At 28.9% G+C, this 144179-nt stretch overlaps 1 protein-coding gene and 1 long non-coding RNA gene across 6 annotated transcripts; one reads left to right on the forward strand and one right to left on the reverse strand.

Moving 5' to 3' along the window:
* Nucleotides 1-14259: 14259 nt before the first annotated feature.
* Nucleotides 14260-23053, forward strand: LOC139426006 (uncharacterized). Its single transcript, XR_011637245.1, has 2 exons — nt 14260-19167; nt 19202-23053. It is a non-coding gene; the product is annotated as an uncharacterized lncRNA (long non-coding RNA).
* On the reverse strand, nt 16041-120243 carry LOC107451394 (frizzled-5). 5 transcript variants are annotated; one of them, XM_016067462.3, is made up of 3 exons: nt 120109-120243; nt 60935-61006; nt 16041-30479 (listed from the first exon to the last, which is right to left on the reverse strand). In XM_016067462.3, exon 3 carries the CDS (start codon nt 29938-29940, stop codon nt 28138-28140), a length of 1803 nt encoding a protein of 600 aa, XP_015922948.1. In that variant the 5' UTR covers nt 29941-30479; nt 60935-61006; nt 120109-120243; the 3' UTR covers nt 16041-28137. The 5 variants fall into 5 exon arrangements, with proteins under 5 accessions (XP_015922948.1, XP_015922949.1, XP_042904005.1 ...); XM_016067463.3 differs by lacking the exons at nt 60935-61006; nt 120109-120243 and adding an exon at nt 58570-58739; XM_043048071.2 differs by lacking the exons at nt 60935-61006; nt 120109-120243 and adding an exon at nt 52502-52659.
* Nucleotides 120244-144179: the final 23936 nt, after the last annotated feature.

Consider the following 144179-nt stretch of genomic DNA (forward strand, 5'->3'; position numbering starts at 1 on the left):
ATTTACTCCTGAATATCATCTTAAGAATAAAAAAAAAAAGCTTAATGAAGAATAAACTTTTCATTATCAAAATGTATAGATTTTATTACACCAAATTTAATTAGTTTATTCAAGAATGTATTAAATACTAAATTGTCGATAAACTTTAAATTCCAATCATTTCTGCTAAGTAAAAAACAACAATGCCTATTTTCAGTTATTAAAATGCGTGAATTGAAACATTTTATCATTTCTAAATGATCTTAACTGAAGTCATTAAAAAATAGTGTTCATTATTTGCAGCTTAAAAAAGATCCGGCAATGAACATTTTACGAAAAAAATGTCCTTTTTGCAAGATTAAAACTGAAGGATAGAAAAAATATCACACCCGCAATCTCAGAAACTACTTAGAAAATCAGCTATGCTAACAACTTAACGTTCCATCGACGATTAAACGTTTACGGCTAACGATCTATTTCTCACTTTATAGCTCTGAAAACAAATGTTCGTTTTCCCCCCTTCTCTTTTGGAAAAGAAGAAAATAAAAATTTTCCATTACTGTATTCTTTTGTCACAAAGAACAAAATAGTATTTTTTTTTATACCTTTTGTTTTTAGGTCAACAAAATAATCTCGTTTCATCTCAAGTGGCCAATTTTATGGCAGACGATAAATAAATCCTAGAAAATGGGAAAGTGCGTGAATTAATTCCACTCGCATTAATGGCAACTTTATAAAAGCAGACGATTTTCTAGCAAGGTGAGATTTTATTTGAAAGAGACGTGAATAAATGCTCGTAAAAAAGTTAGTTTTGCGAAGTGATGTAAAGGAAAAGGGGTATTGTTTTTCGTACAAGAATTTATGGCGATCGGTGATTTGGGCAACATTTTTCTTGGAAGTAATCCTCGCTCCATTCGGGATAAAGTCTCGTGGCAGAAAAATCGTTTGTCTTTCTGCCACACGTTTCACACTTCTTTACACTTTGCGTCGATTGTGTTGACCTTTTTTGTATAAACTAAGAAGGCGTTCCGAAAAAGTATCTTTTTTTTTTTCAAGCCAAGAAACAAGTAAATTTTTTCTCCCATTTAAGTTATTGATATAAAGTAGTTCTTTGACTTTACGCAATCATCGAAAAAAGCAGTATATTCTAATAGGTGACTCGAATTTAAAAATTGTGTTCGTTTGGCTTTGTTTTTATAATTTTTTCTGCAATTTTTGAACGAATGAACTATTTATTGTGACGCATTTTTAACTAATTGCTATCATACTACTGCTTTAATCTTTTTTATTTGTATTTTAATGTGGGTTTGTTGAACAGAAACAACTATTTGAAAATATGTATTTCATTGAATTAGTTAATTTTGAACATTTAGTTTCTTTTTAAGAAATAACTTATTCTTTTTATATTAGTTTTCACATCTGTTTTAAACAGGAAAATATTAAATGTGAAATTTTGAAAAGTAACTTCTGCGGAATACACTTTGAATGTATATTCTTTTATTTATCTTTGAAATCAATTTTTCATTTGTGAAATCATTTTATTTCCCCAAATTCAAATTTAGGGAAGTAAAAAATTTTTCTAAATGTTTTCAAGGTAAATTTTAAAGAGTTGAATAAAATCATACTTTTTAATGAAAAATTCATGGAGATTTGTGAATAAAGTTATAAGAGTGAATATTTTTCCTACATTCTGTAAAGTCTTTGAAATATGTAGCATTCTGTCGGATTTTTGAAATTTTATAAAATACAAAAGCATTAGTTTTAAATAAAAAGTTGTATGTTTTAACAACAAAAAATCCTGATAAGAAATAGAATAACGTTTATAAGAGTTTAAGCAAGATACTTAAGGAGACATTCAACAATATTAGATTTTGAAACACGTAGAGGTAAAGAGTTGATCAGTCAAAACACTGATACTTTTCTTCGTTGTACTTTTTTTAATGTCTTGAGTTGATACTTCAAGATACTGAAACAATTTGTCACGATAAGCCGGAAAGCATAACAGCAGATTCTACTCGATATAAGACACAATATGGCGACATTTGCAATTGGAATTGAATGAGCAATTTCGCCAATCAGCTGAGCGCGAATCTTTTTGCTTCATTGTTTTTGAAATAGTATTATTCACAAAGCTATGGATGCTATCCACATTAGTTTTAAAGTAGCTGATCATCCACCAAATTTCTCGAATATCACTACTAGAAATGAAGAAAATATTGAGAAATTTCGAACTTCGGTGAGTTCTTTCAATGATATGCAAGCTTGGATCGATACACATGTTATAAATCAGTTTTTTCCAACTGGCTGTCCGGGGGCCGCATCCGGCCCGCGAAGTGTTTTTTTGTGGCCCGCGAACTAAAATATATTAGTTGTCAATTTTTTGCGGACAATTTTCGTAAAAAATCTATATAGGTTTAAAATACTTTTCTCGTTAATAAAAACCTAATTTCTCCGTTTCTGTGAAATTTCTCATACCAACAGTGCAAAAAAAATTATTTCTCAGGTTTTGCATCCAAGAAAATATTTATTCAAATACAAAAATAATCGTGTATGTTGCTCTTTTTTATTTCATTTTTTTTGTATTTTGTGAATATAGTTTAGCATGTGTGTATCAAAAATTTTCTCAAACAAATTCTCCGATTTAGCGTTTTGAAACCACTCATTTTGGACGAAAATATTTACACTCACATTTGTAAATTTTAAATTTAAAATATAAATATCTATTCTCTGGTGGTTGCAGCAGACAAACCTCAATTTTGTCTTTGAACATTTTGTGTGCTACTATGTAAGTTTTAATACCAACCTTTTTAAAGTTTTATATCTTAACAATTAGATATCTGTTGCACATTAATTGTTTAATACATGGGTGCACATTTTGTGCCCGAATTTTTCAATATGCAATTAAATATTTTTAAAAATCTACTTCTTATTTTAATTTGTAATTCAATACTTTTGTTTTGTACAACTAGGTAAAAATCTGACAGTAATATTTAATGTTCCTTCAAATGTTCCTACATAAAATTTTGATAAAGTTGTGGCCCGCCATTTGATTTGTGATTTTAATTGTGGCCCTCGGCCTCATGTAAGTTGGAAACCCCTGTTATAAACATCTGCAAGTCATGATTTTTGGTAGTCCTCGACCAAATGAGACTTGAAAACTTTTTTGCGGATGCATGTTCTCTAACTGAATTATATTGACACGATTCATTATTGAATAATTTGTTACTAAATTGAGCTTTTCTTATCATCCTAGAAAAGACCATGAGTGACAGCACAGCAGGCCCTGAATCTGCAGGCCCTGAAGTATTAGTTCTCTGCATACATCCACATGATTATTCAGCTTTATACTGAATCCACGAGAAGAAAGAAAAAAAAGATAAACTTGTATACATAAATTATTATTTTATTTCTTATTTGTTATAGTCAAATTCTGCATTAAATTTTTTTAAAGCGCACAAAATAAAATAATTGACTTGTATAAAACGATTAGTAAATGATAAATTAGATACAGTATTTTATACTATAACCGCCGTTGAACAGCCGGCCCAATTCTGAGCTTAAAACTATAAATATTCAGCTCCGTAGCCTGGTAATTTTATACCTAACCCAGAAGACAAGGGGAATTCCAGATAAAGCCTAGGTAGAGGATTTTTTGATGAAACCAACCCATATTTGCTTCGCACGGAGAGAAAAACCATGAAAACCTTCAACGGTTAGCCTTATGGCAAGGGGACTCTAACCCATGATCCGTCTACCACTAAAAGTATTTTACGTCAGCATTGTGGTCCATGAGAGCCTGGGTGCGGAATTCTTATCTACCAGCCATCGCTGAGATTTGAACCCTTACCCTCTAAGACACCGAGACTCTTTTGAATGTATATTTTATTTTGTAACCGTCGTTGAACAGCCGACCCAATTTTTGAGTTTACGACTATCAATCTTCACATCCATAGGCTTGTTATTTTGAGCACGATCCAGCAGACAAGGGAACTCCTGGATCAATCATTGGGACAAACTAGCTTTCGTGGAGGATTTGTTACCTGCATTTGTGTTACATGAAGAGAGAAACCACCGACGGCTAGGAGATTCCACCATAATCTGTCTACTACTGATGAACACTTGTGATAATTAACCAGTGATAATTATTTCACATCAATTGTGATAAGTGTGATCTGTCTACACTTATGCGATAAAGCTATTGGTCACTTCCTGAAAATTGAAAAACGCAAAAGAAAATAGATAGGTCATGTTCTAATCAAATCTGAGAAATTTAAAGCAAATCGAGCTTTTGATTGGAACCCTCAGGGCAATAGAAAAAGAGGAAGACCTAAAAATACTTGGAGAAGGGTGATAATAAAGGAATTGAAAACAGTAAAAAAGACACGGTAAGAGGCGATATATCTGACCACAAACAGAGTAAGATTGAGATCTGTGATAGAAGCCCTATGCTGTTGTTCGGAGTGAAGAGGTATATGTATGCATGTATTGATCGCTTTATATGACTAACAGAGTTAAATCGGTTGTATTGCTAATGTTGAATCGCTATTATGGGTATTATAATTACTGGTTCTTAGTAACTAGGTACTTATTAGATTTAAAATAAACAAATTAACATTTATAGTTTTAAGGTCGATGGAATCCTTATTAAGCGCTCCTTACATTTTAAAAGCTTTTCTAATTATTATATGAAGCAATATTTTGCATAATTTGAAGTATTTCAACTTTTTAATGGCAGTCTCTTATGAAGTTTTCGTTTCTCAGTTTTTAATAAACTAAAAGGGGCTGTTTTCGATGCTTAAGGTATTTTATAAGGTAATTACGAAAGCTTTTTCGTCATTTGAAACAATACTTTTTAGCAAATGATGTGCTATTTTTATAATTGTAATTATTAAAGTTGAGTTAGTATGAATTGGTAACTGTTATTCATGGTAGTTGCGTTATGTTTTTCCCATCTTTTGCGAGTGCTTTTTAAACATGCAAACTGTGAATTGTCAATATAAAAAGCAACAGTTTTGTAAAAAGGAAAAGTGCTTGTTTTGAGATAAGTTCTTAATATTTCAACAATGCTACTTTGTATGCAATAATAACGATCTAGTTGGAATAATCCTCATCTCGATGAAAACATTTCGCTAAATGGCGATTGTTTTGTTAAATGTTTAATATATTTTTTAATATTTAAGCTATTTGCCCATTCTAAACTTCAGACAATTCTTTTCAGAAAAGTAGTATGTATAGTTTAAAATTGTAAATTTCGTCGAACTCAATCAAGCAGAGACTTTTTATTTATTTCAACAATAAAAAGCTTCGAAGAAAAACAAAAATCAGTTTTTCCCATGATATTCAATGTCAAGAGTGCCTAAAAGAAAAATCTGCGCAATTTTACTCAGAGTAGCGTTACCACATATGGTTTGTTCTTTTTGCATGATTTTAAGTATTAATAATTTGAAAAATGAACGATAACGACTTCATTTGTATAAATAATGTAAGAGTTGAATATAAATGGACGATATCTACAGACTGCGTGCGAATTAATTCACAAAACTTGTAGTTCCCACAATCAATCACTGCATAAGAATCACTGTTTGCGTCCCTAATGGCTCACTTTTACGGAAAACCAATCATTTCAGCACAAGACCGTCCATAACTACACATTTATATATTCATCAAAGGGCTGTCAAACCTATTCTGGAACTGTCATCATCTGCCTGAAATAATGGTCTTTCCCCAAGTTCAACTAAAATTATCGGCTATAGCTGAATTGATCCCTCGTCTGATGAAAGCACCCGTGAATATTTAACAGTGAAAAGACTTCCAAAATAACTGGTATGGAGTTTAATCAAGGCGCGACGTGGATTCGTTTCAGTTTCTCTAAAACCAAGTATCTGCATAATGTCCTCATCGATCAGATGAAGGTTTGCGCGAAAGGGTTCATCTACAAACACACTCTTAATGATTTATGACCCTGTCTTTAGGTTCATTAACTGGGTTTTCCTTCAAGAGACTCTCTTCTGTGAGATCTAGTGTAGATCCTTCATCCTGGAAGAAAACTTGATGGAAAAGAGTGTTTGGGAGGGCAGGTCATTACCGCCATATATTCATAAGTGTTTATGAAATTTTTCAGATACTCTGCAGGATTGTTCTTAGTTCACTCTATTGGTTGCGGATAAATGGCATCTTTTTAATTTAAGATACACGATTTGTTAGACATTTTTATTTGAAGGAAAAAAAAAAGAAAGTTGAATGCACTGCAAATTGATGCAAGAACTTTACAGAAGTATGGGAAAATTTGCTTAGTTGCACTATGAAGAGATTCTGGCCTCACGAGATGTGGAAAATTATAGCAATCACAAAGTGGTACTGATGCTTTTCATTTAAATCATTTTAATTTTTTTTAATATCACATGAGCACAGAAAATCATATTGACGGAGAGTTGCGACCTATTACAAATTTATAAGCAAAATTTTTTAACAGAAATCCTCCTCAAGTAACATCATATATATAGATATTATATCCCCTATTAACAATTAGAAGTTCATCGGTCCATCTAAGTTGTAACCTGTTTCATAATCATATATCTATTCTAAAGAAAAATCACTATTCTATTTATCGACATATTTCAGAAATTTCTAGAAAGAAAATACTGGAAATTTTTTAAAATAGATATTTCTGTTTGTTGGCATCTCGAAAAATCTGGATGTATTAACAGTATAAAACCAGAAGATATCAAGATGAAAGGATTAGCTTATAGCTTACATAGAGATCTATACTTAAGTAATAAAAATGGAAGTTAACAAAGTAAAATTGCTTAAAAGGGGGTTCGGTACCTCCTATGTTGACAATGTTAAAATGGCATATTTCGATGTACCTTTTTAAAAAAAGTATCGTAGTTAGAGCTTTGAAATTTTTTTTGTGTATGTAATAGATATTCTAGATTATACTGAAGTCCACTTTTTTAAATTTAGTGAATTAAAAGATATTAAAAAAAAAAGATGTCAGAAAATTTTAAAAGCTTCACATTTTCATCCGAAAATTTTGAATTAAAAAAAAGTATTAAGTTTCTCTTAAAAAACTGCTCACTTCAGCACAAACTACAGTACTAAAGGAACTTTTTAAATCAAATATCAAAGTGTTGTGATCAATAGTTTTCAAAAAAAGGTACATCGAAGCAAAAAAAACATAGTTTTGAGTTATTTGCATTTAGAGCGTAAATATTAGACTACCAACAATATTTAAAATTTAAATTCAAAAATCAAATTGTTTCTAAGTTATAAATCTCGTACTGCTTACATTTCAAACAAATTACTCTTAAATGTTTCTTTTATTTGATTGAAAAATAGGTTTTTATACTATACTCTCCTCACTTTTCGAGCGAATAAAAAGCCCTTAAAATGATCAAACTGAATGCGATAATTATAAAATTGTGTAATTCATAAATCACCCATAAATTTTATTCATGAAAATTGAATATTCAAGTCTTTACCAAGATGTTTTGTTTAAATTTAAATGAGTTAAAAGTATTTTTGTTAAAAAAAATAACTATATTACAAAAAAAATCTAAGAAAATGCATATTTCAAGATAAACATTCTAAACACAGAAATAATTAACAAAGAACTGTAAATAAGAATTTACTTCAAAATTAGAAATATTATGTAAAGAACATTTAAACAAAAAATCAAAATGATGTAACTAGAAATTAGGGAGAGAAAAAAATCCGGTCCAAGGTAAATTCGAATAATGTAAACGAAATTCCTAATCTATGCCGGTAATGACAGCTTCAAAACAATCCTGGTCCATAAGCAATGATTTTTTTGCATTTCAGTACTTTATTTTCTTCTCTTTTAAGTAATTAAACAAAAACGTAATGAAGAAAAAAAAAACGTAAAAATAATGACCTAATAACAGTATAATAAAAGAACAAAACAAAAATAGACTTAACAAATCAAACTAATGTAAATCTCAGTTTTATATTCAAAATTCTCGAAAATCGCATGGAAATAAAGAACAAACAAATAATCCAGTTAAAGTTACAATCAACTAAAGATATTGTAAAGTTGAAATTATAAGAAAATTTTTTATGACTTGGTAATAGCACATGCAAAAAAATAATGGACATTATAATGTTTACGAAATCGTCTGTCAAAAGTGGGCGTGGCATGGATGTTTTCGGTTTGTTTACATTTTTTAATTTAAGTTTAAGAGCACTTCTACGTGGATTTCAAACAAAAGCAATATATCGTTAGAAAGCTAATAGTTTCTAGTTTAATTATTGATCAAAATCTCAAATTCGATTTTTTGAAGGTTTTTAGGTACTGAATACTTAGGAAGTGAATAATGGGTAAAGCAAAAGATGTAAAAGGGAGAGAATATCTGATGATGATCAACATCACACACTGTTCGATATATAACCGAAATATATAGTAATTGAAATATATAGTTCGAAATATATAGTAATAGAGTCGTTCAAGTTCAGCCATAATAAGGTTGAACTTGAACGACTTTATAACTACTTTACCATATTATTACGACTTTATTACTTTGTTTGAACCGTATTGGATTCATTAACTGTAATTTCCTTCAAGGGACTGTTTTGTAGTTTCTGTGAGATTCACACTTAAGTGTGGATTCATCCTGGAATAAAATTTGATAAAGAAGTGTATTTTGGAAGGCAGGTAATTACGGCTATGTATTGGATCAGTTCCGGAACATGAAACTTATGGAGCCTGCTCTAAATTTCTTCTACTTTTAAAAAAGTTAAATGGTTAATCCTAGTGAATCGTTTAACACTTGGTTTTTTGATTAATTCAATCCCAATTTTTCCGTGACATCATTGTTCTTTATATAATAATTATTCTTTTATAAATATTTGAAATATTTCGATCAGAAAATTTAACTACAATAAATAGGTGAAATCTTAATGAATAATAAAATGCAATTCACGATTTTTGTGAACTTAGGGAACATTCCTACTGAACGTGGCTTAATCGTTGAACTTAAAATGCACTAATCAAATTCTAATTTTTTAAATGTATGTTTTACTTAAATTCTTATTTCGATAGAAAAATATTGTCGGTGGAGTGTTGAAAAATATTTTGCATGGAAAAGAAGTTTGTTTTCAACAAATTTAATTTGCACAAAATCGTTTATTCATTACGAAAAGAGAAAAAATAAATATCTCTACTCTTCGCCTAAGATTAAAACCGATTAAGTTTTTCGTCTGTTTTCAAACTTCATCGCCAGAACAGCTTGAAGCAGGCTCCGCGACATGAAACTGACCCATTTTTAGGTGTTACTTAAATTTTGGAGATTGTTCTTAGTAATCGGTTGCAGATAAATGAAATCTTTTAAACTAAAGATACAAGGTTTGTTACCTATTTTTATTTGAGAAAAAAAAATGCAAGTCTTCCATGCACTGCTTATAGTGCTTACGATTTAACTATAAATTGTTTTACCGTGCTTTACAAATAATGGAAAATTTGCATTTTATTTCTTAAGAACTGTAGAAAATTTATATCTTTTTTAAAAAAAATATCTATTAGATATCTTATTAAGCTGTTAATCTATAGAAAAATAAAGAAAATTTTTAAATTTAATATTTTAAGGGCACGCGGTGGAATCAAAAAATAGTGAAGTTTAGTTATTAGGCTGCAGGCAATATTGGGCTAACTCCAAATTAGCGTCCTATCTTCCGTGTACAGTGGTTATGGTTATCTTCATAATTACAACTCTAGGCTTTAGGGACACCGGAAATCCACAAAGGTCTAGAACAACGGTTCCCAAATGGTGTTCCGCGCGAATCCCTAGGGTTTCGTGGAAGAGTTAAACAAGTTCCGAGAGTTAGGACTTTTTAAAAAAATTTTTAACAGTTTTGAAACTTGTAATTACATTTAGATCCAATCAACAATCTTTTATTTATTTAATATTTTAGTTGCCCTTAACAATATTATTTAAAGTAAAATGCCAAGGAAAAGAAATAGCACATTGTTTTTTTAAAAAATAAAATACGTACTTTTTCAAAAAACAATGTATTGAATAAACTATGAAACGGACATACATTTATTTATAAAATATTATGTTAGTACTTCCCATCATGCTTAATAAACCAAAATGAAATAACTAGCTTGTTTATAAAGAAATATATGTTTCCCTACTAGGCGTTTTGAACGTTCGTGCTAGCATTTTTTAGTTTTTCAACGAAAATCATGATCGACTTCTTTCATTCATTTTCAAATTATGTTTATACACCAAAAAAAAATCGCAATAAAACGACTTGATTCGACTCCAGGACCGGGGCTGCAACTGTCGGATATAAGCTTAATTTTAAGATATAAAATGATGAAAGTCATGAATGAAGTGGTGATGTCAGATATAAAATTATGAAAAAATGCCATTCTTATTATTAAATATTTTCAAAATAAGTTAATACGCTTACAATTGTCTTTATATACTTTAGTTATAAAGTCGGGGTTCCGTCGAAATAATGCTGTTAATTTAGGGTTACGAAGCCGAAAAAAAAATTGGGAACCGCTAGTCTGAGACATCTGAGAGGGCGCTGGTGTGGGTGAAGTCTGATGGGTACTCCTGCAAAAAAAAATTGTGTTGACCGCATGACAGAATAAATTTGTTTCAGTTTTATTGAGATTCATTTTAATATGCTACTGTGTATAATTTTTGATAAGTATTCTAATAATATAAATGAACCCTGACGCAGAAAACCCTGTATATTCAAAAACTGCTTTTGTAAATACAATGGGACAATATCTGTAGCAATAACAAACAATAAATGTAGAACATAAACAAACTAATTATGCATCGAAGTTGCAGGTTCACAAAAAATATATATAGATATGCATCACGGTTACGCTAAAATACATAAACAAATAATAATCTAAGTTTAGTAAAAGTAGTCGCAGAGAAATGATTAAATTTAACAAATTTGAAGTGCTGTACGGCGTTGTATTTAGTTAACTTCGCGTTAATTAACATTCTAACTTAAATTAAGCCACTCAGCTCGACTTTAACACTCCACCTTGTTTATAAACGATCAGTTGGTGCTGAGCTCTTATGTCTGGGTATCCATGATCTTCTTGGAGTGTAAGTATCCAATTGCAAGAATTCTCTCTTTTTTTTTTTTTTTTTTTTTTTTTTTTTAAAAAAAAAAAAAAAAANTTTTTTTTTTTTTTACGAAAAAAAAAAAAAAGAAGCAAAATTATTTCCGGAAATTTTTCTAAATTTTGCAGTCCTTTTAAAAGTTTTTAACCTATACAAAATTTTTTTAACCTATACAGAATTTTTTAAAGCAGGATTTTCCAATCGATTTTAAAACATCGGATAGTAATTTACAAAATACCATTCAAACGTTGCAATTCGAATGTTAGGTAGTCAAGCTGAATCTTATAAAAGTAAAAATTATATGTTGTACAGTATTTTAAAAAAAAAAAAAATTTTTTTTTTTTTGCAAATTATCATTATTTTGCATAATATTAATAATTATTTTTCATTCGAAAACAAAGTCATTTACTTTTTTCGCAAGTAGATTTTGTAAGCATAAGATGGATGATTTCTAGTCCACATCTTTCTAAAATTATTAAAAGCTATTCTTCGTAAGCTCAGTTGTCATATAAACTTTTAGTGAGTAATATGCTATTATTTAACTATTGTCAGTTTTCAACAGTTAATCATAACTGTTATGTTAAGTTTTGTCTATCTTTAGTATATGACTTCCCTGCTAAATAGGAATTGTCCTTCTGAAGTTAAGTCAGTATTGTGAAAATAGTGTTCTTCTTCTAACTTTTTACAGAAAATTTACTCTAACTTTGCATTATTTGGTCTCATGAAAACATGCAAAAATTGAAATTTATTCAGTTGTTAACAGTTTTAAATTAAGTTCTAGCAAAATTGGCAAAATCCTAAAAGCTTTTATAATTTTTATTCGTGTTTTTTGAATTTTTTTTCCTTGGAAAATAAATAAAAAGCCACTATTTAAGCAAAGATTTAATTTTAAATTATACCTTCATTCTTAAACAATTATGAGTACTTTATAATAGAAAAATAACTTAAACATTTTACAAGTTATTAAACTTTTTTTAAAAATTGCCAATTTGGGGAGATTTTTCCACCTAGATGAAAATAATTAAAATCAATGAGTAATACTCGATTGTTGCAACTTTTTAGAAATCGAAACATAGCAGCGTGGGAGTAACATTTTAAATTTAAAAAAAATTAGACGACAAATGACTTTCATTTTCACAAAGCAGTGACTTTTCCTCATATTGATGTTTTGCGCCATTATCAGAGCTGAATAAAATAATCTAAACTTGAAATAGCAGTAACAAATAACTCTTTCAAACTCTCAGAAGTTACAAAATGAAAATATTTCCCGCAATAAAGTATTATTTCAAATTTAGGCATTGCCTAAGAGTTTGTGGCATTCAATTTTTGGCTTTGTTTTATTTTCCTTAGCGAAAAACCTTCCAAGAACACTTTTAAATGTAATACAAACCCCAAAAACATCCAGCTACTTCAAGAATATTCTTTATTTCTTGTGGTATTTACTTTTAAAGAATAAATATCCACCTATTGTAGCAAATCTCTCTTAATAGCTCACTTCAAGACTGAAGCTTGCATTAATTTTATTGCCATCACTTCCATAACGATGCTTCCATTATCTTCCATACCATGGCCGCGGCGATATTTCGCCATATACATCGCCATTTTCTCCTGGTTTTGACATATCGTATTCCGTGTAATGGTTATTTCTATTTTGTTTAGTTTGATGGCAGTTTTATTTCATGCATATTATTAGTGCGATGCGAAGAAGAATCTTGATGGAAAAGTGAGAAAGAAAAATAGACGAAGATTGATGTCAAATGCTTTTTTATTTTGTCAAAGAAGAAATGTGAAACAGGCGGTGTTTTGTGCTGTTTAAGATGATTCGTAAATAAATAAAAACCTGAATAAAATATTCGACTGTGTTTATGTGGTCTATGTAAGCTTTGTTTAAAAACATCGTGAGGTGCTTATTTCCAGTTGTAATTTTATATTGTTTTTTTTTTTTTTTTTTTTTTTTTTTTTTTTTTTTTTATGTTTTAAGGAATATCAATAATCAATATATAGATTCTAGATTATCCCGGAGTAAGAGCGCTCGTTTCTCAAAGAGGCAGGGTTCATATCCCGACAGTAAATGAGAAACTAGTATCAGGGGTCTGTTTAGAAGAAATTTGGGTCCGCTAACGGACCTTTCACAAAATATCTTTTCATAAAAACGGACCCTTCACAAAATATTTTAACTTAAACAAATTTATGAATGGTCCGTTTTTATCTTCATTATTGTTTGGTTAATCGAATAAACCCTTCCTAGGGGAAAAAAAAAGAATGACAGATGTAAACGAACTAAGTTTTGACTTCGGCAGACGCTTCTTCCTTTATTTGTCCGAAATGAATATTCTGCGTTCAGTAGTATAGGCTAAATACCAAATATTTGCATGTTGCATCTCTAATTTAGTAGCAGCAATTGCTGTTTATTTTTGAAAATTTAATTTTTTTTAATTATAATTTTACAGTGTTGAGCATAATCTTGTATGTCTTTACAATTTAAAAATTCCTTGAAAAAGTTTTTTGCAATAACAAGACCCTATTTGTACAAATTCACAAAAGCAGGACCCTGGCTGAAAGAATGTGACTTAACGTTTATTTTACATTCACAAATAACGAGTAATTTTTTCCTAATATTACAAAAACAGGACCTTTCACAAAATGTCTGGACAGACCCCTGAGTACACTGTTCCCCTCTAGCATCAAACACAGTGCTGACACCAAATGTGAATCATGGGTTAGAGCTCCTTTAACGTCGAGCTAACCAGGGACGGTTTTCGAGATTCTTTTTTCTTCGTGTAACGCAAATGTTTATTTGTATCTATGAAGAAAAGTCTGTCCTAATGCTAGATGAAGGACTTCTTTTATCGTTTGGATTATGTTCAAAATTCTAAGACTAGAAAGTTGAACATTCTGCCACAAATTCGATATGAATCGGGTGTTCCCCGCCTATGATAGAATAAAATAATTAGTATTGGTTAAACAGGGTATTTTTGAATTCTTAATTAGTTCCATTAAGTTAGAAAATGAATATTAAACTGAGGAAATATGTTTTTGGGTGAGATTTTTCAAACTAGCGCCTGCACTGTTTAACTAGTCGATTTAATTTGTTCCTCTTAAACCATTAAATTTGTAACTTAGAACGAGTAAAGTCTATCAGTAATTACAATAATAATTAAGGCCCGGATTTTGATGACATTTGCATTTTTTTTTCATTTTTTGCATTTTTGAACATTTTTTGTCCTTTAGAGCATTTTTTTAGATTTATAGGACATTTTTCTTAAAATTTGTTGGCTTATTTTGCATTTTAAAGCATTTTTTAAATTTTTTGTTAATTTTTTCCAATTTTTATTATTTTTTTATCATTTTTTATTATTACACTGGCTTCCAAACAATGAAGAAACTCTAGGTTATTAACAGGTGAAGCAACATCTTTTCAAATTGAAGAAGAATTGTCAGTAAGTGAGACCGTCTTTTTCAAGAACACGCCAATAACATCAGTAGACGTTGAAAGAAGCTTCTCCAGGTATAAAAATTTACTTTCAGACAAGAGACGCTCGTTTACATTTCGAAATATCAAAAAAAATGTAATAATCCAATGTAATTCTGATATTCAGTAATATTATGAGATGGAAGTTGTTATATTCATTAAAGTTTCTATACAAAATGAAAACGTTTTGGAGTCAATATATTTTCCTCTTTTTTGTTATTTTAGGATGTAAAACATATTTTTCAAACTTTAATGAACGTAGAACAAGTATTGAATTGCTTTATATTTTTTGAAATGACTCATAATAATTTTAAAGAGTAAAACATTGTTTTAGTTTAATATTTTTACTTTATTTAAGTCATGTCATAAGGCATTTTTAGCGCAATTTTCGCATTTTTAATGGCATTTTTCGCATTTAAGGGCATTTTTTGCACTTTTTAAGGGCATTAATTGAGATTTTTTAGGTCATCAAAATCCGGGCTCTAATAATAACATAATAAATCCTTTCATTAGATCAAAAGTTATTAAAAGCGACTTGTTTACATTAGACCTACTGGAGGATATTTGAATTTTGCAGTGGTGAACAAAACACAGCGAAAAACCGTAATCATGATTTCAAAATAGACGACAAACCAAGAATTTTGCCTTTTTTTTCCCCTTTTGATAGGCTCTCAATTAATAGAAAAATATTATAAACTTAAAAGGGAAGTTCAATGTTAAAATTTAAAAAAATCAATTGACCACTGAGGTTAGTTTACGTCAGCATTGCTGCCAGTATGAGCCGGGAGCAAAATACAAACCATCCCTGATGTTCCAACCTTTTTTTTTCTTCCAATGCCCGCTTGGGGAATGACCTATGTCATACAGGCATCTGAGAAGCAGATTTGTAGGCCACTTTTTCAGGGGCACCGTATTAGGTAGGCCAACGTTGCTCACACAGTAAGGACAGATAGTACAGAAAATGAAAGAACGTCCATGCCTTGCCCGGGATTCGAATCCAGAACCTTTCTGGTGCAAGGCCAGTTCTCTGACCCTTACACAGGCCGGTCGGCACCACCCTAGATCAACTCAGATGCTTGATTTTTTTAAAAAAGAAAAAATTTGCAATTGTGATAGATTTAAAAACAAAAATAAACTTTCGGATTTTTTTTCCTGGGTTTTCTTGGTATATGTGTTTATGACACCTTTCATTATACAGGGTTATTCATAATTCCCTCCGGGGTTTCGAATCGTTATAGTAAAAAAAAGAAGACGAATATGCAAAAAAAAAAAACATATGAAATTATTCCGAAAGTATTCAAGTTTTAATTTAAGCAGTTGCCGGTAGATGGCAGCAGCATGTACCACTGAAGCCAGTTGTAGTAAAGAAAAATGGCGCTTACAGGCGGAGGGAATTATGAATAATCCTGTATTATGGTTCCAGAACCGACGAAACGAGCACTGTAAATAAAAGGAAAAGAAATGCAAGAAGACGAAGATAGATGTCAAAATGGTTTTTATTTCACAAAAAAGGGACACGCGTGTAACAGATGGAGTCTCGTCAAAACTGAAAAACGTCGACAAACAGACTTCTGGAGATGATGAAGCCCAAATACCCTGTGTAAGGCCGTTATCCGGAAGATTCACAAAAAGATTCTTCGGGAAACAGTTTTTTGGCGAGATGACCAGTGGAAATTAAGAAACTTCTTCGACACAAAACAACTCTTCATATTTGATTTTTATGCCAATGCATCTGTCAATTTGGAGTAGAGAAGAAAAAAAAAGCTTTGGAATGTAATATATATAGCGCAGGCTAAAATTTTTTACTTTTTGCAATGATTTAATGAAAACATATATTGGTAAGATAAAATTAACTCTATGACTGTTGGAATATTTTAATAAAATGTTATTGATTTTATTGTATGTCTATATAAAAAAATATTAGTTTAAAGTTTTTTTTAATATCTATTTTTGATTTAAGCATTCTCGGTAGAAAAAATAAGTCAGATAGAAAATCGGAAAATAAGTAAATAATGAATGTAAATAGGGAGCCCATTTTCAAATTGGAGCAATACAAATAAGCTCCTTAAATTTGAATTTATTCCATGATTTTTTACGAATGTTGGACAAGCATATTTAAAAAAAAACTGATAACCGTACAGAAACTACTCTTGAAAAACTTTTTTGCTGTAACTTATCAATGTGACAAAACAACCACTTTAAAAAAAAAAATTTTTTTTTTTTCATTAAGCGTAATTCATCACACCAATCATTTAATTTTGTCTCTTAATAATACTTTTTTAAATGCTTATTATTTATTTAAAAAAATACTTTTCATCATGAATTAAAAATAATTAACTTTTTATTATATATCTGACTTGATTAACTGCTTTTTATTAATTACAGTTGTAGCAATTAGGTTGATTTAATCCTTATACATTTTTTTAAATGTTTAATAATTTACTTAGTTTAATAATTTACTAAAATAAAATTTTCCTACATTACTTATTATAAAAGTATGCGTCAAAAACTTTACTGATTCTTTTCAATTACAATATCTAAAAATGTTTTAAAACAGATTTAATTTTGACATAATTTTCCTCAAGTTTTATTTCATTTTTTTTTCCAATTAACAATTGTAAAGTTTCAATCTTCCAATGGTCACTCGCAGTATGTAACAATAATATTTATTCAAGTAAGTACTGAAAAGATTATACCCTGTAATGTAAAATATTGGGAAAGGAACAATAGACTAGTTTACATACAATATTTTACATAATGTAAAGCATTGTGCTTTGATTTTTTTTTGTTTGAAGTGCATCATTATACTGTGAGAAGGTAAATTTCAATACTTCAGTTTTGTAATACGATCATAACTTTTAACAAACAGATATTAAAACTTCATAAAGAAAGTGTTGGAAAGTTTCCATAACATACACCCAGTTTGTGTTATTGATGTTAAATGATGTAGAAATAAACTTGTAATAAAGTTTATAGCTTATATAAACAATAATAACTGCTTTGGACCGATCTTGACAATTTTGTATCATGATGCTTGAAATAAAGCATACATATAAGGTTCAATAACTGATTTGTATAAATTTTCTTAATTTTTTTTCCAAATTTTATTTTTTATTTTATTCATTTACTATGAATGGAAGTAACTAAACATACCCCAATATTTGTAATTGTGTCTATATATATTTCTACATAGTTCTATATATAATTTCGAATGTATAATTACATATTCAAATACATATTATGTTCATATTTATAGTTTCAAACAATTATGGAATTATTCCAGAATTTTCTTATTCATTTTTTTCAGTTTTAAGTAAAAGTATGTATAGATTTAAATTATTTTAAGGAAATAGAGCATGTAGAAATTAATGTTTTGCAGGAAAATAGCCAGATTAAATTTTAATGATAATGAAAAGAAGGTCTCACAGTAAAAATTATTATTTATAATTAAATAAAGTAACTTTCATATCATTCCTTGATAAAAAATTTAATATCTTTAAGTGCTTAAATATTAATACATCTTATTGATGATTATCTATCAGATAATTAAATATTATCTGATAGATAATATTTAATTAGATAATATTTTTAATTGATGGGTACTTTGAGCCTTTTTAGTTGATGGATGTAAATATTTCTAATATTCTTAATTTAAGATGATAATTAATTTTAATGTTATTAAACTATGAATCCTTAAAAAAAATTGCAGAAAGATTTTTCAAACATGCTCCATTTTGCCTACTAGGTAATTATGAGAATAAAACAAACTACTGCGAAAATGATCATGAATCATTGATAGTTTTTTTTATAAATTAATATGTATTTACTTATTTTATTACCTTAAATCAAGAGTTGAAAATTTTTTGTGTTTGAATTGTGTAATACTTTATTTTATTTTTGGAAAATATTGTAAACATGTTGAAACTCTTGATCGCATGATAACATCCTGAAATTGAAAAAGTTAAATAACTCATTACCTGAGATGGATTAAACGAAATTTAATAAAGTGAAAAAAAATTAATCTGTTAACACAAGAGAAATATTTACTTTTGCTAACGAATTAAATTTTTTCAGTTTATCCTCATGTTATTTAAAAAAAAGTTTATAATATACCAATATATATTTAAAAAAAATTGTCATGTGACTATGACTATCACTTTTCAATTATTCCAAGTTAAAGCAAAGTTACATCTATTAAGCTAGGACTATTATTATAAAAGTTTCGTAGTGGTATAAAATTTTAGTTTTGTTGCACCGTAACTTAACTTTTCGATGACTAAAAGATATGAAAAGTATTTATTCATTAAAAAAGTTACATTTAAATAAACAGTTTTTGTTTTTACTTAAAAAAAAACAACAGCTTTTCATATTATCAACTGTTATTTAAAATACAGCTTTCCATATTATATCTTACTTAAAAAAAGTTTTTTAAATTATCCGTTATTTAAAAAGTAGGTTCCCTTATTATTAACTGTTATTCAAAATCAGGTTCTTTTTTCTCAATATCAGATTTCTTTAAAAACAAAAACACAAAAAAGGTTTCATATTCTCAGCAATTATTTAGAATTCAGGTTTCCATATTATTGTCTCTTATTCAAAATAAAGGTTTCCATATTATTATCTCTTATTTGAAATACAGGTTCCCATGATAATCACTTATTTAAAAACCAGGTTTTCATATTATCATTTTATTCAAAAAGCAGGTTATCATGTTGTTAAATGTTATTCAAAAGGCAGGTTATCATATTATTAGATGTTATTTAAAAAGCAGGATTTCACGTAATAAACTGTTATTTAAAATGCAGGTTTGGATATTGTTTGGTTTTAATGATTCTTCTTCTTCTTAGGTATCCTCTTCCACTAACGAGCCTAATTGCTTGGCTTAAACGTCCCTCTATAGCGGATGAATGGGGAGAGAGGTTGATTTAATACGCGTAAAAATCAAGAAGCCACTGCATCCTCTGAAAGCTAATAAAATTTTTATGGCCTCTTAAAATACGCTTTATGGGAAATCTGTCAAACAGTCAACAGATGGCGCGCAAATCGCCAACAATGAATCCAGAGATCATACAGATGGTTAATTTCATCTGTTGTTACATGGAATAAGATATTCTTTCTTATTTCCTATTTTTAATATCTATCATCTGTTCATATCTGTGTCTTTCACAATTTTTTTTTTACAGTCACATATTTTATAGTTCGCTTCACGTGTTTTCGAAAATTATATTTCTGAAAATATGCTTCAGCATTTAGCTGTTTCCGATAGCATGCATTTTATAATACATGTTTTTTATTTTTTAATGAATTTTAACGGAATGTTTCTGTACATTCTTTTTCTGTTTTTTGACATAATTTTTATTTATTTATTATTATTATTTTATTTTATTTGCTGAAAAAAGAAATTTCAGTCACACTGTGCAACGTCACTGATATTGTTTTGAAGAAAGTTGAAAAGATAAAAAGTCTAAAGTTGGTATCTTAGATTAAATATTAGTAACTTGAGAAGCGTATTTAGTTTTTTTAAAACTAAACTTGTTACGTTAAACAATTATAGTATTTCATTTAGTGTTACCTGTATATATTTTAAAGAAAATAGTCAGATTATATCATTCCGCAGAATTTTTAAAATCATAATTTTGCAACCACTAATGCTCGTGTAGTTGGACATTTTCAATAACAAGAACAGCAATATATTTTGACTAATACATAACTTAATTTTTTTTCATGGTTTTGCATTAGTGATCAAATTAAGGTTTCTATTAATTTAAAATCATATCTTAAATCTGATTTAACTCTACATCCATGAAATTTAAAGTTTGTTCTACTACTTTCAAAATCATAAATCAAAATAAGGTTCCCCTGCTTGTTCTAAAGTCACAACTTAAATCTGATTTAACTGCTCCTCTATAAAGTTTGTTGAAATGCTTTCAATCAATAAGCAAAATAAATTTCTTCTTGTTCTAAAATCATGTCATAAATCTGATTTTACTGATTCTAAGTTCTATTGAAAGGCTTTCAATCAGTGACAAAAATAAGGTTTTGATATAAAAACATATTTTACATCAGATCTTGCTGTTCCTCTGTTAAGTATGTTGGAATTCTTTCAATTAGTGAGCAGAATAAATTATCACTTGATCTAAAATCACACCTTAAATCTGACTTTACTGTTCATCCATCAAATCAGTTGAAATACTTTCAAATCATTGATTAAAATAAGGTTCTAAAACCACATCTTAAATCAGATTTCACTGTTTCTCCATTAAAGTTTAAAGGTTTACGAAATGCTTCAAATGTATCATATCTTAAAATATACATTCCAAGCAATATCTATTGTTTATACCTTACAGCGCAACGTCATAAACAGACTATCTTTCCAGAAGCTATTTCTCAAATTTTTAGAGAGATAGCACCTCACATAAAGAAAGAAGATGAGCTGAATACATCAGGCGGAAGTATCAGCTATTAACTTAGTAAAATGGAAACTTAAGCAGTTAGAAACAGTCGTTAAAATCTTTGAAAGCTATTTAGAAAACAAATCAAAACAATTACTCAACTGTGGATGTCGTCCATATTTTTAAATGGCGTCATCACGTTATTTTTGCAAGTGATAGTTGGACTGATGCCATTTTTCCAGAGGTAATTCCTTCAAGACCTCGTTAGCTATTTAAGGCTTTTAGAAAGGACACTCTATCAAGCAAATTATTTGTCCGTAACTGCCTCACTTAATTTCATGCTATCTATTATTGTCTTCCTTCTTTCTTTTTCTTTTATTCTTTTTTTCTTTCTCCTTTTCGTTTATTTCCGAGGCAGTGAGTAAACTTACACTTAATAAATTTATTTGCAAAAATATTGCGGTAGGGTACTTTCAGATTGGATACGAGGAATAAAAAAAAGAAAAAAAAGTCGTTTGCTCTTTTTTCAAACTTCTATGTGATGGATTTTACTATCGCTTCAAAAGTGACTTAAATTGCTCTTGGTGAAGATTTTGACTCTTTTTTATATTTTTATTTTGGAGGGAAATAAATTAAGAATTTTTTTTTTTGAAAAGGGTTATTTCCTTTTTTATGTTTTTGGAAAAATATTTCCTTTATTATGGATCTTAAAAAAAGTAGTATTTAAAAAGCTTCCAAAAAGCTTCTTAGATATACATAATATTAAAGAATAAAGCACATGATTAAGGAGAGAATGATATGTGTTAATAAAAGAATAAAGCACATGTTTATCGAAGAAAAAATGCAAACAAGATCATAGAATATAATTATATTTACTTAACTTTCTTCGTTTTTCTATCATTCATTTCGCTTATGTATTAATTCATAGGTAATTTGTTTAAATTTCTGTTTTTAAAAATATGTTTATCGTGGTCAAAATCTAAGTTATATCATAACTTTATGTTTTTGAAAAAATATTTACTTTGTAGATTAATTTAAAATGAAGCTGTGATAAATTTTATTATGATCTACACTTTTCTTGTATAATATGATTGTATTGATTCTTAGCATAAATTTTGATTGAAATTTTTTTTTTATATCATACTTTTAAAAAAAAATATTTTTGCTGTATTTGCGCAGTTGTTTATTTTTCAAACCAGTTTAATCCAGTTTCAAAAGTTTAAAACAAAAAAAAATGAGAAAATCATGCGGAAAGAAAGATAATGTTTCTGTAAGAAACTGTATTAGATAATTTTTTGGAAAGAAAGTTTTTATTTAAGGGTGGGAAGATAAAAAATTTGAACTAACTTTAAATATTTTGGTACTTCTACTATAATCTATATTGTACCATTAAATAATTTTAGTAGAATTCAATGATGAATTCCTTAAAATCCTTAAATAATAGGTAATTTTAATACCTTAAAATGATGAATAATTTTAATATTTTTAAATAATGCATATATAGATCAAAAAGTTTTGATTTATGAACGTAAAATAACAATAACCCAAACGTGTTATATTAAAGAAACTTTCAGCAGTGTGCATACAAACAATTAAATGCTCATTATCAAACAATTTTTTACATTTATAAATGTGTATTTTGTTGTGTACGTATTTAAATGCCCACACAAAATACGCATTTAATTATCTGTTTAGTTAAGCCAGAACACAACTCCTTTTGCAAACATAAAAACAAAACAAAGATGCATTAAATATATATATTTGAATATATCTTTTCATGACTAAAAAGTACAGGAACAAGCATAAATAATCATCTGACTGTACAACACATAGAATGAATTATAAAACAGCTAACAAGACACGTTGAGACAAAAAGCTCGTACTACAATGAAGTCAACAAAACATAGGTCTCGATACGAAAGCATCGGCAACACATCTGTTCATCCTTTCTTTACAAAATATGGCATCGAAGTTTCATTTTAATTCGGTTGGTTTCTTTGATACATGGTTAAAATAACCTTCTGGACACCCATAGAAACAATCGAAATTAAGTCAATCATTTTGTCAAATTTCAAATTAAATTCACGTAAAAAAAAAGAAATGTTTGCTGTAATTAGAACGAAACCAGTTATTCCTTAACTAAACAGACCACTCCAAATTTTAACTTGAAGTCGTTAAATTAGCGATAATTTTTTCACTTTGAAAAAATTCATTCGAATCAATTTAAAAAAAATTTTTGTCTATTTTTATGATTACGAACAATGTAATTTTGAAATAACTTTGCAAATTTTAAAAATTTTTTATCAACAGCTTTTTATTTTTAATAAAAAAAAATTTTATTCTTCATATTGTACCATTTTCCTAGAAGGCGCTAGCAAGAGAGGGTCAAATTCAGTTATTAACTGAAAAAAAACTTTTAAGTTTTAAAATGAACATTTCATTTTGAATATGTCAAATATATTCCATTGAGTTCTTCTAAAAACCTAGTGTGGTCCAATAAATATCTTTTTTTTTAGAAATCTCAATAGTCAAAACGCAAGGAAATATTTTTAGACAAATATTATTACATACTAATAAGTCTTTTAAATAAGTTTTTTATATACATTTTTTTTTCTTCTAAAAAAAACGAACCTTAGGCACGAAAATATTTATTTCATATCAAAAAAATTTAAATTCTGGACCTTTTGCTCATTCAAACTTTTGACAAAATTAATACTATACTAGATTTTAAACGAATCTCTTTTAAACATAACTTTTTCATAACATTAAGCAAAGCTCTTTTTCTTAATCTTAAATATGGAAAAAAGAAAAAAAAATTACTTTAAGTTTAGTGTTAATCGGAGATTTTCTTATTAAGTAATCAATTTAGTAATGAATTTCAATTTAGTAATGAACAACTAATTTCATTCCTTCAGTTTGCTAGTGTTATTGTATGTATCCAGTGTTATTGTATGCTACTTACATTATGAATGCAAATTAACACCTTTATAAAAATATAATTTATTATAGATCTTAATGATTCGAGTTAACAGATTTAAAAATAATAAAAATTATTAATAAATAAAAAAAAATATCGGGTGCAATTATTTTCATTATTAGAATTCAAATATTAGCATAACTTTCATCAAGAACTTACTTAAAAAATTAGAAATAATACTTTGCGGACATTTTACTAAATTTTATACTTTGTCCCCCCCCCCCCAAAAAAAAAAAAACTAAGGGAATAGTGTATTTTCTTAAAAGAATGAAAAGGATAAGAAAACGAAGCGTGTATTTAGAAAAATAACGATGTAAAAAAGAGCAAAAGTATTTAAAAATGGTTCAAAATTTAAAAATATTTAATATGAGAAGAATAAAATTTCACTTAGTTTCTTGCTACTTAAAAGTCATCAAGACAATATCTTAACGTATTTATTTAATCGTAATACTCTGCGATATATAACTTATAAACGTGGTTACATGCCAATATTTGCGAATATCAGCAATATTGCTGAAAACACCGTGCAAAAAATATGTAATTTTTTTTTAAAACTTATTTTTTTATTTAGTTAATTTAAAAAATCTCAAATTTTACAATAGTTTAAAAAAATTTTAGACTATGGAAAAAATAAATGTGTATTTAAATTGCTAACGCAAAATTCTATAAAACAGTAATTGATATTACTGCTTAAAAACAAGAGGTCTAATGGAGTTAACATAATTTCCCATGTATGGATGTCCAGAAAGTTTGGATCGCAATTGGAGCACCGTTGGAACAGCAAAAAACAAAATGGTGAGCAAACATCTAGTGAATGGACAACATATAGGACGTGATATGTAAAAACACAGCCAACATCACAACACTTTGCTGACTCCAATTTAGCTACTAATTAAGAATACTTGTAGCAAAAAAGACTTTATGTACAACGGTTAACAAAATTCTTTCACGTCTTGAAGCACAAAACGATTAATATACGTATACTATGGTGATTTATCATCTTGCAATGGAACAATTCATGTCCACATGAAAGGTGTATAGAACAGTTATTATTTACAGAAACACGCTTAGAAATGTCTCCTTTGTACAGGTTTGATGAGTGCATTAGAATGAGAATAGTTCTATGGAATTGAGTGTCTTAATGAATTGACAATATTTTTACATTGAGAAAAATTCTATTACATACTAGAATTGATATTAGTATGACAGAATTGAGAAAAGTGAATTCTATTGTCTATGGAATTGCTTGTATTTTTTTAAAAAAAAAATTAACACATAAGGTGATTGAACTTTAAGAAAGATTTTCGAATTTTAAGTAGGGCTTGTACACGGAGATAAAAATTCTGGTAAAATTACCGTATTGTATGGTAATGACACTTAAAAACCTATAATTTTGGTAGTTGATAAAATCAAAATATACGACATTTAAACTATTCATTTGGTGATTGTTCCGTTCATATGTTAACGGTTTATCGGAACTTCTGATTTTCAAAATTTTTACCACATAGTTAGTTAAAAATGTATAACTAAAAAACTAATTTAACCTAAAAAATGGTTTTTATACCATGTTCTAAAGTGGACATGATAAAATTACTAAATTTTACTACTTTTGCCAAATTTCGTCCCAATTGCTTCGGTAAAAAATACCGAGCTTTTTGGCGTTTCCATAAAGCAAGAAACACGGTAAATTTTTCCATATTCTGGTAGTTTTGACCATACTTTTTTCTCTGTGTAAGACTTTCTTACATTTTTTTAAGAATTTATGTTAAATTTTGAATAGTTTAAATCTACTTTTTTAAATAAAAATTTAAAAAAAACTTATTTTATTCGTGTAACTTTTTTTACATTAAGTTTAAAAAAATTATAATAATCATAAAATAAATAACCTACGTAGTGGTTGATTAAGGTGAATTATTTTGTTCAATTATTAAATGTTACTCTAATTTAAAAGCTATCAAATAAATTTCAAAATATAGATAATTTTTTTTTTTTTTTGTTTTANTTTTTTTTTTTTTTTTTTTTTTTTTGCATAAGAAAAAAAAAATTCTGGTAATGAGCAATTAAGATAAACTAATCGGTACAATTATTAAATGTTATCGTGATTCGAAAATTATCAACTGAATTTTAAAGCATGGAAACATTTTTGAAACAAAAGGAAGAATTAAATTAGAAGCTGATGAACAATGTAATAAAGTTTAACTCTTTTTATTTCATGATTTATTATGCTTTATTTCATGTTGAGCCTAAAATTGTAGTTGCAAACTTTAGTTAAGGGAATCTTATTTTGTATAAATGAAGTATATTGTTGAAATCAGCATAACTTATTGATAATCCAAATTACATATTTGAACATTTTATGACATAACCATTATCATAAAATAAGATTACTTCGTAAATTATACAGTAAATAATTCATTTTGTATTATCTTAAAAATATTATTTTATTTCAAATATTTAACTTTTAAAAAAAAATTCTGTACTATTTCAATTGCATTAGAAATCACTCAATCCAGGTAATAAATAATTAATTTTAATACAAACTACAGCCAATCCTAACCGCAAGATATTTAAAAAACACAACAAATTTGATTATTAATAAAAAATGGATATTATAACTTTTAATTTCACTCTTGAAGATTGATTGGCGATAGTGTACCAACTTTGTTTTCTATCTATGTACAATTTTACAATTATTTACATAATTTTTAAAAAAAAAATGAAAGAGGTCTTTTTAAATAGATCCAAAAAATATCTATTAAATATTTTCGTTCTACATGAGACTTTGAAATATACGTATATTGAGTTAGTTAATAGTTAGTTTAGTTCTAAACGTAAACAGCAAATTGGAAAAAAAAGCTGGAAGATATGTTTAATTTAGAGCAAAAAAAGAATTCCATGAATTTATGGCAACAAATTGAAAAGTTAAAATTTAAACTGTGCAAATATATCGTGACAGATCGATATTTTAAAGCAACAAAATACGTATTTCTTTTAAAAATTTCCTCAAACGTTATACCATTTATAACATGTCAAACAAAAAATACCTAATATATATAATAATGAAATGATAATATCGCGAATATACAACGGTAAATGTCGAATACAATTATAAGACAAATGTTTATAAATTTCAATTGGTAAACGAAAACATTGACCAATGTAAAAACATCTCGACACACAGTGGAATATTGATACTTTTAAAACATTATAGTAGTGATATTTTAAAAAGCAATTTCACGATATGTCACAAATACCGTACTTTACGATTAGTACAGAATGCGATTATATTTATAATGCTAACAAGTTCCTTATGGGCAACGAAAGCATTAACGAATGTAAAAAAAAAAAAAAAAAGGAAAATAACTCGATATATTGCGAAATATTATTCATTTTTAAGGAAATGTAATACGATATTTTAAATATCTCCAAATAGATAATGACTACTGTCTATATAAAATATTTACCGATATAAAAATATCGTAAATAAAGAAAAATAGCGTTATACGAGTATCACGATAGATCAGCACACTAAACAAAAAAAGTTGCAATGGATTTAATTTTGAAACTTTTTGTCTTGTTATGCAAATGTTTCTATTTAAAATAATGACGTGCAAAAAAAATATGACAAACAATGAATTAACATTAAATTTTCCACAACGATATAAAGTGAGATTTGATACAAAATTTAAATAGATAAAATGATTATTTTCAAATTGGTCCAAATGATTTATTTCGGAATAGTTTAAAACAGTTTTATTGCAATATTTACTAAGAGTTTTACTGAATTTTTCGTGATTCATTTCAAATAAATGTTAGCAAAACTATTATTTCATATTTTTGTGCAGTCATTTTGATATTCCAGTGAAGATTAAATTTTTATTAAAAAAAAAATTCTTTTAACTACTAATACATGGAACCAATTTTATCAATAATTTCACTTCTATAAAAAACCAGTTGTAAAAAAAAATAAATAAAATTGAAATATCATGAACCAACAAGTCTTTTTTAAAAAAAAATAAATAAAATTAAGAACCAGCATATTTAGGATGTTTAAATAAAAATTAATTAACAACTTAATGTAATACAAACTTTTATAGCTTTAGATGCTTAAACCTATTTTTATATAGAGTATTTATATTAAAATCTGTTACCTTTTTGAGTCCTATACATAATTTTAGACGCCCAGCGTCTGAATTTGATTTATTTCTAAACATGTGATAGTGGCACCTGTTTACAACTGGATGGTACATGCCCCACGTGGCTTGCGGGGCTCAAGGGCTTGAACGTTCGTGGTCCATAGAGAGCATCAGTACCACCAGGAGTGCCAGTCCTTTGTGACACAGACCCTGGGCCACTTCTGTGTCCACGTCGACTACACAGACGATTTCTCCAAGATTCGATAGTTTTAGTTGAAGTTATCCAACAACCTGATGTTATTCCCACTACGAGACACATGAAATATTTGAGCATAAAAACAGAATAGTCAGGACGGGTAGTGTCCGTCTCGCAAGGACAATTGTGTCGTCTGTCCCAACGCTCTCTATAGTACTGCTCATAGATATGACACCCGATCACAATAGTTGCAGGCACCGTGTAAAGGACGGAGAATACCCCGATTCGAATCATAAGTTTCTCCAGTTTGTCTGCTTTAGCCCGTGCTTGTTGTCGAATCACTTTTCGGATACGGAATAGGGAGACAAATCCAGCAAGCAGAAAAGATGTGCCTAACACTAAGTATGCACACAGGGGGAAAATGACGAACCATCGTAGATGGTCAACATTCTGATTCCCAACTGAGCATACTCCTGCAACGGGATCACCATCAACAGCACCCATGGCTAAGACAGCGATAGATTTTCCTGTTGGCACCAACCACGCAGCGAGATGAAAGTATTGAGAATATCCTGCAATCGCTTCATTTCCCCATTTTAGACCAGCTGCCAGCAGCCAAGTTAAAGTTAGAATGACCCACCATAAAGAACTGGCCATTCCAAAGAAGTACACCAGGAAGAAAACGATAGTGCAAGCAGGTGGGCGACCTGTGGTGTGATAGCGTATGATTTGCCCGTCACAGGCCACTGCCTCGTGGCCGAGACCAAGCCTCACCAGATAGCCCACGGACACCATGAGGTAGCAGCCTGACAGGAAGATGATCGGACGTTCCGGATAACGGAATCGGGATGGATCGATGATGAAAGTCAGTACTGTCAAACTGGCTGAAACACAGCAAATGATGGCCATGAGCCCAATCCAGAAGGAAGCAAAGGTTTGCTCATCTTTGCTGAAAAATGTGCCGCGGCATGGTCTTGCGCAGTACGGTACTCCACCGGTGGAAACGTCGTTGTACACTCGGCGTTCAGCTGGGTCTACAAGAGGTACCATTGGAAATCGGCATTCACAGGTACACTCAGTATCTGGTCCAGGAGTTACTAATCCTGGTTGTCTACCAGTACTGCCTCCAGGAACAATAGAATCGTGACGATCCCGAGCTTTAGAGTTTCGTCCTCTGTAGGATGGTGGTTTTCGAACAGGTTTTGTCTCTTGTTTGGTATTTATTTCACCATTTTCTGGTCCAGCACCTTCTTTAGCATCCATGCACAGGTGTTCTTGATCACCATATCGTGGAAAATCGTCACAATTCATACGTTCAGGCCAAACGAAGCCGTATTTGTGCATAATTGGAGCACAGCCGGCTTTTGCTCGTTCACACACCGAATAACAAGCTGGGAGTTGACCGTGATAATCTTCGATGCAAATTGGTGCATACAATGAGCATAAGAAGAACAATAAATCGTCGGAGCAATGTATTTCAACTAATGGCCAAAACTGATGAACTTCGAGTCCAGCTTCTTCCTGTGTATCATGATGAAATTTGTTTGGCATAGAAGTGTAATTATAACCAATTCCTTTGCACATAGGAATTGTTATTTCTTCACATCGTTCTTGCTGTCCTGTGACAAAAGCCACAAATATGCACAAACTAAGTGTGTGCAGAATAAACGATAACATTGTTGATGTTTTTTCAACAGCAGAAGAAAGGAATCATGGTACCACACCTAATCAACATTGTGCGATGCAGAAAATAAAGTACACATTGGCATAAGTACTTTAACGTGAATTGAAGGCTATTATAAATCCATATTGTTTAGAATTCTGCGTTTTCTAATTTAATAATTAATTTTTTTCTCGCAATTTATTTCTGAAGTTAATTAATTTTGTTAAATATTCACAAGCGTGTGGAAGAAGTGATTATTTTCTGAAATGGTGCACACTTAAAAAGCCATTATGATCGATAGAATATTCCATTCCTGCAGAGAGAATGTTTCCTACTCCTCGTGTATCCAATAAAGATGAGAAACGAGTACGGTAGAGAAATCACTTCAATCACAATAAGAACACAGTCCCCCTACTTGGCACTACGAATTGTGTGGCTAGTAAGACCTCCTCTTTCTGCTTTCTCCGGCTTCATCTACGTCGGCGATGACGTCAGGAAAGATTTGTCGAATGGGGAAGAAGAACTCCCTGCAAGCATCGGAAAGGTGGGACACCTGGTGAGAAAAAGGAGAAACGTGACAAAATGCGTGAACAATATAAGAAAAGGGAGGGAATATAAAAAAGGGGAGAGAAAAAACAGAGTAAAAAAAATGAAGTAGTTTTTAGAGAACCTGGCAAAAGCTTTTCTCTATTTGGTGACGCACAATTATTGCGGTTCGTAGGTGCTAAAGTCGGTTGTAACAAAAGAGATTGCTTTAGGATTCGGCTTTCAGGGATCGGCTACTATTTTAAGGAAGGTTTAATGGGTGTTAATACTGTATTTTTAAGAAATTTGTCTTTGAGGATTAAATAGATTAAAACAATTATTTTGTAAAATTATAAAAACAAATAACATTTTTATTTAATATAAATTTAAAAAACAATTTTTTTTCAAAAAGATGAAAAAACGGAATAAAATTAACATAATTAAAACTATTGCTTTCTCTTAATTATCAACATTACCGATATAAATAATGTGCATAATAGTTGAAATTTTTTGTTAATTTAATGAATCAAATTGGAGAATAATTATTATCTGTAACAAATTTGTCTTATAAAGTATCTAAATTTAGGTGAGTGTAAGAATAATTAAACTTAAAACAATTATTGGCAGAATAATAAAAATTATCATTTGCACTAACATTTTGCACAAAATGTTAGTTAATCCTATTGCATTCTTTAAGAATTTCTAACTTTGGGAATATTTATATAGTTAATTTCGTTAAATGTAACTACAACATCCCAAATGTGTAAAGCTAGAACTGAGTTAAATTTTGTTTTCATTAAAAGTAATCTGGCAAAGCTGTGCCTGCACGAATTGTGCTGCACATAAGTAATTATATGCTGAAAAAGACCTCTCCCTAATGGATTGTATAAATAATAACTCATTAACTTAAATCTAGACATAATAGTCTTTTATTATAATTATAAAAAAACACTGATCATACTTTTTAGAAAATATTATTTATTGCAGACGAAAACTATGCTATTGATAAATGAAAAAATAAAATAATTTAATTACGAGATAATTATTTAAACTGAACTGAAGTTGCTGACGTTTGCTAAAGTAGTATAGTATAATTTCCGTGAGAAATATTGAAAATGAGTCCTCAAATTTTGCACAATTTATAAACTATTAATTTAGGATGCTTTTTAATATCAAAAAGTGTAAAGATATACTCTTTGTTTGATTAAAAATTTATATTTAAAGTTTATAAAAATAACTATTTTTGTGCAAAAGATTTTATAAAAGACGGCAATTAGAATCGTCTTCTAATACTTGGTTTTTAATATTTAGTTTTGAATGTAATAAAATAAAGTAATAGTTTTTCAAGTGACATACTTTGCACTAACTCTTAATATTTAAAGTTGAATTAATTCAAGTTAAATTAATCAATATTCCAAGTTTATAAAAATAAGATTCTTTGTGCGAACGATTTTATAAAGGACTGGAATTTGAATCGTTTACTAATAATCAGTTTTAAACGTCTGCTTTGGAATATAATAAGGTAAATATACTGCGCACTAACTCTTTGTCAAATAAACAAAATTAATTTATAATTAATTCACTTAATAATAAACATGGTAAAGTAATTATACAAATTTTACTTCGCTAAAGCTTAAGAATTTTTTTCTTCTTTTTTGTCAAAAATATCTAAATATATACTATACCTTAGTTGACTTAAAAGTTGACTAAATATTAACGTTTAAAGTGAGGGGGTGAATGCAAATTTTTGTGCAAACAATACCTGCATAAATGATGAGAATTAAAATAATATTCTAATGTTCAATTCTGAACTTATATTTTTAATAGATTAAGATGTATCGACGCACTTGTTAATAAAAATTAAAAGAGCACAGTTTTTCTGTACCTAAATTACAGCAGACTGCTAAGATTAGAACTGTTGAGTTGCCTTAGCAAATGAAGAACAAAAAATTGCATTCAAAATTCAAGGTTTATAGTACATTAGGTTAAAGACACCAATACATTTAAAAGAAAGAATGCCATAAATAATAAAAGAATAGAGCAAAACATCTGTTTCAATAAAGTATCAATTCTTTATACCACATCTTTTGCGTAGAGTACGTTGTATTCGTGATTTAAGATTAATAAGATGTTCTGGTTTAATGCATTAATGGTCTATTGTTGTATTTCATTATCTTTTTTTAGATTAATTCCATTTATATAAGTAATAGATTAATTTTAGTCAACTATCACATAAAATACATTCAATTTACATTTTGTGTACCAAGTTTATATTTTTAAATTGCACATTATAGGATTTCATTAATAACTATTAACTATGAATTAAATTTATAATAACTGAGAATTCCATTCAAACTATTTGTATCAAGCTTGATGATATTTGAAGAGATATTAACATTCGTTTCATTTAATTTAGTACTCCTACGAGTAAAAAGCACAATCTAAATTCGAGCACAATTGTTTCAGATTTAAAAAATTACTTTACGGGTAATATGATGAGTATAAACAAGAATAGTTGTTGGACTTATCGATAATAAAATTAGATATATCTATAACTGGGCATTGGTTTCCAACTATATATTCATTGGTAAAAAGAAGATTATTCTTGTTTAAGGAATTAAGATAAGAAATGTAATTTCAGCGCAATGTATCATATTTAAAAATTACTTTATAGATATGGCAATAAGAATCGGGGTCGCAGATAGAAACGTCAATAATGGCTTAACATTTCTTTTAACCATTATTTTCATCAAGGCTGGATTGCATTGACAATATTAAGTTTAGTTTTGTCAGAATGCATTTAGTTAAAAAGATGCAATTTCAGTCGAAATCGAAGTATCGAATTTAAATCAGAAATTATTTTCATTGAAAAAAATACGATGAATAAGCATTGGAGTTCTAAGCAGAAGCGTTTCCAACAGCTGAACATTTCGCGATTATATTAATTGACGATGTTATCATTTAGAATACGTGTAGTTAAAAATCGTCAAGTTCAAAAATTACTTTTAATTCTCAGACGATATGATGAATGTGATATGAATGGAAAGAGAAATCGAGCGTTCTGTGATGAACAAGGGGACTTTCCGAATCTACAAGCGAATCGCTCGTTTTTATTCCATCTCGATTATCATAGTAGTGTGTTCGCGTCAAAAAGAAGAGATAATCGTCCTTCATCTTCAGCACGCGACTTCAGCTCGGTATTCCTAATTGCTTCATTAAGCAACGCTCAATTGCTCTCTAGTGGGGGATCATCTACATATTTCAACATTGCACTATTCTTTATGGTTCTTTCTAAATAAAAAGATAAATCAGAACTTAACATATTATCCCTATCTCCCTCAAATGATACACCGTATGTGAAATTTTTTTTTACAGATCTTTATTATTTGGGAACTTAAAAACAATGATTGAAATATTATATTAAACATTTATAGAAATATTATATTAAACATTTATGGAAATATTATATTAAACATTTATGGAAATATTATATTAAACATTTATGTAAATATTATATTAAAATAAAATAATTGTATTTCGAATTGTTTGCAATCATTGCAATTAAATCGAATGATGGCGAAAAGATACGATTAATGGGTAACTAGTATCTCTAGACAAACTAAGGTAGACAACGTTAAAGAGCACAAAAAAGTATCGTAAGCAGTATTAGTATCTCTAGAGCTGTTTCTAATGTGTTTTATAACAATATTTGTTTTATATAACTGTATATGTGGTATGTAGCTATGCATATGCTGTATTGTGCAACTATGTTTCATATTCATGTTTGAGATAGTACAAATAATGCGTTAGCTCATAATACGAGGTGGGGGTTTGTGATTTGCATATTTTTGCCAATAAGCGGAGAGGTGGGGTATGAGAAAAGCTTACGTAAGACATTCAAATCCGTCAAAACAAGAAGCATCAAAATCCTCAAAAACAAGAAACGTCCCCCCTTCCTTAAAAATTCTCTTAATCCTCAAGCAGGCTTGCTTATATTGACAAGTGGCATAAGTAGCATCCACCACAGTGCTTACGTAAAATATCCTCAGTGGTAAACGAATCATAACTTAGAATCCCCTTGGCATTAGGTTAACAACGAGAAATTTTCGTGGTTTCCTTCTTGATGTAACGCAAATGCGGGTTAGCTCCATCAAAGAGTCCTCCACAAAGGCAAATTTCTCCCAATACTTGATCCAGGAGTTTCCCTGTCTTCTGGATTGGGTTCAAAATTACAAGGCTACAACGTTGATCATTAGTAGTCTTAAACCCTAAAATTGGGTCGGCTGTTCAACGATGGTTATAAAATATAAAAGTGGCATAAGTAACAGCAGCAGATTACTACAGTGGGAGTCAAAATTAAAGAAAAATCAAGAAGGGTGTTGTGATTTTCTTACGTAAGCAGTGAAAGGAAGTCTGTGATTAGCTTACTTTTGTTGACAAGGGGGGAAGAGAAAATTCAAAATTGCCAAAAATATATTTGCGTACTATTTGCACGGTCATTTTTATAAAGGTTTAAGGAACGTGTGACAGGCAAATTCTTCTTTTAAAACGACTTATTTTAACAATCAGGATAGTGTTTGTGGCATGTGTTTGATTATAATGTTTCTGTAGTCTTCTTTTGTTGAAATGCCATCGATAATTCAATAAAGTACTTTTTAATAAATATAGATATCAAATAATATACTAAAAATATATTAGAAACATAATTATGATACTTATTAAAAGCATAATGATACAAGACAAAATAATCAACCAAAACGGATTAAAAAAAAATTAAGTTACTTTCATTATAAGTTAATACTGATTGTGATAGTTAAAAGTTTGCTAACAAAGTGCGCATTTAAATGAAATTATTAATTTGCTTGAAAAAAAAAATATGAACTGTAAAAAAAAAGCTTTCACATAGACTTCATGTGTGAAGGGATTGTATTTTGCAACCTACTATACGATCAAAAAATCTTATAATATTTTTCTTAACCATAGTAAAAAAGACGAGGCCAATAAAATATTAATTAAAAACCTTTTAAGATACCGACTGACTCATGCATTTATGTAAATTCTTTGTTAATTTCCCCATCCCTTCCGGGCCCCATATATTGAATGGCACGCAAATAACCAATTTCACGTTATAATGAAAACAGAAAAAATCATCAATCATTTTGACCGGTGTCACATCAGCTTTACTTTTTGTTTTTCACCAAATATGAGCTGTCATTACAACTTACTATTCTTAATAACAAGTCGCGTGAGTGCTTTTTATTACACACAACTAAATTTTCTTTTCTTTTCAATATTCTGATAATTTTTATACTATTTCTATCAAATTTTTTTTTAGCTAAATACATTTTTTTATTGTTATTAAATTGAATAAGATTGATTGAAAATCAACAGATGATTCTGAATTGTTCTTACATTTTCAATGCTTTGTAAACCTGCAATTAACCATTATTTTTTTTTTGTACTTTTTTCTTACAATGCGAAGATCTATAATGAACATAAGTTTCATTTTTTATAAAAATTTAATTTTTTTTAAAAAATATATTTATGTATAAAATAAAATCCTTTAATGTATACATAATAAAGAAATCCTTTTTTTAAATTTTCGCTAATTTATGTTAAACTTTTTAAATTACGTTGCTTTCAAAAAATTATACATAATTATATTTTATTTTTTGTTTCATTAAAAACATTTTTTCCCTTCAGTTTTTAATTCCCTTTACATAGGCCTTTTATTTATTTTTCAGAAATATACTTTATGAGCGAAAAGCTCACATATATATATATATATATATATAAGTAAAAGTTTGCGCATGAGCATGAAAACCAGAAGAGAAAACGGAAAAAGATAGTTAGCTGACAAACAGATTTATCATGCTAGTAAAAAAATGAGAGGCATACTTTTTGTTTAAGTTACTGCGTTCGCTGTACCACATAAGGTCAAGCAGATGTATCATTCTAGTGAAGAAAAGAAAAAAAACTAAATAATACATAATTGTTTCGTTTAGAGATCACGAGAATTGTGAAAGTCCTGAAATAAGTATTTATTTTGAATCTTCAATTACATAAATCCTTTTATTATCATTGCTAACTTTTAATAAATAAATATGTAAAAGAAAGTAAGTGTTAGAATTCAAGTTAGTTTAGGCATGTGAACTTATAATAAACTAATATTTCTTAAATTTCAGAACAAAAAAATTTTATAAAGTGCCAAAATAATTAGTTTGAAAACTCAATAATTAATATTTTAGAATGATTAACGATGAATAGTTCAAACTCTTTTTTAATTTATAAAAGTAAAATGTGTTATTATTGCAATTTATAGTGTTAAGAGTGTTTTTCTGTGAGTATATATGTAATTATTTAGTAGAGATAATTATGTGAAAGGATTCAAACCCACCCAACTAAGCATGGCTAAGATGTTTTGCATCCCCTAAAAAGCCTACTGAATGCATAGTTTTGAGAGAAAAAATTTTAGAAAGTACTCTTTTTCGTTCGTCTCCTCGATATTCTTTTTCAGTTGCGTGTAGGAGTTTCGATATAGTTTTTATTTTTTAACTTTTTAAAATAGATAATATTCTTTTGTCTAGGTAATGTAAGACTGTAAAGCATATTTATTCTAAAATACATAAATGTTTTTTGTTTCTGTTTTTATTAATATTATTGTTAGCATTTTTATTAACGTATCAGAAAATTCAGCAAACTTTACATATTTTTTAACATTGTCTACCTGGGACAATACACACCATACACATATGATATATCCGAAAGAACGCATCTGCATGTGATTTTATTTTTATTTAATTGTAAGACAAAAATATTTTTTATAAAGTTTTGCACTTTAAAAAAAAAAAGAAGAATATACATATATGTAAGTACATGCAATAAATATCTAAAATATATAATATGTTTAGGTAATAAAAAAATAATTAAAATTATTCAAAACATAGCAATAATTTTGAATAGGTTTAAAGTATAGGACACTATTTGACCGGAAAGTAAGTTGAAAAAGCTACTTACTAAGCATAAATCAAAATATTACAAAGCGTAAAAAAAAAAAAAAAAAAAACATTTTAAACGAAAATAGTGCATTATAAATCGAAAAGTACATAAACACTTTTAACTGGATATAGCAAGGCGTGCATCATTCTATGCCATAAAATGAATTTCACAAACTGTACCACCCATGTTATTCTAAGGGCTCAAATAATTCAGCTGCATCAATATTATCAACAAAGCCCGAATTCCACTCCTATCCTATCTTTTCAAAGAATATTCGAAAGGTCCAAACGACTTTTGACCTTTCATCTTGACAAATTACCCCGAAACACCCCAGAAATAAAAGATATGAATATTTTCTAACCTGACTGGACTCACCTGCAATCGGGCATTTTTATTCTTTCCTTCACAATATTTTGCCCCTTTCTTTGTTGGAGAAATGGCAGGGAGCCAGCTCCTGCATTTATACACCTGCCAGTTAAATCTTGATTTATTGCTGTTAAGATCCAACTGGAAGACAACCCCCCTCCTTAAAATTGTTAATTTCCAGATCATGCAGATAGGACACCCCCAGACGTTCCTAGAAGTGGAGACGTTCTTGTTTACGTTCATCACGTCCCCGTTGACAGTCACCAAACAGGTTTAGGGAGATTTGATAAAACGATTTTGACTGTTCTTTTCTTAACTCAAAATAACTAACTAACCCTCCTTTTTGTCTGAATTCTTGGTTCAAAAAAAAATTGACAAAGAATAAAAAGTTTTAAGACTGGGAAACTAAAGTGGTTCGCAAAGTTCAATGATTGAGATGCTTTTCAGTACTCTGGAATTCCTTTAATCCAATTTTTATTTATTTAAATTGAACGTTATTTATGATGCGTTATTTAAAATTAGGTTAAATTGTTTTAGTTCAAAAAGTACAAAGATAAACGTAGGTTATCATGAACTAGTTATGTACTAGTTTTTATTATTAGAACAGTAAATTAAATTAAAATTAATTATTTTTCGATATTAAAAAATAAATTAATCGAAATGTTCGATTCCATTTTTTTAAAATTTTCCTTTAGTTATGCAAGTATAAAAATATGAACACATTTAGAGACTTATTTGTGAAAATAGTTCATCGAAAAATATTATTTGTGTAAATATTATAATACAAAAATATTTTAAGTTTTTTAGGTAAATGTTTGAAAGCAATAAGATTACGCCTGCGATACTTTTTATTTTGACAGTTGATTTCCTTTTTTTTTCTCCTTTTTTAAAAGTTTTTTTTAAAAAAAGATATAAAAATGGGGAAAAAATACATATTTCAACGCATAAAATAATTCCTGTAACAATATTTTTTGTAAAAATATAGTTCTTAAGAAATACTTTTATTAATTTAGTAAATATTTGAAACCGGTAAGATTAATTTATATTGCCTCAATCTTACATTAACGACGAGTCATACTTTATAAATTACATGATTAAAGTTATATTTATGCGCTAAAACTGCTCTAAAGTAGTCTAAATAATAAAAATACTTTAGGAGAAAAAACATTTCAGAATCTTTTAGATTACAGTGTGGTTAAATTACATTTAAATAGAAAAGAATGACTAATTTGACGTTAATACATGAGGGACGTTCAAATAACACGTAAGCACATTTTTGGCAATTTTGGACTCTCCTGTATCAGCTAAAATGAGTAAATCACTGATTCCATGCTTACGTAAGAAAGTCAAAATAAACACATTAAGTCACGATTTAGAATTTACGCTTAAATTTTTGTTAAAAATTTTTTAGAAGAATATCTTTATGAATCTATTATGTTTTCCTTTTGTGTTTAAAATTTTGATCTCTGGAAATCTTTGGGAAAAAAAATTTTTTTTCTTACAAATTCAACTTTTTTCCAAATTTAAAATTTTTTCCCGAGTAACCAGTTTTGTTACATTTTTTATTTTGGTTTTTAAAATAGTTTTATTTATTTATTTAAGAAAAAAAGGAAATTGTAATGTGTTACGTTAGTTTATTGCTCATAAACAATCTTCTCTCGTGTCAGCAAAAATGAACTAATCACTACCCTCACCCCTACTAAATGATTACGCTTTGAAAGGGCTTCTCCACACGCAATATAGAGCAGTATTTTTTTGGACAAAAAACCCAGGTTCGAATCCTAGTGGTGGGTGGTTGTTACGAAGTCAGCCCACAACGCTGACGTAAAATATCCTCAGAGGACTAATCCTTACCATCGGAATAATCGTGGGAGGTTTTGGTGATTTTATCTCCATGTAACGCAAATGTGGGCTAATTTTTTTTAAAAAAGTCCACCACGGAGTTCAGTTTATCTCAATGCTTGAACCAGAAGTTCACTTGTCCTCTTGGTTGAGTTCAAAATGACAAGGCCACGGCGTTAAGCATTGATAGTCGTAAACACAGAATTGGGTCGGGTGTCCATCGCCGCATATGAAATAAATAAATGAATACAAAATACGACTTTCGTCAGAAAAATTGTTTTAAAGTTGAAAAATATTTGTCTCTTCCTGTTTCAAGCTTGAACCATGAAATAATCAAAAATTGCTGGAACCTTGTAAGATGTTAATCGTTCATATCGAAATATAATATAGGTACCTTTAATTTCAAAGTTTGAACCATAATATCTCAAAGATTTTCTTTGATCTTAGTAAAGAGTTAAATAAAGCATGTTTTCGTTTAGGTTGAGCAATAGCATCGCGTATTTAAATTTCGGATGGATTACTTTACCTTATAAAATGGTCTAACCGATATGGGGCAGTTCAAATACAACCTAAACACCTTAAGAGGTTAAAGGTTTGTGATATGTCTATTTTTAGCTGAAATGTGAGTGGAGGTGTATAAACAGTGCTCTTTACGCTTGAAAGCAACGTTCTCATATTTTTAATAATAATAAATAAGTAAATGCATCATAAATGTAATCAAAAATTACATTTGGAAAAATTTCTAATTTGAAATAAAAATTAAAGTTCAGGAAAGGAAAAATTCGTCAAAGAGTCTTAAAACTTTATAGAATGAATTACTTTAAAAAAAAAAAATGTTGGCGCAGATTTTGTTTAATGCAAAAATTGCATCATCTATTCTAGAAATAAATTAATAAAGTAAAAGTCGAAATGCTTACGTAATATTTGAATGGCCCCCTATGAAAGTTGCAGAAAATGAGCAGTTTTTTTCCCCAACATGGGCTAAAATTTTACAAGGTAATTTTTATTTCTAAACGGATGAATTTGCATTTTTTCCATAGATCTTTGAAAATGTTAAGAGATATGTTTATGATATGTTGTATGAAAAGTCTATGCTTTTATCAATATTTTTTGATACAAAATCAATCTCTTGAATAATTTATTTACCAGATTCTGGGACATTGAAAATAATTTTTTCTTATACCGATTATCGTGACAGTGATAAGCCTAAATTAACTAAGATAAATAGTTTAAACACGACATTTCGTAGACATTAGATCAAGATGATACTCAATCACGCATTTGGACAGATTCTAAGATTGATCAGGAATTTCAGAGGTGGTCACTGAACAAATAGTAAACACTTGACACATCAGAAAATAAACATCCTCTTCACTTGAAACAGTTTAGATAGGGAGTTGGAAAAGCGTGTGACAATCAAATACTGATAAATTGACAACCATGAACAACTGACACTTCAGAGATTTCGTTGATTGTATCTTCATTTCAGATTTTGTCTTATGAATTATTATTATTGTTTATACTTTTAAGTAAATAAATAAGAGATTAAATCATATTTATATTTTAAATACTTTTCCATTATCCCACGGTACAATGATTTAAATACTTTTCATTAATTTAATAATTTACAATGTAAATTTTTATTTGAATTGTAAACTTTACAATTGTCTCAATGCAAGTTGACATTGATTTAATTTGCGTTATAAATTTGACAGTATGCAGTTGGATCAGTGCAAATTGAAATCGATTTAACTTGAATTATCAATTTGATATCGAATTGAAGTTATAAGCCATTTTTATGATCAGCATCGATTATTTGCTGATTAAAGAAAGGCTAAACTTGGCCTAACAGCCATGAATAAATCGAGCAAATTCATAACAGTTATGAAAGTAGATTATTATTCGTAAAAAAAGAGTTAGTTCATCTGATGATAAAGCCTTCGAAAAGCAGTTTTAAAATCAACGAATTATTCCAAATTTTTGCATTTGAGTCCTAACAATACAGCATTGGAGTAACTTTTAGAATATTAAAAGATTAGCTCACAGCCACTTTTCATTTTCTAAACAGTATGGTTATTCTTCTGATTGATATTTTTTGTTATTTTCATAGTTCATTGATCAGCGGTTCCCAAATGGTGTTCCGCGGAACCCTAGGGATCCTTGTTTCATTCACTAAATATTTTCAAAATACTTAATAAAATCTGAATGATTACATGTTTTCAAAATAATTAATAGTATTTCGTTAATTAATACATTCATAATTGCTGATGAATTTTATCGATTAAGTCTCGGAGTTCTGCCAGAAGAAGGTCAACTTAGGGTTCCGCAACCGAAAAAAATTGGGAACAGCTGTTATAGATGGTCATGATATTGATTATGTTATTCTTAGATAAATACGTTATTCCAAACAAATAAATAAATAAAAATAAATAAATAAATAATAAACTAATAATAATAAGGAAAAACTCAGAATTAAAATGAATAAAGAAAAATTCTTAATAATAAAGAAGTTAAAAAGGATCACTGACCTATTAATTGATTTTCTGAATAATGTCTAAAAAAATAAAACGAAAAAAAAAACATTAATCAATATTTTCCTTTATTCTTTTCTGCAAAAAAATACTTAGGAACATTCTAACAATCAAACCGATACTACGATCTCTCTTTCTGTAAGGCACATATTTCATGGAAATATATATAAAAGAAAACAAGGCGGCGGAACGATGATGTATCGGCCCGATTAATGAGAGATCTGACACTCTGCGCCTGAATTGCGAATAATCCATCGGCCCATGCTTGGCAGGATACTAGAAGATGGTATAAAAGAAAGAAAATGCTGCCAGTTTTCACTCCTCAACGACCCTCAATGCTCGCCAGCATGGAACAAAAGTCCTGTTATCAGTTTTCTGTAATATTACCCGTCAAAATACGTGGCCTATACTTGGCTGCCTTCTTTAGAAATAGAGCCAGTTCTAAGGATTGGAATTTTCGTTTTAAAATTTCTCTTCTTTTTTCTGGGTGAAAATAAAAATGTCAGTAAAGGGATACATAAATTTTTTTTCGTTTTTTTTTACATTGTATTTTTATTTGATTTAATAGTTTCGTAATATTAAAGTAGCTACTTTTTTATAAGACTAAGCAGTTAAGTTCGTTTATTGATAATGTCTATTATAACCGACTATTTGTTTTTATGAAATGGAAGTTAGCAGCTTAATTATCTTATAAAATTTATTGATTGTATGATAAATACAGATAACTGAAGAGTAAATAAAAGTAAAGCATTCCAGCAACAGCCTATTGTGGGCCAGGGGTTCACGAAAGTTAAGACGCTACAACTTTGTGACCAATAGCATGATGGGGATAATGTGGTCGGCATTGCATCATTTTTATTTCTCGGGCAAGTTGGTTCCCATCGATATGAATAGGTTTCAAGCGGCCGCTCTTGGTCGAACCCTAGTTCTTCACACTGACAACTCAGTTCCTAAACCACTTTGCTCTTGCGGCTCCACGAGTTGTATACATTTCAAAAAATTCGATTTCGTATTAAACCGTAATATCGGTACCCTGAGCAATAAAACTGTGCATGTTTAATGCAACCTAAAAGAGGGGATAAATTCATTTTGGTTCAAACTGAGCTATGGTATTGTTTTGTCTAATTTAGGAAGTACGATAATATGGTTTAAATTAGTGCCATATTAAGGTAACCAAAATTTTAAACTCCATTGAGCGTTCACACGTTTCAAAATATCTAAGTTGGGGTAAAAACTTGTTCATTAACTTCTGAAAAACCATAATTTTTCAGATCCAAAAGTCATAGAACATTTTTAAGTAAAATGAATTCTTTAAATTTTGCAATTGCAATTTCCCATCGAGAAAAATAAAGTTTCTCAAGCGCTTTATGCTTTTCTTACACATTAATTTTACTGAAATGCTTTTTACTGCTTTTTTTAAAATTCAGCTCTCTAATTACGCTGAAGTAAATAACAATTATGCATAATAATAAATTTGAAATGAAATATAATTAAATTTTGTAATTTATTCTGTTCGCCTAAAAAGAAAGGACAAAATCAATGAATCATCTTTGTATATGCGCGCTGAACAATGTTTTTAACGTAAGCACAGAATAATTTTTCTTTAGGATTTGTTGGCTATGAAATCAAGGAAGATTCATATTTTAATACCAAGAAATTTCTGCTAAATAAGTATTGAAAAACTTAACAAATTAAAAAATTTGCATTCATTCAGTTCTAAACGTACTAGGTAAAATTGAGTTCTCAGGTTTCAGTATCAGGGTACTATTAGACAGTATATCAAAATTAGACAGTATATCAAAATCAACCCTTTTTATCCTAGTATATTCTTCAACAAAATTAATCAATTTTTAGTATTAGCTGATCATACGAATCAGCCGAGATGCTGATTTCACTGATCCATCAAAAAAGAAAAGAGTAGTTTTCATATGTGACTTATGAAGTTCCAAAGACATTTTACTTTAAAAAGCGCAAAAATCGCATTGAAACGTCTACAAATATATAAACAATGAAATATTTAAACTAAGCACAAAATTAAGATTGATCTTCAAAAAGCTCCACAGAAACTTAATAAACCCAAATTACTGTTGGATAACTAAAAATAGCATTTATCCAGTAAACTATCTAATTTCATCACAACTGAACACAATTTTTTATAAATCAGCTGAAGTGTACGAGTTCGCTGATCCATCAAAAAAGACATTAGTAATTTTCATTTGTGGCTTATCAAGTATGAAGATATTTTATTTTAAAACGAGCAAAAATCACATTGAAACGAATACGAATATATAAACCATAGAATAGTTAAACTAAGCACAAAATCAAGTTCGATCTTCAAAAAGCTCCATAACGACAAAATAAACCCAAATTACTATTGGATAGCTAAAAATAATATTTATCTAGTAAACTGCAAATTACTATTGGATAACTAAAAATAGCATTTATTTAGTAAACTACAAATTACTATTGTATAACTAAAAATAGCATTTATCTAGTAAACTATCTAATTTCATCACAACTGAACACAATTTTTCGTGAATCAGCTGAAGTGCACGAGTTCACTGATCCATCAAAAAAAGACACATGCAGCTAGCAACTTTCATAAGTGGCTGATCACGAAGCATATAATAGTGGCAATAAGTTCCACTCATTTTTTGGTGAAATTGACCCGATGCCTCGCGCCAAAAAATAGTTCTATTGATTCAGCCGGTCCTCCATGGGATCGTAATGGCGTTTTTGGAATGGGCACAGCTGCCCGGCATCTAACTGTGGTGATTCCCTTGAGTGTAGAAACTGACACAAAAGGTGTGCCACAGGTTTTAAAAACCTTTTTTTAGACGTTCTCACCTGAGACAGCTCTACTGCAGAGATCATTTGATTATTCATGAATAGAGGGATGGAATATTCATTGCTTCGTCTTAAATGATGGTTATTATTTGAAAATTAATTTTTGAGTTTTACTGCCACACTTGAAAAAAAAATTCGAGAAAGGGTTACAACAGTTAACTTGAGTTCAGTATTGGGTTAACTGTTGAAAATTGCTTTCATAGTTAACAGGGTTAAGGCAGTTTGCAAGAAACTTAAGTTCGCAAAATACTATGTAACTAAAAAAAAAAAGAAAGAAAATCATTAGTAACCGTAATGAGATGACCATTTTTGATAATGCCTTTTTTTAAATTTTTTACCAGTAATAATTTTAATTGCAGTTGCTTATTTAAAAATTGCGCGGCCATTTCCCATTACTAATTACTTCTTTTTCTATCAATTTGTTTGAGACAATATATATTTACATCAATAGATATTTTATTCATATGTAATTGATACGCTGAGGATTTGTAAGATATTTTTTTTATTTCGGAAAATTTTGAAAAATAAATATTTATTTTTATTTAATTAACTGAAAAGTTAAGGACAGCATAAATTTTTGCAAAATTGTTAGCATTGTTCATCCATCTCTATTTTTATATATAATAAGAATATTGTGATAATTAAATTTGCTTTCTATACATATATATATTTTAAATGTTCGTAGTAATATTTGTCTTTTACTTAAATGTGGCACTATTTTTTATGAGAATTAATAAAAGAAAAGAGAAAGAAACTTAACTTTCCAAACAAAAATATAAGTTGAGAATTTAATGGTATATCTAAATCATGTTAACGTTCTGCCAATTGAATTAATTTAAATATCTCAATGGAAATTATGGTATATACGCTTAAGGTAAAAGTAAATTATATACTTTTTTTTATCAGAACCTATTCGTAATAATTTAATATTTGCAATTAGAGAAGAAATGAAGTGAATATGTGATTTAACTAGATTTAATTGGATATCTGTAAGCGACGTCAAGCTTAAGTGTCGAACTTAATTGGGTTTCTGAACCGACTAACGATAACGTCACTTGCAAGTATCCAATTGAAAAGTTTTCTTATTAAACTGAAGCATATTTTGAAAATTGGCTTAGATCTTTTGAGTGAAATAAATAAAAAAAATTGTCGTTTTAATTATACTTCATATAATAAATAATTCAACAAATAATTGCCAAATCTAGCATAGTGTTTGACAAGAAAGGGAATAATACAGGGAAAAAAACTAATTAATAATATTTTAATTTTTGTCTTCAGATTGGTATGCCAGTAATTTTCTCCAATTATACCTATATATCGCAAATTAAACATGTTGACAAAACTAATAAGAAAATATATACATATTTCATATTTGATTCCTTAATTCTTTGGTGGGGGGTGAGGGAAACTCATGACGACAAATGTTTCCTGACAAAATTCTCCAGTATCCCTTTAAATACTTAAAACAATTTCCTCTGTCACTTAACTTTCACCAACTGAAACTAAAACGACTAGACTTAAAACCAAGTCCCCGAAAGAATATTCGTTTATCTTTCCAAACGCCAACAGGGTTGGCGTCAGATTTTCTGGCCTGCTGAAAATGACGGATTCTTCCATTGCAATGTTTGGACAAGCAGTCTACCATAAAAACAGGCCAACATTTCACGCACTGGGTAAACTTTTACCTTCAGATGAAGTAAACAAATAGTTGGTGGATGAGGGAGGGCTTTGACAGTCCACCCTATTCTCTGAGTGATTTCAAGCCACCCTTGCATCCATTGTGTTCTACAGAGCGCATACTTTAGGGGATGGGAAGTACACAATAGATGCATTTGGCGACAGCTGTCAACTTATAGAAAGAGTAGGGGTGGTTTCTTTTTACAAGGGTACCACAGGAGTCCAGGGCTAGACAAAATGTGGATTCCTATCTGACGCCACCCCCCTCCCCTAGATGAATCAAGAGTTGCGAGGTTTTGATGAAGTGCCTCTCCCTTCATGGTGGCCTTTGCTTTGTTCGAACACAGAACAATTTCAGAGCTGAGAAAGAATTCTATGGAAAAAGAGGATTAGTTCGCCTGTCTCTGATAATCCATTTTCCACTTTTTTTTAAACATTTAATCTTTAGGACTATATTTTTATATAATATGGGGTTGGTTGTGATTAAATTGAGACGTAAAACGAGTTTGATAGTATAGATTATGGGGAAACATATAAGTGGGGTGAAATGTGAACTGAATATTAAAGTAGCATTAGAAATATTGTTAAATAGAAGCTATGTTAAATTTAAATATTCTGTTTTTATTTATTTTTATTTTGAAATGTAATTCTGGTTGTCACTTTTTTTGGTTGAAAATATTTAGAAAATTCTGTAAAGCTTGAACATGCAATTATGTATTGTGATAAAGGGATAAGAATTACAGAACATTAATACATTTTTACTGCTGTGTCTAACAGTGAGTGTAAAAAAATGCTATACCAAATTTTGGTACAAAGTACCAGCACTTTGAGTGCATAATCCGTAAAATCCATTCTAACCGTAAATTTTTATTTAATTGGAGTGATTCAGTGATTTTACGGTAATCATTACTGCAAAAATTACGATTTATCAGATTTTTCTGGTAAACTTTTCTGGTAATTTTTTTCTGGTAAAAATGAATTCTGTGGTAAAATTCTGAAATTTCAAGTAACGGTGTTACCATATATTATATTACTAATATAATTCTCGAAAAAAAATTTCTTTAAAAGAATGGAATTTTTTTTATCTTTGAAAACATTAAAAACTATTTTTTTTTATTTATCTTCATTACAGATTTAACGGCATATGCTCAGAAATATTTTGTTGTCATAAAACTTCGAATGCTGCCAAGGATGTTTTTTTATTTTCATTTCGAGAGCTCAATTTATTCAAATGAAAATTGTATAGCAAACTATTTTAACTGAGTTTTAAAATACACAAAGTTCAAAGATATCAAATTTTTGATTAAAAAAAAAGCTTTTAAATTACAATCTTATGCTAAGAGTAATAATACAGTACATTTCTGAAAAAAATAAACTTTTTTTTGATAGTTCTCCCTTAAAAATGAAACAAACATTTGCCTTTTTTGGTGAAAAAAAAATTCTTAGTGAATGCTTAATCTTATCAGTGAGGGAGGGGGCACCATAAGGGTGCCTTAAGGAAAGGAGGCGGAATCTATAAATCAGTGGCGTGGGAGGTTTATGCGAAGCTGACCAAGTTCTGTTTACACTGTTCTGTACACACTTCACCTTCAGCTAGATTAGATGGAGAGATTATGAGGTTTTTAAGAGGTTGAACTCTCTATTCAACTTACTCAGAAGACTTTTCTTTCTTTTTATCTAATCTGCTGTTTCAACTGACACAAACGGCCAATGTTTTCATAAAAGCGTCCTGTTTGTTGGGTAACGCGATAAAATTGCAAATGAACTGGAAAACCTGTCCTTATAGGTATTATCAGTGTCTCTGTTTTTAGTAGGAATGTTTCGGTTAAAAGAAATGAACAAGCTGTTTAACGGGAACACCTTGGCATACAACAAATAGTTGTTTTTTTTAGAGTTAAATACTTTAGAAAAATAATTACAATTTATTTTTCTGTTGTGTGCTTGTCCCATAAATGTATATTCTCTGTAACAGCAGTATTTTGCAATTGATAAATTGTAGTTTTTGTGTGAGTTACTTTGGAGCATGTTTAGTTAAAAATCTAAGCAAGCTTGTTTATTTATAGATTATGAATCTGTGTTTCAATTGAAATAAATATGAGCGTAATTTGGGAGAGGATGTAACATAGCTTTGCCCGGAAAATGACATATGAACATTAATATGTTTTGTCCAGGGCTTGATTTAGAAATGCGTGGACCCTAGGTTGCACAGAACTGTCAGGGGTCTGGTCGTTACTTTAAACGAAATTTATCCGTTGTTTAATAATGAAGTGCTTATAAATTATTTATAATATGAATAAATTACGATATATTAGTAAATTTGAACTTATATCTATTTCAATCTCCGTTAACTCATAATTCTGATAAACAATTCTTAAGGAAAAACCCAAAAAGAAATTATTTGTAACATTTAGGGGGCCTTCAGACATGAGGGGGGCCCTTGGCCTCACAGGCCTTATGATAAATCAGACACCGTGTTTGTGAAACAAATATAGACAAGTATGTCTGAGCCTTCAGTCGGGGTGGCTAGAAAGCTTACCTCTCTATGATAATGAACCAAGGTTCGAATCCCAGTGATATCTGGTTGACGTAAAATATCTTCATTGAAAGACATATGTTTGGTTAGAGCCTCCATTGTTGAATTTACCACGAGAGGTTTTCATGGTTTTCCTCTTAGTGTAAAGCAAATATTGATAAATTTATGTGTAAAGCAAATACAGATTTCCTCTCTGTGCAAAGCAAATCCAAATAAAAAGTCCTCCACGATGGCTAGTTAATTCGAAGGCTTCATCCAGGAGGTCGCGTCTTCTGGGTTAAGATGAAAATTATTGAAAATTTTATGTTAAAGCGAAAATTTGTAAAGAATTGAAGAAATCTCCATAATGAGTTATATTTCTGTAGTTAAAAACATCACGTTTTAAATATTTAATTTATAAAACATATAGATTTGAAAGACAGATAGAAATATATTTAATTAATATTTTAATATTATAATTTTATTTAATAATAATATTAATAATAATTTCAAACCATTTCTCGCCAGTTTTTTTAATTTAGTTAATAATTTTTATTTATTAAATATACTTGCAAAATGTAGAATTTTGAAGGAATTTTAGAATGTATGACTCAAAAGAATAAAATATTTGTTTATAAGCAATATGTTTATAATTTAATATTTTAGTTTTAGCCTTATTAAACTCAAATTTTTAAGTTTTATATTAAGGTAAAACGAAATAAAGTAACCTCTTACAGAAGACAATGCTTTACTGCAGAAAGGATTAAACTCTTTTAACTTGAATACGTCAGTGAGTTAATAATAATTTCATTTATATTTATTAAAAAACTGAGCAAAATCATTATTTTTAACAGTCTCGCCACTGTTAAATCAACCAAACATACGTAATACGCCAAGATACCATTTACTTCTAAGAAAATTTACTGTAATTTTTGAATTGAAAAACTTGATTCTTAAACACGACAACAAGTTAACTTATTTTAGCAGTTTTGATAGATACTTAATAACTAGTTACATAAATAGGATTTAATATATATAAATGTACATTCATTTTGCAATTTGTTTTATTATTGAAATAATTTACTTACGTATTTTTCTGAACGTAAAATTTTCACCAATCGCTAAAAACTGATTAGAGCATGCCAAAAAATGTTTTTTTCAACGATGCATTAAGAAGTTCAAATTCTTTTGATATTATTTTCTTTTGCAACATGTAGGTAAATAATAAAGTTTTTTTTTTCTAGTTTGAGTTACTAACTTCTTCAAACTGAAATAATAAAAAAAATTTTTCCTTACAGTTACTAAATCATTTTAGCTATTAAAAGTCTCTTACGAAAACAGAAGTTGATGACTCATAGAATAATTTATTCCATTTCGTTGATATAAAAAAGGCAAATTTTACATCAATGTGATTTTTATTTAATTATTCTAGAAACACGAGGCAATCATAAAAAAATTTAATGGAGATGGAAATTTCGAAGATTGTGTAGGACTTTCTTTTAAGAGCTGATGAAAAATGATGTTTAGTCTTGTAAACATTTTTCATTTCTATTATTTAATGGTGTTGAGTTAGCTTATTTCCGTGTTGACATTCACTGCCATCCGAAGGAACATATTTTTAGAATAGCTGTTGAGATTGCATACTCATTTTTTCCATCAGGAAAAAGAAAATTTGAGCTACTTTTAACAACATTACCATCTACAAAATTCTATCATGAAAATGTAGGTTTAGGATAGCCTTGATGCATTGAATTTCTTTTCATATAATGATTTTTCTTCGATGTCTGTGGTATGAAATATGTAATTTGAATCTACTTGACTGTTGAATAAAGAAAAAGGTGAAATGTTACTTTCGCCTAGCCTATATTTTTGTAGTATTATAAATCGGGAAACCTGTATTTCGGTAGAATATTAGTTGGATAACTTCCATGTTAGTAATACGAATACGAAGGATTCGAAGGATACGAATACGTTAGGAATACGAATTTTCGCTATGTGTGATATGGTCAATAGTAGTATTCTGACAAGTTATATTTTAGAATGACTAGTTGAGTAAACTATATTTCGTAAGTATAATTTATTTGAATAATCTATATTTCGGTAGTACCATTAGTTGGTAAACCCATATTTTGGTAGTATTATTAGTTGGTGACCAAAATCTTGGTAATATTATTATTCTGGTAGCTTATATTTTAGTATTATTAGTTAAGTAACCTATATTTTGTTAGTATTATTAGTTAAGTAACCTATTTTTAGTTAGTATTATTAGTTAAGTAACCTATATTTCGTTAGTATAACTAACTGGGTAACTTGTACATTGCTGTAATTATAAGTTTAGTAATCTATATTTTGTTTGTATTATTAGTTGGATAGTAGTCTGGTTATTTCGTCAGTATTATTACAAGGATAATAGCCTGGAAGTTTCATTAATATTATTAGTTGAGTAACAATTATTTTGTTAGCATTTTCAATTAATGTAAACTGTAATTACTTCTTTTTATGCTCAATTTATATAATTTTCTTACACAAGTAATTATAGTACATTTATCGAAATACTCACAACATAAAAATTACTCAACTTATAATACTACCAAAATATAGGTTACCCAATTAATAATACTAATGTAATATAGATTTCGTGACCCATAATAATAAAATATATACTACCAGAATAATAATACTCGTACTATCAAAATTTAGGTTACCCAATTAATAATACTATCAAAATATAGACTTTCCAACTAATAGTACAACCGATATAAGGATTACTCAAAGAATAACTCTAACGAAATACGGGTTATTCAACTAATACTATATAGGTTGCCAGAATAATAATACTACTGACATATAGGTTACCCAACTAATAACGCTACCGAAATACAAGACAATTTTTTAAAAATAAGTTTGAATTATTTTCGCAACATTAGCGCTTGGTCTGCTACCTTATAAGATTTTAAATAATTTGCTTTAAACCTTCACCGCATCACAGCCAGACGAATAACAGATTTTCCTTTTAGTAATTATGTACCAATATCAAAACAGCTTATTTTGGAAAGTTTTTATTCAGACTATTACTTTTAAACTTTTATAAAAAGGCATAAATTTTAAATCTAACCCGACAAAGCATCTGATATTTTCCGATTCTCAGCAATTTTTTCACATTTTTGCTTAATGAAAGGAATAAAATCTCTCAAATAATCTTAGGAATAAAGGAAAATTTATGCTTAAGGATTTTCTCAAGAGAACTATAATAACTAAAAAATTTTGAAAACTTACTCATGTTCTTTACTTTAATCTGGAGTTGGTCATAAATTCGAACAAAATCATGGTACAGATGAAGTGGTTTTTCTATTACATTTTATTCAGACATTCCTTTTCTGTTCTTATTACATCCGAAATACCGGAAAAACCGCCAGGAGGCGTTTGTGTACCAGACGATTTTGTTCGTTTGCCACGCACTATCATTATCGAAATAAATTCCGCCTACAGAATCACCATTTTGGGGGTAGGACGCGACGCAAATGGGGCATTTGTCAGATGAAATGTCTATCGGCGACCACTTCCTTGCTTTATACACACCGATCTTTTCGAATGTTTCAGACGATAATGAGAAGACTTGGAACAGATATAGAGAGTTAGCGTATACAGAATATTAAGAAATAATTAAGTTAAAAATGAAAGAAGAAAAGGACAATATATATTGCTGAAGGAAATCTTTTTATAAAAATAATAATGTTTAGCATATCAACAATTTAATATGGGAGCACTTTTGGGTTGATTAAATATTAAATCAGATCGACTACAAAAGTCAGGTGCTAAAAATAATGCACGTAATAATGCAGAATATGTTACTAAATAATAAATTAAACATAAAAGAGAAATAGATAATAATGTATGTAATATTTTTTATAGAAATAATCATGCTTACTAAATTGTTTAGCTTGTAAACAATTCAATATGATAAAATAAATTAACAACTATAAATGCTGAATCAAGTCACCGAATGAGCAAGATCGGTGCTAAAAATAATGCACGCAATAATGTAGAATGTTACTAAATAATAAATTAAAAATGAAATGTTAAAAAAAAAAGAGAAACGAATTATAATGAATATCATCAAATGAATAAGTCAGGTACTGATAATATTTTTTTGTCGAAATAATTAGGTTTAGCTAGTAAAAATTTCTATATGATAGTATAAGTTAACTGTTATAGATGCTAAATCACAGAACATCGATTGAGAAAATCAAGCAAATAATATTGTAGAATGTTACGAAATAAAAGTTAAAAATTAAATAAAGAGAAACGATAATGGATATTACTGTAAGTAATATATTTTTATTTAAATAAATATGTTTAGAGCTTCAACATTTAAGTATAATAGCACATGTCGGTTGTTATCAATATTGAATCAAGTCAGTAGGTCAGGTATTAAAATTAGTACAAATAATAATGCAGAATATTACGAAACTATTGCGTTCGAAATGAAAGGGAGAAAAATGATAACGCCTGTTACTTTGAATAATTTTTTTTAATTAAAAAAATTATATTTTTTGCTTAGCTCATCACATTTAAATATGATAGTATATATAAGTTGCTATAAATACTGTAAATGATTATCAGAGAAATTAGTCAGATGCTAAAATAAGTACAAATAATAATGCAGAATGCTATGAAATAGTAAGTTAAAAAGGAAAGAGGAGCTGGATATTACGGCATGTAATATTAACTGCGAAATGTTACTTTGATTAAAGACTCTTTACCTTTTAATCGAAAACTTTGAAAACGGAACTCAAAAGAACTTAATTAAAAGCTAAAATTGAAAGATAAAAATTCTATTGTTTTGACTTTTCATTTTCATTTTACGTTACTTTTTTATTTTACACAAAGTGCAAAGAGCAAAAAACGAAAAAGAAATATAAAAACGAAATAATCTGAATAACTTTCACATATAAAGACTCACTCTTAATGGTTCAGGGGGGTGGCCTCAAATATGTAATTAATTAGTGCAGACGATATTTTAAGTTACGAAATCAGACACAAAAAAAGTACTTTATCTGAATAAACATACATTTTTTCCAACGGTTTTGGATTCATTACTGGATTTGGATTCGCAATCTGGGAAAAATGGTCCTAATAGTTTGGTCAGGAGAGCGGTTGAAAGTTCGAACCCCTAAATTTGCTTTTTTCGTATTTCGTCATATCTCGAAAACTTCTTAAGCGAATAGAAAAGTTTTATCACGGTATCATGAACTAAATTTATCCAAAGATAATTCCATTGGAAAAATAATTTTTAATAATAATTTATTATTTTATTTAATAATAGTCGGGAATTTTTTGAAGTGCAAGGTAAATAAATTTTTAAATTTTAAAGAATGCAATTTTATATGGTAAAATGCAAAATTTTAATGAAATTGGTTGAATAGTTCTTGAGGAGTTGAATTTTAAATATCTGATGTTTTTCTCTTTTTTTTTAAAAAAAGGCTAAAAAATTTGCTTTTTCACATGATATTTTTGCGGTATACTTTTTAATTTAAATTATTATTATTTCGAATTCCAAGTCAGCTTTCTTAATTTTAAAAGGATTTTAAATAAAATTTGTCCATAATTTAATTTTTAATTTTAATATATGTCGTTTAGAAATAAACGTTTATTATCATAATAACTTAGAGAAATTTGCTGAATTTCTGCATACTTTAAAGTAAAATCAAAGTTGGACGACACTTTAGAATAATTTCAAAGTTCGCAACTTAAAGAGTGGATGTTGTTTGGAGAAGTATATGCGCAAAGTTTGACAATATTTTAGGTGAGTGAATGTGAAGTTTACAAGCAGTTAGGCGGGAATTTAAAGTTAGGCGATATTTTAGGAAAACTATTTAGTTATAAAATTGCTTAAAGTAATGTTTTGTTATAATTTAAACCTTCTTCATAATGCGAACACTAATTTAAATAAATTTCTTGCAGAAATGAAAGTTTGATAGGATGACAAGTTAAGTTAGACGATACATCAGAGTCACTGTTGTTGTTGTTATTTTGCTTTATAACCGTACTAGTAGTTGAACTGCCGACCCAATTTTGGGATTTACGACTCCTATTGCGCAAATCCGTAACTTTGTAATTTTTCAGTTTAGGACATTTTTTTTCTTAAATTTCTCAAGAATTACTTAGAAGATTATTTTTTTAACTTTAGAGGTGTTCAGCTCACACGATTTTTCATCCTTAGCAATAATGTTTTAAGCTTTCAGTGGTTTGAGGGATCGACAGTAAATTAAGATAAAAACAAGTATTTTTGAACACCCTAAGCTAGAAAATCAAGCAATAAGCTTGAAATTTTTATTGATAACTTTGGTTGTTATTTGCGCTAACTGCAAAACATTTCGTAAACCCAGCTTAAATATTTATGTAAATATGTACTACATTTTCATAAACTAATTTTTTTGTCTTAGGTTATTTTTGCTATAACTATAAAAATATTTAAATAAATTAAACAAAATTCATGAAAAAATTTAAAATTAATTACAAAATTGCTGTTTTGAAATCAGAAAAAATTTGAAGAAACCGCTTAAGATATGGATATATAAATTAGTTCTTTATACTGCGCATGAGCGGAAAAATTAAAAAAAAAATTCTTTTCTCTCCATTTTGACAACCAATGAAAAAAGTCTGTCTCCTTTTTGTCACTTTTGACTAGCCCTCCTAAGATATAACTAGACATTTTTTTTATTCGCTGCGAGCTTATAAAATAAAGGTTTACAGGAAGAATAATAAATTTTTCCACAACAATGGATAAATATTCAATATTTATCCAAATTTAGTACAAGTTTAACTGATAAACAGTGGTTGACAGTTGTCTATCTATGAACGTCTTTTAGAACATAAAATTTCAAAATTTTAGTTACATTTCTGTGGTTAGTATAGCGATTTGAATGATATTTTTTAAACCAAATTAACAGTTAATAATTATCGATCTAACAAATTTTAAACAAATAGCGACGGCGCTTAATTTTTTTTTTAGTTAAACGAAGTAATTTTGTCACTATTAATATAGCATTGATAAAAATTGAAAAAAGCATAATAAAAAAGCATTGAAATTTAGTTGAAAAAGCACTAAATATTATAATTATTCTTTAAATGAATATTACACGATATCAAATTGTGATGTATTCTAAATATGGTTCTGAAAAAGAAACTACAAAGTACTTTTTTAAAGAAAGTATTTATACTGAATTATATTGAAGAATGAATCGAAACTTACACGGATCTTTTCCCTTCAAAAGGAAGAGCAAAAAGAATTTTAAATTCAAATTTATTTTAAATATATTCGAAAAGTGTTCCTTAACTGATCCGAAGATTCCCTGTTTTCCCGGAATTTTCTTCCAAAGGTCCCCAACGTTCTCTTTGCATGCGAAATGCATATTGATTCAAATTTGGATATGTTTAAATTTAAAAGCAAACTTAAAATATTCAACGCTGTATCGTAGATCTCCCGGAATAAGCATTCATTATTTTACCAACTTATTATTATTAGCATTTTTTTAAGTTTTGTTTTTTTAATATTAAGTGCATAAATATTTTTTCTTCTTCTTTTTAAATCACGGTTGCGAAAAATTGAGTGAAGCGTTTGTTAAAGAAAGATGGGAGAAAAAATAGAGATACGTTAGGAAAAAGTAAAATTGGAAAGATGAAACAAATATATTGGGTGTTCTACACTCATTATTGTCGCATTTGTTTCACTCTAAACCGCATTCTATACATATTATTCCTTTTAATACAATTTCTAAATAAAAAAAGGTAGGCAAAAAATATGCACGTCAATACTTAAGTGAGGAAAAATTGAGTGATGCTTTTGTTAAAGAGAGATAGGAGAAAAAATAGAGATACGTTTGGAGAAAGTAAAATTGAAAAGGGGAAACAAATATATTGGGTGTTCTACACACATTATTGTAGCATTTGTTTCACTCTAAACCGCATTTTAATCATATTATTGCTTTTAATACATTTTCTAAATAAAAGAAGTAGACAAAAAATATGTAAGTTAATACTAGGAAAAATTGAAAATAATATTAAAATATGGCGAATTATTATTTAGAGAAACGAGCTTAATAGCGTCAAAACTTGATTGATTCCTGGAGGAAACTGAAAGGTGATTGAAAGGAAATTATTACAAATACCTCAGTATAATATTATAATTATTAAACATATTATTATAATTATCATAAATACCTTATCAAAATTTGACAAATTATTAACTAGGACAATGAGATTAAAAGCATGGAAAAAACTTGATTGTTGTTCAGATTTTGTCCTAAGTTTTGTCAATTTTTAAAAATGTTTTTTATTTCTCCTCGATTAAATATTAATTTGCAATAACTAATATATATATAAAGAGCATTGATTGCAGAACACTTATTGTTAGGATTATGCCAAAAATATTATAAATGATGCATTTTTCAATTATTTAGGTCTGTCTTAATAAATATCTATGATCAAGCCAGGTTTGCTCAAAAGATAAAGCACTCTCCCGGCCAATGTAGCTAACTAGGTTCGAAACTCAGCGTACTTGCTTACTGTTTCCGGTTCACACAGGCAATAGTGCTGCAGAAAAATATCCCAAAAGATTGACAAATTATGTTGGGGTCTTTTCCCAGTCAGGCTAACTATAAGAGGTTTCAATGATTATCATCTCCATAATATGCAAATAAGAGTTAGTTTCCCTCAAAGCGTCCTTTAAGAAGGCGTATTTATCTGATTGCTGGAATAAAGATTTCCCTTGTCCTCTCGGTTAGTTTGAAAATCTCAAGGATAACTTCGAAACGGTTTTTCAAGATTAGTTAAAAAACAAAATAAAATTGACAGCTCAAAATGATTTGTGTACAATGGGTATATACCCTTCAACAACTACGGAATTTCAATAATTTAATAAAAGATGCTTCTTAGCAGGTAGCTAAGATGCTGTCATTTAGAATGCTTTACAGAATTTTGGTCATCAGCACAATCAAGTGATTTAAACAGTTATATATATGGTCAAATGTACACATTTGAAGCTCTGATAAATGTTTTAAAGAAATTCTATTTAAATTGTCTGCTTCAATTCAGTACCATTAAGAACAAGAAAAAAATACTTCAGAGGGTGCATGAAAGATGTGTGCATAAAAAATGTACGCATTTAAATTTTTCTTTTAGCAATCAACCTGCTTCTTAGTTGCTGAACCTCAAGCATTATTTTAATTACACAAACCCTATAACGATTAATCATCTAAATCATATATTCCAAATATATGATATCCCACGAAGTTAAACGAAACAAGAAGAAGAGGGAATAAAGGGGAAATACTTATCCTTACCGTCAGAAGTTAAGAAATGAATTTTGTCCAGAGTTAGGTCAGTGGATGCAATTAATTCACAACCCAAATCCCATTTCATTGGGATTCTACACCAACTGCGCTGAAATGAAACACTTCTTCATTGCAATAGGCCTTGTGATGCTGTTGTGTACGGACTGGCAAATGTAGATATGGGTGAGGGGGAGAGACCTGATAGGCTAAGGAAGAGAAAAATGATTCCTGGGAAGAAGAGGAAAGGGGATGATTTCAAATGCTAGGAAGAAGGGATTAGAGGATGGAGTGGGTGGGAGGTGGACGTGGAAGGGAACTGACAGGTCTTCATTTTTCTTTCAAGAAAGACGCGTCAACTCCGCAATTATTTGTCGCGCTCATTGTCGCATCTGCTTTGCGGAGAGTGAAGTTTCGGTGATGTTTCTGAATTGTAGATTTGGAATGGGAGCGTGTTTTGTGAGGAATCGTACCTCGATGTAACGAATGGATTGTGACTCATAATTTTTTCGTTAAATCGGGGGTTGTTCGAAATATCGGGGACTAAAACTGAAAATGTATGCGCCTTCGCAATGACCCTAAATTTTGACACAGAAATTTTCAGGTTTAGAAATTGCACACTTCTTATTCAGTTGTTCAAAATATAGTGAATTGTGAATGTTTGCATCTGCTTAGTAATCTCGTTTTTTGAGAGCATTTTTCACATGCATTTTTATAAATAGGTGCCTAGATTGTTCCATAAAATATCTAGAGTATCCTAAGCGTTAAAATTGTTTCTTTTCTTTTAATTTTCGTCTAAAAATGCTATTTTATTTTTATTATAACGAATGTTTTTGCCAATCACTTTTTACACAGATATTAATGCTTAATGGAAAGTTTCTCAGTTGTGCAATAGGATAAGAGAAATGCGATTCTAAAGTTTTTAAATTGTGCATACAGTGCGCAAAAAAAAAAAATGGACCTCACTGAATAACTTTTGATCTAATAATCGGTCACGTTCTTGGACTCAAACTTAATAGTTTGGGGGTTTAACCTCAAATATGCTAATTAGTTAGTGCACACGATATTAAAAGTTATGAAATCAAAACACAAAAACGGACTATCTTTAAATAAACATAGCTTTTTTTTCGATGAATTCGGATTTACAACCCCAAAACAATCTTAGAAATATTGTCGCAATATTTTGTTTAGCTGTCCAAATTTTGGACCCCTTAATGTAATTTTACTTTTTTGTGTATTTCACCATATCTCAAGAACTTTTTAAACGAATTGAAACACTTTTGCACACAATTATAAGATTCGTTCATCCAAAGATAATTCTAAGGAAAAAAAATTTATTTCGTGAACATTTATTATTTTATTTTATTTATTATTAATCGTTTAATAATAGTCAAAGAAATTTTGAATCGTAAGGTCTACAATTTTTTATATCATTTTAAAGAATGTAACATTGAAAAATAAAAAATTTGAGAGAAATTGGTAGAATAGTTCGGGAGAAAACCAATTTTTTAAAAATACTATGTTTTTTAGAGAGCGTACGTATTTATATCTGGTTTCATAAGTTAAAATATCGTCTTCACTAACTAATAAGCATATTTGAGGTCACCCCTTCTAAAAAATAAGATTGAGACCTATACGTGAAGATCGGATTATTGGATCAAAAGTTATTCAGGAAGGTCCGTTTATTTCTTAGCGCCTTTCCACATTTGAGGATATGTGGGTCACTGAAAAATAAACACCAATATTTATCTTTTTTTTTTCTTCATAGTTCACCAGAAGAAGTTTTTTCCAACAAATTAAGCAATTCGTAAATTTGAGATCTGTTGTTCGTTAAGTCGAGGTTACCACCGTCATTTTTATCGAGGAATTAAAAAACTTTTTGAAATCACCAAATTCGGTAAATAGGCGTTCGTTAAATTGGAGCCTAACAACATATCCTCATAAGTAATGGACGTGTTAAAATACTATAATCGTTGAGAGTTAATTTTACATTTGAAACTGGAGAACATGTAACGAAGGAAATAAATATCCTAAAAAGTAGTAATCCAGTTTTAGCTATATGATGAGTGCTAATGTTCTTTAAAACTGAAGTGTGTTTAGCTATATTTAAAAAGTAATAATCTTGTTAAATGCTAAATATTGCGTAATACCTGTTACAATAAGGCTCTAAACTTCTACATCTTATCTTACTTATACCAATCCCTTTAAAATGAATCAAATAATAAGAAAATAATTAAAAAAATTAAAAAATATTATTTGCAACAAAGAAATATATTTTTTACTTCATCACATTAATAAGTAATCTAATAACAATAATAACAATTAAAGTAAATCAATAAACAAGCAGCACAGCAATTAAATAAATGGCAAACCTTACCTAAAACCATAGTATTTATAATCGTATCTTCATGTTGCCAACATTAAATTTCAAGTCCTCTTTTTTTGAACCCTTAAAAAGATAAAATAAATAAGTAAAATAAAACATTTGCTGGCCGTATAACAGATACAAACATTTAATTGTTCAGTTAATAATAATTAAATAAACTAAAATTTTTACACCAGGCATCGAGATATCAAAGTAGTAACATACACTAAACAGTATGCACAAGTTTTTAAAACAAATAGCTATATTTCAGTAAGGTGTTTATGTTTGGATAAATTGAAACTGAATTGTTATAAATACATATAAAGCTAATTGAAGTAATAAAAGTATCAGAAGTTCAATATAAATTACGATAGTAGCTCTTGGCTGGCGCATTTTACTGTCTTGAAATTATATCATCATGCTTTACATGATATCTGGATATGAGTGAGAGCATATGAAGCAGAAGGCAGAGTTTAGTTCTTAAACCTAGTTTCTTTTTAAAAATATTTCCTCGTGATCTATTATCTCATTGAGAATTTTTTGACATTATGTTCTATCCGAGGGATACTGAAATTGCTTAATACATCACTGTTTCTTTACATTCTAAAATTGCCCATTAGTTATGATTTTAGTTATTGATATCTATTTGAATGATTGATATCTATCTGTTTATGAATGGTTATCGATTATGTTTAAGTCAACTACTTTGGCTTTGCTATGACTTCAGAAACTATTATTTTTAAAATCTATTTCTTTTTATGAAAATTCACGAAAAAAAGTACCTCTTAAAAATCCCCCAAAGATCTGAAAAAAGCACACAAAAAGAAGAAAAAAAACGCACCGGAAAAAAAGTCGCGGAAAAAGGCACCAGGAAAGAGTCCATGTAAACCACAAAAAACAGAATCATTAAGTTTTGATGCGAAGAATTTAAAAAAAATTTATAACTGTTTAATGACATATGAATTTAAGGACCGATTAATGGTCATGACATGGTCTTACGATCGATATACATGCATTTTTACATTTTTGATTTTAAGTTAGTAAAGGTGAGTAATAAAATTGATTATTTAAACTGTTGTTGCTTTTAAAAATAGCAAGTAATAATCAAAATGGAATTGATTTTAACCTAAAATTACAGTCTGAAGTAAATAATCTTAACGTTTTTTATATTTTAATTAATCTTTAGTTCCAATAAATATTAATAAGTAAAGTTCTAATAAGTTTTAAGAATTAACGATTTAAGACTTACTAAGTTTCCGGGGACTTTTTTCTGGATTTTTTTCCGGTGCACTTTTTCCCGCCTACCATTATGTGGATGTTTCAGTAAACTCAAAACTTTACTCGTTACTCCCTATATTAAACCTTACTAATCATTTATTAATTCAGTAACTGTCACCAGTTTATCGATAAAGTAGTCATCAGTTTATCGATGTTTACGTAAACTTAAAACTTCGTTATTACTAATAGTAGGAAATATATTTTAAACTCCTACTTTTATTATCTCCTAATAATTAGTTTAACTTTCTGACATTAGATAGTAATGATTTTCTCATATTAGTGGTTTAAACATTTTCTAGTAAACTCCTTACTTTTGGGAAAGTGTTTGAGCATTTTAATTTAAAGTAACTTTTTATAGCATGTGCTAAAGATTTTATATAAATATTTGAGTTTTGAAATGTTTTTCGCGTGTATAGTCACATAAATTTCCAAAAAATAAATTTCCATTCGATATTTATCTACCTATTGTTATCATTTTTTAAAAAAAGGGTATTAATTTCTTTTGTGTGAATACTTTCAACAATCCTGCATATTTTAACAAACATAAAATGCCAGTATCGTATATCATCTAGCTTTTTTGGTATGCATAAGAGTTTCAAAAAACTGTTTGAAGCTTTTCAAATTAATTCAATCAAGTGTAAAATATTTCAAAGAAAAGCAAATTATTCAACGCACTAAATTAATATGTTATAAAGGAAACTTTAAATAAAAACAAAAAGAACGTAAAGTCTTGTCAATTCCGCCATTGCAAATTTTCTAACAGGATTAAAGTTTCCACCCTTGTCTGAAAAAGAATAGCACTTTAATGCTTCGATGTTACAAGAATAAAAAATTCATTCTACAACAGAATTTATTCAATAAAATTTGCGGCCGTGCCCAAGAAAACTGAAGCCCTCTGGCGGCTTCTGTCGTTTGTTCTAATCCAAACTCTTAACGTAAAGAAAGAAACCTTTGAAGAATGTATTCTAGAAGAGGACGAGAAAAAAAGGAGACTACCTAATAAATGAGATTAGATTGGGATTACTTGATATAAGGTCCTTATATTCCCATAGATGCAAAAAAAGAAAAAAAGGCCACGAAAAATTGCAGAAACCTATTTTAAGCTTCTTTACCGGATTTCTTTGTGTGGATATTCTGAGCCTATAACATGCCTTCAAATCATCAACTAAGTTTTGAGGAAAATTCTTGTAAATTTTGTTTTGTTTTATATCAATCCATTCACAGACAAAATATTGCTTTATGTGTTTAGATTTGTCTGAAGGTGTGAAATCTCATACTACTCATACAATTTTCAGTAAAGAAAAAACATACACTACAACTTCCACTTCCTGTTTTCAGCTACGATGCAAAGAGTCTTAGCGATTTTTTAAACAATTTAGAATAAGATAGCAATAATTATATCAATCGGATAGCAACTTTTCGCTCATTTAATAGATTCATCATCGTTGAACCGCCTACACCACAATATGACGCAAAATTCTTCCAAATTTATTGATGTTTTAAATGTAACAATATTTCCGTTTAATTTTATCATTTCATTTTATAAACAATTTTAAAAAAGTACTATAATTTAAATCATAACAACAATTAATTCAATGGGATAGCAACAATTCTTTCAATAGAAAAAGCCGTTCAACGTCGAACTATGATATTGATGTCCTGCACCATACAGGAGGCAAATTTCCTGTAAATTTAAAGAGGTAATGATAAATTCAGAAATTTTTTCCCTTAATTTTACCATTGTAATAAATAAGCTAGTTGATAAAAGTATGATAGTATGGCTCAACTTCGGTCCATATTAAGATTGCGGTAAATTTTAACGATATAATGGTTATATAAGCTGTAAGTTTTTTTTGACCGTGTGACCAAATACCTTACGTAATATAAAATATTTGTATGATTTTAAGATTGCTTGAATTGCCTGGACTATCTTGTACGCAAAAAATTTGTACCAAAAGCGAAATCACGTCAGATTCATAGAGATTCCTCATTTAAGAATTTGTATGGTGAGATTTGATCACGTAAGATTTGCGAGGCATACCTTATTTAATAATTGCTCCAGCGAGATTTGATCACGCAAGATTTGTGAAAGAATCCTAGCTCAAGAATTTGTCACAGATTTTATCATGTAAGATTTGTGATTCGTCGTTCAAAAATTTGTCCGGCGAGATTTGATAAGGCAAGATTTGTGAGAGATTGCTTTAGAACCGTAGAACTCGAGATTTGTGAGAGAGTTTTTTTGACTTAAAATGATGTTCCTATTTTAAACTTGTCCCACCCGTATTTTTACAGCACTTTACCAATAGTGTTTTTTTTAATGTTATGAGCAACATTTAAGTAAGGTATATATGATGCAAAACAAAAAGTATGAGTCATTGTGCTAGAAACGAACTAAGATATGAGATTAAGTTGAGTTTCCTTAAGTCAAAGTCGTGACTGCAAGAAATTCAAACAACCTCTTAACTTCAGTATCAACTCGAGTATTATTATTATTTATTTTTTTAAAACACAACATTAAAGTATGTAAGAGACATTGAATTTAAAATTTGTATTTTCTTCCTAAAGAATTTCATGGTTAATTTTCAAGATGATGCAAACATTAATGAGGTACCTGCAAGTTACGTCATTGTAACTATATTGTGGAATTTCTCGATTTAGAAGCCAATCGGGTTCGACACACACGCGTGACGTCCTTAAACGTATTAAATTTAATTTAAATCGCAATCACTTATAATCATCTTATTATCACAATCACTTATAATCACAATCAATAATATGGCACAATCACTTCACTTTTTCTTGAGTTGCAAATACCCATTTTTAATTTTTTTTTTTTTTTTGTAGAATTTTTTAAACATAACGATGTTTCTTAGCTTATTCAGTCGAAATATAAATAACTAATTTCAAATGTTAACTTTAACAATTAGCGTTAATTTTAACGAGGTTGTAGAGCTAAGTTTAATTTGTTTAAAATATTACTCGTTTTGAATGTTAACTTCAGCGATTAGCGTTAATTTTGTCAAGGTTTCGAAATTATTTTTCATATTAAAAAAAAAAGTCCTACAGAGATTTTGAAACCAAACAATGTTTTATAGTTTATTCTTCTTTACTAATCCTTTATGTTATCTTTAAGATTCAGGGATTAATTTTGATGAATGTAGATGTTGCTTTTTAATGCTTTGGAACAAAAGAATGCCATACAGATCTATCTTCTGAAATTTGCCCATCAAACAATTAATACCAATTTTAGCTGGTGATGTTTATTCATTAGATAATGATGTGATAGCAACAACGACTGCACAAATCATTATTTGATCCATTAATTATCTCATAACATTTGATTGTGAGCAACTCCTATATATATCTTCATAATTAATGGCTTCCTTCTCATATCAGTCACGTATAGATGCCAGGCAATCGTCGGTAACGTCACACTCCAGTTTCTCCAATGAGGTCGAATGATAAAGCACTATCTGTAGCAGCTGGCTGGCGTTGTGTTCAATAGCCAAAGGCATCGAATATTAGTTTAATTAATAATTCTAGTTGGCTGTTAAAGGAAGCTTGACTCCACTCACTAATCCGATTACGCAATATCTGCTACCCCCTCACGTTTATCTTTTGATGGTAAAGCGTCGAGAATTGAGCATTCTAACTCTGCAAATAGAAATGGGGAAAATAAAAAGAAGTATTGTTCCCTGTAAGCTGTAAGCTCATTAGGCGCCAACGCTTACGTTTACTGACAGTTATTGAAATTAACTCTGCTGATGAAAGGTTTATTTGTTTTATTTTTAAGAGGTTGTTTGTTTAACATAATTAAATATGATGAGTTGCAAGCAAGCAAGATAAGCTTGAAACGCAACTTTTATAATTGTAAAATATATTATTATTAGTCGCTAAGTAAATAATTAGATTAATTAGTTTAAATAAATAACGAAACACGCGCTTTTTTGAGTAAAATTCGTCGTCGTTGTACGCAAAATACTTTTTTTTCTTCTCATCATATCCAAATTATATCATAATGAATGTTAGCATATGTTAAATTAGATAAATATTGAACATGATTATTCCATTTTTCTCTTTTTATTTTAGATAGAAATTTGACTGATGATAATTATTTAAATTTTGAAATTTTTCTTTTTTGTTTTAATTTTTTTCTCTAAATGATAGTTTTGTGTAATAAGTCTAAAACTTAAAGACGTATAGTTTCGTTTTATTATTTGTCATATTTTTGAGCCTTAATAGAAAAAAACTTCAAAGCTCAAATCTAACTTCAAAGTTTAGGCACTTTACAATTAGCTGTAGAGTAATTTTAAAATCCTAATTTTTACACAGCTAATTATTTTAACTACTTAATTAACTTTAAACTTCTAATCGTTTTATTGACACGATAGAACCTGGCAATAACAAGAATTATCAATATTCTCGAATATATTCATTCTTTTTTCGAATTCTTGATAATATTGCGAATATATGTCTAAATATAAATCTTCATAAAATAATAGCAAAAACTTTAAAATCGCGATGATCCATGGCAACGGTAATCATCGAATATGAAATTATCGTGCTCATTATTGTCATGAGTGATATCTATTAACCACGATACTCACGGTCGTAACTTATTCCAATGTCATGGTATTAAAAGACAACGATACTATCACGATTTTCAGTATCGTGTCTAACTAATGCGGCAAATCTTTGTCACATTTTAAAATCTACTGATGTAACTTTAAAAAGCGTTGTGTAAAAGAAAATATTTTAAAACAATTTGTCCTATTTATTTAATGAAAATATAACGCAAAGCAAATATGTTAAATTGAAAATAAAAATCTATCGTAAAAAATCAATATTTTCTAACGACAGATCAACGATAGCATAATTTAGATATCCGCACGCCATGTTTATTATTCATAAAAATAAGTAATCATAATATCTATAAGTATATCATGTTATTATTTGTGATCATTCTAATACAACCACCTGGCTAAAAAGCCAGGTGGTTACTTTGGAAGTAATGGAGTTATATGTAAATCTCATAAACGAAAAAAAAAAGAGAATTATATGCACTATATATGGTCAATTAGTAAAACTGGGGCATAAAGAAAAAGAGATGATAAATTTCAAAACATTAGATATCTGTAAATTTGGAATTAATTATGCGCACAATTTTATGAACAATGCTTTTGCGCAGGATCATATTGTGATGGAAATTTCATAAAAATTTCATGCGCACACCTGCAGTTATATGAGTATATCTTTAGCTAACTAGCACACAATGAGGCAGTAAAATTTAACTCTTGAATGTCTTACAAATTCTACTTGTAAGCAATTTTATGACTTCTATACATATATTTAGTAATTCTATTCTATTTAAGCAAATTTAGAAGATTTTTCTTACATTTATAATTTAAATGAAAGGTTTGGGGTACTAGTAATATAATGATAAGCCACAATTTTCAAACAGCTCAGAGAGCGTTTTTGCTGAAATTTTCCTGCACACTTCCAGAAAAATTATTTCAAAATTGAACCCTATTAATGGTACCCCTTGATCCATAGTGCTGAGCAAAATCGCTGCATCCTTAAAAAGAATAAAATTATTTGAACCATGGTATCTAGTAATAAAATTTAAGGGGGTTCTATTTGCACTATCATAAATGATTTTTAACTTGGCAGTAGAGAATTCAAAAAATCAGAGAGAGTAGATCAGTAGAGAATCCATAAAATTGTTTAAAATAATCTTTGAAATTTGTAACAGTTCCAACAATAAAATTTTTCTGTGTATAGTGCAATCATTTAGTAGAAATGCAGGTGATTTAAAAATGGGACCATTTAAATATTACGTAAGCGCTTAATGGGTGCGAAGATTAGTGATTAGCTAATTATTTCTGACAAGAGGGGAGGAGGGGGATAAGCGATACTTAAGTAAAATATTAAAATCCAGTTACTTCGATTTCAAAAAAAAATCAAACAAAAACTACGTTTAGGAAAGTTTTAAATTTGGAATTAAGTTCGGGGAAAAACTTCTTTTAAGAATTTCAGAGACCAAGAATTTTAACTACTCACGGAAAACACACAAAAGATTGCTAAAGAAAATTCAACTTAAAATTTTATGAACTTTTTCATTTATTTATTTTCAGATCTTTCATTGTGAATTTCTTTCAGAAGCATGAGGCAGAAGATTTGTGATTCGCTTTTTTTTTCTGGTTAGAAGGGAGGGGACGGGCTTTTAAAAATGCCAAAACATGCTCATGTAATATTTAGACGTTCCCTAACACAGACACAATACTAAGTAACGATTTGAAATGAAAATATCATCTTTGAAAAAGTGTCATGCACTCCATGTTGCCCCAAGTTCTAGAGAAAAGTCAACTCATTGTGAAACTGAAATTACATACGGTTTTATAATTTCGTTTGAATAAAAGAAACAAACAAAAAGTGAAACGCATGTGAAATAAATCATTAAATGAGAAAAATAATAATTTCATCAAATTCTTCGCGGGCAACGAACACTGTCTGGTGACATTTAGCCCGTGGGGTTTTACTTAATGTACAGAACTATTAAAAGATAACTGCCAAATTCTTTTAATGTAGTGTTTCATAAAATTATCTATGAAAATCTCTTTCCTTCTCGCGCTACTAAAAAGATTAATTTTTATTAGCCGTAACGCCATTAGAAACAATGCAGTGGTTTCCGCCGCTACATCCCACAAGAGGTGCAAATTTTCTTTCAAGCCAAAATCGAACAAAAGCTTCGAAAAGTGAAAACACAGATGCCGGAAGACAAGGCAGTCGTGGTCTGACTACTGATGATCCAAGCCCTATTCATTAAACTGGATGATCCAAGCTGATATCATCCGTGGATATCCGTTTTCAGATCCTTTGTAAGAGCCCGATACCAGCCTCGCTTCTTACAATGGCGAAGTGCGACTGCTGTAGTTCGAGCTGTCAGCAGGTATAATGGAAAATCAAAATGCAATTTAATAGCTAACAGATAAGCTTCTGGTTGGTGTTTAAATTGAAAGGAAATCTAAACACCCGAGGCGTCTCAGAGATCTGTCCGCCATTGTTATGTTGTCAGACTGTTTAGTGATTCCTTTAGGAATTCATGTGATTCTATGTGTTAGCAATTTCACCGGTACTAGTAGTCCTGGTGGAAATTGTTAATGAAATCATGAAGTTAGAATTTAAAATTAGGATTTAGGAGTTAGCATATTAATGCGCAATATTTCAATAATATTTGTAAATATGCTCAGAAAAATCGGCTCAAAGTTGAACTATAAAATCGGTACCTTGATCCATAATATAGTGAAAATTTGTTTCAAACTTAATGAGGTGTTAAAGTGAACCCTCTGTCGTAGCATGAAATGACGTTTTTTTTTTGCGAATGATATGCTATTTTCATAACATCTGAGCAGTTGCAACAATTAAACATTAATGTTAGGTCAAGTTTAACCAATTTTTAACCTATACCCTCTATGCAAATTCTAAAAATGGCTCGAAACGTGAATAAGAAAAGTCACTATTTTAAGAATAAAAAAAGATTTTGCGGTCAAATTTTTAAAATACTTAAAAACTTACTCCAACGCTGCATTATCTGGCCGCATAAAAATTTGCAAAAATGTAAATAAGACATAAATTTTGATAATTTTAATCTAGGTGGAATAAGCTTGCCAAATAGGGGATTTTTAAAAAAATTTAATAATTTTTAAATTATTTGTCCGTTTTAAAGCTCAGAATATTCTTTACGGCAAGGTGACATATAGAGTTTAAAATTATAGCAATGTCACAAGTGTAAGACACTCAAAAAATATAAACAATATTATGGTATAACACACTTCAAAATTTCTATCTATGCATTAATTGTTGTAGAATGAGGTGGTAAGCCATAATATCATGCAATCAGGTTTATGAAGTACAAAAATGCAATTAAATTTCGCCCTGTATTAAGGTTTCAAGAAATTCAAATGATAATATGGTATAATATGCTCTAAAAATTTCTAAAACAGTACATTAAATATTGTGAAATCAATTGGAAAAATTCTTGAAAAATCCATTAGATTAAAAGACGCCATGCAAAGTTCCTGAAACTATCAAATTCTGAATTTTTGTAAGATTCACAAAAGGAATCTTAAAATTGTAGCTGCCAAAATATTGGCAGAACTCTGATTAAAAGATGTAATAATAAAACGCGTGTTCTTCCGAACAAAAAGTACTTTTAATCCTGACTAAACAAAAATGACTAAACAAATAATAATGATACGTAATGAGTGTAAGCACTAAAAATATTTGTACTTTTACTTTAAAAGAGACTCAACGAATTTATAAGGTAAATAAAATATCTCAATCACGTGATGTAAATACAAGGTGTTCGACATGCACCACTACTTAATAGACATTTTTAAAATCTTCAATAAAAGTAAAGTTCAAAAATTAACACATTGAGAGCTCAACTTAATACTTAAGAGAGGAGAAAACAATTATTTTATCAGAGTCTGACAAAGCATTATCGAGGCGGATAGGATCAAAAATATCAAAACTAGTTTGATTGTCAAACTAATAATCACTTCCTACTTTCGCTTAATTGCCTTAGGTTTTAGAATTTAATATTTTCACTTTTTCAACGCTATCTTAGATGTTTTTAAAAAAAAATTATGAAAAAACTTCTTTCATATGCATTTAATGAAGTAATTTTAATTTTTGCTTTTATTTCTTACGACATTTTAATGTTAAATTGAAACAAAATCAATACTGTTATTTATTTACTAGGAAAAAAAAAATTGTATACTTATTTTCAAGAAGAGATATTAAATATTCGATGCAATAATACGAATTTAGGAAGCTTAATTGTTATTATAAACATTGCTGAATTATGTTTTTAAGGATCAATTTATCTACTTCACATGCGCAAATGTAAATAAGCATTCCTGTGTAAACATCGTTTTAAAACTTAACTAAGAATTTTCTTGCAATCGACTTCCGAATTGTACGTATATTTTTATTAGCTTAGCAAAAATATCGAAAAGGATAAAGAACTGCAGAAGATGGCGATATTGGCAAAGAAAAATCGTGTACAAACATGCAAGTCTTCCAAATTCTCTATCACAGAATACAATCATCCATGTTTTTCTCGACCGAACAGCCAGTGGTTTGGCAAATCTTCTTCTTCGTCTGGCAGCCATTGGAATGGAGGACACGTACCAGGACAAGACAAATCGCTCCTCTGGGGACATGACAGACGCCAGATAAAACCTGGAATTATTTGAACGGAAGTTATGAGTCCAGTACAAGAGTCTTGTGGTAACGGGACGTGTTTGGATACGGTTGCCTTTTTTTTATTATTATGTTTTTCGCTGAAATCATTGCTTCATTGTTATTTACACAGATTCGATGATATCCTCCAGGTATTCGATCAGTTTGATAGGATGTGAGTGTTATGTACTAGGGCGTGGTAATGACATGTACTTTAGTTGGGATCATATTTATTTTGATTAAAATAAATTGCACTTATAACAAATATATTGAACAGAAATGAACGCGTTTGTAATTAAATTTATCCAGCGAATTATACAACACCCACAACAAAAGAAAAAAAAATAGTATCAATTGAATACTTAAAACGCTAATTTACACTACAAAGATATTTTCTAATGTAAGATGGTATATTCTCGATTACAAAACGTATATTTTTACTTATGCCATAAGATATTCTGAAAAAGAAAGATATTTTCCTCTATAAAATGATAAAAACCTACATTTTTTTGTATGGATGTCCAGTGCAAGATACTTTTTTTACTCTATAACCGTCGTTGAACCGACCCAATTATTGGGTTTACGACTACTACTGTTCAACTCCGTAGCATTGTAATTTTGAACCCAATCCAGAAGACAAGGGAACTCCTGGATCAGGTATTGGGAGACATTTAACCTTCGTGGAGGACTTTTTGATGGAACTATCAGGCATTTGCGTTACATTGAGAGGAAGACCACGAGAACCTCCCACTGTTAGCCTGACGGCAAGGGGACTCCAACCCATGCTCCGTCTACCTCTGAGGATATTTCATATCAGACTGTGGTCGGTGCAAGCCGGATGCGGAATTCGTATCAACCAGCCATCGCCGGGATCGAACCCCGGTTCACCTCATTGAAAGGCGAACGTTCTATTCCCGGATGTGTAATACGGGACTCACGAAAACTAATGAACCGGAAAAAAAACACGGCAAAAAAGCCCGAAAAAAATAGCTCAGGAAAAAAGTACCGGAAAAAAGCACTAGAAAAAAATGCATGTAAAACCATAAAAAATCAATACGTTTTGATGTGAAGAATTTTAAAAACTTTACCACCGTTTAAAGATACGTGAATTTAATGACCGATTAATGTTCGTAACATGACCTTACGATTTTAATTATTTCAACTATTTTTTTTTTTAAGCTGAGCAAATATTTAAGTCAAACTCAGAAGGAACCGATTTTTACAAAATATAAATCAAATAAGTTAGGCTTTACATTCAGATGTAAATAATCTCAACATTTTATTTTCATTTTAATTAATGTAACGTTTGAATACGTATTAATTTATAATTAACAAGTAAACTTGAATTTTTTTTTAAATAATGAGGGCAATTTGAAAATTTTTTAGAAAAAAATTATTTTATTTATTATTTAAGTCGAATTAAATTTTTATTTTATAAATTATATTTGGTAAATTAATATTTAATATCATATTTAATGTCAGTGTTGACACATTAGTTTCCAGTGAATTTCCCGTTTTACAAGCATTAACTCAAATTATTAATGAAAGTATGGAAAAAGATTACAAAGCTATTCTATGCTTAAACAAAATTAATCCATTGAGTAAATGATATGCCCTAAGAAGTGATTTTCAGGTGCTTTTTTATCCGGGTTCTCTTTTACTAGAGCTTTATTTTTCGGGACTTTTCTGGTGCTCTTCTTACTAAGTGCTTTTATTCCGGCCTTTTTCCAGGTGCTCTTTTTTCCGCCTACCAGCCACAGTTGCTTTTTGATATTATGTATTTCGCTAAAATCATTGCTTCACTGTTTTTTACACAGGTTCGATTATATCCTCCAAGTATCCGATCAACTTGATGGGAGTGTATTATTATTACGTTTAGAAATATATATATAGTAGTTATATTTAGCTTCATTAAAATAGGTTGCAAAGAAATGAATGTATATTCTTATAGAATTACATTTATTCTACATTAAAATAAACATTTCAGCATTTTATAATGCTCATAAAAAATTGTATTCTATAAATTCTATTTTATGAAAGAAAATGAGATTTTAATTACAAGATGGATATCTTTTATTTTAAAATTTATGTTCTCTAGGTATTTTCGATAATGGAATGGGATACTTTGTACCAAAGACCTATATTTTCTACTATACAGTTAGATATTGTCCACTATAAGAGAAATATTTTCCACAACAAATTGTGATACCTTCCACTGTTAGGAAGTGTAAATTTTCCACTTAAAATGGAATACTCATTTTAAGATAGGACGTTTACCATATAAACTTGTATGTTCTTCATTATAAGATGGATGCATATTTTCCACTATTTATTTATCACAATCATATGGAAAACATCATATAAACTGAATAAAATTGTTCATGTTAAATTTATAGCACTGAGTATTCAAATTAGATTAACTTTCTATAAATAAATGGTTCGCATATTTGTGAATTTTTTTTAAAATACAATTCGTATTCTGTAAATTATGCATTATTTTAAAAATAATATAAAAAATTGAAGTGAACATTCTAAATGAGCATTGTTCAAGCTTTTAAGTTTTTAATGATAAAAATCTTGAAGTTCGAAATGTAGATTTTTATTTTTAATCCAATTTTTATTTATTTATTTTTTAAGAAACCAAAAACATAATATTTTCGTTTAACGTGTAGCAAAATGGAACCAATATTAAACAATAAGAAAGTAAAGAAATATTTTTCTTATTTATTCTTGAAGCATTCTTGAAGAAATATTTTTCTTCTAAGAAAAATATTTCTTATTCTTGAAGAAATATTTTTCTTATTAAGATTGGATGCGCTCCATATAAACAATTATGTTCGCCATTATAAAATGGATGCATATTTTTCACTATTTATTTATCACAATCATATGGAAAACATCATATAAACTGAATAAAATTGTTTATGTTAAATTTATAGTACTGAGTATTCAAATTAGATTAACTTCCTATTAAATAGTTCGTATCTTTGTGAAATTTTTTTAAAACAAATTTCGTGTTTTGTAAATTATGCATTATCTTATACATGATATGAAAAATTGAAGTGAACATTCTAAATGAGCATTGTTCAAGCTTTAAAGTTTTTATTGATAAAATCTTAAAGGTCGAAATTTAAATTTTTATTCATTTATTTTTTAAGAAATTAAAAACATAATATTTTCGTTTAACATGTAGCAAAATGGAACCAATATTAAACAATGAGAAAGTAAAGAAATATTTTTCTTATTTATTCTTGAAGCAAGATATCCATACGAATTTCCCCCACAAGAAATAAATGAAGGTGGAAAACACTGTATTTCCTGAGCAGCAGCTCGAGCGTAATTAATCCCTGTGAAATGAGAAAGAAGGGGAAAAAAGTAGGGAATCCCTGGCAGTGACATGAGGAAGCCCAACCTCCCCTTAAGTTGCGTGTGCAAGGGGGAGGGGAGGAGAGAAAAGAAAAGCTGAGAACTATGCACGTGTCTGATGAAAATATTGAAATGAGAAATGCGATATGCCTATCTCCACGATTTATCGCCAGCTTAGAATGAATTGGAGTTGGGATGATCCCCACGAAAATTTTTAATCGTGAAGGTGCGAATTATGAAGAATGAACGATAACCAAAGTTCGATAATTTAATAGAAATTTTTACAATTATATTCTGTAGTTGATCTAAATGTTTGTGATAACAAATTTAGTTCTTATTCGGGAAAAAAATTATTTTTGTTTTAGTGAAATATAAATGTATACGGTCGCGAGTGTAAATTTTGTACTCAAGCTTTTCTTCCATTACCTTTTTCTATTTTTCTTTCTTTCTTTTATTGCTTAATGCATTTCTGTACATTCAGGTTTAAGAGGAGGAATTTTGCCAAATCAATGTATATTGTTCCGATATAAAAAATAAAAAAACAAAAACAAAAAAAAAACCCATTTCTCATAGACATTTAAAATTGAATTGATTTCGAAAATAAATAAATGGCATTCCTTTATTGCCTGCATAAGTATCCTATAAAAAATAATGGATAAATAAGATACTTTTTAAGGGATATTTAGACTTAATGTAAAGCGGAAATGTAAGATAAAAGAAGAAGTATTGAAATTATTAATTTATTCAACAATTTTATTGTATCTCCATTTTTTTTTACCCCTTTCATTAAAGTTTAAAGCGCAATTTTTACTTATTTATTTTAAGGTTAATTTACATTTATTTTTAGAAGATTTTAAGGTTGAAACCAGATTTACCAAACCAATTTAAAACCATATTTTGACGAAAATATAAATTTTAAATTGAACAAATAGTTCAAATAGTAAAATAAAAAAAATAATAAATAAAAAAAAAACGAAAAACGAAATTTTTTTCTTCGTAAAAACAGTTATTAATTTGGCCAGATTTTTCGAAATCTCAAATCCCTCAAATTTTGCATTTTTTTATAAGTTCAAACAATACAGCAATATAGCTTTTTTAAAAATTAAAATTAGCCTGCAAGCGCTTTTCATTTTTGCTTCTTCAAAAGTAATTTTTTTTTCCAAACGTAATTGCACTTTTTCGAAAAAAAATGATCAAAATTCTTATGCAATTATTAAAATCGTGCTCTTTTATACCTTAGTTTTCGTTAAAAAAATTAAAACAAATACTAAAAAAGTGAAATATAATGCTGGGTATGACGATTTGAACATTTACTATTTATATTATTCAACTGTAGTATCTAAATTGAACTTTTTTATTTTATTTATTTATTTTTGCGTGAAAATATTCTTTAACCACTTAGCCAAAACTAAAATATCTAATTAAGTTTGTATTAACTGTTTGTTGGGGGGGGGGGGGGTTCCTATTCTGAATATTAACTCCAGATTTTAAAAATTCTCTGCTCTGTCTACCACTTACTATAAGTGTTCCAAATTTCATTTTACTGAAATTTTAGATAATATCAGATTAATATAAATATTTATAATTTAGAGGATGCATAAGCAATATGTCTCACCGTTAACCGTTTAACATTAATAAGATTGAAATAAAGTTTATAAAGATGGAATATTACATTGGTTGATGCATGTAAAATACCTAAGGTTCAAAAAATTCAATAAAACGCTTAAATTACTCTGAATTCAAAATCTAATTTCTGGTTTAAAATGGGAAAACAACGTTCCGCGCGAAGGAAAATCAGCCTAATTCGATTTAAGTGCGCATTTAATTTTTTAAGAGACTGTAAGATTAAGATTTTTTTAAATATTTTTTTTTCAGAAGAGTGAACTCTATAGGCAAAATAATATATTTAATATTATGTTCATTTAATAACGACAACAAACAAGTTTTGAATTTCCAACTTTACAAACTTTTGTTTATTCTGATTTACTTCTTTTCAAAATTCAATGATCGCAAATTTTAATTTAAAATAAAACCAATATTCTTACAGCTGATTTAACCTTAAGATTAAAATCTCTACAATAGAAAATTTGTATTTTGTTAAGAAGTTCTCCTATGACTGTTTTTCATCTTTATACAGCGCCCTCTATTGTCAATATGATAAGGCACAGTTCGTGAAAATAAAAAGCGTTCCTGATCAAATTTAATAATAATCATAATACGTGAAAAATGTCATCCAATTTGAAATTTTTTGAAAAGTTTAATGTCTTTTTTTAAATATTTAAGCTTTAGTTCCGTTTTAAAATCCAGGCAATTCTTTTTCTTAGTTTTGTTGACCAAGACAATCAAATCAATTTTTTTCGTTTTTATTTTTCCGTGTTTTATTTACAATTTAAGTTATTTCTCTTTTCTTTTAGTGAATTTCTAATTTTCTGCAACTTTTTTCAGTTTCGTACTTTTTCGTAACATTTTTATAATTTTTTTTCCATGGCTTCTTGGGGGTATTTTTAAAAATTTATTATTATTATTATCAGAAGAACAACGAACAATACTCTAAAACAAAATTTTAATAATGTAAAAAGAAAAAAAAACTCATAAAAGTAATGATACTAATGAATTTTAAAATTGTAATTCAAATTAAGGAATTTTTTTTAGTTAATTTAAAAAAATTGTAAGTTTTTAAAAGGCAAGGATAGCCTAGTTGGTAGGGCGTTGGGCCCATCTGCAAGAAGACGTGCTTCGCCGGCCGAAGACTCTCCGTGTAGTCCTTGGCTTTCTGTGGTGACTGGTGCACGTTAAATCTTTAGGGTCACAAAGTCCTCGATGTTCCCATAATAAATCATACGTCTGGGGGTACTGAATTGGAGATTGATCGTTTTCTGGTTCAGGTCAAAATTAATATCTATGGATGAATGAATGTATGAATGGTTTGAACTATGAACGGGTTGTGGCGTGTGTGTGGTTGAAGTCTCATTCTTGACCATGGATGGCGCCACTGAAAAATTAGAAGCGCAAGTTCCACCTTAAATACGCTTGGGTTCACTTAGCAGGCTTGATGGATTGGAAAGTGGCATTTGAAACAACAACATAAGTTCTTGCCCTTTTTTTAATACAAACACAGAGAAAATTTTTTAAAACATTGTATTTCATTAAAAAAAGGGAGAATCACTTCTGTACTCGAAAAATTTTCGAAACCTGCACTAGTCTGTGAGTGACTTATTAGATTGCTTGCATCATCTTTAACTTCCTGAATGCATAAAAAATTGAACATAAAAAATCTTAATCCATAACTTCAGAAAAAATCTTCTGCTCCTTTAAAAAATAAATTCTTCAGTTCCGTAGCCGGACAAAGCTCAAAACAAGCTTTCAATTCTGCAATTTTATTGCCTGTTAATTACAAATTGAAGGTTTTTCAAACTAATAACATGGTTTATTGTTCCCAAAACTTATTTATTTACATATCTGTTTTTATTTCGTTTGGTTAAAAATTTACATCATTATAGTCTTAATTCAGCTAGGATAAATAAGTTTCCGTCATATTTTTATAAGTTATCTTTCGACGCGAATTTTCGTGCAAAAATCAGTTTAATCGCTCGTACTTGAGTACGAGTGATTAAACTCGTAGTTGAGATCAATCTCATCCCTCGCACTTGAGTACGAGTATATCAATTACGAGTGGTTTTTTTTAGCAATGGCATCCTCTCCATACACGGCATAAATTTCACGAGCAGCTTTTGCAACCTTAGACCTTGATTAAAACCAAGAAGGTGACAAAGATGCTTATGTTTTCACTTTGACGTTTTATTTAAATGATTCAAAAAAATTAACTAAATTAATTCGATCAATTAAAAAAAAAACCATAGATAGCGGTAAAGCAAAACAATCCTTTTACAAACGATATATAGCGCAATGATGAAATTATAAAAATCAAGAGCAACTTAGTTGCCAACACAATACGTACAAAGATTTTTATTCATAAAACAATGATTTTAATTATGTAGTATGCTATTATTTTAATTATTTAAAAATCAACATAAATTAATTCGATAAAAAAATTGCTGTAGAACTATTAGAAACAATTCTTTTTGGAACAATTTAAAGAGCAATGCCAAAAAATATATTATATAAGAAAAAGACACCTTAGTTGCCAATCCAATATACACAAAGAATACCGAAAATTTTTTATTCATCACCTTAATAAAACAAAATATTTTATTATATATTGAATTGACTAAATTGATCTTACAATTCATAGTAATGTTTCAAGAGAGTTTTGTTGCTCATTAATTTTGAATAAAAAAATAATAACTCAAGCAAACAACTAAGGTTATTAGGTTATATTACTTTTATGTCTTTTACTGGTCACAAAAAGATGTCTGTTGTATGTGATCTGTCACAGAAAAGATCCAATTTATTAGTTTTTATCCAGAGAAAGAAAATAAATTTAATTTCTTCAGGGGACAATTCAATTTGAAAAAAAAAGGAAAAAGTTTGTTTTTGCTGTAGACTTACTTCATTGTATCTTCTGTTTTTGTTTCCACATATTTTGATAAGAATAACTGCGAAAAAGATCAAGGCAACAATGAAAATATTATTGTTTCGACGGAAAATTGCATTTAAAAAAAAAAAAAGATTTTTTTTTTTTTGTTTTCTTCTAAAACGGAAGTGAACCAATACTTGAGAATCAAATAAAGAACATTTTCAATGTGTTTTTCTTTCTTCATTTTGCGAGACTTATATTTATTTTATTTTACATTGCACAGGTAAAGATTGGATAGTTTAGAACATAATTTTATTACCATTCACGTATTATTTTTATTTGAGTTAAGTATTTTTACACACTCATAAAAATCGATTTAATGTTGAATAATTATAGCGGTACCTCGAAAATCTCACGAATTTGCTTCAAACCTAACAGAAGTTGTTAAATTTTAAGTATTTTTTAGGATAAAAGAAGCAAAAAAAAAATATATATATATTGCTTTTTTTAATAATTGGACCCGATATTTTGTTAGGAACTGAAATGTTGCCCTTTTATGGCAGCTTTTCATCTTTAAATAAATAAATAAAATATTTAAAGATATAAATCTTGCATCAGCTCACACGATTATGTCCGCAAAAAAGAGTGTTTTCTAATATTGTATTCATATAGCCAAAGCAAAATACATCAATACAATAGTGTGAGGAGCACCCGAAAATTTTAAACAAAAGTGAAATATATTAAGCAAGTTTTAATATATGTATAGCTAGTTTTAATATATGTATAGTGGCCACCACCGTATGGACTCGGCATTTGCTGCATATCGGTTCAGAATTTCAAATTTCTATGGGGAACCTATAAAGATTCTTTACTTATTAAAATAGATCAGAGGTTCCCAAATGGTGTTCCGTAGAAACCAAGGGTTCCACGGAAAGGTCACAGGGGATCCAAGAGTTAGGAAATTTTTTTTAACCAGTTACCTGCAATTAAATTTACGCTCAATTAATAATTTATTTTTTATTGAATATTTCCTTTATTTTTATGAAATTATTTATTTGAAATAGGGTAAACCAACCAGTGAAAGAACACTACCCAATGAAGGAACATTTCACATATATTGATTACGAATATTAAAGTTTTTCTTTAGATTGATTGCTAACAATACCTTACTGCCAAACAATAGGAAATCATCTAGCAATGTTTTGGATTACCTGGTCAAATGATTTCTCAGGAAAATTTTTTGAATTTGTTATTATCTCTGCAACATCTTGTTTCTTTGAAAAAATTATAAGGTGACTGTTTGTATTTATATGTTTGAAGTGGAATTAATTGCATGTAATAGTTTTATTTTTCTCACTGCGAAAATGAGAATTCAAAATATAGTTATTGAAGTTACGATTTTTTTTCTTTTTGAGCATCATAGCATAATAAAGTACTGAAATAAAGGGGTGTTTATTCACTGGATCACCAAACGATGAGAAACCAGTGAAGGAACAGGTCTATGCCCAGTGAAGGAACAAGTGTTCCTTTACTGGTTTTTTTCTTCTAAGATAATGAAAACAAAAGATAAACTTTAATTTTCTTGTATCTTTAGTGATGTTCCGCATCAAAAGTATGTTAAAAAAACGAAAAACAACTTCTAACCCGTGAGGGAACAGGCATGTTCCTTTACTGGGCATAGATTTCCCAGTGAATGAACAGTACGTGTTAATATGTTGATACTTTAATTTTCAATTCATGATTACAAAAAAAGAGTTAACATTTTCCAAGTATTTATATGTTATAATTTCAAGAATAGGCTTGTTTTCAAATATTTGTATGGCTTATAAATTCATAAACAGCATTAAAAAATAACCAAAATTAAGTGTTTCTTTACTGGGTGTTCATTTACTGGTAAGAGCTGTTCCTTCACTTGGTCTTCTTACTATTTGTTATTTGAAACTCCAAAACTTTAAAACAATATTATGTAAGTTCTCTACAATTTTTTTACATAATTTGCAATTAGTAACAAATATGTTGACACAGTCCTTTAACTAAAATGACGAATTTTGAAATTAGTATGATTTTTTAAAAGGCAAGCGAAGATTAAGTGTTCCTTCATTGGTTAGTTTACCCTACTTGAAGAAAAATATTTCAAAACAATGTTTTTTTTCCAATAACAATAAAACGAATAAATTATGAAGAAGATAAAAGCATTTCTGAAAAATCTTAGTTTTATTTCGCGTTGAATAAAAATAACTGAATTCAACAGAGAAGAAGTCAGTTACTTTTTTCTGATAACCATTCTCAACGTTTAGTTTATTCCTTTTTCGTTTCTATTGATGAAAACCATACTTCATTTTATTCATTTCAAGTTTAAATATGAACTAAAATTAAATTAAGAATTAGACTAGAAACCGTTTTTGAGCTGTGAATTCAACTGTCTGAGATAAAACCTAATTTTAAGTCTAATACTGACAAAACGATTTGATGAAAAAATTTCATTCTTCATTCATTCCCTTAATATCATCAAAATAATTAAAAAATGTAGATTACTATATATTTGTGTAAATAATTAATATTCTATCGTTAATTAATATGTTTGCAATTGCTAATGAAGTTTTTTCATTAAATCTCAGAGCTCTGCAAAAGAAAGTCGATCATTTGGTCGATCTTCAACAGCTGAGAAATATTGGGAATTACTGGGGTCTTATAATATTCTGGTACATGTATAGAAAGTCCAAGAGAAGTGTATTAAGTGCTTAATATTAAAATCTACTCATGGAACATAATACAGAAAATCATTAAAAAATTAACTATACAAGGATTAATGGTAATATATTTTGTCCCATACATTATATTATGCTTATAAATAAAAGTATAATTTACATATTTCATTACTCTGCAGTCTTTTCAATGCAAGTTAGCTTACTTTTTAAGATTTTAGAAGATTTGGGAGATGAAATAAGAATATAGAAATATTTTACAATCAAATGCACTTCAAGATTCATAGGCTGTACTATTCTAAGTGCGTGCTTAAAATTAACTCTTACGATATATTTTACACCAAAATCATTATAAATTAATTATATATTGATTAATTATATATTTTGTCCTATACATTATATTGCGCTTATAAATAAAACCTTAACTTACATTTTTCATCTCTGTGCTGCCTTTTTAATACAAGTTAACGTATGAAGTTTATTTCTTAAGATTTGAAAAGCTTCAAGTAAATTCTGAAATGCTTTTTCAATGAAATACATTTTCATTTACTCACTTCAATTAGAGGTACTGTTCTAAGTGCTTAAAATTAACTCCTGCTAAAGTATATTTTACAGTAAAATCAGTATAAATTAGTTATATAATGATTAATTATGTACTGGTTAATTATAACATATTTTGTCCTAGATATGCTTATAAATATAAGCTTAATTTATATTTTTCAATTCTGAGCTATCTTTTCTGTATAAGTTAGCTTACTTCTTTAGATTTAAAAGCTTAGGGGATCAAGTAAGTTCAGAAATATTTTTCAATAAAATGCATTTTCATTTACACACTTCAACTTCCACTTCAAGACTCATAAGCGGTATTGTTTGAAGTGCTTAAAATTAAATCCTCCCCTATCTCTCTCAGGATTTGTGATCTTCAGACTATAGCACTCCAATCCTTTCATCAGTATGTGCTTTCAAGTGTGTGAAAGCTTTAATTTACTGCCTGTCGGTTAAAGATAGTGGGTGGAATGTTGGTTCTATTCGACAAATCTCCAAGCCCTGCAATCCCCCCCTCCTTTATAGATCGTTCGTAGTCATAGTAACCAAAATTTCCTCCATGATTAATCGCCATGCTTTCCTAGGGGATATATATGGGAAAGCAGGACAGGGGGACCTTATTTACAGTTTCGCTTTTTGGGCTGTAATCGATTACACCTTTTCGATATTCATATCGATGATTGCCTTGCCTGGAAGACAGAAAAATGCCCAACTACGCACTTCATCCGAAAAGAGCCGTATACGGCTCGGTGATAGATGAACCTACGGTTTAGCAAACTTCTAATGAAGCGTTGGAGCTAAACAAAAAAGAAAATTACGGCATTAAATAACATCTAAAAATTAGTTAAGGCCTTTGGGAGTTCGAGGATATAGAGGGAAAAAAAATGCATGGCCCCGACAGTTTTGATTTTGCTGTCTCGTTAGTGAGTTGCGTATAAAACTTGTTAGCGCGAATGAAAAGTTATCGAGGTAAAGTTATTTCCTAAAAAAATGATAAATTATGCTTGCGATAAAGCAATCCAATTAATTACGTCTTTTATTAGGGTTGATATCGTTGGAAATAATTAATTAATTGCTGGTTGTTTAGAAGTTGGAGGAAATATGTTTCTGAATACTTCATTGGTTTTCCATGGAAAATTCGCCTATCCTCGTTTTACATAATTATTTAAATACAAATAATTATTTCAAGTGACAGAAAATAAACCTTTAATTTCTCTCTTAACTATTTTCATGTTTGATCCATAAAAAAAATTTATAAATGTAAACTTAGTGTAAGGACAAGTTATTATGTAACTTATTTGTTGGGTCGAGGATATTATATATTTGCGGTACGTTTATTATTCCAATCATTGTAGAAAACTTTGTAAGCTTAAAAAAAAAAAAAATCCAGATCAATATTCAATATAATATCTAAAAAATTAATACAATATCGTACTGGGTGAAAGAAACAATAATTGATGTTATCTTTCCTTTTCCCAACATTGAAGAAAAACTTTCTTATTACTTCATGTTTGAATTTTGATGTATTTTTAAAATAATTTATGATTTAAAATAATTGAATTCACCGTGGCTTTGCGCCTATAATGTAAATTAAAAACACAAACAGACACGTATTTTTTTTTTAAAAAAAAGATTTTTTTTGTAACCGTTGATGAGCAGCAGACCCAATTTTTGGGCAAACGACTACTAAAGTTTAACTATATAGCCTTGTAATTTCGACAAGGCAACTCCTGGATCAAGTATTGGGAAATATTTGCCTTCGTGGAGGACTGTTTGATGGAACTAACCCACATTTTCGTTACATGGAAAGGAAAACCGCGAGAGCCTCCCACGGTTAGCCTAACGGCAAGGGGGCTCTAACCCATGATCCGCCTATCACTGTGGATATTGCACGTCAGCATTGTGGTCGGTGCAAGCCGGATGCGGAATTCGTATCGACCAGCCATCGCTGGGATTCGAACTATGTTCACTGCATTGGAAGGAGAATGTTCTATCCCCTGAGCCTTCGCGGCTCGAGTAAGATAAGTGTCACGTTATTTGTCACATTCTCAAAATGATTAGATTCTATTTTATATTTATTGAAAACCCTACTTTATTGTTTATTTAGAAGACGCCAAACCACCGAAGAAACTTTACGTCGCAAATTCGCTTTAACCTTCATAACTAATTTGAAATTTAGAGTAGGGAACAAGTAAATTCAGAAGTTTTAAGTACTGAAAATAAATTTTTAAAATTTCGAATTGAAAATAATTTATGAGAAGATAATTTACCGAATGGAGAAGTTCGCTGCCAATAATTTGTTTGTATTTTGATATTTTGGAATTTTTCTTTCCTGATATTGAAATTTCGCTGCTTACTCTTACTTTTTTTTAAAAAAAAAAAAAATTAAATTAGTAATAAAGGTGAAAGAGAATTGGTGACGAAAATTATCTCTCGTGGTACGATGTCTTCTCAAACAATTGTAATTAAATTATAATTGTTTATTCAACACATTCGAAATTTAATTATTTGCAGTAGTATTTCATTATTTTTAATTAATATAAAAGCGTGGCATTTACTATAGATCTTATAATAAATAATTTATCACAAAAGAAATTTATATTCGAACTTTCCATTTAGTGAGTTATCAATCAAAAATGCAGTTAATGGAACGTTCCCTCATCCCAATCTATATTCTATCCTCCCCCCAATAAAGCCCCTTCATGATAAAAGTGTACTTAGTAGACGACCTCCATTTGCGGAGGAGAGGTGACCACATTAGAGGGAGGGATGTTCGAATCGAACATAATAGAAAACAACCGTGGAACTGAGTGAGGGAAGTGGAATTCGGATGGGAAAGTATTCCATCTCGGATCCGAGAACATTATTTGAAAAGTCGTCCGTCGTACAGGGAAGCGCGATTGCTGGATGTTGTTGATTCTGATTTTTAATGATTGCTTTGGACATTGATTGAAATATTTAAAGGAGGTTTCAATTGATCGAAATTTCGAGCATGAATGGAAGGGATTATTGGAAACTATCCCATTTAATACTTTTGAATTGAATAGAATAGTTTTGAAATAAAAATAGACAAGTTTCTCTCCTGGAGGGATGCGAATAAAATTTAGTGTTTTAATAAAGGTAATATTACTTCCTCTTACCCATACATTTTACTATATTTGTAGAGCTAAAGAAGAAATAGTTTTTATTATACGTAGTTTTGCTAGCTCCAAAGTGGTTTTAAATAACTTTTACTAACATAATATTATTTATTATGTCAGAATATTTTAGGTGACAGAATTCAAAAAGTAGATTGTTTTATAGTACACTGTTTTGCTAGCTCCGGATTGCACTGTTTTACTAGCAATGGATTCAAAGTTTCCTTGCGTCAAATAAATGACTGATCGATGCATTGCTGACTAAGCTTAAAAATTTTTGCCAAATCATGTCTAGCACCAAGTTAACGGACGCGTAATGGACCCATAATTTCCCGTATGATCATCTATCACATTATGAAAAATCACTTTTGAAAGAGAGGGAGGAGTTTTCGAAGTTGTGACAATTTGTATCAAGAGTAAGAGAGATAAAACAAGAAGTGTTGCGTCAAATATATTGGTAAAAATAAAAGATTAAAATCAGCACATTAAATATTTTTATCCTGTTAATTTTCATGTTTTTTCATCAAAATATGTGTGCATGTAATCATTATTATTTTTATGCTTATAATGATATTTTAGCTCATAGATTTCGCAGTTAAAGTTAAAAACTAAAATTTCAAATTAATTTATAACCTACGAAGCTCTTGAAAGGCAAGTAAAAGTTTATATGATTTAGCGTGACACGTGACAAGGTGATAAGGGGTCAGGTGAAATGTAAAACAGTGTGACAAAGCTGAGGAAAAAAAAAATAAAGAAAGAAATTGTGACGTCATTTATGGACGGCTCAAACAAATTTTGTCAGCATTTCATAATTGAATAAATCTAGTAAAACTTTTATAACTGACAATTTTACATTCAAACATTTGAAATAATCATATATTGTTCTTAATTTAAAAAAAAAACAAACAAACATATTTTCGTATTTTTGCTGTCAGTAATAAAAGTATTAAAATTGCAGCGACTATATAACTTTTTTAAACATAAACTTCCCATAACATGCAATTAAAAACATTCGTCTTTCACAAATTAAGCTCTAAGTTTCTTAAAAACTCCGTATTATGATGTTCAAGCTATTAATCTTTATAATCACAACTGTAACGAAATCCCTAAAACAAATTGTGACATCTGGCGTCAAGATTATTTACTCGAAAGAGTTCTTCAAATGTCTTCTCAAGACCTCGATTTTTCAAAAGTAAGCTCAAAATTCCTTTAATCTTTGTCTCGCGCTTTGACAAACAGTGAAGCACATGCTCCTGTCTGTTTTGGCAAAAATTTCTGCCTGATTCAACATCTAATTCTTCATCACGGAAATAATTTATGAAAATAATACAAACACTAATTAGGGCTTAAAACTAAATTATGATGCTTGTGATTTACTGGGAAGCGTATTAGGAAGAAATATTTTTGTTAAATAAATGGATTTGGTGACTGCGCTGAACTAAATCAAGATTAATAATTTTTATATTGTTCTACATTATTAGGAATAAGTATGAAATTGATAAAGTGGTCTAAAATTCATTTGGATAGCTTGTACTTTTTTCTTCCTCTTAAGTTTTGTTAGATTACGATAGGAAAATTAAAATTTTCAGGTTTGTTATGGTCATAAATAATTGCCAAGCTTTTGTCTCTAAGAGTTCTTAAATAGAGCATAGTAATTTCCTTAATAAAAATTTTAACTTCTTAACTATTTTTTGAGGTTTTTATTTCTATAAAAAATAAAAAATTATTCTAAATGAATACTTAACGTATAACTTACTATTCAATACTGATTAAATTATCACTTAAGACAACCTAGCAAAATAATCTAAATACATACTTAACGTATAACTAATTTTTTAACACTGCTTAAATTATTATTTAAGACATCCTTACAAAATGAATAATAACTATAGTGCTGTCAATATATAGAAAAATGTCCAAGTTTATGGTGTCACATGGGAGAAATATATATACATTGATTATCGAATTTTCCGCAGTATTGATTAACAATCCCTTTACCAAATTTTCATAGTGACCAAAATTGAAATGAGAATTCGTAAAACAAGCTTGCAGATCAAGTTGTACAATGGTAATCGAGCAAAATTATTAAGTTTAAACTTTATCCCAATGGAAACGTAAAAACTAAAGTGGAATCAAATTTTTCTCAATACAATAGAAAATTTTGGGATCTTTCAATAGAATAATTTTTAATTTTGATGCAATTTTGTCTAAGAAATACAAATGATTAAGAAGCAATATTGAAAGTTTGTGAGTCCCTGTACTTGTATACAACGCTTGTAGATCTTGAATGATTTATATATCTTGTAAATACAGCATTCATTATTAAGGCAATGGTTTTAAACTACAAATAGAGTCCAGGAGATGAGGTGACCTGCCTCCCAATGAGGTAAGCCGGGTTCGAATTCCTGCTTAAGCTGGTTGATATGAATTCCACACCCGACTCCCACCGACCATAGTGCTGACATTAAATAACCTCAGTGGTAGACGGATCATGGGTTTGAGTCCCTTTGCCGTCTGGCAAACCGTGGGAGGTTTTGGGATTTTACTTTCTATCTAACGCAAATGCCAGTTAGTTTCCTCAAAAAGTCCTCCACGAAGACAAATTTCTCCCAATAATTGATCTAGGAATTCCTTTGTCTTCTGAATAGGATTCAAAATTACAAGGCCACGGAGGTGAACATTGGTAGTCGTGAACTCAAAAGTGAGTTGGCTGTTCAACGACGGTTATAAATTTATTTTAAACAAATGGTTGAAAGAATGTCAATGCAGATATTCGCTTTTATTTTGATAGTCAAAAATCTAAATTCGTCAACCAAAAAAGAAGCGTGTGTATTCAGAGAATGTCTGATTCCATATTTTAGTTAATAATTAGCACCAGTTAATTAGTATACTTTAGATCACTCCTTTGAATAACTTAGATTGGTATTTAATACGTTAAAGTACTGTCATTTGCATATAAGTTATTTCGGTTCAAAACTTATAAAATGGCTTATAAATTAGCTGGATATTTTTTACTTTTGCCTACTGTACCATATAAAATTTTAGTCTCGATTAATCAAAGTAAATATTCTATAATCTCTTTAGTGCGTAAGAAAAAGCTTAAATGAGATTTTATTTTTAATAAGGTACAGTTTAGATTAAAATCGATATAATATCGTGCATTCATTTAGAAAGATTAATCGTCTCGAACAGACCTGCAATTTTCTCGTCTCTAATTTATTAAGTTATTCCTTCCATGTATATTGATAGTTTCTATAGGACTTGCAAGGAAACGCACTTACCACATAATAACGTTTTAAATAAGATGGATCACGTGTCATAGGTGACATTAATGAATGAGTTTTAACTAAGTCGGATGTAATTTAATTTCATTATACAGTATGAAGGTTTGGTTTCCCAGCCTAGTTTAGATTATTTTTCACTTGTTAAGAATTAACAGGTCGTGCTTGACCAGTTTGAATTTCGATTTAAAAATTTTGATTTGAATTTGATGTTCTTGCCGATTTACGTAAAAATTATGCAACTGACGTACAGTGCGCAAAAAAAAAAAGATGAAAAAAAAAAGAGTGGCTACTCTAACTTTTTATCTAATAATCAGATCTTCACGTTCTGTAATTCAATCTTAATGGTTCGAGGGGGCGACTTCAAATATGCTGATTAAGTAGTGCAGACGATACTTAAAGTTATAAAATCAGACAAAAAATTTACTTTCTCTGAATAAACATACTATTTTTTCGATGTATTCGGATTTCTGATCCTCACGATACGATAGCCGCAATCTGGGAAATATCGCTTCTATAGTTTAGTCAAGAGAACGAGTAAAATTTTGGACTCCTTAATGATAATTTTACTTTGTGCGTATTTCACCATATCTACAGAACTTTTTAAATTTAAAAAATTCGTGCACACAATTATGAAATTCATTTATCCAAAAATAATTTCATGCAAAATATAACTTTAAGCAAATATGTATAATTTTATTTAATAATAATCGAAAAAATTTTGAACTTTTAGGTATAAAATTTTTTACAGTATACAATACGTTTTAAGGTATACAATATTAGAACGAAATTGGTCGAATAACTCCAGAGAGGTCGACATTTGAAAAAGTCATATTTTAAGGTATGTTCAGAGAAAGTACGCTTCTGTGTCTGTTTTCGTAAATTAAAATTCTGTTTGTAATTGTTATAATTTTGAAATGATTTCGTAAATTAAAATTAATTAGCATATTTGAGGTCACTCCCTTGAACCTTTAGGATTAAGTCCTCATAGAATGTGAATATCTGATCATTAGATCAAATGTTATTCAAAGTGGTTCGTTTTTTAATTTGCGTACTGTACATTTTATATTTGCTTACTTCTTTTTTAAATAAATATACTGACAATGTGATTTCAAATTTTAAGGAAGCATTCAAGTCAAACAACAACTCATTTTCTGAAAGTGCAGTTAGTACTTTTGATTTAAAAAAAACATATAGTTTGAAGAAAAAAAGCAGATGAACTGTTTAACAATATTTAATCAATTTTCCGAGTGTGCATTATTTAAAAAAAAATACAATATTTCTGTTAAAAAAATATACAAAGTTTAGCCGATTTTTCTGTGGTGTAGTTATGTCTGTAAATTAAATATAGAAGAGAAAAATGCATTTAAATCATACTTAATTAGCCTCCTTACATCACCAGAAAAAACCATATCATTTCAAACTTTAAATAAAATGTTATTACAAAAATTGGAGGTTCCTGTCACATTACGTGTCAGAAGTGATACTAAAACACACCTATACAATAGGGTACCAAAAAACTAAAAAACCTAAGTTTGAGCATAAAAATAAAGTCATTTCGTATCCGATGTATTGAGAAATAGAGTGAATTTTCAGCAAAAATGCATTCCGCTCTAACGCTCGCTAAATAAACAAAACGAAAGCAAGGAAAAAATCTCAGAAGCGAAGAAAGAGTTTATGGGCGATAAATTTCACCGCCAACGTGTAATGAAATCTACAGCCTTTTTCGAGTAGTAATTTTTTTTTTTTTTTTTTTAAATGATGACAAGTATATCTATATGAATTTGCATTTTTTTTTAAGAAATCCAAAAAGAAAGCAGGGAGCGGTTGAAGTTGAATGCAACATCGATAAAAAACAAATAGTTTTGAATTTTTTCTCGCGATATTCATAATTGCTTTTTGGCGAAAAAAGATATGAATGTACGTTTCCTATAAATGTTAAGTTTTTAAACGGCCATTTTACGAAAGATTTCAACCGTTACAAGTGTGCGGACGAAATGGGGAAATGTTAAATATGCTTTAATTTTCAAAAGTAAATTAATTATGAATATCAAATCTATTTAGCTTGATTGATATCTTAATTATTTTTGCTTTTGTACATTAAAAATTTTTACAAATTTTGATGCTTTAATTTAAGCTAATAAGCCATCAATGTTTTGATTAAAAAAAAAAAAAAAAAAAGGAACTCTGAGACAATCGTGTACTGAATTGTATACTGAATTATAATTGTATACTGAAAGAACATCTGTGAATTTGTTAACTGAAAGAACATCTGTGAAATTGTTAACTGACAGAAAATATGACATTGTAAACTGAAAGAAAATATGACACTGTTAACTGAAAGAACATCTGTGAAATCGTACATTGAAAGAAAATATGACATTGTAAACTGAAAGAACATATCTGAAATCGTACATTGAAAGAATATCTGACATTGTGAACTGAAAGAACATCTGTAAAATTGTAAACTGAAAGAAAATCAGACATTATGAACTGAAAGAAAATCAGACATTATGAACTGAAAGAAAATCTGATTGTATTGTAAACTGAAAGAACATCTGACACTGTAAGCTGAAAGAATATCTGTGAAATTGAAATAACTTTGACTTTTGGTATTTCCTATTTATTTATTTGCTTGTTTTTAAATATACTTTTTGACTTTTTCAATTTGTTATTAAGAATTACACTAATTCCTACCTTTAATACACTTTTCCCACTTTTTTTTAAAGTTCTCCCCCTGTTTTTCATGCCTAGATATAATATCCAGCACCGTTTTATTTTCTTACCTTAAAAGCATTTTACTGTCAGTTTTAGCTTTTAGCTTGGCCTTAAAATTCAACAGACTAGTAACATTTTTAAGACTAAATAAAGAAATTACATAAAAACAATCACAAGCCTGAATTAATTGTGTCAGAACACTGTCAACTAATAAAATCCACCCACAACGCAAAACCCCTAATCTTTATGCTTGGTTTTTCCATCTGGCTAATAGCTATTCACACCTTTTTAAAAAAGGGGTTTTTCCAGGGCAAAGCCATTCAAAACATACGGCAGGAATTAAATCCCGGCACACCCCTCTCCTAATAAAACTGCAATATAAAGAGCATCTTCTGGTGCCAGGATTCTCTCACCATGGTGAAAGTTCCAGAAACTGGAGAAGGGGGTTGTTGGGATTCGGCAGCAACCCCTTCCATAGCTCCTTTGTGTCATTCTATATCATTAGATGAAAACTGAAGGATATAAAAGCGTATGGGGGCGTCGTATAAGGGGTGATCTATCTTCCCCTTCGCCTCTGGAGCCAAATATGAAGGGGGGAGGATGGAAAATGAATTACACTACTGCCCTTCAGCCACGTTCCCTGTCAAACGACAAGGCAGAAAACAAGAGGCTTGATTGAAAAATCGATTTCAAACGTTTTCGAAATTTACAAATGGAAGCGATGTACAAGGGTCTAGAACCATCCTTCTCCTTTTCTTCGTTCATTTTATGTATGTACCATTTTGGCATTTAATCCAGCTGGCGTTAAATAAATTGAACATTGGCAAGTTACCAATGGGCACTGTTACGGAGCGCCTTCGGGTTTTGTTTTCATATTTTCTGCCGAAAACGAGCCGAAAATTGATAGTTTCTGTTTCTATGGTTCGATAAATTCTTATAATAAACCGCATCCAGAAACAGTGTAGCGATATGGAATCCGAGAATTCTTTTAAGATTCTCGTTTTCTGAAATAATAGTCCCTGGTGGGTATTATTCACTCTTTCTTAATGGTCGGCTGATTTTTCAAAACATAGCACTGAAATCTGTTCCATAAGGGATGGAGGAATAAAAAGAAAATATTTTCGATGTGCTTAAAGGAATTATGAAAGGGGAAGACCGAGATTAAAGTATGCTTCGTGCTCCAGAACAATTGCCAAAGTTTCGTCTGGAGCTGGAATAAAAGTTTCTGAATAACTTGATGGAGCTTTATCTGAGTTTGTATTAAATGGGAAGAGAATTCCAAACACATTAAGAATATTTCATGATTATGTTAGTAGGCGAACGAAAAAGTATTTGCAATTTAATTTACTCAACAAGCATGCAGTTTATTTATTTTAATTACATAATTTAGTGAATTAAAAAAAAATAGACGTTTAGCTCAAACATTAAGTTCTATAAGATGCAGCTACGTTTTCATAATTATAAATTTTTCTATCAAAACTATGTTCTGCCACAGATATGTAGAGAATAATAATTTCAATGCAAATACAGTAAAAACTAGATTATTCGATTCAATTTCATCGTGAATTCTCTTTTAAATAAAATATATTTTCTGTTCATTATTTTCTTCTAACTAAATCTTGGAACTTATTGAGTATTTCAGAGAGCAGATATTTTTGATCCATAGTCACCAATTATTGCAGAATATGATTCATATTCACCAAAAATTAAAGGGTAATTGATCGATGTCAAGCGAGTACTACCGTATATATGATTCACAAATATTGTACCATTCAACAATTATCGTTAAATATTCCATTAATGTGCATCAAGTATTGCAAGCTATTTTATTTTTATCGATTGCTTTACATTGTTTTAACTTTTATTTATCAAATATTGCAAGGTATTTGATCCAACCACGTCGTTTGATCCCTATTTACTGAATACTTTATATCGCTGGTTGAAATTGTTTATTGATATCTTTCGAGTTCATGTTTGACAATTCTATTTACTTTGTAAATTTTGCCATGATGAAATTAATAATAGTTATATTTTAATGTTAAAAAAGCATGACGGCGGTAGCATAATCCATTTAATAATAAAATAAAATAATGAAATAAAATAATATAAATATAAATAATCTACACAAATAATAAAATAAAATAATAAAATAATATAGAGATAAATAATCTACACAAATAATAAAATAAAATAATATAAAGAGAAAACTATAAATGGGGAAAATCCAATAGTCTTCCTCAAGACACATCTATTGGAATAATTTAATGAGATATTTCTGAATAAAGAATAATTATCCTAAGACAAAAATTATTCTTTATAATGTTTTGATTATTTTCCTCTTATGAGTAACAAAATATTGAGAAACCAAGTGTGGTTCGCTAAATAATCTTGCAAATCGAAGAATAAATAGTATGAATAATTTATTTCACGGAATTAGTTCTTTTGTTATATTTTGAGGCACTTTCTTTCTTTCCTTCCCTTGCGCGATATTACCGCTTTTGTCTTCAAATGAGAAAAATATTTTCATTTGTTTGGAAAGCGGCCAAAAAATAAACTAAAAAAATAATTTTCCGACGAAAATTCGCACCTTGCGTGCGTATATCTGACTCTCATTCACGGTTTTATTTCATTTAAGAACGACATCGTTTACTTCAGCATTTTCTAACAAATCATTATGCGAGATTTTATCATGTTTCTGTGTTAACATATCTTTCTTCTGTGAATCAAGTTTTATACATTTTTTTTCTTCTGTTTTTACAGCAGCGAAATACTGTTACATTCTAAAGAAAAAGGTGCTGTTGTCGCAATCAGAGCAACATCTTATTTTCGCGCTCATTTATTTAGTTAAAATGGTCCTTCTTAGAATGATTTTTTAAAAGAAAAACCAATTTATTTTGAGTTTTAAAAGTAATTATTTAAGGTAAATTTGGATAAAAGTTTTTAAAAAAATTTCAGGTTGATCATTTTTTACATCGATATTATTTTTATCATGAATAAAAATTTTTAAAGCAAAATATTTTTTTAAAGTTTTTTTCGCGATGGTAATGTTAAATATATTTGTAATTAAGGATGTTATTAATATTATAAATTGGTAGTTAATAATTGTTGTTAAATAAAATATAATTTGATATAAAAATTAAAATAATACCGCTTACGTTATACCAAAAGAGGATTGTTGAAATGTAATGAAAATCTTTACTAAATGTAAATTGAAATATTATAGATTACTAACTATACAGGCTTCGTAAAATCACTAAAAAAGTTTTTTCCTTAAATTTTAGTTGCAAATATAGATAATTAAAATTTTTATTTCAATTTCCACTCCTTAATTTTTCTAAGAATAGTAGTTTTTCATTTTTTTTTATTTGGAAGCACTTTTTTATTTTCAGATTGGCAACAGTTCAGTATAAACACTTACTCAAATGTTCCCTTTTTTTATGAATGAAACCAATAACTTTTGAATAAATTTAAATATATATCACTATGTCTGGGCAATATATCAAGAAATATTAATATTCTAAGATCACGATATCAGTATTTTAAAGTTCGTTCCCACAATATATCATGAATCCCATGTATTATGATAAATATCGAGTTATAGAGTATGCGATAATTATCAAGAATTGTAACATTAACGATCATTATCGACAGCGATAATAATAGGATAATTATCAACAATCATAATATTACAATCATTATCGTCACCGATAAATATTGAACACGATTATTATCACTAACAACATTGTCGTGAGTGTACTATTTTTTTTTTTTAATGAAGCCAATTTAGTAAAAAAAAATTTTTTTTTTCAAATGGATAATGAAAATTTTGTCCTGCGTAAAAATAATATAAATGAATAAAAGGAGAACATATCACGAAATATCATTAAACATTGATTCTTTCTAACTATATCCATAACGGTATTTAAATTCTGTTTTCTCTGAAAGCACTATTTATCAGAAATGTTTCTGTTAGACTAAGGAAGAAAATGAAAATTTTTCGTTCAACTTTTCTCGCCAACTGGCAGTAGAGATGTTATGCAATTATTTACAGAAAGTTTTGTGAGAAATGACGTCGAGAGAGAAAGAAAGTATAAATAAAAGGAATTACTGATAACATTTTCGAGCTAATCTCTGATTTAATGGTCCGAAACACGCGATTTCTGTGTCCAGTAGCTGTGCGTGATGAAGTTACTTAAAGCAGATAGCTTGAATCAGCACATTTGGTGGCTAAACTATTTGAATTACATCATTTATCTTCTATCATGTTAAAAAAGGAACATTTATTCACTTATTACTTTTGTGCTGCAACTCCAATGTATGTACATTTTTGTAAATGAAGGATTACAGTTCCTTTCTTTCATTTTTTAAAAGAATATTTAATTAGAACAATTAAAAGATTATGATAAAGCTTTAATATATCTTTATTTTTTAGTTGATTGAGGGTAATTGATATTTGAAGACAGAGGAGGAAAAACGGTTTATATCCATGAAAGGTGATTTTGAGGAAAAGCGAATTCAAAGGTTTGAGATTGTTTAGAAGTTAGTATACGATTGAAATAGTAGAAATCGAAATAGAAATTCACATGCTTTATTTACGCACAAAAAAATTTCAAAACAAAACTTAAAATTTTTGATGTAGAGAGTAAAAATAAAATTTGAAAATTGGACTAGAAGCGTTTTTTCCACAAAATTCCTCTTCAATCAACAATCAATACTTCCTCAGTAGAACTCCCGTTGTCTTCTTCACTTATACTTAGCTGTTTTTTTTTTTTGTTTTTTTGTTTTTTGTTTTTTTTCATCATGGCGGTTCTTTCAAGTGTAATAACTCTCAGGGAGAATCGATTTTCTACGTTATTGATTCGTCAAAACTTAGTAATTCTCAAATTGCAACAAATGGTGATTTACTTGTCATTTTTGTGAAAAATGGACATAAACCGTTCTTTTTCATTGGTCTTAATTTGTTTCAAAATTGAGTTATGATCAAATTTGATGTTCTCATAACATGTATTTCCTTATTTGACAAGTCAACAAACTAGAATATCGAATAGTATAATAGTCTCACAACATATATTTCCTAATTTGACAAACGACTAACTTAATATGAAATAGATCAGTGTTCTCGCAACACATATTTTGTCATTTGGCAAATCAACAGACTTGAATATCAACTAATATAGCATTGTCTAGTGTATTTTATCATATGACAAGTCAACAAACTTCATAACTGAATAATTTAGTATTCTCATAATTTGTATTTTGTCATCTGACAATCAGACGAAATTGAATAGTGGATAGTTTAGTATTCTCATAAGATGCATTTTATCATCTGACAATCAGACGAACTTGAATAGTGAATAGTTTAGTATTCTCATAACATGTATTTTGTCATCTGACAATCAGACGAACTTGAATAGTAAATAGTTTAGTAATCTCATAACATGTATTTTGTCATCTGACAAATCGTAAGTTTTATCGAAAGGTGTAGGAGTTAATAACTACTAAACATACTACAATGCATACATGCATGATTTATAACTAAGAAAATGATGTAAAATTGATTCCTTTATTACAACTTACCAAAAAATGACTTATAAAAACAAGCTTAATGGAATTCTTTTTTTTCCCCCTAGAATTTTTAATTCACATAAAAATGGAATTTCCTTAACAATAATTTTAAGATTAAAGAAATCGTGATCATAGATAATTTTGAATAAAATAAACCATTTTCCTAAATTTAAACAATTGGATAATTTTTTCATCTTTAAAAGCTAGTTTAAATTAAGCTAGTTTAAAAAATTTACACAATGTGTACTTCTGAGTTATTAGACTAGAAGTGTATTTCATAAATTTCTGAATCCTTTCAGATATAATCTTTAGATTTATTTAATTTCTGCGTATAATTTACATTTTTGAACGTTTATATGTGTCAGTAAAAATATTGTTGAAGAAATTAAATGCATTGTTTTTAATAGAATAGTGTATAGTTTATAGAAATTAAAGAAGTGGAGACGTACGATAGTCGACTTCAAATGCCAATTGCGTCAAAATTCTTACCTTAATACTTATAAGGTATGCGCAAAGCTCTAAATTTCTTATAGCAACTGATAAACTCTTGACTTACAATTTGTAATCAAAAATTAAATTAAAACTAACTTGGTAAAAATAACATTATCTTTCTCAAATTTTTAAAATTTATTTATGTAAGAACGATTTTAAAAGTTATTTAAGCTTTCAGTTTTAATCGATTTGTAAGTTTTAAGCTTTCGTTTGTGATAAGAATTACAGATATCAACAAAATTTTTCGAAGGCAAAGTTTGCTGACAGAAATAGATTTGAAAGTAGCACGAAGTTTTAAATATAATTTTAAATTGATTGATTAAATGTCATTGCAAAAAGTTTTCTTTTAATTTAAAACAATGAATGATTTAAAAATTTTCCAAACTTTTAATCTAAAAATTGTCTAAAATTCAGAGTAAGGGAAGTAAGCAATTTTTTATGGGATGAATTTTCAAAATTATATTTGGATTTTATAACGATTATAAAAATTCTGATTGTCGAATTTTAACTCCTAGGATAGAACAAGATATGCTAGTGCAATTTTTGTGATTAAAAATTATTCTGCAACAATGAATAGAAAGTTGAACAAAGTTTTAGAGTAGATTTCAATTAGTTGTTTTTTTTTTTTTTTTTTTTTTTTTTTTTTTTTTTTTTTTACAAAATATGTATGTTGAGTTTTTTTATATTTAAAAAAAATTAGGTTATCACAACTTTTTACCAAACTTTTTTTTGGAATATTTATTATGTTAAAAGTGTTTTAATGCTATGTAAATCAATATTAAGTGAGAAAAACGAACAAGTCCCATAAATGATGTATTTTCAGTATTGTTGGCATACAATAATTTAAAAATTCTGATCGTTCACTTTCAAACTTTTGCTTTTGAAAGGAATAAGATAAATTAAGAACACATTTTGTGGCAACAAATTCCGCAAAAATAGATTGAAAATTTTTGAAATTGTGTAAGTAGTACCTTAATTTATTTTAAAAATTTTTAAGCTGAGTTTTTTATTGTGTATTAAGGAAAGATCATAGTTTTTTAATACGCGTTGAACAATTAGTATTATTAAAAGCATCTTGAAAGTATGTGAATCATATAGTGGGGAAAATAGTACAATTGGTTCGAACCCCACCGGCCGAAGACTCCCCGTGTAGTAAATGGTGACTGATGCACGTTAAATCTGACGAGTCGCAAAATCCTCCATGTTCCTATAACAAATCAAAACCTCTGGAGGTACTGGATTGGAGATCGATCGTTCTCTGATTCAGGCCAAAATTACGATCTGTGGATGAATGAATGTATGTATGAATGGGTCCGCCCTATAAACGGGTGTGACGTATGGGTGTGGCAGAAGTCGAATTCTTGGCCATAGATGGCGCCACTGGAAAACAAGAACAATCGCACCCCTCTGCCTAAAATAGGCATACGAAAACAACAACAATAGTACAATTTTTTAAGCAAGCAGTTGTAAGGAATGATTAATAATTTCGAATCTATAGAACGCAGCTTTTAATTTTTAAAATTCTTATTGTTGAATTTTAAATGTTTGTTTTTTAATGTAAAAATATATGCACGAAGTTTACAAATGCACAGAATACACAGAAAATTGTGCAAAATTTGAAAGCATTAATTTAATTATTATCGTCATTTTTTACGAATATGAATTTCCATGTTGTTGCGTGATATTGGAATTTTAGTCGAACGAAAATATCTGTATATTATGATACTTCGCTTTATTTTTAAATTTAAGTAGCTCACAATATTTCCATTATCTAGTTACAGAAGAACATTTTTATTAATTATAATTTAAGAAGAAAACCAATGAGTAATTATTGTTATAATCAATGCCAGATTTTCAAATTCAGTTTGACAATCATAGGATAGTATTGCTGTTGATGTTTATCACAATATTATCATTATCGACAATGAGATGCCTTCCAGTGACGTAGAGTGGGTATCTCGATCCTGACTGGTTGTTGAAACATGGCATTTGTTTACGTTTGCAACTGTTCTTTCCATTCTATTTTGAGTAAGTCAAGCCCGTCAAGTATCAATTCTCTTAAGTGACACATTCTAAATTCTTTCACAAAAATATTTTTTTTCAAAGATTTCAATTTTTTCTCTATATATATTTGCACTAAGACTTAATACAAAGACAGACACGAAGCCATGTGGAACATAAACAATTATGTATCGAAGTTGCCAAGTACACGAAACAAAAATATATCATAGTTACAATGAAATACATAAATAAATAATATATCTAAGTTGAGTAAAAGAAGTAGACGAGAAAGAATTATATTTCAACATATTTGATGTGCTATACCGCTCTGTATTTAATTCACTTATCGTTAATTAGCAGTCTAACTTATGTAGAGAAACTTAGCTCAACTTTAATACGCCATTTTGCTGATAAAGATTAGCTGGCGCTGACGTCCTAGATCACATGTGTGGGTATGAGCGGTCTTCTTCTTCTTGCAAGTGCAAGTCTCCAATTAAAGGTGTTAATAGTTACTTCCTTATTATAGTTAACATTAAGTATTGTTAACTATATAATTACTGTATTATCGTACTCAATAATTCTCATTGTCGATAATGATTATGATATTACCGATGTTGATAATTATTTTATATTCGATATTTATCGTAAGGCATGGTACATCATGAGAATATATTCTGAAATATAGTTATCATGATATTTAAAAACAATCGATGTCTTAATGATATTTCCCTATTAGTAATAGTTGCTTCCATGTTGTAGTTATCATTAAGTATTGTTAACAATATAATCACTGTATTATCGTACTCAGTAATTCTCGTTGTCGATATTGATTATGATATTACCTATGTTGATAATTATTTTATACTCGATATTTATCGTAAGGCATGGTATATCATGAGAATATATTCTAAAATATAGTTATCATGATATTTAAAAACAATCGATGTCTTAATGATACTTCCCTATTAGTAATAGTTGCTTCCATATTATAGTTAACATTAAGCATTGTTAACAATATAATCACTGTATTATCGTATCCAGTAATTATCGTTGTCGATAATGATTATGACATTACCGATGTTGATAATTATTTTATATTCGATATTTATCGTAATGCATGGTATATCATGAGTATATATTCTAAAATATAGTTATCATGATATATAAAAGCAATCGATGTCTTAATGATACTTCCCTATTAGTAATAGTTGCTTCCATATTATAGTTAACATTAAGTATTGTTAACAATATAATCACTGTATTATCGTTGTCGATAATGATTATGACATTACCGATGTTGATACTTATTTTATACTCGATATTTATCGTAAGGCCTGGTATATCCTGAGAATATATTCTAAAACATAGTTATCATGATATATAAAAACAATCGATGTCTTAATGATACATCCAAATATTACCTTCAGATAAATAAATTATCTTCAGAAAATTTTAAGCTTTCAATTTCTTCTAATTTTAAATGGAATTTTTTTTCTTCTTCTTCTAAAGAATAAAATGAAATCTCGTCACAGTTAAGTGTCTTTTTCTCAACCATTCCTTTCCGGTTATAACTCACTGGTTAGATCGTAATGCTTGTCATATTTACAAGTTCGAGATTCACCGAAACACTCGTTTAGTGACACTGATGAGTTCGCAAACGATCTCTCTCGTGCTCAATCCCTTTCGTCGTTTTGGCAAACATCCAAAAACTGCCGTGTTCTTTTCCTGCTACATCTCCCATCGCAGCAGGAAAAGCCATACTCTAATTCACATGAAAGAGAATGTAAAGAGTGCTACTTTTCTTGCAAATGAGATCTTAGGGTTCTATTACTTTGCTCTTCTACACGATTCCTAATTCGAACGAATTTTGAGTTAAAAGAAAATGGCAAAGGGCTTCTTAAAGAATATCGTGATGCGATTAATTTGAGATATGTTCATTTAAACTGAATAAAAAATGATAATTATGGTTGTGTGAAAAATTTAGAATGTTTTTGAAAGAAATGCTGATTAGTACGTATAGTTCTATTCAGTTTTCACGATTCTTAATTTGAAAGAATTTTGAGTTGGAAAAAATGGCAAAGAATCGTAAAGAATATTGTGATGAGAATAATTTATCAGGTGATATGTTTGTTTAGGTTCAATAAAGAGAATAAGAGAATAATTATGATCTTGTGAAAAAATTTTAATGTTTTTGGGAAAAAAATGGAAATTAGGACTTATTGTTCTATTATTTGGTCGATACAATACTAATTGGAAAAATCTTTGCGTTAATAGAAATGGCGAAACAACTTAAAGAATAACGTGATGAGATTAGTTTGTTAGGTGATATAATCATTTAAATTTAAAAAGAATAATTATGCTTGTGTGAAAAAATTTGATTCCTAATTCGGAAGAAATTCGAGTTAGAGGAAATAGCTAAGGATCGTAAAGATTATCGTTATAAGAATAATTTGTTAGGTGATATGTGTATTTAGGTTGAATAAAGAAAATAAGAAATGATAATTATAGTCATGTGAAAAAACTGTTTTTCTAAATGTCTTTTTTTAAAAAAAAAGGAATTAAGCCTTAATTTAATATTATTTGCTCTCTAGATACTTAATTTGAAAAATGTTTGAGTCAATAAAAATTGCGAGGCATCTTAAAGAATAGTGCGATAAGCTTAATTTGTTAGGGGTTATGTTCTTTTAGACAGGATAAAATGAATAGAAAAGGATAATTATGATTAAAGTTATGTGAAAAATTGGAATATTTTTTGTAAAAATAGAAATTAGATTTTATATTTCTATTATTTTCTAACCGCAATTCTTAATTTGAAAAAATTTTGAGTTAGAAGAAATAGCAAAGTATCGTAAAGAATATCGTGATATGATTATTTTGTTAGGTGATACGTTTATTTTGGCTTAATAAAAAGTATAAAAAATGATAATTATAGTTGTGTGAACAAATTGAAAGAGTTTTCGAAAAAAGAATAAAAATTAAGCATTTCAGTTATATTGATAGCCTTCTCAACTTGAATCAATTTTGAGTATTAAGTAATGACTTCGCAGTATAGATATGATTTATTGACTTTGTGATATTTTAATTTAGGATAAATGAAAAGAAAAAAAAGTTTTATGTAGTAGTGTAAACATATCGAAATTTTTTTTTTTTTTTTAAAGATAGAAATCAGGACTTATGGTTCAATTATTTGAGCTTCACGATTCTTAATTTGATTAGAATTTTGCGTTGAAAGAATCCACTTTTGGAAGGAAAAAAAGGATTTAATAGTAAAAGTGAGTAAGCTGTAGATGTCCTTTTTTGATATTTATCAATCATACATTCAATGGTTTGCAATTAAAGTAATAAAAAAATTTAGCTAAAAATGTTATCACAATATTTTTTTAAATTTTTTTTTATACTTTTTGAATGTGAAATAAATTCCTTTCTGACATTCAAATTTAAAACAACTTTCGATTTAGTCTTCAAACTAATTCATGCCTAATTTTAGTCTTCAAACTAATTCAGGCTTGGAAATATGGCCTGTTTGGCAACACTACCTGAGAATAAGTGCCAATGCCAGTATGCAAATTACAAATTATCCATCTTCCGCTCCAATTCATATTTTGTTTAGCATACTTTCTCTAAGTTTGACTGTTTGATTTGTGTTTCCTACACCAGAATGCGTATTATTCAAATGCGTATTATTCAGAATGCGTATTATTCAAATAGGGTAATTGTTATCGAAGAAAATACCCAAAGAAAAAATCAAATTATGAGATCTTTGCAACATTGATACTGTATAAAACGTCAAGAATACCTATAAAAATGATGAGTTTACTAATATGTAATACATACCACCACCCATTTACCATGAATTGTGATTATTAATAAAATTAATCATTCGTGTATTTACATGTCTAAATTTAATTGTTATTTATTAACTCAAAAAGTCCAGTTCAGTAAAGTCAATGTAAAGAAAAATATGGAATTAACTTTCGTTTTGTTTTCCTATGAAATGTTATTGAAAGTGATCGTTTATTATTTTATAATTTTAATTATTATTATTTTATTTCAATATTTAATCCTATCGCAATATTAAAAAGATCACTCAAATTGATTATACTTTTACAATATTTTTAAATTCTTTCAATCTCTAAATCTTAAATATCTCAACACATAATAGGTTTATTCCACTTAAGAAAAAAAACGACTCAAATAATAAAATATCAATTATTTACTTGTTTAGGTATACGTTCTTTATCCGAAAACATTTTATTCTTTATTCTTATGAACTCAATTCCTGACAAATACAGTGTAATAAACCATTTAATAAAGACAATCCTTATAAGCCGTTTGGTGGCGCTGCTACTTGTTGTTACATGGAAATAAAATCTCATAAAAACTCATCATGACGTAGTTTAACTTCAGGCTTCCAGCAAAGCAAGCATGCTAGAATTTTTTTTAAACCAGTGGAGTTGAAAGTTGAGTTATCACTATTTATATAATTACTAATTTTTGGTAATATCAGAACAATTATTTCTCGCATTTATTAACTATGTTTTAAAAAAAGATAATTAATTATATTTTCTACGTATTCGATTATCTACTTTTTCTAATATAAAATTGCAGGGAGATAATTTTGTGGGAAATTAAAGCAATAATAAGCTATCACATATCGAAATAAAGCAAACGTAACGTTTACCAGATCTCATAGCATGCGGGAAAGAATATAAAAACTTCCTTCAGAATGAATCAAAACATTAAAAGAAGTTTCACATTTCTAAATGAACTACTGTTAATTACACCAGTAAAAAAACATTAACAACTCAACTCTCCCTATCAAAACATTTCATTACGAAATACGTGATCGTTTTCTACGCTGCATAACGAATCAACGTAATTACCAAAACAACGTAAATATAGCTACTTTACCGGCAGCTGATAATTGCTAAGTAAATTACAATCACACAGCCTTCATCATAAATCCAAATTGTTTCCACGAGAAAGCTCTCAACTGATTAAAATCTTAATTTCGGCTTTGTCGCCAAAGAGACCTCGAGGTTCATTAGAACTCCAGCATTATCTTATTCTAATTAACAACGTAATGAACCTATCTCGCCAATATGCCATAAACCAGAAAAACAGTTGTTTTTTATCTACTACTTTTTCCTGGTATTTTTTTCCCCTTCGAATCATTACATCTGAAATTTAGAGACGCAATTTTCAGGAAATATTGACTTCTGTTTCTTCTTCGCACAAGAGGGAACTTATGAGGGGAAAAAAATAGAACTTTTTCGTTGGGGGGAGGGGGTATAATGGCGCGTGCCTCATAACCGTACCCGCAGGTACCATAAGCAACACGCCTCAGCGATAAACGCTTCCGACAACGATTTGGGTATTGGATGGGGCCATAAAAATTGAGGAGGGGTGAAACTGAAAAAATAATAATCTCGACACATTCTTATATGGAACTTTGGCGTGGTGCAGTTTCGGAAACAATTTTTCGCCGATTTTTCCCGCCGCTAGTGACGTAAAACGGTTTTTTCTTTCGTTTTTATTGTTGCGTTCTTGCTTGTTCGTTGGAAAGCCTACTTTATAGGTGAGTGCATCAGGAGTTTACGTCTATGAAATGTCTATATTTTTACACCCGAAATCGCTTTTGATGGCTTACTTTGAAGAATCTGCTTTTAACCGTTGTGAAAAATGTGGAGGATGATTTTAGTTTGTAAGCTTGTTGCTTGTTTTTTTGGATACCAAATCTTTCATAATATATAAATATTCAGTTTAAAAAAAAAAAAAAACTGTCTTAAGAAAAAAATATTGAAATAAAATTTTTTTTTTTATTTAGAAAAAATAACTCTGGAGAATTTTTTGTTTGTTTCTGTTGCATGAGATTTTTTAACAGATCTTAGGTTCTGTCGCATTACTGATTTCAAATCTTTAATCGTTTTCTGTCTCCAAGCTACAATTCTTTTTCAAAATGACATTTTTAGTCTATTTTATGTCAAAATGAACAAGTTTAAAAACGTTATAAATAACAAGGAGTTGCGTAAATGTTTCGACCAACTTCTAGGGGAGTTAAGATACATTACCAGGATTAAAATTGCAAAGCAGCCAATGCCTGTAAATGTCGTTATACGCCGCTTCCATTTTATGAATTTTTACTTTTTAGGCTTCTTGATAGGTTATAAAAAGAAAGCACCCTTTTCCTCGTACAACGACATTTTCGGGCATAGGTTCGTGCGCAATTTTAATCCTGATGATGTGCCTAACTCCCTAGGAATTTGTCGAAACATTTACGTGACCACCTGATATATATAACGTTTTCGAACATGCAAATTTCGACAGAAAAAATGGTCTACAAATGCCATTTAAAAAATTTGTAGCTTTAGGAGCGAAACTAATTACAGATTTGAAATCCTCACACCCAAATTTGGCAAGACCAAGTATTTATACAAATTCAACAAAAAATTTATTCTCCAGTGAAATAAAATAAATAAATCAAAAACTTGTCAAAGGTCACGTTTTGATCTAGATACCGTGACTAATTAAGATTAGGACATTTAAATGATTCATTAATTAACATAAAGATTATTTACTTTAATTGTTAAAGTTTATCTTAAGTACGTATCGTAATATTAATACTTAAGATCACAATATTATTCATAAACGTATGTCATGTAATGACCTAAATTTCTGGGAGCCCTTTTATATCATAATAATTGATACTGTCTTACTGCTGTATACTTCTCAAACATTTGGAAATTTCATTCTTTTTGATCTCTCCAGTATCCATTTTAAAATTTTTTCGCTCTTTTAACTGCATATTTATCTGACTCTTTGACGTAACCTCTATCAATTTGTAGTTTTAAACATTGTTTTTAATGAATCATAATTTTATCGTAAGAAATTACTCACATCTACTTATCAAAATAAAAGAGTTTCAGGATTGGAAAAAGTTTCCTACGCGGCCTTGTTTCCTTAAAATATCTGAGGGAAGAGGCGAGTCTGATCATTTAATTTCTTCTCCATTTTTCCCAGATTCTGGGAAACTTTCCAATTGAAAATATTTCACAACTTTCTTTTCATTTTTTTAAACGGTAGACTGGTTTAATTTTCTTCCTTTATTTTTTCCATTTGACAAATATTTTCTCCTGTTTATGATTGACTTTTGACTAACGTTTGCGGTTGAACTTTTAAGTCCTTGCTCTAGGGGATATAAGGCTAAGGAGAATAAGAAAAACAATCAGGATTTTAAAATGCCATCATGACTTTTAAAATTCAATTTGATTTTTTTTATCATCCACTTGGTCTCTTTCATTTAGTAGTTTAAATGAATACGGCCAACACTCCAAAACATATTGCTAATAATAATAATATTATTTCGAAATTAACTTTCGTTTTTAAAGCGATGAAAATGAAATAACTCACCTACGGTTACCGAAACTGCAAATTCATATTTTTTTAAACAAGCATTCGTACATTTTTGTTTTGTTTGTTCTGTTCCCAAAGTTGTACAGTTAGTCAATAAAAAGTATCACACTGTACCTTGTATAACTTTTATTCTAACGATCGAATGTTTAGAATTAAAAATTAATCTTAATGGTTCAGATAGTAAGTTCAAATGTATGCTAATTAATTAATGTCAACTATTAATAAAAGCAATTTGAGAAAACAAATTAATAACAATAAATTGGTATTAACGCAGTTTTGTGCTAATAACCGAGTACATCTTTTATATTTTAGTTATAGCATTTTTAAAAACTATTTTATTTACAAAAATGTTTGTACCAAGCATATATATATTTTTTCGTTTGCTTTTTGCACAAACATATTTTTTAGAAAATTTGATCGTTTTTTGAGTAAACCATAAGGCAAAAATTTGAGATCTTCAAACTATCTCTGTAGTTTACTGCAATAAAAATAAAGTACATTTTCGAATATTGGCCGTAGTATTTAACACTTAAGAAAACACACCATATAATTATGTTTAAATAATACCAGGTCAAAGTTCATACCAAGTTCACTATCTAATTCATTGTTTCCAAGAATTAAAAGAATAAGTAAATAGTAAACAATAACAAAGTAAGGAAAAAAAAAAGATTCAGTAGTCCAGAAAAAGTAAAACCACTTGCGTGTTATATATAATAAAGCTGTGTATTACTTATTAAAATACCTTGATCTACATAATGTATAGAATTTCGAAGTAAAGCTGATGGTTTATTTTGAATCATTAAACAAGGGTAATGGAAAATGTCGATGGTGTCAAAAGTGCAACAATCTCTCAATTCACGCCTATTATCGACAAGAAATTGTTCATCAATAACATGTTCTATCAAGTAGATTAAACAACCATTTCCTCATCTTTATTATCTTAGGCTAGTAATTTAAGTATAATTAGAAGAAATACTTCCTTTTGTAAGTAAACATGTGAGCGTAGGTTGAATAACTTTAGCATTTTAGGTAAGAATGTTAATAAAAATTATATCAGCAGTAACTAAAATTTCATTAGCATTATCACTGATCTCACATGATTTGGAATACTTAAAAACTCTTTAATATCACTAACTTGTAGCATTCTTTTCGCTTGCTTCTGTGATCAGCTAAAATGATCATCGCGTGGTAAATGCACTTTGTAAAGATTAGATCCACTGTATGAAGTGAAAGAAATCCTGTCCATCAACCCAAATGATTTTCACTTTTTTTCACGCACATATATATATATATAGCTCAAAATGTGAGGAAAACTTGGAAAAAATTACTGAATAATGAAAAAAAAAATTATTTTAAAAAAAAAACAATTCAATTAAAATCCGGGGGGGGGGGAGATATAATGTCTTTTTCAGCTCAATGTGCTCAAGGTAATATTATGCTGGATAGTTTAAAGAAGTTTATAATTAATAGGGTTGATATTTAATTACACAATTTTAATGATTTTAGAAAATTAACTTTTAATTAAGAAAAAAAAGAGCGAGAGAGAGAGCGAGAAAGAGCGTGCCTGTTTTGCACATATTTTTAGCCACGGATTTGCACGAAATGGATTTGCACTTGGTAAAAATTATATAAATTAACGAAGAAAATTTTAGTAAATTTATTCATAATAGCATAAAATGAACTCAATGATTTTATGTATAATTTAATTACTTTAGTGGGTTATTCATTGTTTTTTCTATCAAATTTTGAAAGAGTTTGTCTATTTTTTTTTTTTTTTTGATAAATAAACATTTTTACATATTTTTTCTAATTACATTCATTTGATTGAAAATGGTCTTTAAATAGATGTTTTTAGAAACTTTAGAATTCCAAGTAGTTAGTTTATTTATATAAAATTAAAATATTCTTCGTTTTTCTCTTTTACTTTTTGTTCTGTTATTAGTTTTATTCATATAAATGGTGTTAATAGAATTTGAACAGTAAATTTTGAAAAACTAACATGTTATAAAAAAACATATTTCATAGTGATGACCCAAAGTCCATAGCGTGACTTTATTCTTCAAATTTTAAATCATTTGTGGCTAGTGCCCTTTAAGAAAATGGTTCTTTCTTTCCTAAAGGAAAAAAGTGGTATCATGTGGCTTTTATTATTAAGATTTACTTTCAGAACACAAGATAAATCTGTCTACCATACATAGAATAAAAGAATTTGTGTGTGCATCTGTCTGTATACCAGATTGCGGGTAAATCGTAGGCTCTAAGAAATACGACATTCAGCATGAAGTTAAATGAGTATAATTGTAAATAAATTACGAAACCCAATTTTAGAGTACAGAGATATTTAAAAAAATGAAATTTTCTAATTGGTTTATCAAAAGCCATTGTTTTAAAGTAAACTATAAACGATTCAGTTTTGCTAAATATTTTAAAAATAGCATCAATGACGTTTGCTAGCTTGCAGTTTTAATTTAAAAAAAGGTATTTATTACGCATACTGTAAAACTTAATTATTTTTCGTTCGTTATGCCAAGTTATCTGAATGGTCAATGTGATCGTTGTAGCATAGGTGGTTTGTGAGACCAAATTAGTATTTTTAAGGTTACCTAAAACCACGTGTTTATTTTGTTTATAGTTATGCATTTAAAATGCGTCATTATAAAACTGAATAATTAAAAAAATTAATGGTCATTGAGACAAACAAAAATATTGTACTGAAAATCAAAATGAATGGATAATTCGTTGAGAATAAACGTAAAAAAACGTCAATATTATTATTGACGCCAATGATAATTAATGTTGGTAATGATTACTAAATGAAATGAAATAATCAATGTAACACCTAAAAAATCAACAAACCATTATTGACATAAATAATGCTTAATTAATTTTTGTAATAGATACTACTTGAAATAAAAAAATAAGCTATGTACTAAAAAGCAAAATTAATGGAGAAAAGAGTAAATTTTACGGAGAACCGTAGAAAGTCGCCATAACTATTATTGACATCAATGATGTTTAATTTGGTTGTAGGCACTACTGGCCATATGGAAATTGATGCAATTTTAATGTGTGCCAAATATACTCTTATATAGGTGCAACGTATTTGTATGAGTAAATTTGGTGCTTTTAAAATCTGCATCAATGCTGTATGAGAGATGCTGAGGAAATAGTTTTTTACGGCTCCTCGAAATACAGGAGACAGTAGTTGATTATGGTTAAATTTTAAATACTATTGCCTAGAGCAGTGTTTGTCAAAGTGTGGTACGCGTACCCCCAGGGGTACGGGAACAGTTTAACGGGGGTACGTGTTCTTATTCGAAATATCTTGCAACAAACGAAAATTGCAAAGAAATTTGTTTAAAAACAAAGCTAGCCATGAAAATTTACGATTATGTATTTTTCTATTGGCTATTTTTTGCAGAGTTAACAGTTAATAATTAGTAGTGTCAACAGCCAATTGTAATTTTCAACTTTTGTGTGTGTAATAAATTCTACTTATTTTGATTATTTTTATAAAATATAATTTTTATCCTTCTTGAAAAATAAACACGAGGAGTGTTTTTTAACATCATTCTGGCCTCAAATGCAAAATATGTATCCAGTATTAACAGAAAAAGTTGTGAAATATATTTTGCCTTTTCCTACTCATATATATGTGAAGTCGCTTTTTCAACTTTCGTGAACATTAATTCGAAAAAGAAATAGATTATTGTACGTGGAATCGCATCTCAGACTAAAATTGACCACAAGAGAACCAAATTATGATGAACTGTTATCACAGCAAAAAAAATATCATCCTACTCACTGATACAAATAAACTTATTAACAAAACTTTATACCAAAAAATAAAAATAAACATATTTAAAAAAAAAACATTCATTTCTTTATTAGTGTTCCACAGCATTACGAAAAATTTAGAAGGGGTACACAAAAGTCATAAGTTTGGAAAACACTGGCCTAGAGCAACAGCATTATGTTAGATGGCATCTAATGCAATTAATCATTATTTTGATGGAATGAATACTAAGTACGTGTTTCGCTTAATCTAATAACGTAAAGCCATCGGGAAGGACAAAATCTAATAATAAATTTTGAAAAGTGAAATTATTTTAGCTTTATTAATTGTGTAGGCATATGTCTTTCAATTTTGTGCAGGATTTCGTAGCATCGTTCAGTGCTGATTTTAATTCTTTTTTCTTTTCGATCTATAGGAAAAATGAGTAGTCAGCTAGTAATGCAATATTATATTAATAAAATAAATACTTATGTTTTGATTTGAAGTCAACACAGATTGTTTTCTTGAAGCTAAAGTAGTAGCTAGCAGAAACAAGCATCCACTTGGTACAAAAAAATATGTACTCGCTTTTTTAATGCAGGTGTTTGTTGTAAACATATAAATTTTTGTAGCTGGAAATTAATAGGCTAATATAAATGTCGAAATAAAGAAAAAAAACTGTAAATATGATTATTACTATTAAAGATTTCATATTGCTCTGTGATTCTAGTTGTCATTAAAATAATCATTTTAACGCAAGAGACTCATAACTTCCCGAAATGGGTTATAAATTTTGAAACACAGCACACAATAATATTTCGCCATAACAATATGCAAATCGTAGTTATTTCACTGCAATATTTGGCATCTTTCAATAAATCAAATTAGGAAAACGTTCTTTTTAAAAACATCGTTCCAGCGTTGTCTTTCGCGTAAACGTACACACAAATAACATTTTTGTTTTACGTAACTTTTTTTATCCCAAAAACTGGATCGTAGAACGAATTTTAATTAAGCCAGACAGACGGAATGAGGGTGGAATTGTCGCCGCGTGACGGGCTTCCTTGATCCGCTAGAGGTGTAGGGGAACGATACGATCGTTAACGGGGAAACGGAGAACGTATCTGAGAGCTACAAGGATGGGGATCGGTTTCCATGGTTACTCTTCATTCCGAGCATCTCTAGGGAGAAAAGCGTCCATCTAAGAGGAGATCCTTTTTTCTTTTTCTTTTTTTTTTATTCTCATCTATAAAACGGTTTGCCGGTCCCACGCTTTCTAAGAATTATAAGATTTTGTAGAGTTAAGAAATGCTTCTTTTCTTAAAATAAAAAAAGGAAAAAAATTTTTGCCCGAAGGTATTGATAACTTTGAGGGGATTTTCTTGATAATGAACTTTGACCCATTCTGTTTTGTCAGTTTGCGTCTTTTTTATTTTTCGTACGGACATGTTAATGTTATATTGGAAAGACTTGAGGGTCTATAAACGATTTTCATGACTGCTGTTTTGTTCGTTTTTTTCAATTGTTTTAAAGAAACTTTTGTAAGTAGTTTGAAGAGGGAGTAAAAAGGAATTTTGTGGCTTTAAATCCTTTTAACGAAGGCTCTTGTTACAGTTTATATCTGAAATGCGAATAAAATTTTTATACATTGTTTTAATAAATCACTGAGTAAAGGGTATTTTAAAATTTATTATTTTCAACTCAGAATTTGAAGAAAGGGAGAAAATTTTTCTGTTTAGTTTTTAATGAATTTGAATAGAAACAATAAAATTAATAATTTAGAATAGTTTATGAGAGTTTGAAATTTTACATTATTATAATTAATGCCAATTGGACATTCTAATGTGTATTATAATTTATATGCTGCATAAAAACTTTAATTTAAATATGCATTTTTAAAAATTTATTTCATTTACAAAATATTAGCTAGTGTTAAATTTTTTAATAATGATAATGACTAGAAGAAAAGGGAAAAATGTCAATTGATTGTAATATAAATATCTAACTAAACTAAACTCAGCGGCGCGACAACCCATAGAGGGCCAAGGCCTACTGTTCCCATCTAAGTTTTATAGTCCTTGGGCTCTGGGGTGTAGGAGCAGATGTTCCGGTCAGGTGGTCAGCCGTACGCGGAACCCCCAGTGTTTAGTTCCCAAGCATGCTTGGTACTCATTTATCGACCCACTGAAGGAATGAAAGGCTGAGCTAATCTTGCCCGGCCCGAGGATCGAACCAGGGACCTGTGGCAAGACAGCGCTACCGCTCAGCCACCGGGCATCTAAATATCTAACTACTAAGTGTATTAAAAATTGAAGTTTCATGGAAACTATTTCCGATAACCCTATTTAGTTCCTTAAAATTACATCTATATTTTAAATCATTAAATTAGTTCCTATTTTGCTTTATGAAAGTACATCCATATTTTGAATCATAAAATTATTTTCTAATTCGAAACTACATCTACATTTTGAACCATTAAATTATTTCATATTTAGCTCCATGAAACTGCATCTATATTTTGAATCATAAAATTAACTCTTATTTAGTCCCATGAAACTTAATCTATATTTTAAATCATGAAATTATTTTCAATTTAGCTTCATGAAACTCCATCTATATTTTGAAACATTAAAATTTTTTCCTATTTAGCTCTATCAAAGTGCATCCATATTTTGAATCATAAAATTAATTTCTATTTAGCTTCATGAAACTTAATCTATAATTTGAATGATTAGATTATTTCATATTTTGATACATGAAACTGCATCGATATTTTAATACATACAAAAAAAAAAATCGATTTAAATTCATGCAACTGTTATTTAAGTTCATAAAATTATATCCTTTTTTAGTTCTATAAAAGTACTATTTTTAATTCTAAAGCTATTTCCAATTTAGCCCTATGAAAATGTATCTTTTTTAAAATCATAAAACTAAATTAGCTCCATGAAACTATATCATATTTTGAATTATGGAACTATTTTCTTTTTAGCTAAATCAATCTATTTCCTATTTGCTTAGCTCCCTAAAACTGTTTTCTTATTTATATTTATAAAATTCACTTTGTATTAAAAATTTAAAAGACAAACCAAACTTTCTTCAAGCCACTATGAATAAAATTAATTTTAGTTTTTTGTTAAAACTGGCACATTCTAGCATCTATACACATAATTAAATAAAGACTTTGCGTATACATCTGCATACCAGATTGCGGGAATACTGTAAACACTAAAATTACCACATTCAACAGGAAGCTAAGGAGTACAATTGTAAGCAAATTACAAGCCCGATTTTCAATTTTAGTAATTATATTTTTAACTCAGAGAGATTTAAAAAATTGAATTTACTCATTGGCTTAGCGGAAGCCATTGTTTTAAATTAAACCATAGGCGATTCAGTTTTGTTAGAGTTCCTGCTATCTAATTTCGTTAGAGAATTACGATATGCATGTAACAATCTCTGATTGGTCAAGGATCAAAATTTATCGAAATAAAACTATTGTATACCGAAATATAACTATTGTATAAAATTAAATATATCCTGGTATTATGGTTTAAGAGAGCGTACCAAATCGGCAAACTATTCTAATCGGCAAACTAGTAGCTAATTGAAATAAAAAAAATAACTATGTACTAAAAAGCGAAAGTAATGGGGAAATTGTATTTATTGTACCATTCTGTACCATAATTGTGCCATAAAAAGTCGCCACACTGTTATTGGCACAAATGATGCTTAATTTTGGTAATAGGCACTATTGGCTTATGGTCATTGGTGCACTTTTAATAAATGCCGAATATACTTTTATGTATGTACAAAGTAAATTTAATGCGTATTAAAATATTGTACCAATATTGTGCATTTTTATTATTTATTCTATGAAAATAGGCTTTTTACTTCTCTCGAAGATATGAGTACAGAACAAAGCTTCTTGATGGTGTTAAATTTTAAAAATCATGAGTTGCTTCGAGCAACAGCATCATGCCAGATGATACTAAGTACTGTCATTGCTCTTTATTTTGATGGGATGAACTACTAGATACCTGTTTTCCTTAATCCAGGGACTAATATGCCTTTATATCTATGCCTTAATCTAATAAGGCAGTGTTTCCCAAACTTTTGACTTTTGTGTACCCTTTCTAAATTTTTCGTAAAGCTGTGTACTACTAATAAAAGAATGAATGCATTTTTTACTATTAAAAAATTGCAAAAAACTTAAAAATCACAACTGGTTGTTCACACCACTAATTATATTATATTAACCTGTTAACTCTGCAAAAAATAGCCAACCGAAAAATACGTAATCGTAAATTTTCATGGTTAGCTTTGTTTTTAAATAAAAAATTTTGAAATTTTCGTTTGTTGCAAAATATTTCGCATAAGAACGCGAAACCCCGCTAAACTGTTCCCGTACCCCTGGGGGTACGCGTACCACACATTGGGAAACACTGAAATAAGGCAAAATAACAGTGAAGGGCAACAAAAAATAATAAATAAAAAAACATGGAATTGATTTATCTTTATAAGTGGTTTCGGTTTTTGTCTTTCAGTTTTGTGCATGAATTTGTAGTGCTTTTCAGTACTGATTTATTGATTCCTTTTTTGTTTTTTTACTTTGTATGAAGACCGGGTATTCAGATAGTATGAGTATATATACTATCGCTTATTTTAAAATACGACAAACATTTGTCAAAGAAACCTAACAATATAAACAGAGTTCGTTAAATATATTGAAATGCATATAGCTAAAAAATTGAATTAAATTTGATTAAAAAATAATTATTCATTAAATAAATAATTAAATTTTATGTTGTAATTTTTTCGGCATTTTTAGAGATTTAAATGTTTATTTTGTTCGAAGAAAAACAATCGTTTTCGTTTAATTTTTGTCGTAATGGTAATTATTGAAAGGCAAAAAAAATCAAATGTGCTAATACGCGGAAGAATTTAATATAAACAATTAACAATTTATCACCCCCTCAAAATATTTCTTTGAATAAAAATATTTCCTTTAACTAATTTTGATTTTCCGTTAACATAACTCACAGTATCTCTAATTTGAGTAACCTTTTTTGAGTTGTTAATCAGAGCGTTTTGATTGAAAAAACCCCACAATTTCTATTTAGGCAATTAATTATTTCTGTGTATTTTGTTGTTATATATTGAAAATTCCAGATATTTGTAAAGTACCTTTCTTAAAATAGTGCTAAGGAAGAGTTTGATTTGAAACTGTTGCCTTTGGAAGTAATAAAAAAATTGACTGAAGCCCTTCATGTACTGAACGATAGGCTTAGAACAATAGAAGTATCAGTAACATGACAAATTATTCATCTTTTTATTATTTAACATATGTTGCTATCAAATAAAATTCATAATATATTTCATAATTTAATCAGTTTAAATCATTTTAAACAACTAGCTGCGTGAAACTTTCCTTAAAATATCTGCCTATGTAAATGAAACAATACAACAGAAATGCAAACAAAAACGTGATATTCACGGCGAAACTAATGAATCACCTTAAAATATAATAACAGAAATCCCACCTTCAACAGTGAATAAAAAAGTATGGTAGAGAATTCTAATAAGCCGCCATTTCCGTGCGCCATAAATATAATCCCCCTTATTTCCGAACATTTATAGGCGCTGTAGTTTTCCGTTATGCTCAATTCATGTCCATAGCCCATAAATTAAAAATTCTCGGACATTCAATACGCCCCTTGGCGAATATTAATCGCCAACGATTAGCGCCAACATAGTAACGAATTTTATTTTCATTTCATCACCTTTACTCGCACTTAACCCTTTCAGTGATTGGGGGCGCACTGTTAATAACACCCTTTTTTATGGCAGGAGGGAATGGGGTGTTGTCGTATAATCTCAACCACATGGGGTTAGGACCGGGCGGATTATGGGATTTTTATTCAATTGTTTTCTGAGTTCAATATTATTGTCTTGCATTGAGTATTTATTAAAAAGCAGTAAAAAAGATTTAAGTTGTTTCGAACACAATTGTTAAGCCGCAAACGGATTTAATGCGTAGCATTTATGTTCATGAACTGATTCCTTTTTTTTTCAAATTTATTTATATTATAATGACTTATAATATCGTCTATTTATTAGTTTGATGTAGAAATGGGTTCCTCTAAAATAAATAAATAAATAATAATAATTCACGAATTTCTATAAAATATTGAATCTAAATAATAATAAGCATTTAACCTATTACAAAGTAATATCATCAGACATAAAGTAATTTCCACACTGAGAAAAAAATAAGAGCAAAACTGCCAAAATATGGCGAAAATTAACGTGTTTCTGGCTTTATGGGAATACCAAAAAACTCTATAATTTTTATTGAAGCCCTTTGTTAATAGTTTTGGCAAAATTAACAATAAAATATTGTTTAATAATATGTATCAGAAAATTTGCTAAATGTGGTAAAAATTTAATAATTTTACCATGATAGCATGGAATAAAAATTATTTATTCGGTTAAATTTACATTTCAGTTTTGCATTTTTTACTAAATGTGTGGTTATAAGAACTATAATTTTGAAAAATAGAATTTCCGGTAAACCGTTTTCACATGAATGGAAAACTTACCAAGTGAATGGTTGTTTAAATACCGTATATTTGGATTTTATTAACCAGAATTATGTTATTTTTTTCATTTTGTTACTAGAAATTTCATTAGTAAAGAATACGGTAATTTTTATTATCCATTATATTACTTAAAAAATATACGAGAAGAGCAGAGAACAGCATTAGTTCTGACGAACTGGTTTTCCCAATCCTGGACGTAGGAGGTCAAAAACTGGAAAGATTCCAAACTGCCGTAATGGCTGCTTAGAGGCAACATATTCTAATACTTTAATGCGATCGATTTAAGTTAATGCATGATTGGAACTGTAGGAATAATGCATTGTTGCGTGTAACATTGTATTAACATTGTTGAATAAACTCCTTTGTGAACTCGCATTGTTCCTTTTTTGTCAAGGTGTTATAAAAGGTTTTTTGATTAAATTTGTCTTTATGCTTTTCAGCCAAAAATGCTAAAAGGTTGAATAATTTATTTTAGGAACATTGTAAAGTAATGAATAATATACGATATGACTCTTTTTTCATTAAAAATATTTTGGGTAGGTAGAGTTTGTATTTTAAGGTTATTTCATTTTCAATGCATCAAATTTAAGATTCTAGTTCATAACCTCTCCTAAACTATCCTAAATTTAAATCATATTAAAAAACTATAAGCAATTTATGGTTTCTATAAAAGAACTACGTAATTCTGTATAACTATATTATGTAATATAACTATATTATTCAATATAACTCAGTATTTATATAAGTTATTTTTTAAATGTACTTTACAAAAGATAAATGAAAAATACACGAACTCAAGGCTTTTTGATTCTAGCACAGGCATGCTGGAATATACCAACAGACTATCATAATAATAATAATATTTATTTTAAGAAAACTTACATTTAACACTTTAATTTTTATCAAAACATCTATGTATTACATCTAAAATTTACTTCTATTATTAATAATTACTGCTTAAACACATATTTTGTTGATGATAGCAAGCAATTGAACTAAAATCCTTAGCTAAAACTGCCTTAACTTGCAATTTGAAAAATATCACCTTCAACAATTTACTAAATTATCTCCTTACTTATAGATATTTTGGTCGTTACTAAGTTAAATTTATCTTTATTTATATAACGCTTTACAATTTGCAAAATATCGTCAATTTTCGGAAATATTTCAGTCTTAGCAATTCACTAAACTATCGTTTTACTCATAAACATTGTTTGGATACTTAAATCATTGTTGAATAAAATTTATGCTTAATTATAAATCACCTCACAGTCTACAAAATAATATCAATTTTCGAAATTATTTCAGTCTGAAAAATCTACATAATTGCATACAAAAATTGTTGTAGAATAAATTTTATCCTTAATTATAAATCGCTTTACAAGTTACAAAATATCATCAATTTTCGAAATTATTTTACTCTCAGCAGTTTTCTATACTATCGCCTTGCTTATAAATATAGTGGTCGTTGCTGAACAAAATTTCTCCTTAATTATAAATCGTGTCACAGTCATCAAAATATTATTAATTTTAGAAAATATTTCAGTCTGAACAATATACTAAACTACTTATAAACGTTTTTGAACTAATTTTACTTTTAACTATAAATTACATTACAATTTGCAAAACATCATCAACTTCCGGACTTATTTTAGTCTCAATCTTCTATAATATCCCTTTCCTTATAAACATAGTTGTCGTTACTGAATTAAATTTATTTTAATTATAAATCGCTTTACAACTTGCCAAATGTTATTGATTTTCAGAATCGTTTCAGTCTTAATAATTTACTTAACTATTTCCTTACTCATATGCATTGTAATTGTTACTGAATTAAATTTATTCTTACATATAAATCACTTTACAATTTTCAAAATATTATCAATATTTGGAATTATTTCAGTTGCAATAATCTACTTAACTATCTTCTTATTTATAAACACAGTGTCTGTAGCTGAATTAAATTTATCCTTAATTATCAATCAGTTTACAATTTGCAAAATATTATCGTTTTTTAGAATGATTTCAATCTCAGTAATCTATTTAACTATCTCCTTACCTATAAACATTGTGATCGTTGTTGAACTAAATTTATCCTTAATTATAAATCATTTTACAATAGGGAATATATTATCAATTTTCGTAGTTATTGCTTTATAAAGCAAAATCACATACTCTCAACTTACCTGAAGCGCAATGCTAACTGCTGTTGCGGCTTCATTTTACATATTTAGCATTACATTTTTATTTATTTATTTAAATTCAAGCAGCTAAAATTTCGAAAGACAATCCCACAAATATTTTATTGCTTAAATCCATACTAAATTTTGTTGCACAATATCCAACGTTTCAAATCAGCAAATTGTCGGATAACGTGCCGGCAGGTACTTGAACTAGACACCAACAAACAGTAGGTGGCGGAATATAGATATTTCATTCCAAAAATGGGAAGAAAACGACCGCTATTTTATCTTAACACCCTGTCGTGCTGTAACGCCATTACACTTTGTCGAATATCAATGAAATGTCTAAAGTAGTAAGCGACTGTTATTTCACCGACAGATCTAAAAAAAACGTTACTTACCAAACTCACGCTCACAATGATGCGCAAGCTCACACACGAGGAAAACTCGACATGTTAGATGTTCAAGAGCCCCTGTACAAACGCTTTCACCGCTCGTCTTTTGGATCTACGTTCTAGTATACTAGGAACACTAGTAAAACGACTCCCGTCAGAAAATCGATATTCCATTGTATCCATCCGCGCGCGTGGCCTTTTCTCCTTCGTGTCACCATGAAGTGCTATACGGATTGTAGGTTGACGGCTGCGTAATATAGTTCGTCGAAGGGAAGACGGAGGCACACTTAATTCTTTTTCCTGGTCTCTGGAGTTATTAAAAAAGTAGTTTTTTAAAATTTTTGGCCGCTAATGTCACATCTGGACGGGTGTTTAATGGCCGCGTTGTACGTTGGAACACCTCTCATCTTTAATAGGGAATAAAAGCGCGGCTAAATGCTAATGATGAAAGTCATTAAGATTTTAGGAAAATTTACAATCCATAATGACAATCTTGTATGGTTAAAACGCTCAGAAGGAGAAAGTGATTTAAACGAGCAAGAAATTCGCTTCCCGGAGAAATTATCGCATCAGTTTCGTGAGTTGGTGTTTTTTAACTGACTTGTTTGTTTTGCAAATTTCGTTAGTCAGCTTAACTGCGTTATTATATATCTGGCCGTTAATGGAAAAGAACTAGATTACCGCATTCTTTTCATCTTTTATAAAAGTGTTACTGACGCAAATTTCTAGAAGCTTTTAAATGCAACAATCAATTAATTGTTTTTGTGAAATCTTAGAATGCGCTGTTAAAATGATGAGGGTAATTTGAATGAAGTTAAATCAACAATTTGAAGGCAGTATATAAAAAAAAAAAAAGTTTCAAATGATTATTGCGCTTAAAAATTCAATCTGGAAGATAAATAAAGATTAAATTTCCACAAAAATGGAATAAGCAGTTTATTTTTAAAATGTACAATAAACATTTTATTTTTTAAATGTAAACTACTTTTTGTGTCTTTTAACTTTTTACCTCATGTAGATTCTAAGTCTTTCACAAATTTTGAATTCCTCGTGTAATACATATGCATAGTTATGTATAACACAAGCATATAAACAATGAAATTATTGCGTTTATTTTAAGACAAACTTTTCTAGACACAATATAAGTTATCTTTGTCCCATTTATAATCAAACTGACCCATTTGGGGAATCGTAAGGGAATGCCATTTCATTCTAAAATTATTTATAAAGTTATTTTTCTCATTTAGACGCGCGTCGCGCAGTTGACTGATCGTTCCCAGTAGAACACCAAAGTCAAGCATCACTTGATCTGGTCAGTAAGCATGTGGGTGATCACTTTGATCTGCCTGTGTAGGGACCGAGGTTCCGCGGTATCGGTTCTCGTTAAACTGCCTTACCGTAAAGTGCTCGATTTCGCTCTCAGGTCGTCTGGCTATCAAAGCCTTGGGAACCATCCCCTCTGCAGAGGATCAAAATTGAGATGGCATATCTTCAGATCGTCCTCAGGGATGTTTCCCAGACTGTCGCCAATAGCCCATTGGGAAGCCCAAGTGCGATGTAAATAAGTACCTATCTATCTACCTTACTTACACATGCACAATGTTGTGCAGTGAAGGGTTTAGGGTTCCACAAGCAGCCAGAGGGGTTATTCAACCGACGACTAAGAACACTAAAATTTTTTATTTATTTCAATTTAAAAACACAATTAAAATTTCTGACTGGTAAATATGAAGCTTAAGCAAAATATTTTCCCAAGAATAAAATAGTACAATTTTTAGATGCCATGATAATAAATTTTTTGATCAGAACGATTTAAATGTACTTCGCATTAAGGAAAAATTAGGATTTATTTCTTCGAAATAATTAAATAATTACTTGAGAATAATAAAATTTTCCTTAATAGCTTAAAATATGAATTTATTTCTTTATTTCCGATTTTTTTGAAAGTAAATTGCTCCCCTCCCCCCATGTTCCACTCTTCCATTCAGGAGTATCTAACCTTGAATTGAGGAGTTTATCCCGGGTATACAAAAGCCACTGCATGCAAATGTGCGACTTCCGAGTATCAAATCCTAATGTCTAGTTTAATATGGATGATATAAAATATTTTGCCACGAATTAGTAAGGAATCCATTTGACTAGCAATGGTTATTTAATACTCCAGGATTATAATTCTCTTTTAAAACAATCTTTAGACATTAAAAATGTGTGAGTGGTGATGTGTTAACGACGAGTTTTTTATGGATAAAAAGATTGCGGCAAGCCTTTTATCTTTTCAAATATTTCTGTAAATGCATCAGCAATTTAGTAAGGAAGATTTATTTATAGAATTTGATTTCCGTTCAAGCAAAAAAAAAAAAGAAAAAAAAAAGAGAGACATATAATGGTTATTTTTATCGAGAAAAAGATTCAATGTAATACAAATCTGATATTTAAACGCTGTTTTGGCATGATGATAGATTTAATATTGCTTACGCAAACATGCTTTAATGAATAAATTTTTACATACTGCTTTTTGTTCCTTTTTTTTAAATTAAAAAAATTGCTTGAAGTTATTACTACTACATACTTACTTCCAACAATGTCATTTAAAAAAAAAAAAAAAAAATAGAAGACTTTTGCTCGAAATGGAAAACATATATTCGATTGGAATTAAATTCATCCAAACAACCATAAAAATAAGACATTTTTAAAACGTAGAAAGTACTTGAAATATTTAAGCTATAATTTGTTCTAAAAAATATTCTATAGATATTTTTATTGAAAAAAGAAGTAGATGGACTAATAAATGGATTACTTAAAATATTCAAGCCGTAGTTTTATTTTATCTACACTGTCAGAAAACTGTAAGTCATAATATTGAATCATAGACCATGGTACGGTATAAATTTGCTGCCAACTTATTTTAAGGTAATACATTGCACAATTTTTCCATTGAAGATGAACACTAAAGTTGTGGGAAATTATGAATCTGAGGCTTTAATTGTACCATAGTATCATGTAGAGTCATATAGTGTCATAAAAAAATAATAATCACAGGAAACTAAAGCGGTAAGCTATTGCCTGAAAAAAACCTCATTGGCTTAAAAAAAATGTAAATAGAAAATAACTGTCGACATCCGTCTGGCAAATCTGTTTCCTTCTGGCAAGTCTGGGTGCCTGTTTTTGAGCGCTTAAAACGTGTCAACAGTTATTTCCTATTTATATATATATTTGAAGCGAATGAAGTTTTAAATAAGGAGTATGTTATTATCCTCCAACAAAGTCTTTAATATTTAATAAAGGGATTCTGAATGCGAGTGAGATTAAGGCTGACTTCTGATGTACAAAATATCCACTTAATTACATAATAAGTTGTTGAAATCATAGCCTGAAACAGTGGAAAGAAGAAAAACTATTCTTAAAATGTTCAATCTATTAAGAGTTAGTCGATTAAAATTTATGTCTTTTCAAATTTCGCTTTGAACATTTCATCTATAATCTTTGATAAAATCTGTAAATTTACTCTATTTATAATGAGGCTGATACAATAAACATTTCCAAAAGTCGGTAGTGAAGTTAATCATAAAAATAGATCAAAATTGTGTGGTTTTTATAGAATCATGATACTTAATTGATTCTTTGAAAAATGTCAGTGTTAAACATTTATAAAACATGTAATTGCAAGATTTTAAAAAAATGAACTATTATACCTGTCACAATATTTTGAAAGTAAAACGTTTTTTTTTTTAAATTTAAATTTGTTTTTTTTTTGTTTTTTTTTTAAATATAACTCTTATTCATTTGATACACAAAATAAAATACAAAATATATATTTTTTTGAGAGTATAGTTTGAAATCACCCTTCGTATGATTAAAGCATTTCATTTCCCTAATTTTTTTTTTAAAAATAATTCTTTTCTTAAACGTTCAAAAGAAAAAGAATACAAAGTTTACATAATTACCACTCATAATTTTATCATTGAAAAAGGGGAAAAAAATCTTAAAAAGGAAAAAAAAATAAGATCGGATAAAAATTGAACTAATTTGAAGTGCCAAGTTCGTATGTGATCTGCCAACCTTCGATTAATATCTCATAAACACAGAGAGATTAGCATTTTGTGTCACGCGACCTCAGTTAATGAACTATAATTCTCGTAATGGTGGCCACGTTTGTAAAGATCTGTGCGTGATGCAAGTGATTTTTCATTTAAACGTCCGATGGAAAATGATTGGACATGGTACTCTGCAAGAGTTAGTCGCGCTTTACTGCACTCGATGAAATCTAAAAATTCAGTTGTTCAGATCGAATTGATTTTGAAGATCTGTTCAATCGTGTAAGGTCGCCTTCCTTTAACAAACAACTAAAAATAACTCAAGCATGACACTAGTTTTGGAATAATTTTATCAGTCATACTGGTTACCTGATTGCGTTGTTTGCGTTAGGGTAATAAATCAAAACAAACTGGAATGATGATAGGGCAGTTTTAAAGGAATGAATGGAGTTAGACAGAGTTTCTGTATTCTTGATTAAGAAATTTTGTTTTGTAACCAGTGTTGAACAGTCGCCCTGATTCTGAGTTTGCGATTATCTTTATTCAACTCTGTAGTATTATAATTTTTTAACCCAAACTAGAAGACAAGAAAAAAACCCGGATCTAGCATCGGGACAAACTAGCCTTTGAGGAGAATTTTTTGATGGCATTACTTCGCATTTCCGTTACATGGAGAAGAAAACCCCGAGAACCTCCCACGGTCAACCTGTCTGCAGGAACATTCTAACTCATGATACATCCACCACTGAAGATATTTCACGTCAGCACTGTGGTAGGTGCGAGTCGGGAGCAGAATTCGTATCAACACTGGGATTTGAACCTGGGCCACTTCATTGATAGCCGAGTGTTCTATACCCTGAGCCACCACGCTTCGACTAAAACATTTTATTTTATTTTAGAATCGGCGTAAGACAGCTGACCAAATTCCGAGTTTACGACTATTAATGTTCAACTCCGTAACCTAGTAATTTCGCACCCAACCCAGAAGACAAGGCAACTCCTGGGACAGACTAGCCTTCGTGGAAGATTTTTGATACAACTAACTCATATTTGCGTTTCGCGGAGAGGAAAACCTCTCATGGTTAGCTCGACGACAAGGGGTTTTTAACTCATGATCCATCTACGACGTAGGATATTTTACGTCAGCACTGTGGTCGATGCAAACAGTGAGCTGAATTCATATCAACCAGCCAAAACTGGGATTTAAACCTGGGTCATCTCACTAGAAAGGATTAGGAATTTATAATTTTTAATCAATAATGAATAATTTTGTTCTAGTAACATGCCTTTGTTATTAAAATAATTCATTGGGAGTTACGTAATGATTATCTTTCATACATATTTTAACAATACTTATAAAATTGTTATTTAAGACAGGAAGAAACTGAAAAACGCTGTCAAATGTTTTCGAATCACTAGTGAGGGAAGTTTGATAGAAAAGATTAAAACCAGTTTGAATGCTTGAGGAAAATTAGAAATTTTCTAACAATTGAGTTTCAGCTCGTGAGTCTTTTTTTTTTCAGCAATCAAACAGATTTTGATATTTTCAGTCCCACCTTTTTCAGTAATGACATTCGTTGAAATTAGATGGAAGTTTCGTTTCATCCTGGCTTAAATATTATTATTTAGTTCTCTAAGTAAAGAATGTTTTGTTTTTACTTCATTCGTAACAACGATTTTAAAAATTAGAAAATAAACCATTAGAGAAGAAATCATTACTAAATACTATGTATTTTTAAAAATGAATATGAAATATTTAATTTTGGTTTAAAATGTATTTCGATTGTTTTCATGTTTACTAATAGATCAAAGAGAAATAATATGAAAATAAATCTTTACAATTATGAAAATTTAAAATCTCGCTATAATTCATCGCTCTGTGTAGCAGGATTTTGGTTGCAAATGTTATTTTGCAACCAAAGATTTTTAGATTTATAATTTGAACATTATTTTAAAGTAGCGAAATATTCTTCAATTTATCTAATTTCTATAAATATTTAAAGTAAACAAAACATGTTTTTTTTTTCTAATAATTTTTACTTATAATATATACTGGTCATTTTACTTTTCTCATAGTTTAATTTTCCTTTGAAAAATGTTTTTAAGTAAAATAAATCATTATTTTTGTTTTAAAAACCAATTGTTTGGAAAACTTAAAAATTACTTAGCTGGATTATATTAATTAAAATGTTTTAGGGCTTCACTGAATCATTTAATATCAACTGCAACTTTTAAGCAACGAAACTTTAATCGATTCTCCTAATTTGTATGTTTTCTCTTTTTTTTAAAAAGGTATTACTTTGGTTTTGCTTTCTACAAATATTGTAGGGTTTGATTGTAATGATATTATTATAATTCTTTTTTTTTTGATTGTGTCACATTTTACATACATTAGTTTAAATTTTTATCAAGTACCCCTGATTATTTTTCAAATTCAGATGCCCATCAACAATTCTTTTTTTTTCATATATATATATATATATATATATATATATATATATATATCAANATGTGTGTGTGTATGTGTTTGTGTGTTGTTGACAATCACATAGTCGCTTCGGTAAATGTCCGATATATATACTAGGTCTAGTTAAATGCCACTGCCGGGTATACATTTGCTCGGTATGCCTAGCATTAATGTTTTTTAAGGTCAAGTGCAACTTCCCAGTATGATTTAACCGGTACTCCAAACTCTGATGTTTCTCCTAATCTTTCCTCAGCTAATATTAAAATATCGAATAAATATAATAATATCAATTAACAAATTAATATCAAACATATATAATAAATATTTCTTACATTCTCCAAAGCGACTATGTGATTGTTGATATTCACCGGTGAACGACGACATTCTCTTTATTTCGCTTATTCAAGGTAACATATGTATATATAAAATTGATAAAAATAAAATAAAAATTATTCAAAAGTATTTTAAATAAAAAATTATTAATAATGAATAAAAATTTTGTACAGACAAATTAACAATGAAATGATATAACCATTTTATCAACCCACACGGTTATATCCACAAAAAATAGCGATTATTTCTCATAAGAACAAAGAAATATATATATATATATATATATATATATATATATCAATTTAACTAAATAAATAAATTATGTTTTTATGTTAAAGAACTACATTGGCAGTGTTTTTAATGCAACATATTTTAACTTGAATAAGCAAAATATAAATTAACTTACTAAGAACGTAAACAAGGTTTAGATAAAAAAGAGAAAAAGGTGGACTGGTAGTCTTTACCTTTTGCAGATCATGAATATGATTAATTATAAAAGTTAGTTCAGCTCTTTTGAAAAATCTAATCCTTCGGGTTAAGTTTTCCTCTTTACAATGCATAATGAGATGCAAAGATGCTATTTAAAATAAGCTTTCAGGAAGTTTTAAAATTCATGTCTCATTATGCATACTTGCTTAAATGCATTCTCCAACATATTTTTATTTGGAACAACATTAAGAATTATTTCCTTCAGAAAGTTTTGCGCAAGTTGAAAATTACTTTACCTAAACTAATAATACTATTATTCAAAACATGCATACGCAAATAAAAGCTTTGTTCATCAGTTTAATCATGGCAAACCAAGAGCTTGCTCGAAACTGAAGATTTTTCAAAAATTGTGATGAGTCATCAATGCAACCCACTAATACAAACTGTAGAAATAAGTTTATAATTTTGATCGATGCATGGTCTGTGATAAATGACTTTTTTATTGATTTGTTTTAAGGAAAATAAATTACAACATGCTATGTTTATCGCTTCGTGAGATAAGTATTGATTTATCAATCGGGAAAATATTGGTCCAGAAACACGATCATTGAGATATCGCTTTCCTCGCTTTCATAGGGTCAGATAGACTAGTAGACAAGTGATAATTTGTAAAATCTTGGTATCTAAAAAAGTCTTCGCCTAGAATAAATCAATGGTATAATTAAATTCCTTTTAATCCTTTCACGTAGATGGGACACCGGTGTCCATTTAAAAGTGTTAAATTATTTATATATATTCTGACTCTCTAATTACAGTAAAGCGCCGATTATCCGGAAAAATCGGGACCACAACTGATCTGGATAACGAAATTTTCGGATAATTGGATACCTCTAACAAACGTCTACGAGAATGTTTTTAAGTATCGTACCTTTACACTTTTCCCGGGCTTGGGATTGGCAATTTAGTAATGTCTATTATAACACATTTCAAATGACTGGTTTAAAAATTTAATTTTGGAAACCACCCTTTGAGAAACTACTTAAAACATGCATAAAAATTGGGGGAAAGATGTGAATTTCTTTAAAAGTTTACCGAGGGACAAAAGAAACCGTCTCTTGATCTCTTTCAGATATTCAGAAAATGAAAAAAGCATTTTTACTTTTTTTATTTGATTTATTTATTGTTATTATTGAAGAAAGTTGAAAAGACATAGGGTCCTTAAACGACTCGGATAATTGGACATTCCGTAAAATCAGCGTCCGGATTACCGTTGCTCTACTGTACAAGCAATAATGAATTTTGGTATATTTTAATTCTAAAAACAGTTTAGTAGTCACTAAAAAAAATCTGTTAGAATTTTTTAGAACTATTTAGAACAAAACTATTTGTACTGAAATATAAAATCCAAAAAAAAAAAAAAATTTCATTCATATTCAATGATTTATCAACAATTGATTTTTTAAATTTAAGAAATTTTAATAAATTACTGTTTCTCTTAGATCTAAATAACAGCAAATACGTGCAAATTTGAAGAATTATTTTGAAGATTTTACCTTTAATGCAGGAAAAGAAGAGAAGAAATGTTTTAAATCATAAATTATTAAATTGCTAAATGCAATATTTTTCTCTTATTTTGATCTAAATAATACAAAATCTCTGTTTCAAAATTTTTTTTTCTTTTTTTTTTTTTTATAAATTTTTTTTTTTAAAGTTTATTCACTTGGACTTAGAAAAAAGACCAATATATAAGCAATAATGAGCAAAATTTTGGTGTTTTCCTGTAGTCACAGTAGCGTAATTAAACTAATTTCGGCCAATTAACTTTTAAAAATCTTCATTGTCTATAAAGGATAATTTTAAAATATTTAAAAAAAATAAATTCGAGACAGCCTAACTACTTCGTTATCAGTATTAAGAATGTTCAATACATACTTATCAACCAAATACTTTCAATACATACCTATTCAATACATATGATGATTCAATAATCAAATGATTTTAATATTGATAAAAAATTTTAAATCATTTTTGTTTTTGAACTCCACCCGTTATTTTGTTTTCCAAATTAAAGTGATAGCTAACATACGAGACTACTTACTTATAAGTAGTATCTCATTTCTTATTGCTACAATATATCATGCTAGAAATAAATAGGTTAAAAATCTCATTTCCTTATTTTAAATAAAAATTAATATAATATTTTAAACGCACTTAACAAATCTCGTATATTTTGTTTACCTATTTACTAAAAAATAATCTTATCATTTTTCTCTATTTGATTTGTTTTTATTCTTAACTTAATCTCTAAAGTTGGAAGGAAAGAAACATGAAGTACAATTCATTGCTCATACCTCATTACTTGACTATATGAACGCTGAAGCATGTGAAAATTTAGATAAATGAACGCATTTAAACGTTGCTGGAAGTTTGCAAATGATAAAACGCATTGCAAGCTAGGGTTAATTGAGTTAACACGGCCGCGTGTATGCTCATCATTTGTTACAGTTAAAAGGTGACAAACATACAGAGAGGAATTACTGCTACGTCCTCTTTCTAAATAAATTTTCATCCTTTCCAGTTTTAAACATTCGAATCGTGTTGAAATGATGCGAAAATACGAAATGTGCATTTAAAATCGTTTTAGAGTCGAGTTTAGAAACAAATACTTGCAATATTAATTTCTCACATAATAATTATTTCAATTTTATATTTTATTTTTATTTTCATTCCTTTTTATATGTTAACTGCATGATACATTTTGCTGTGGAAGTAGAGGATTAGTTTTAAGCCCATCTAATAAATAAATTCAAAAGATTTAAGTTAAAATTGTACCAATATGATACAATTGACATTCTCTCCAGATTTAAACAGACATTTAAATCTTGTTGAAATGATGTGAAAATAAGAAAAAAAAATTTAAAATTGTTTTAAGTTGAATCTAAAACAAATCGTTTGCAACATTAGTTTTCAATTTCAATTTTATATCTCCTTTCTATTAGTTTTATTTTGTGTATGTAATGCATTATAAGTTTGATTTACACTTTAGAAATTTAGCAGAAAAAATGGTCAAATAACAAATTATTTAAATTGTTATTTCACCATATTCAAACAAAACAGTCAAATGACCATTAATACGATGGCATTCAAATTGTTGACTGTGAGAAAAAACTTTATCAACTGATTTCACCTAATACGGTTAAACAACCAGAATTTTATCGCATGAACTTGGCCCACTTAATGAAGTCATTCAGATCCTTGATGCTGGGTACATATTATAGCCGAGAGGACTGAGCTGTCACTCTTTTTATCAACAGAACGGGGGTTCGTGTCCCAGTGTCGGCACCACAATATTCCCTTCACCCATGAAGAACTTGCATTGTCCTACTCTCTCTATTTTGTGACCATGGGCTGTTAGAATACACTACTCTTATTCACGCACAGATGACTGCCCTATAAAGCTGCTACGCTATCTCCAATGTCTAGTTAAACTTTTTTTTTCTGGTTTTGAAACCATGACAGTTGTAAATGGTTTCAAAACCGTAAAGGTAACCACAATGTTCTTTGCCGTAAACTTAACGGTATAGACATATTACTGCCGGTTATTTTACTGTAATTTCAGAATGAAAATTCTAACAATGCAGAGGTTAATTATTAAATCTAAGCCCATCTAATATATAAATTTTAAATCATTTTCTTGGAAAGATTTAACTTAAAATTGTACCAATGTGATTCACTTTACGTTCCTTCTCGTCTTAAACAGTCGAATATTCGCGAACGGAAAGACCTATAGGGGGCGTTGTCATTTGAGATGAATGACTGCTAACAGAGCAACACAATCATCAGTTGCACTAGAGATTGTAGTATGGTAACTTTCCTTCTTTATTGTGACTTATTAAATAAAATAAAAAAATGTTTGATATTCTTTCTTATGCAAGTAAAAACAAAATGGAATCTCTTATCTTTTAGAGAAGAAACATCCAAAACACATCGTAAAATTTTGTAAAAAATCTTCTTATTAGAATTAATACCTGGTGCCTGAGAAATCATTCTACTAAATTTAATGATCTGATATGAAAAATCTATTTCAACTTCACATTACATACTTTTCTGAATCATATTACTTCAAACATTAAAATATGCAAAAAGTATACAGAAACACATAATGTTATACGATTTAATTTTGCAAAACAAGTTTTTTGACTACAATTTTTACCAAGTAAGTTTAATAAAAACATCATTATTTATAAACTTAAAAACGTTAAATAAAAAAAAGGCTTACGATAAAAAAATAAATAAATAAAAAAAACGATTCTAAAAATTCCTCATATTGAAATAAAAAACTTTCATACTGTTTCTTTTTTTTTAAGTCTTTACGTTCTTAGTCAGACGTAGAAAACCATTCTGTAGAGAACTATCATGAAATTAGAAAAAAATATTATTTACAAGTAAATTTTTTATTATAAAAATCCTAAAAACTTGCCTGTTTTATAAATCCGGAAAATTCCGAACGAAATGTTCTTCTTTTAAAAATTTTATTTTCAAATAATATATACATAGCTTATCCGTTCATTACTTTAAGATGACATACCACACAACAAAATTTTATAATTGAAAGATCTTGATATAAATTTCACTATGTAGCTTAGAAACAGAATAGATGAATTCTAATTTCAAAATTAAAAAATACTTACTAAGAAAACTATAAAAACTTATTAAAAATCAACACAAATGATACTATTTCAAGTAATTCGCATGATTCTTTATTGTAGTTTTCCGAATTATATAGATACAGAAATATATGCTACTCTATAAAGAAGAAGAATATTCTATAACTATTACCGTTCTGCACGTTCTGAAATCATATTTATTCATTGGAATAAAGTAAGTAATGTTGACTTCACTTCAATTTGTAATGAATTGAAGACAAAAAAGAAAAAAGTATTTTACCGTAATACACACATCTATAACAGTATGCTATCACGATATCGGAAGTTATCGTTTGCAAGTTTGTTGATAATAAAAGTTTAAAATTATTAAGAAATTATTCTTCAAATGTTTGGCGTTTTCTGTTTCAGAAAGATTTATCAATGTTCTGGGTAGTTTTTTCAAAGTTCTTCTGCCTTTTCCTTAGGGAAATTTTGCTTCTTATTTGCTGCTAAAATATGGTATCCTACTCTGCTAATGATTCTTATAGAACTAAATGAAAACTTGGTAAATAAAAGCCTGAAAATATACTCTCCGCTAGAGGTCGTATTCACGCGTTGCGATTGCGATTAGTGAAATGATGCGAAAAATATGAAATATACATTTAAAATTGCTCTGAAATTAGTTTTAAAAATAATCGTTAGTTTATTGTTTCTGATGGAATAAACTCATTTTATTAAATCAAAACTTAACTCGAGGCAAACCTAGCCTTTAATGTTTATTTATGATATATTATGTAAGATTCCGCCATACAGAATAGCTCTATAGTGTAAATCTCATTACAGAATAAATTTTATCACAATTAGATAAATCATTTACCAATTTTACATAATTGTGCTTTTACGCCTTGAGAAGAAGTGAAGTAATTACATCAAGCCATGTGATTTAAATCAGTTTTAATTGGATATCTGTAAACGACGTAACGTGCTTGTGTTGAACCTGATTGGCTTCCGAATTGAAAAATGCCACCAGTTACCTACGATGACGTCACTTGCAGGTATCCAATTATTTTGAAAACTGTTAATATTTTCATTTTTTTTTCTTCATCACGTGTCTTGAAGCAGAAGATAAAAGAACAATTGCGTTATTTTTTCTAATGTATTTTATGTAAGGTGCGGTATTTAAGCGATTGTGAAAATTTTCAGATTTGATAAAAATGGGTAATGAGGTGAATCTATTTTTTAAAAGTGACTTATTGTTTAGTATAACATATGCTAACATTAAATTAAATATTACTAATGGACCCAATGACGTTTTTGAAAGATCAATACAAATTATTGTCGTAGTTAAACCAAACTGAGCATTTATTTGCTTTTATCGATTAGTGTTGTGTTGATAATTATAACGTTATTTTTCCATCCATTAACTCTTATTTGTAAGGATTTTTTTCCCTGCCAAGCTGTACCCAACTTTGCAAACTTACACTTTTTTAAGTTAAAAAAATACATAGATCTAAAACGGTAAATAATATACTTTAAAGCGAAATAAATAAATGAATGAAATAAATACATTAATTGACATTAATAAATGAAATAAAATTAATTAATTAATTAACAAATAAATGAAATAAAATAGATGAATTAATTAACAAATAAATAAAATGAAATGAAATAATTTAGTTAATGACACTTTTAAAAAACGAAAAGGCAGAATTAAAAAAAATAATTTTTTTAACAATTTGTTCTTGATAAATATTAACCTTTAAGAGCAACTTTAGTAAATTTTCCTAACATGTGTTTGCTAAATTTTTATTTTCTGCAATTTTATTATACAAAATCGATACTCAGAGTGGTGTAAAATGAAACAACTATCTATAAACTCTCATTTAATAGTAGAACGAAAGTAACTAAAAATAACTCAGTTAAATCTCGGGGGGGGAAAATATGACCATCTACGTCCTTGCACTAAGTAAAAATTAAAGTGTGTTTACAGCAGGGAAAAAAATATAATTATAGTTATCTATCGAAACAGTTGAAGATGTCGTATTTGCCTCCCCCCGGTATTTTTATCGCTACGTGTAAATTGCAGCTATTAAATGCAGGTTTAAGTGCATGGTGTAAGAAACACAATTGGTATTTAAGAGATCTACACTGTAATTACGCATAAAATTTATGGGTTTATGTCCTCATTCCGTGAATTTTATGACACCCTTTAAAATGTAATGAGTGGGTCAATGCATTTATAAATAATTTCATTTTGTTGTGTAATTTCATAGCTCAATACAACACAATGCAGCCTTTTAAATGTAATGTGAATCGAAATGTGAAATATAATTGAGAGGATTTTCAACGTGGATAGTAATATATAGTACCAATGTGATTCACTTTANACGATATATATATATATATATATATATATAATAATTTAGGAAATGCTATAAAATTAGTTATACATCAAGTATTCATTTGGGCTCATTTGTTATGTTATCTTAAGTATTAATTGAAGATTGAAACAGTGCGGAATAGTTAATAATACGTTAAGTATTTATTTAGAAAAATATTGTGTTCCTAATATTATTAACCTAATTAGTTATAAATTATTCCGATAATTATTAAACCGAACTGTGATGGCTCAGGGGATAGAACGTTCGCCTTCCAATGAAGCGAACCGGGTTCAAATCCCGGCGATGACTGGTTGATACAAATCCGCATCTTGCTTGCACCTACCACAGTGCTGAAGTGAAATATCCTGAGTGGTTGACTGATCATGGCTTAGAGTCCCTTTGCCGTCAGGCTAACCGTGGGAGGTTCTCGTGGTCTTCCTCTCCATGTAACGAAAATGCGGGTTAGTTCTATAAAAAAAGTCCTCCACAAAGGCAAATTTCTCCCAATACTTGATCCAGTAGTTCCTTTGTCTTCTGGATCGGGTTCAAAATTACAAGGCTACGGAGTTGAACACTAGAAGTCGTAAGCCCAAAAATTGTGTCGGCAGTTCAACGACGGTTATAAAAACGAAATATAAGATAATTATTAACCTATTTTATACTTAATCAATCCTAAGAAAGAAAAAAAAATTTAAAAAAAAAAAAACTTTTATCAATTTCTAAAAAAATGGCGGAATGTTACAGTGTACAAAAATATGTGGCATTATATTTGACGAATAAATTATCTTCAGAAATTCAAACTAGCTTGTATCACCAAAAATGAAATCCTCGCCTGAAGTACGAAATCTGAATTAGAGAAAGCCAACTGTGATGTCTCCATTTCATGTGATAATTCAAAAATAGGCGATTATTCTATTAATACGTAATAAAGTAGTTTTTTTTTAAATTGCGTTAAATAATTTTCAAGTAAAAATACGGAACAACATTAAACATACTTAGAAAACTTCAAGATATTATAGTATGTTACAGAATAAAAATACCTATTTGTTTTAAATGTTCTAAGTTGTAATGGAATATATAATAAAACCTTTGATACTTTTTCATCGTTAGGGAGGTATGATGTGTACTTGTTCTTGAATCTATATTTGGGTAAAGCGTTTACAACAATTAAGCTAGTTTTATCTAAGCTATTTGTTATTGTAAAGTTTGTAATAAAAAGTGTTGTGTGAAAATGGTATTATCCTAATGTTATTTTTCAATCAGCTGTATCGGTGAATGACCTGGTGGTGTCATTCAACTCATTCACCCCTGTCTGACCATAAAATGTTATGTCATGGTTAGGCTTAGCTTAAATTAAACCATAAAAGATGAAATTAATATCTAACACTACTACTTACTTCGAGTCTTTTATTTTCATGTAACTATTATCTGAAATCATGCAGTTAAAGTGTACAAAATCAAGTGCACAAAACAAAGTGCACAAAATAAAGGTTTCAACCTATGAAACATTTGTTCTAATGATTGAATTTTCACGAGCTGGACACGTATCCTAATGGTTAAAAGGTTTGGTGTCAAATATGAATAATTAGTGCTAACTATTAAATTAATTTACGGAATCTGACAAACAACATACCCTCTCTGAACAAACATTTAATTTTTTCAATAGATTTGGACATTTAGCTATCAAAATAGAAGGGGGGGGGGAGGGGATACCGCAATCTGTAAAATATGGTAACAATAAATTAAGTCCAAAGAGCGGTTAAAAAGTTGGGCTCATTATGTTAATTTCCCTTTTTTAGTATTTTAATGTTTTAGTATTTCATTATAACTCAGGAATTAATGAAGCATTTCAAACCCGTTCTTGCAAGCAATAATAAAATTTTCTTATTCTAACTTAAATCCATGTAAAAAATAGATTCTAATACTTTTTTATTATTTTATTTTATTTCACACATTGACAACCCGATAGTTAGAACAAACGTTATTGAGGGCGTACTCTTTTTTATTTTCAGCATTGATCTACCATTGTTTTAAACCATTGTTTTTATATGTTGCACACGAGAGTGTTTCTCTGGCACCATTAAATTACCCTAACTCTAAACGTTAAAATATTTACACTTTAATATTTACTGATCCATATGTTATGCTGTGGGTCTTGTCTTGTAAACTCTTAGTGGTTGCGTCCTTTCCTTTTTCAATTGTAGAAAGAACCTTTAGAGCAGAGGGTACACTTTTCTTATTGTTAAAATACATAAAATTGAGCATTGAAGTATGAAACATTTTAGTTATCAGTTTAAATGGAGACAAATTGAGGAGCACATTAAACCATCCCGTGAAACATTTGCTTTAGAGACTATTTTATTCAAAAACATATTTTTATGACCTCATTTTTATCACCAACGAAAACTATTATTCCACAGAATGCAACTAAAATTGAGGAAATCATCATCCATGTGCTTATGTTACCACTTATTATTTGGTTGGAAGAGGACCCAACCAATCAATGGCAGTGCGCCGATCAACTGATGTTGTCCTCTGTGAGTCACTGGGGGGCTCTTCTTGCAAAAGAAGCCGCTCTCTCTCCTGGATCGAACTCCCTGGAATGAAATCTGGATGAGGATGGAAGAGCCCTAAATCTTTCAGAAGATCCCTTGATGAATAAAATAACAGTTCCCTTGATTGAAGCTTTATTCCATTTGCCTCCATTTCTTTTTGCAATAAAAGCTTATGCTTCTTTTCTTTTTTGTTACAGAGTTTAAAATCTTATAGTTTTTTTATTGCCTTTATTTTTTTTATTCGGTGCTTGTTTTCCTTTCTGATGTAAGTATTTATTATTCAATAATGAATATTTATTTTAGTTTAAGTTCAGAGTAAAAGTTAAAAAAAAGAAGAAAAAAAAATGAAAAAGAAAAATTTTGTTTGAAGTAAATCATTGAATGTGGTGTTTCGTTTCTAGTTACTTTTGTGATTAAAAATTCTGATTTATTTCCAAATTTTATTTATGAATAATAAATTGCAAAATATTTATTTATGAATAATGAATTGTTTGTTTTAGTTTAATTTAAGAATAAAAATGTTTTTCTTTCTTTCTTACAAAAAAATTTATAAAAATCGTAATTAGTAAATCATTGAAGATTATTTGTGTTTTCGCTCATTGTTAAACTTTATATCATGATGAAAAACAAACCTGATTTAGTTTCTTTTCAAAAAGAAAATTAGTTAAAAGTAACTAATATCATTCAACCATTTCAAGAGAAAATTAAAACAAATAACATTCAGGTAGTTTTCTTATTTATAATTAAATTTCTCGAGTTTTTTTATATTTAACATCAAAATTATAGCAAAAAATGTATTTACAAGTTTAGCACACTAAATTTTAATTAGAAATTGATTATTTTATAAAATTTTTCATGTTCCTTTAAAAGTTCGTTTATTTAAAATGCCTATCATTGAGTGAAGAGAAATGCCAAAGAAAAATTTATTAATATTTTGTTATTTATAAAATTATAAATAAAATAAGTAATACAATAGTTGTTTGTACCGTCTTTAATTACTTAAATACGAATACATACTTTATGTTCCTTAGCTAGCTTATTTATTTTTTATTTGATAATTACAAGACATACAAACACAGTCAAAAATAAAGCGAAAAAGATCGTTAGTGATTTTCATTGAATCACCTACTTATCTTAATAAAATAAATTGTGACTAATCGAAAAATGTCGCAATGGATAGTCCTGAATTACCTATTATTCGTTTATGTTAATGCTTATGCTACTGAATACCACAGGGTCAAAACGCGGTGCGCATGGTACAAATTCAAAAGTCAGCAGCTGATTAATAATAATTTATAATTGAAGGTTATAAGTTATTTATTTTATTTTGAGCTTAATTTAATAACCAATCTCACTGAGCTCTAAAAATTATTTAAAAACAATCAAACCTTAAGTTTGTACTTTAGTTTTAATTATAATGATTTTTTATTTTATTTTAATCTCCTCATTTAAATTTACACGAAAAAAACCCCCTTTTTTGAGTGACTATTTTCTTGTATGTAAGAAAAATGACTCGTAAAATAAGTCATATCTTTCAGAAAGTGGAATTCTTCCAACACCAAACCGGTGTTTCAGCAGCAAATCACTCTATAGAAATACTTATTTGTAGTATTTAAAGAAATTTTTAAAACAAAGGTTTTTTTTTAATGTATTAACATATAAAATCTTAAAGTAAATTGTTATTATTATCATTTTTTTTCAAGTGAATAAAAACAGATTTTTGATACTTTCTAATATCCAGAAGAATAAATTCATCAGTTTTGCAGCTCATTATACACATTTTTTTGTATGTATTTACAAGGTTTTTTCTATGTATTAAACACATAAAATCTTAAAGTAAATTGATATTATTATCATTTTTTTCAAGTGAAGAAAAACAGAGTTTTGATACTTTCTAATATCCAGAGAAGAATAAATTTATCAGTTTTGCAATTAATTATACCGATTTCATTCTTGAAATTATTCCCATTGTTTGAAATAAACGAGCTTAACCAAGAATTAAGCTTTATTAGCAAAGCATTTTAATTTAGTTGGAAGAGAGTTAGCAATAAAACAAAAGCTGAAGAAGAAATATTAGCTAGACAGAATTAGCAGATTGAATTACTGAACCTTTACACTCGAGGGAGTTCTTATTTTTTTTGTTTTCCTTTGGTTAGTCTGAAAATTTCCTTCATTAAGCAACAAATTCATTTCATTAAAACTAAGTGACTAAATTAACCATCTAACTGTAACCTTTGTCATTCCAAAATGAAATGAGGATTTTTTTTTGTGCTGGTGGTTGCATTTTTTCGTTACAGAATGCGAAGTATTGTTTATTCTTGCTAAGAATTTTTAATTTTATATTCCATTTTCCAAAGGAATTGAATTTATTTCTCACAAAAATTATATTTTCTAATTTATTATTGCTATCATATTTGATAGAAACTATCCTATTCCCTAATAATATCGTTGTTAAAAGAATAACAACAAATTATAATTCTCTCTTTACCGACTGCTATGTATTTATTATTCTTTTTTGCATTTTTTGTTATTTTTGCTGGTGGTTGTATTCTTTTTTATCATTACAGAATGCAAAGTATTCTTAATTTTTACAAACAATTTTAAATTTTTTTTCTCCATTTTCCGAAGGAATCGAACGAAATCTTTATCTTACAAAAATTATAATTTCTAGTTCATTATCGCTATCATATTTCATAGAAACTAGCAAATTCACTAATAATTTCGTTATTAAAAGACGAATTATAACTCTTTCTGTAGATACTGCTAAGTAATCATTATTCTTGATAAAATATTGTCTATTTTTTATACTGGTGGCTGTATTTTCTCGTTACAGAATGCAAAATATTCCTTATTCTAACTAAGAAATTTTATTTTTTTTTCATTTTCAGGAAGAATTAAAGGAATTTATGTATTACAAAAATTATAATATACAATTTATTATTGCTATTTCATTTGATGGAAACTATCAAATTCACTAAGAATTTCGTTGATAAAACAAGTACAACGAATTATAATCCTTTCTTTGCAAACTCAGTATTTCATATTATTCTTTTTTTTTTTTTTGTGCTGGTGATTGTATTTTTTTGTTACAGAATGGAAAGTATTTTTTATTCTTATTAAGAATTAATAATTTTTCTTCCTCATTTCTCTGTGAAATTAGACGAATTTATAGCTAACAAAAATTATATTTTCTAATTACTATTACTGCTATCACATTTGATAGAAACTAACTAATTCACTAATAATTTCGTTATTAAAAGAATTACCACAAATTATAATTCTTACTTCATAGACTACGTATTTATTATTCTTGTTCAGATATTCTCGATATTTTTTCATTCTCTGAAAAAATTAAACAAAATTATATCTTTAAAAAACCCTTCGAGGATTCGATTTCTTTTTTAACTTTTTTGTTTGAATTGTTTCCTAAGAAAAATATGTAGAATATGTAACCAACACTTATATGATTCCATTTAGAACCATTAGCAATTACAAGCACCCGAAAAAAAGTTAACGGGTGCTGTAGTAATAGGAACGGAACGTGATTATAGCTTCGATTTCTGCTAAATAATATTAAGTGTGTTTAAAGAACATTGTGGAATTTTAATTTTAAATGAAATTTGGGGATTTTAATTTTAAATAAAATTTGTGGAATTTAATTTTAAATAATTTTAAAGTAGTAAGCAATAAGGATATGTGGAGATGGCTTATATTTCCACAAGATAACATTACATGTGTTTATCAAATGGTATGGATCTTTTATTTTAAATAAAAATTAGTAACCTATGTGGATCTATCGATATAAAACTACCTTTATTTCTCGTCTATGGTAGTTTGAATAAGACACCACATGTGATCACACTTCTTGCCTATTATATCCTGTAAAACTGATGATTAGTTCCAATCACTATAAGAATTCTCTACACGATCATGTTCAGACAATACTGCTGGGATTGATTTAAGAAACTTAGTGGAGACTTCATTTGGCTCCTACAATTCCCAGATCTTAATGCAATGAGGGACGAAGTTGAAAGAGCCATCCATCTTTTAGTAAGTGCAAATAAGTAAGTGCCTTAAAATTAGTAAGTGCCTTAAATAAGTAAGTGCCTTAAAATTAGTAAGTGCAAATGAACTGGCACAAACGACCTATTAACATCTCGTCGAAACTGCCCCAAGAAAAATCTAAGCTATGATCAAAGGCAAACGAGACAGGCCGGTCCTAATAAGTTTCTGATCATAGCACATTGAAACTAGCAAGCCAGATTATTTTATACACTGCTGCCAACACGCACCGCACTCTTCTAAACTACCGTTAGGCCAACAGTGGGAGGTTTTTATGTAAAAAATTTCGTTTCATCGTAGTTATAAGTTTATTTCGCAATTTTTTTTTTTTTTTGCGTAAAATTGAATTGTCTTAACATTTACATCAGAATTTGTATTGTCTTCAAAATTACAAAGACACAGGGAGAATAAATAAGGCTGTTCAATTAATGGCGATAAAATAAACTTGAAAATAAGTCTAACTATATGAATGATTAAATATTTGTGGGTCTTCTAATTCATTTATTTTGATAGCTTACATTAACCACGACTGTTTTCGACACAAATTAATACTGAACAACTCATTTATTTAATTTTAAGCGCAAAGCAATTGTAGAAAACGAAACGAGGGGTTAAAAAAAAAAGCGAATCGAGTAATATTTACTTCGGTAACTCAAAGGACGTTAGTTTCACGCCTCAGGCATTTCAAATTCAGCACGTAGCGTTCCGTATTCTAAACTTCACCTTCGACATGAGCGCGTTTCGGGAAAGGGGACCACATACCGGAGAAGCTTCCGAAGATGGCTGGAACTAAATCTGGAAAGGAACACCTGTATATTCGAAGAGGGATCGATCCCTCGCACCTCCCTTCGGAAGGGGTTGTCGTGCCGTTTCCATAGTTACTAGAATCTCTTTCTCAAGAAAAGCTACAAGAGAATCATACTTTTAAGCGCATGCTACTTCCGATTTTTTTTTATTCATGAGAATTTGAAGAAAACTTCCGCTTTTCTAAGGGTTCAAGTTCCCCAAAGCGTTCATTTAAGATTGGCGAAAATTGAACCGAAGGCAAAACAAATTTTGTTTTGGTGCTTTTTTTCTTCCTTCCTTTGGCGATAAAACTTCTCGTTAATAAGCGGAATTGCTCTTTTTGTTAGCTTATTGGAATTTTAAGCGTTACATTAATTGGATTTTGCTCCTGACTATTAATGCTAATATTAGGTATAGTTAAAACGAAAAGTCGACTAATTATTGGGCAACTTAAATAAATAGTTTTTAGTGAAGGGAGAATCTTCATTATAAGTTTATGTACGAAAGCAATTAAATATGTAGTTCCAGCATCTAATCTGAATTTCCATTCATTTTAAACTAGGGGACCCCATCCTCAGCTCGCTCTAGCCAGCCCCCGCAACTGCGTTTGGGGTTTTATTGGTTACTTGTATATTATGTTTGTTGTTATACTCGTTTTAAAAGGAAGTTCAAAAATGTTTCTACTTATGACTCCTGTTAATCACTCAATTTATGTACATTACGATTTGATTTAGATAAATTTCAATGCAGCTTGGAAATTACATTTGGAACAAATAATTCATAGAATTTTCCTTTATACACAATTATTAATTTCAGTATTTAAAGCTAAAACATTATGACCTTCATTATTCTTGCATAAACAAGTGAAATTTATAGAAACCAGTGATAAAGATAAGAAAAAAAGAAGAAAAAGATAGTAATCAAATCGAAAAAAATTGAAGGGAGAAAAACAAATTTTGATAAATATTTATTATTTTTTATTATTTTATTTACTAATAATCGAAAAATTTTTAAATTCTAAGGTATGCAATTTCTTACGTCATTTTAAAGTATCTAATTTTACATAGCAAAACATAAAGTAGAGCAAAATTTGTTGAACAGTTACTGAGAAATCAAAATTTCAAAAAGTCATAAATTTAAAAATTCTGTTATAATTAACCGTACTTATTAGGAATGACATATCTGGTTGTTGTTGCAGTAGTCGTAGGCCATTAAAGCAAGGGGTGCGATTGTTCTTGTTTTCTAGTGGCACCATCCATGGTCAAGAATTCGACTTCAGCCGCATCCATACGCCACACTCGTTTATGCGGCAGACCCATTCATGCATTTATTCATTACTCCACATTTCGTAATTTTGACCTGAACCGGAGAATGATTATTTTCCAATCCAGTAACCCAGAGGTATAATTTGTTATGGAAACTTGGAGGACTTTGTGATCAGACAGATTTAACGTACACCAGTCATCATTTAATGCAAGGGAAGTCTTAGGCCGTCTGAATTCAAACTCCCGTTGTCACGAACGTGAGTCCAGCACCCTGCTAACCGGGCTATCCCAGCCCGACAGATCTGGTAAAAAAATAAAAGTAATAAGAACAAAATAATTGTTGTTATAAAAATAAAATATATGGTATTTATGTGCCATTCATTTGGTAATTGGTCCTTTCATATGATAACGGTTTACCAGATAATCTAGTTTTTAAAATTATAGCTCTTATTAGCACACATTTAGTAAAAATTACAAAACTAACAAGTAAATTTAACCGAATAAACGGTTGTTATCCCATGCTCTAAGAAATCACGATAAAATTACTAAATTTGGCTACTTTTATTAAATTTTATTACATCTTATAACACTATATTTTACGGTTAATTTGATTAAACGAAACAATTACCAAAGCTCTCCGGTAAAAATTACCGAACCATTCGGTGTTTCTATAGCTAGAGACACGTTAAATTTAACCATAGTCTGGTAGTTTTCGTAATTCTTTTTATCTTTTTAGGGTAAAAAAAGTTTAATGTATTGGAAAAAGAAAAACATTAATCGAGAACAGCAAAATATTTGATATTAAAATTAAGTTTTGACTAAACAAAATTCTGCTGTTATACATTACTTTTTTATATATTGCAATATTTTGCTTTTATTTTAATCGTTGACTTATATGTGCTTAGTTGCTCAGTTAAAATTTTTTATAAAAAGCATTAGGTAGTTATAAATTCTCAGTTTTTCCATAGAAAAGGAAAACATTGCTATCCAGATTATTTTGATAACCAATGCACCGATTACTTCCACATTTCAACATTTTCATGGAATGCTTCTTGTCTTGACATTTTTCATTCTGGTGTACAACAAATGTCTATTTTTTTGGAAGCAGGGAGACAGATT

This window comes from Parasteatoda tepidariorum, chromosome 1 (genome assembly GCF_043381705.1).
Source record: "Parasteatoda tepidariorum isolate YZ-2023 chromosome 1, CAS_Ptep_4.0, whole genome shotgun sequence".
NCBI classification, from domain to species: Eukaryota; Metazoa; Arthropoda; class Arachnida; order Araneae; family Theridiidae; genus Parasteatoda; species Parasteatoda tepidariorum.

Bases quoted from the DNA above. Each gene is read 5' to 3' on its own strand.
- LOC107451394 (XM_016067462.3), bottom strand. From the start codon at position 29,940: ATGTTATCGTTTATTCTGCACACACTTAGTTTGTGCATATTTGTGGCT.